At 37.5% G+C, this 122,989-nt stretch overlaps 2 protein-coding genes across 2 annotated transcripts; one reads left to right on the top strand and one right to left on the bottom strand.

Moving 5' to 3' along the window:
• Window positions 1-7,857: 7,857 nt before the first annotated feature.
• LOC108394919 (uncharacterized) lies at window positions 7,858-101,189 on the bottom strand. The gene is made up of 11 exons (XM_017656816.3): window positions 100,683-101,189; window positions 59,528-59,603; window positions 54,336-54,467; window positions 52,298-52,421; window positions 48,076-48,136; window positions 47,948-47,994; window positions 47,425-47,500; window positions 23,074-23,175; window positions 10,751-11,743; window positions 9,859-9,897; window positions 7,858-8,468 (listed from the first exon to the last, which is right to left on the bottom strand). Exons 1-11 carry the CDS (start codon window positions 100,709-100,711, stop codon window positions 8,276-8,278), a joined length of 1,872 nt encoding a protein of 623 aa, XP_017512305.3. The 5' UTR covers window positions 100,712-101,189; the 3' UTR covers window positions 7,858-8,275.
• LOC140850298 (protein CC2D2B homolog) lies at window positions 101,002-115,374 on the top strand. Its single transcript, XM_073240036.1, has 6 exons — window positions 101,002-101,124; window positions 105,486-105,546; window positions 106,823-106,893; window positions 107,249-107,319; window positions 109,090-109,180; window positions 115,156-115,374. Exons 1-6 carry the CDS (start codon window positions 101,002-101,004, stop codon window positions 115,372-115,374), a joined length of 636 nt encoding a protein of 211 aa, XP_073096137.1.
• The last annotated feature ends 7,615 nt before the right edge of the window (window positions 115,375-122,989 follow it).

The raw sequence follows: 122,989 nt of genomic DNA, 5'->3' as shown, positions 1-122,989 counted from the left end.
TGCTCACAGTTACCTGTGCTCCCTAACCATTTGTTGCTATTTTAGTTTTATTTTTTAAATTTATTACAACAATCTCAAAGTTTCAATGGCTTACCACAGTAAACACTGATTTTCATGTTCATGGGTCTGCAAGTCAGCAGGGTAGCTTCTACTTCAGGCAGTTGGTCTGGTTCAGGCCTGTTCCATGTATCTCGAATTCTCCTTGTCTGGTGACTTCCTGAGCCATGTTCTCATGCTGAATGGTGGGGGCACAAGAGAGTGAGAGGAAACATAGGATGCCTCTTAAGGCCGTGGCCAGGATGGGGCCCCCTTGCACTTCCATTCACATTCTATTGACCAAAATAAGTCAACAGAATGACCAAGCCCAATATTAACAATTTGGAGAAACACTGGGAGGAATGGCAATATCACGTGGCAAAGGATATGGATGATTACTTCAAACACAGAAAAGGAATGAAACATTGGGCACAATGATTCAATATGCCACAGTATCTCATTAACTAAAGCGTAAAGTGTACTTTCTGTAAATTACGATCTACTTAATCTCACCAAGGACTCTTCTTAGTAATTACTTCCAAGATGTTATTTGCTTGCAATCTCTTTCCATGGCCTTAATCGAGATACTCTGGCAGCTCTTAAATTAACCTTCTAAAATGGTAGACTGCCTAAGGGACGATGCATCTATTTACTGTCCTTATTTTACATGTTTAAGACAATGTATATTTAACTACCCACGTTTTTATTTGCATATGAAGCTAATACAAGTGAATACAACTAGTTTCATCATAGGTATAATGGATTTGTTAATGGGGAAAGGAGTGTTTCCATGAGCCTTCTTTGTAGAGGAGTGACATTTAAGAGTGTACACATGGAAAGATGGCGGTGTGGAGGTGAGACAGAAATCTCCTCCTAAAACCATATATAATACGAAAATATAAATACATATAATCCTGAAAGAGCAACAGGAAAGAAGGCTGCACCAGATGGCATAACCTGGAGGAAAGAACACACCTCACAGAACAGAATAACGTATCAAAGCTGTGACCTGGCAGGACCCAAACCCTTCCTCGACCCCAGCTCACCGGTGGGAGGAAGAGAAACAGAGTAGGGAGGGAGTGGAGGCGTGGGGCTGCTGACACTAAGCCCTGGAGATCTGCTCTGGGAGCATGAACCTACATTGCATGGTGCTCTGGGGAGTAGTAGGGTTGGAAAGCTAAGACAGGCAGAATACCTGGAGAGACTGAGATTCTACCTGCTTGTAGAAAATAGGGATTAATATCCAGCTGATCTGGGTGAACAGTCTGAGAGACTTCCTAAAGGTGAGAGGGCTGCTAAAGGGGCAAGGATTGTACAGAGCTTACTGCTCAGGAGAAAGGACAGGTAGACAAAATTGTCCGGGTACACTCTGCTCAGCAGGTTGGAAACTTTCACAATCTTCAGGCACTCTATCCCCATGATGGCTGGCTACGCAGCTCCAGGGCCCCCCACCATGATACACGGCCTGCTGCACCTTCTTCCTGGCCAGCCTGCACCTGGCTTGCAAACCAGCAAACCCTGCCCTGGCTTCAGGCCAGCCAGAGGGAAGCCCCACCTACAGCAGCTACAAACGCAAAGCATAGAGGCTTACACCTGTATGTTTGGTCCACTGGTTCTGGCAGTGGAGACAGGCATAGAAGACGGGAAGCAGGAAACAGCTCTTTCCTCCCCCCAGGCACCAGCACTACTCCCCTGCAACTCCCAACATCACACCAGGGGCTAAGCAGCACCAGAGAGTAGAGCTTATGGGCACTGGAGGGCACCTAATACAAATATGAAACATCAAAGGAACCTGGTTCAAAGCAAAATCTCAACACCAGATAAAGGATTGAGTGAGACTAAACTAATAAATCTTCCAGAAATAGATTTCAAAATAAAAATCATAAACATACTCCTGGAGATACAGAAAAATATTCAAGAACTCAGGAACAAATTTAGGATGGAGATCCAATCATTGAGGAACACAATGGAGGGTATTAAAAGCAGATTAGATACGGTGGAGGGGACAATAAATGAAATAGTAATTAGAGAAGAGGAATACAAAGACACTGAGGCACAGAGAGAGAAAAGGATCTCTAGGAATGAAAGAATACTGAGAGAACTGTGCAACCAATCCAAACAGAACAATATTTGTATTATAGGGGTACCAGAAGAAAAAGAAAGAAAAAGGGATAGAAAGTGCAGAGGAGGTAATTGCTGAAAACTTCCCCAATTTGGGGAAGGAGATAGTCTCTCAGGTCATGGAAGTGCACAGATCTCCCAACACAAGGGACCCAAGGAGGACAACACTAAGACATATAATAGCTAAAATGGCAAAGATCAAGGATAAGGAAAGACTATTAAAAACAGAGAGAAATAAGATCACATACAAAGGAAAACCCATCAGGCTACCATCAGACTTCTCAGCAGAAACCTTACAGGCCAGAAGGGAGTGACATGATATATTTAACGCAATGAAGGAGAAGGGCCTGGAACCAACAATACTCTATCTGGTAAGATTATCATTTAAATTTGAAGGAGGGATTAAACAATTTCTGGATAAACAAAAGCTGAGAGAATTTACCTCTGACAAACCATCTCTACAGTGTATTTTGGAGGGACTGCTATAGATGGGAGTGTTCCTAAGGTTAAACAGCTGTCACCAGAGGTAATAAAAAGGGATGGACAAAGAGTACAGAATATGATGCCTAATATATAAAGAATGGAGGAGGAAAAGGAGGGGAAAAAAAAGAACCTTTAGATTGTGTTTGTAATAGCATAGTCAGTGAGTTAAGTTAGACTCTTAAATAGTAAGGAAGTTACCCTTGAACCTTTGGTAACCACAAATCTAAAGCCTGCAATGGCAATAAGTACATACCTACCAATAATCAACCTAAAAGTAAATGGTCTGAATGAACCAATCAAAAGACAAAGAGTCACTGAATGGATAAAAAAACAAGACCCAACTATATGCTGCCTACAGGAGACTCAATTCAAACCCAAAGACATACACAGACTAAAAGTGAAGGGATGGAAAAAGATAGTTCATGCAACTAATAGGCAGAAAAAAGCAGGTGTTGCAATGCTTGTACCAGACAAAATAGACTTCAAAACAAAGAAAGTCACAAGAGACAAAGAAGGACATTACATAATGATTACGGGTCAGTCCAACAAGTGTATATAACCATTATAAATATCTATGCACCCAACACAGGAGCACCTATATATGTGAAACAAATAGTAACAGAATTAAAGGAGGAAATAGAGTGCAATGCATTCATTCTAGGACACTTCAATACTCCACTCACTTCAAAGGACAGATCAACCAGACAGAAAATAAGTAAGGAGACAAAGGCATTGAACAACCTAACAGACATCTACAGAACTCTCCAACCAAAAGCAGCAGGATACACATTCTTCTCAAGGGCACACGGAACATTTTCAAGAATAGATCATATATATACTAGGCCACAAAAAGAGCCTCAGTAAATTAAAAAAGATTGAAATTGTACCAACCAACTTCTCAGGCCACAAAGGTATGAAACTAGAAATAAATTACACAAAGAAAATGAAAAAGCCCACAAACACATGGAGGCTTAACAACATGCTCCTAAATAACCAATGAATCAATCACCAAATAAAAACAGAGATCAAGCAATATATGGAGACAAATAACAACAATAATTCAACTCCACAAAATCTGTTTGATGCAGCAAAGGCCATGCTACAAGGAAAGTATATTGCAATACAGGCCTACCTCAGGAAAGAAGAACAATACCATATGAACAGTCTGAACTCACAATTAATGAAACTAGAAAAAGAACAAATGAGGCCAAAAGTCAGTAGAAGGAGGGACAAAATAAAGATTAGAGCAGAAATAAATAAAATTGAGAAGAATAAAACAAGAGAAAGAATCAATGAAAGCAGGAGCTGGTTCTTCAAGAAAATAAACAAAATAGAGAAACCCCTAGCCAGACTTACCAAGAAAAAAAGAGAGTCTACACACATAAACAGAGTCAAAAATGAGAAAGAAAAAATCACTATGGACACCACAGAGATACAAAGAACTATTAGAGAATACTATGAAAAATTATATGCTAACAAACTGGATAACCTAGAAAAGATGGACAACGTTCTAGAAAAATACAACCTTCCAAGGCTGACCCAGAAAGAAACAGAAAATCTGAACAGACCAATTACTAGCAATGAGATTGAACAGGTAATCAAAAAACTAAGAACAAAGTCCCTGGACCAGATGGCTTCACCACTGAATTTTATGAAACATTTAATGAAGAACTAATATCCATTCTCCTTAAAGTTTTAGACTAGAGAGCCCAGATATAAACCCAAACATATATGGTTAATTAATTTATGATAAAGGAGCCATGGATATACAATGGCAAAATGACAGCTTCTTCAACAACTGGTGCTGGCAAAACTGGAGGGCTACATGTAAGAGAATGAAACTAGATTACTGTCTATCCCCTTACACAAAAGTAAACTCAAAATGGATAAAAAACCTGAATGTAAGTCATGAAACCATAATACTCTTAGAAGACAACATAGGTAAAAACGTTCTGAATATAAACATCAGCAACTTTTTTCTGACTGCATCTCCTTGAGCAAGGGAAAAAAAATAAAAAATGAACACATGGGACTACATCAAACTAGAAAGTTTCTATACAGCAAAGGACAACATCAACAGAACAAAAAGGTGTCCTACAGTATGGGAGAATATATTTGTAAATGACATATCCAACAAGGGGTTAATATCCAAAATATATAAAGAACTCACAAGCCTCAACACCCAAAAAGCAAATAACCCTATTAAAAAATGGGTGGAGGATATGAACAGACACTTCTCCAAAGAAGAAATTCAGATGGCCAATAGGCACATGAAATGATGGTCCACATTGCTAATTATAAGGGAAATACAAATTAAAACCACAATGAGATATCACCTCATACCAGTTGGGATGGCCAACATAGAAAAGACTAGGAACAACAAATGCTAGTGAGGATGTGGAGAAAGGGGAACCCTCCTACACTGCTGGTGGGAATGTAAGTTAGTTCAACCATTGTAGAAAGCAACATGGAGGTTCCTTAAAAAACCAGAAATAGAAATACTATTTGACCAAGGAATTCCACTCCTAGGAATTTACTCTAAGAATGTAGGACCCCAGTTTCAAAAAGACATATGCACTTCTATTTATATTGCAACATTATTTATAATAACCAAGAAATGGAAGCAACCTAAGTGTCCATCAGTAGATTAGTGGATAAAGAAGATGTGGTACATATACACAATGGAATACTATTCAGCCATAAGAAAGAAACAAATCTTACCATTTGCAAAAACATGGATGGAGCTGGAGGATATTATGCTCAGTGAAATAAGCCAGGTGGAGAAAGACAAGTACCAAATGATTTCCCTCATTGTGGAATATAACAATGAAGCAAAACTGAAGGAACAAAACAGCAGCAGCTTCACAAACTCCAAAGAGGGAGGGTAGGGAAGGGCGGGTGGGAAGGGAAGGAGAAGGGGATTGAGGGGTATTATGATTGGCACACATAGTGTGGGGGGCATCATGGGGGAAGACAGTGTAGCACAGAGAAGGCAAATAGTGACTCTGTGGCATCTTACTATATTGTTGGGCTGTGACTGCAATGGGGTATTGGGGGGACACAATAACATGAGTGAATGTAGTAACCACATTGTTTTTTCATGTGAAACCTTCATAAGAGTATATATCAATAATACCTTAGTTAAAAAAAAAGTGTACACGTGATAAAAACAATGATATGCCTTTTGCACTTCTCTATTTTTTAAATTGATAAATTTACTAAATTTATTGCATTGCATTAAATTTGATATTTAAATTGATGATACAATGATGATATCACCCACATCAGCACCTGAGTTGACTTTTTGTTTTTATGTGCTTTTTGCATGTATGCTGAATAGCAAAGCTCATCAGAGATCATAGATTAGTCAATGAAAAGTGAAATATAGTCACATAAGAAACAACACCACTCCTTATAATGAAATTCTAACACAAGGAGGAAAATCTTGGGAACTAGGCAGGGCATAGTGTGTACTTAGGATGACCTAAACTGAACATTACTTTTCCTCCCAAATCTCTCTGTGCATTTTACCATGATTAATGCCACTAATGCTTCAAGTAACCAAGATCAGGATCAGCTTCATTAAAAGAACCTGCCCATTCTGCCTTTGTATCATTTTTCATTTTGGTTCTCCTTTCTGATCTTGTCACCCCAATAAAGACTTGATAACAGAAATACTGGTCTTGTCTGAAATCCCTCACTGCTATATTAATCTATATAAAAAGCAGGTTTAATCACACTGCTCCCCACTTAAAATTCTTGGTGGCTTTCCATTGCCTATATAATAAGCTCAAACCCTCCAACAGACATTCAAGCCTTTTGATCCATGACTACGAGCTCTCTACAAGTTCACATCCCATTCCACCCCTCTGATGTTCCTTACACTCCAGTAAGGGTAGACTGATTCTTCACCCAACACCATTCAGGGTATTTGCTCAACTTGGAATACCTTTGTCTCCCCTCCATCTACCTTCAAAGCTTACTTCAAATGCCTCTTCTTCATCGAAGCCTTCTCCAAATTTCCAAGTCCGAATAAACCTCTTCCCTGTGTTACCACAACCCCTTTGCCTGGGCATCCATTAGAGCACTTAGACCATTCTATTCAGTGTCTGGGTTAAGCTCCTTCAGGCAACATACATGACCTATTTCTTTTTGAAAAGTTGGGCTCAGGGGTATTTCAGCAGGAACTAAGGTAGCAGTCCTAGTTAATCTCCCCATCCGCTGCCAAGCAGGTTGGTCCATACCACTACTTCTGCTTGTTATCTTTTGATATGACAATTCTTCTTCCTCCAGCTTTTAAAGACCAGCTTGACTCTTGATTCTCTAGTGACATCTTGATTCCCCAAACTGAACTTTTCCTTCTTGGATCATGTATTTAGTTTCTTTATAGTTCACCAAACAGCACTTGATTAAACATATTATTGAAGTAAAATTTAAGGATTAGAATGCATCTTAAAAGGTCATGCTTATCAAAGTTTAATATGTAAATAACTCACCCAGGGATTCTGTTGAAATAAAAAGTATTTAATTTTAATTAATAAAAACAAGCCAGTAGGTCTGGGGTGAAGCTGAGGTTCTGCATTTCTAACAAACTGCCAAGTAATGCCAGTACTGCTATCCAGAGACCACACTTTGGGTGTTTAAGATCTAGACTACTTTACCATTCATGGAGTTCCTTCTACTGGCTCTCAGGTAGGTGGTCATCTAGTACCTGACTGCTGTACTTCACCTGGCAGCCCGTTCCACAATAGGCCAGCTCAAGCTTAATCTTCCTTTTTTACAACAATCCTTAAGTGTTTCTTTTGTCAGTTTTGTGCCTCAGAAGATTTCAGTCTCCCCCGCCCTCTGCCTTTGGGGAGCCACTGTCTTACACTCAGTGAAGATCTAGGGTGCTTCAAAGAGATTTTTTCCCAGCTCTTCTGCCCCGCCCCTAGCCTTCTTGATAGAAGCCAGTGGGAGAGAGCTGGTAGGTGATCTGTAATTCAAGCCACTTGCAACCCTTAAAAATTCTTTAAGGTTCAGCTGGTTTCTTATTTCTGTATGATGGATTTTTTTTCCTCGTCCTGTCACTCTACCAGGGACAGAAAACCTAGTGACTTTCAGGAATTTAGTTCTGATAGGTTTTAAAATATTATGATTTTGTAGTTTAACCAGCTGGTTGGAAACAATAATCTCTTGCTATATGCACACAATAATTATTTATAAGATGAATAAATGAATCATAATGAAATTATTTATTTTTTACAATGTTTGTAACCAGAAGTGCAATCATTAGCATATGTAACTAAAAATAGAGCCTCAAAAAGTCAAATAGATTTACAGTTTTGAAAGAGCAACAATTATATGTATTCTACATTGTTGGTTATAAATATTTACATTTGTAAATACTCTTACAAAAATTGAAAGCAGTAGATGGCTAATTTTGTAATAATACAAGTTGTCTTTCAACATATTTTACTTTCTAATATGAAATGATTTTTGGCCCAGTAACAATAAAAAAGGGACAAATATAAGTAAATGGTGGGCAGTTTTTAGAGTGAACTATTCAGCCTTTTTTTTTTCCCGAGAGTACATCATAATGCTCTTTTCCTTCAGCCCTGCAATCTATAGGCATTTCATAATTATTATCCGTAGCTTAAAAATATGACCTTTTGTGCTGTTCCATATCTCGTGTATTTCTACTTTTGCAATGATCAACTGAATAATCTTCTTGGAATACCCATGAAGATGGAAGTCCTCGTGAAGGATATGTTGTGAATCTGCTGTGTCTCCTGCAATTGAATCCATTTGAAGGATATATTCTTCGACTATCTTCTGGATGACTAAATCTAATAATACAATAAAAACAAATTGTTTTTAATTCTTTATTATTAGAATTTTAAAACATAAAAGTAGAATAATATAATACACATCCATGAACCCATTATATAACTTCATCAATTATCATCATTTTGCCAATCTTACAAAACCAAGTGTTAAGTATAATCACCAATGGAATTGGATTCAAACTTTATGCAGGACATTGTGCTAAAAGAAGTAAATGTACTCTTTTACCAACAGTCAAACAGTGAAGATGGGCAGAGTCATTGCATGATGCAATGTGGTAAAAGTAAACAGAAAGTTAAAGTCCTTAATTGTATAGAAGGATGCACCTTGAATGAAAGGAGATAGGACACATTTTATAGGCCTCTCTTCATTCTGTAGGGACAGTTAGGACCACAGCAGCTATATTTGCCTATTCCTTTTAGATTATGAGGTTAAAGAGAGCAGCAGAATCATTCTGGTGTAGCAGCAAATCAATGGGTTATTGACAAAATCTTTCAGAATATTTCTTTGACACTGAGAAGCTAAAAAAGGCTAATGAATCACTGATTTTAAATTGATTTTTGCTTTTCATATGTTTAAACCTAAACCCTCTCTTTTAATAAACCTCTACTGAAGCATACGTTTGTGCGATAATTCTAGCAGGTTTTTGATGTAAATACTCAATAGCATCTACAGTAAAGAACTCTGTATTTTTTTCCTGCCATATTTCAAATTGCTAACATTGCTATGTTACTTAGGACTGTCAGTAGTGGGTAAGTTACAAGGAAGAATACAAGATTTTATATAAATCAGTATGGAATAATATCCTTTTATACTGAAACACACTCTTTCACATAAGATAAACTTGCAATCCTGATCCCACATTTGGGGCTTAGTGACAAGATGGGAAAAAAGGATGCCAAAAAGAGGCCTGTAATTTTACATGCCTTTTTGAATACTGAACTAACCCAGACCATCATCAGTAATAGAGAGATTGTCCTAAGGAAAGTGAGAGATTTTTAATGACCAACCTTGTCTTTTATCTTGTTCAATGGAAGATAGTGGGGTTGGGGTTAGGATGTAGGATGGGGTTAGGATGTAAAATCATGAAACACAGCTAAGTTATCATAAAGGAAGTAAAACTTAAATTTCTGGCTTAACTGGTACCTACTGTTAGCCACTGAAAATCCAGGTGCTGATGAACTGATTAATTGGTTTTACAATCCCAAACCATAAGGGAGAAGTGATAATCATTCCAGGAAGTTGTGGCTAGGACCTGCAGAGGTTGTATATAAACCCTGAATAGATATGAATTCATGAAACACTTTGTTTTCTAACATGTTTACAATGTCAATGGTAGCAATTAAGGGATAGGCTTGAAAAAGACTCTTTCACAGCTAAATCACTATTTACCTCTGACTTCTGGTCCCACAATCATTACGGCCAAGGTTCCTGTGAAGTGAAGGAAGTGCGGAAGGAGAGATGAGATGCTGGTTAAAAAGTTATAAGAGAAAAAATAATAATTCCTAAAGAAAACTCATACTAGGTTCAAGCAAGAGTTCATATCTACCCAAGTATATGCAGAATTATGTTGCACACTAAAGAAAACATTCTAAATTGGAAGGAAAAGCACATAACTTGCTCTGTATATAACTCTTCACCTCCCTTCTCAAGCCTTCTCTCTCTTCTACGGTCCTATTTTCTATTCTAGCATATCACTTTCTTTTTCTGACTTCCCTTTTTATTTCTACCCATTTTATATCTTTTATTTCTTATCTTGTTTCTCCTTAGGACATCATCCTTCACCCTTCTCCTTCCTGCCTTGCACTTCAGTTTCACTGGGGTCAGTGTTCTCTCCTAATGCTCCCATCTAATGGCACAGGTAAAAATTACTAAACAGCAGAAAAAGAACTGCTGGGTTGTGTATATTAAAAAATAATTTGTAGCACATTTAAGAGGAATATTTCTTAAAATCCTGGTCTAAAAATCATGGTATTTCTGTGAAAAATCTGTTTCTGGTATTTTTTACTTTCAGCTTATGGTCAAAAACTAAACCACTTAATTCTATTTTTTTTATGTTTATTTCAATCCTGGGAAATAACTTTAAGGGAAATTTCTAACTCATAGCATGAGAAAAAAAACTTTAATTGTAAATTAAACTACACAAGAACACATCTGAACTTTAGTTTGGGGGGATAATTTATATCACTTTTGAGTGTTTACACAAATACCCTAATTTGAAAGAAGCTAGAGTGTTTTGTTGGAATCAAATACCTTCCTCACTGTACAAAGCAAAATGACTCACTTATCTAAATACCAATCAGGATTTATGTTATTAGGAAGTTGGTGGTCCTGAAAAGATCTTAGTCTTTGTAAGGATGTTTCCTGTTCAAAGTCCAAGTCTTCCAATAGAATCTGCTCTTGTGGATTACTAGGTAGGTGGTCAAGGTAAGACACATGCTTTTGTCCAGTTCCATTGTTGAGATAAAAATTTCTTAATTGCATTTGTTTTTGAAACTTTGGAAAGTGTGGTAGTCTTTCTCCATAATCTTTGTTAACACATTTTTTCAATGGCATTTTCTCTGAAAAATCACTGTTGGAATACTCATGGAAAGGTCCCAGGGTGTGCTCTGAAACTTCATCAGTATACTCTAAATCTTCCAAATTCATTTCATCATGAGAATAGTGCTGGCGGAAAGGTTTTTGCCTTTCAAAGCCACGTCTATTGAGGTAATTAAGACTTTGTACAGGTAACTGGTTCTGAAAATCACCATGAGGTGGGTACTCATGGTAGTTATGGTGCAGTCGTCGCTTTAGTCCCTGACTTACGTTAATAAAACCTAAGTCTTTGGTTGGAAATTGTTCCCACAAATTACTGAAGCCTTGCTGGTTCTGAACAGAATGTCTCCTTTGTCCACAAACTTTGCTAACAAAATCAAAATCATCTCCAGCATCTGGTTCACAGAAGTCACTGTGAGGCTTGTGATCATGAAATGGTTCTCGTCTTCTCCCAGGTTGATGAGAGAAGGTTCTCTCAATCCTGTTATTGAAATCTATTTCCTCTTGGGAGACATCATAACACCAGTGATCAGCAATAAATGAACATTTTGGTCCTGGACCTTTGTTACCAAAATGCCAATTTCTCAGATGTCTTTCTTCTGGCATGCTATCATTACACTGGTGTTTAAAAAAATCCCCACGCCTCTGGGAAGGTCTACCGTTGACATAAACATAATCCATTATCTGTATATCATCTCGAGGGTGTAGATCATTAAGAAGCCTTGACCTTTTCCCAGACCTGTGGGGGGGGAAAATATACTGTAAATCCTTAGTAATTTAACAGTAAATAAAGGATAAATGATCTGCTATTACTAAAATCTCCCTTTATTCAATTCCAGAGGACATAAATTTGTTGTGATATCAAAAACATGGCAGCATCAGAGCTGAGACAGAAACCTCCTCCAAAAACCACATATAATATGAAAATGTAGCAAATACAACTAATCCTGAAAGAGTAACAGGAAAGAAGGCAGCAGCAGACAGCCTACACTTGGGAACACAGCAGACCTAACAGAAAAGGGTAAAGTACCAAAGACATGATCCAGCAGGACCTAAGACCTTCCCTCACCCAAGATCACTGGAGGGAAGAAGAGAAACAGAGCAGGGAGTGGGTGGAGGCCTAGGGCTGCTGAACACCCAGCCCTGGAGATCTGCTCTGGAAACAGGAACCTACATTCCATGGTGCTCTGGACATATATAAAGCTAAGACAGGGAGAATACTAGGAGAGACCGAGATTCCAGCTGCTTGTACATAACATGTACCCACAACCGGCTGCTCTGGGATAAAAGAAAAGCAGGCACTCTGAGAGACTTCCTAACAGCGAGAGGGCTGCTAAAGGAGCAAGGATTGCACATAACTTGATGCTCAGGAGAAAAGACAGGTGGACAAAATTGTTCTGGTGCACTCAGCCCAGCAGGGTGGGAACTTAGAAGAGCTTCAGGACTTCCATCCTGGTGGCTAGCAATGCAGCTATGAGGCACCCCACTGTGATACACAGGCTGCTGCTTCCTCTGGTGGGAACCATCTCACAAACCGGCTGCCTCCACCATTGCACCAAGCCAGCCAGAGGGCCATCCCACCTATGGCAGCTACAAGTACATAGCACAGAGGCTCCTCCCTGTGTGCTTGGCCCACTGGCCCTGGCAGTGGAGGCAGGCACAGTAGCTGGGGAGCAGGAAAGAGCTCTTTTCTCCCAAAAGGCACCAGTGCCGCTCGCCTGCAACCCCCACTACTGCTCCAGGGACTGAGCTGCTCCAGAGACTAGAGCTTCTGGGCACTAGAGGGTGCCACCTACAAATAGGAAATGTCAAAGGAACTTAGTTCAAACAAAAATCTCTCAAACACCAGAAAGAGGGCCAAGTGAAACTGACTTCACCAATATTCCTGAAAGAGATTTCAAAATAAAAATCATAAACATACTCATGGAGATATGGAAAAATATTCAAGAACTCAGGGAGGAATTCAAGAATGAGATACAAACTTAGAAAAATACAGTATCCAAAATGAAACACACAATGGAAGGATTTAAAAGCAGATTAGATGAAGTAGAGGAGAAAGTAAATGAAATAGAAATTAAAGAACAGGAATACAAAGAAGCTGAGGCACAGAGAGAAAAAAGGATCAGTAGGAATGAAAGAATATTAAGAGAGCTGTGTGACTAATCCAAACGGAACAATATTTGCATTATAGGGGTACCAGAAGAAGAAGAGAGAGAGAGAAAAAGGGATAGAAAGTGTCTTTGAGGAGGTAACTGCTGAAAACTTCCCCAATGTGGGGAAGGAGATAGCATCTTAGGCCATGGAGGTGAACAGATCTCCAACACAAGAGACTCAAAGACGACAACAGCAAGACATATAATAATTAAAATGGCAAAGATCAAGGATAAGGTCAGAGTACTGAAAGCAGCCAGAGAGGGAAAAAAGATCACATACAAAGGAAAACCCATCAGGTTATCATCAGACTTTTCAACAGAAACTTTACAGGCCAGAAGGGAGTGACATGATATATTTAATGCAATGAAACAGAAGGGCCTAGACCCAAGAACATTTTACCTGGCAACATTATCATTTAAATTTGAAGGAGGAATTAAAGAATTTCCAGAGAAGCAAAAGTTGAGAGAATTTACCTCTGACAAACCATCTCAACAGTGTATTTTGGAGGGACTGCTACAGATGGAAGTGCTCCTAAAGCTAAATAGCTGGCACCAGAGAAAATAAAACCACAGTAAAGAAAGTAGACCAATTAATTACTAAGCAAATGCAAAATTAAATCAACTACCCCCAAAGTCAGTCAAGGGACAAAGAGTACAGAATATGATACATAATATGTAAAGAATGGACGAGGAAGAAAAAAGAGAAAAAAAAAGATTTAGATTGTGTTTGTAATAGTGTATTAAGTGAGTGAGTTAGACTGTTGGATAGTCAAGAAGTTACCCTTGAACCTTTAGTTACCATGAATCTAAAGCCTGCAATGGCAATAAGTACACATCTATCAATAATTACCCTAAGTGTAAATGGTCTGAATGAACCAATCAAAAGACACAGAGTCACTGAATGGATAAAAATACAAGACCCATCTATATGCTGTCTACAGGAGACTCACTTTAAACCCAAAGACATACACAGACTGAAACTGAAGGGATGGAAAAAGATATTTCAGGCAACTAATAGGCAGAAAAAAGCAGGTGTTGCAGTATTTGTATCAGACAAAATAGACTTCAAAACAAAGAAAGTCACAAGACACAAAGGACATTACATAATGATAAGGGGTCAGTCCAACAAGAGGATATAACCATTATAAATATCTATGCACCCAACACAGGAGCACCTACATACGTGAAACAAATACTAACAGAATTAAAGGGGGAAATAGAATAAAATGCATTCATTTTAGGAGACTTCAAAATACTACTGATGTGAAGGACACATCAAACAGATAGAAAATAAGTAAGGAGACAGAAGCACTCAAGAACACATTAGAACAGATGGACCTAATGGACATCTATAGAACACTCCACCTCAAAGCAACAGGATACACATTCTTCTCAAGTGTACATGGAACATTTTCAAGAATAGATCATATACTAGGCCAGAAAGAGAGCCTCAGTAAATTCAGAAGGACTGAAATTATACCAACCAGCTTCTCAGACCACAAAAGTATGAAACTAAAGATAAATTATGCAAAGAAAACATAAAAGCCCACAAAAATGTGGAGGCTTAACAACATGCTCCTAAATAATCAATGGATCAATGACCAAATTAAAACAGAGATCAAGCAATATATGGAGACAAATGACAACAATAACTCAATTTCATAAAATCTGTGTGACACAGTGAAGGCCGGCCTAAGAGGAAACTATATTGTAATACAGACCTACCTCAGGAAAGAACAATCCCATATGAATAGTATAAACTTACAACTAATGAAACTAGAAAAAGAACAAATGAGGCCCAAAGTCATTAGAAGGAGGGACATAATAAAGATTAGAGCAGAAATAAATAGAATCGAGAAAAATAAAACACGAGAAAGAATCAATGAAAGCAGGAGCTGGTTCTTCGAGAAAATTAACAAAATAGAGAAACCCCTAGCCAGACTTATCAAGAAAAAAAGAGAGTCTACACACATAAACAGAATCAAAACTGAGAGAGGAAAAATCACCACAGACACTACAGAAATAAAAAAGAATTATTAGAGAATACTATGAAAAATTATATGCTAACAAATTGGGTAACCTAGAAGAAATGGACAACTTTCTAGAAAAATACCACCTTCCAAGACTAATTCAGGAAGAAACAGAAAATCTGAACAGTCCAATTACCAGCAATGAAACTGAATGGGTAATCAAAAACTACCTAAGAATAAAACCTCTGGACCAGATGGTCTCACTGCTGAATTTAATCAAACATTTAGTGAAGACCTAAAACCCATTCTTAAAATTTTTCCAAAAAGTAGAAGACAAGGTCACTCTACGAGGCCAGCATCACTCTGATACCAAAACCAGGCAGACACCACAAAAAAAGAAAATTACAGACCAATATCCCTGATGAACATACATGCAAAAATACTTAACAAAATATTAGCAAACCGAATTTAAAAATACATAAAAAAGATCATCCATCATGATTAAGTAGGATTTATTCCAGGGATGCAAGGATGGTAAAACATTAGAAAATTCATCAACATCATCCACCACATCAACAAAAAGGAGAAAAACCACATGATCATTTACATAGACGCTGAAAAAGCACTCAACAAAATTGAACTTCCATTCATGTTAAAAATTCTCAATAAAATGTGTATAAAGGGCAAGTATCTCAACATAATTAAGGTCATATATCACAAACCAACAGCCAACATTATAGTTAACAGCAAGAAGCTGAAAGGTTTTCCTTTAGGATCAGGAACAAGACAAGGATGCCCACTCTGCCCACTTCTATTCAACATAGTTCTGGAGGTCCTAGCCATGGCAATCAAACAACACAAAGAAATAAAAGGCAGCCAGATTGGCAAGGAAGAAGTTAAACTCTCACTGTTTGCAGATGACATGATATTGTACATAAAAAACCCTAAAGAATCCACTCCAAAACTGATAGATCTAATATCTGAATTCAGCAAAGCTGCACGATACAAAATTAATACACAGAAATCTGTTGCTTTCCTATACACTAATGATGAACTAGCAGCAAAGAGAAATCAGGAAAACAATTCCATTCACAATTACAACAAAAAGAATACCTAGGAATAAGCCTAACCAAGGAACTGAAAGAACCATACTGTGAAAACCACAAAACACTCATGAGAGAAATTAAGGAAGATACCAATAAATGGAAACACATTCCATGCTCATGGATAGGAACAATTTATATTGTCAAAACAGCCATCCTGCCTAAAGCAATCTACAGGTTCAATGCAATCCCCATCAAAATAGCAGCAGCATTCTTCAGCGAACTAAGCAAATAGTTCTAAAATTCATTTGGAACAACAAAAGACCCCAACTAGCCAAAGTAATCATGAGATGGAAGAATAAAGTTGGGGGGAATACGCTCCCCAACTTCAAGCTCTACTACAAAGCCACAGTAATCAAGACAATTTGGTACTGGCACAAGAACAGACCCACAGACCAATGGAACAAACAGTCTAGAGAGCCCAGATATATACCCACACATATATGGTCAATTAATATATGATAAAGGAACCATGGATATACAATGGGGAAATGACAGTTTCTTCAACAACTGGTGTTGGCAAAACTGGACAGCTACATGCAAGAGAATGAAACTGGATTATTGTCTAAGCCCATAAACAAAAGTAAACTCAAAATGGATGAAAGACCTAAATGTAAGTCATGAAACAATAAAACTCTTATAAGAAAACATATGCAAAAATCTCCTGAATATAAACATGTGCAACTTTTTCCTGAACACCTCTCCTTGGGCAAGGGAAACAAAATAAAAAATGAACAAATGGGACTACATCATGCTAAAAAGCTTCTGTAGAGCAAAGGACACCATCAGTAGAACAAAAAGGCATCCTACAGTATGGGAGAATATATTTGTAAATGACATATCCAACAAGGGGTTAATATCCAAAATATATACAGAACTCAAATGCCTTAACACCCAAAAAGCAAATAACCCTATTAGAAAATGGGTGGAGGATATGAACAGACACTTCTCCAAAGAAGAAATTCAGATGGCCAACAGGCACATGAAATGATGGTCCATATTGCTAATTATTAGGGAAATACAAATTAAAACCACAATGAGATATCACCTCACACCAGTTGGGATGGCCAACATAGAAAAGACTAGGAACAACAAATGCTAGTGAGGATGTGGAGAAAGGGGAACCCTCCTACACTGCTGGTGGGAATGCAAGTTAGTTCAACCATTGTGGAAAGCAATATGGAGGTTCCTCAAAAAACCAGAAATAAAAATACTATTTGACCAAGGAATTCTACTCCTAGGAATTTACCCTAAGAATGTAGGGCTCCAGTTTCAAAAAGACATATGCACCTCTATTTATATTGCAACATTTTTTATAATAGCCAAGAAATGGAAGCAACCTAAGTGTCCATCAGTAGATTAGTGGATAAAGAAGACGTGATACATATACACAATGGAATATTATTCAGCCATAAGAAGAAAACAAATCCTACCATTTGCAACAGCATCAATGGAGCTAGAGAGTATTATACTAAATGAAATAAGCCAGGTGGAGAAAGACAAGTACCAAATGACTTCACTCATCTGTGGAGCATAAGAACAAAGCAAACACTGAAGGAACAAAACAGCAGCAGACTCACAGAATCCAAGAATGGACTAACAGTTACCAAAGGGAAAGGGACTGGGGAGTGTGGGTGGGAAGGGATGGAGAAGGAGAATAAGGGGCATTATGATTAGCACACATAACGTAGGGGGAGTAGCACAGTGTAGGCAGTATAGAACAGAGAAGACAAGTAGTAACTCTATAGCATCTTACTACGCTGATGGACAGTGACAGTAATGGGGTATGTGGTGGGGACTTGATAATGGGGGGAATCTAGTAACCAAAATGTTGCTCATGTGAATTTATATTAATGATACCAAAATATAAAAAAAGTTAAAAAAAATCCATAAAAAAGGTCATCCATCATGATCAAGTGGGATTTATTCCAGGGATGCAAGGGTGGTACAATATTTGAAATTTCACCGACATCAACGAAAAGAAGGACAAATACTGTATGATCGTCTCCATAGATGCTGAAAAAGCATTTAACAAACTTCAACATCCATTCATGATAAAAACTCTCAACATAAAGAAGATGATAAAAATGCGTAAAGAGGGCAAGTATCTCAACATAATTAAGGCCATATATGACAAACTCACAGCAACATCATGCTTAACAATGAGAAGATGAAAGCTGTTCCTTTAAGAAAGGGAAGAAAACAAGGATGCCCACCTCCCTACTTTTATCCAACATAGTTCTGGAGGTCCTAGCTACAGCAATCAGACAACATAAAGAAATGAAAGGCATCCAGATTGGTAACGAAGAAGTTAAACTGCCACTGTTTACAGATGACATGATATTGTACATAAAACACCCTAAAGAATCCACCCCAAATCTACTAGAAATAGCTGAATTCAGCAAAGTTGCAGATACATAATCAATACACAGAAATCTGTTGCATTCCTATATACTAATGATGAACTAGCAGAAAGAGAAATCAGGAAAACTATTCAATTCACAATTGCATCAAAAAGAATAAAATAACTAGGAATAAACCCAACTGAGGATGTGAAAGACCTATATCCTGAAAACTACAAGACACATATGAGAGAAATTAAAGAGGACAGTAATAAATGGAAATTAATCCCATGCTCTTGGGTTAGAAGAATTAATATTGTCAAAATGGATATCCTGTCTAAAGCTATCTACAGATTCAATGCAATCCCTATCAAAACACCAACGGCATTTTTCAACAAACTAGAGAAAATAGTTCTAAAATTCATATGGAACCACAAATGGCCCTGAACAGCCAAAGCAATCCTGAGAAAGAAGAAAAAAGCTGGGGGGATTATGCTCCCCAACTTCAAGCTCTATTAAAAAAGCTACAGTAATCAAGACAATTTAGTACTGGCACAAGAACAGACCCATAGACCAATGGAACAGAATAGAGCCCAGATATAAACCCATGCATATATGGTCAATTAATATACAATAGGAGCCATGGATATACAATGGGGAAATGATAGTCTCTTCAACAACTGGTGTTGGCAAAACTGGACAGCTACATGCAAGAGAATGAAACTGGATTATTGCCAAACCCCACACATAAAAGTAAACTCAAAATGGATGAAAGATCTGAATGTAAGTCATGAAACCATAAAACTCTTAGAAGAAAACATAGGCAAAAATATCCTGAATATAAACATGAGCAACTTTTGCCTGAACATATCTCCTTGGGCAAGGGAAACAAAAGCAAAAATGAATGACATCAAACTAAAAAGCTTCTGTACAGCAAAGGACACCATCAGTAGAACAAATAGGCATCTTACAGTATGGGAGTATATATTCACAAATGACATATCCAAGAAGGGGTTAGCATCTAAAATATACAAAGAACTCATGGCCTCAACACTCAAAAAGCAAATAATATGACTAAAAAGTGGGTGGAGGATATGAACAAACACTTCTCCAAAAAATAAATTCATTTGGCCAACAGGCACATGAAAAGATGCTCTACATTGCTGATTATCAGGGAAATGCTAATTAAAACCACAATGAGAAGTCACACATCGAAAAGACAAGGAACAACAAATGCTGGCAAGGATGCAGAGAAAGGGGAACCCTTGTACACTGCTGGTGGGAATGTAAATTAGTTCAACCATTGTGGAAAGCTATGGAGGTCCCTCAAAATACAAAAAATAGAAATAGTTGTAAGTTGACACAGGAATTCCACTCCTAGGAATTTACCCAAAGGAAACAAGATCTCAGATTCAAAAAGAGATAGCATCCCTATGTTTATCACAGCACCATTTACAATAGCCAAGATATGGAAACAACCTAAGTGTCCATCAGTAGATGAATGGATAAAGAACATGCGGTACATATCCTAAAGACAAGTACCAAATGATTTCCCTCATTTGTGGAGTATAACAACAAAGCAAAACTGAAGGAACAAAACAACAGCAGACTCACAGACTCCAAGAAGGGACTAGCGGTACTAAAGGGGAGGTGTGGGGGTATGTGGTAAGGGAGGGAGGAGGGGATTGATGGGTATTATGATTGGGTACACATGGAATGTGTGTAGGGTCACAGAGAAGACAGTGTAGCACAGAGAAGACAAGTAGTGACTCTGTGGTATCTTACTATGCTGATGGACAGTGACTTCAATGGGGTATGGTGGGGACTTGATAATGTGGGTGAATGTAGTAACCACAGGTTTTATGTGAAATCTTCATAAGACTGTATGTCAGTGATACCTTAATAAAAAAAAATTTGTTGTGGTATCCCCTAAATTGGGTTGTGCTTCATTTCCATTTTTCTCCTTTTTATCTGCTTATGAGCCTAAAACTCTCTCCTGGAAATATCAACTTAACAATTTCTAAACAAAAGTGTGTTGGTATTAAATAGAATTATTTTTTTCACTAAAATATGGTAACAAACCCATTTCACAGCATCTTTTCATTTAAAGGAATGTGTCAAAACCAGATTACTTTTGCCACAATTTATCTAATAGGTTAAAGAAGTAATCCTACAAATATGATAATCACATTCTGGATTATTGTACTGACTTCATGTCAGAAAAAAAGATAAAAAAACGTGTTGATTTTCATATAATTACTCTTCATAGAGAGTATTAATAGAGCTTATGATATAAAATAACATTACACATTTGGACTGTTTCCAGTTTTTGAGTATTTTTATAAAAGAAGCTGCTATGAGCATTCATGTCAGGAATTTGTGTGAACACAAGTTTTCATTTCTCTGGGATAAAATCAAGAACGCAATTGCTGGGTCATATGCTAAATCATTTTTAGTTTTATAAGGAACTGCCAACCTATTTTTTTTTTCTATTTGTCTGGGAAAGTCTTTATTTCTCCTTTACTTTTTTTTTTTGAGAGGGCATCTCTCATATTTATTGATCAAATGGTTGTTAACAACAATAAAATTCTGTATAGGGGACTCAATGCACAATCATTAATCAACCCCAAGCCTAATTCTCAACAGTCTCCAATCTTCTGAAGCATAACAAACAAGTTCTTACATGGTGAACAAGTTCTTCTATGGTGAATAAGTTCTTACATGGTGAACAGTGCAAGGGCAGTCATATCACAGAAACTTTCAGTTTTGATCACGCATCATGAACTATAAACAATCAAGTCAGATATGATTATTCATTTGATTTTTATACTTGATTTATATGTGAATCCCACATTTCTCCCTTACTTATTTATTTTTTTAAAAAAATAAAATGCTGAAGTGGTAGGTAGATGCAAGATAAAGGTAGAAAACATAATTTGGTGCTGTAAGAGGGCAAATGTAGATGATCAGGTCTGTGCCTATAGACTAAGTATTAATCCAAGCTAGACAAGGACTGCCAACCTATTTCATAACACAAAAAACACAACAACTTGAAGCAGAATTAAAAAGAGGAATAGATAACATTTGAATAAAAAAAGGTAACTATTAAAAACCCAGGATACTATAATTAACCATAAAGTTAGAACTTTACTTCCCAGCAACAAGAACAAAAAGAAAAATTTCACAGAAGCAACAAATAAAACCCAACCCAAACAAAAATAAACAACAAAAGCCCCCCAAATATTGTCTAGAAAAAAAAAACAACCCAAAAACAGTTTCTGGCACCAACTCCTAAGAGATTTTCACAAAGATTTCATTCATCAAAGATAAACAAATGCTTCCTTAGAAGTGGAATGCAGAGATTATATTAGGGAAAGAGACTGTGTCAAGGCAGATATGAAATGCCATGGTAAGCTGGAGTTCTGTACACCCCTCAAATATTTCATGCATACCCTGTTATGCTAGCTAATGCTTAACATAGTGCCTGGCACTGTTTAAATATTTCTTTTCCTAGGGAAGAGAAATATCAGAACAGTTCAGGGGGCAAAATGCTTCATGTTTTGAGGTGATAATTGAGACTAGAAGAAACAGTGATAGAACAGTCCATTAAATCAGTTCACAGTTGCTAATTTCACTTTACTGGAAGTAACAGTTATATTTCAGTTACAAGTATCAAATATTTCTCATAATTTAAAATAGTACTGTGTATTCTCAAATTAGTTTATGTTGAAAATGCAAAAACTTTTTTTTAGTTAAGAGAGAAAAAAGGTTTCAAGGTAATTTTTAAATTGTCTCTATCAGTTTATAAAGATACATATATATACATACATGTATGGAAGTCACAGAAGAAATTAGTACCACTTGATAGCCTCAATTCAGTTTCTGATATATTAGTAGATGTTCATGTTGATGTGCTCATAGAGATTACTTAGTTCAATACTTACCAAATAACATAGGGAACATTAATATCCCATATTATATTAATGCTTATTCTATAAGGGGGGAAAAGAGTTCTGTGCTCAAGTTGGGGGAAATGCTGGGTCAAACAAAATTTAATGAATTTCTTTCTTTTTAAAATTAATTAATTAATTAATTTTTTGAATTTCTTTACTTCAGAAATTCCAAGGTCTTTACTAAGTTAATGTTCATGGTGATAGACACTTCGCATCTCCAAAAGATAATTGTCTTTAAAAAACACTGGTTTTGTTCCTGTAAAACTAATAATACCTCATGAAATATTAATTTCATATGTCCTCAGACTAGAGCTTAAGAAAAGCTAACTGGTCTAACTGCTTCATGTCACAAATTTTAAATGATAGTGGTCTGGTCTGAAAAGATTATGGCACTTGGCTTAGATTACATAAAATTTATTAGTGGCAGAGCTAAGATTTAAATGCAAATTTCCTGATTCCCAGTCCCACGGATTTTTTTCCCCCAACCCATTATCCAAGTATATGCTTCTCAACTTCCACAAAATATTCATCTAAAATTGTTACTTTACCCATAAAAGTCTTCATTTGGGGGGCAATCCCTAGATTCTTCCATAGAATTAGATGGGGGGGTTGTATCTTCATTAGAATCCCAGACATCCATTCCAAGGTTACTAGAGGAAAAAAATCGATAAGAAAAAATTTTAAATTCAATCAGAAACAGAGTCATGGGCTTTTAGACACATAAGTTAAGCACTCATTAAGGAAAAGAAAAAGCAAACCTGTATACCATTTGCATCTTGGAAAAATCTACAGATATTTTGGCATTTTGTATTAGCGAAAAGAATAAAGCTTAAGAAGAATAAGATAAAGTTTATCAGTAAAGCAAAATTTTAGAAGGGATTTATAACCCTTAGGATATAAACACTATCTTGTGGCCAAGAGGTCATAAAAATCAAGGTCTTAAGGCATAAGCACTATGAAGAAAGGTAATAGAGATGAAGGGGGGAATGGGAATAAGGTTGGAGTAAAAGTAGTGACAGACTTCAGTACATCAGACTTGCCTAACTCCACTCTTCATATACCTTCTCTGAGTACCCACACTTTCACTATCTGAAACTACCTTACTTGAACGCCTTTTTCTGGTACTATCCATCCATTCACTAATTCATCCATTTAGCAAATATTTGTTAGGTGCCCCAAATGTGCCAGGCACTGTTTAAACACTTAGAGATACAGTAATGACCAAACGAGGCAAAGTCTCAAAGAAGTGACAGACCATAAAGAAGTAAATAACAAATACCATTTCTAATAGTAATAAGTACTTTGTAGGAACTCCAAGATAATAGACAGTGACTTGGGGGAAAGGGACAATATTAATAAGATGGACAGGGAAGGCTGATTTTCTGAGATGGTGAAAAATCAGCCATGCAAAGATAGAGCATTCTAGGTAAGCAGGAACAGCAGTGCAAAATCCCTTCACCTAAGGCATTGCAAGTCCAAATGAAGACAGGTTCATGAGGGAAGGGACCTGGTCTCTTATTTATTGCTGAATTCTTAAGGCCAAGCAGACTGCCAGGACGTACTAGGTACTCCACAAATACTTGTGGAATGGAAAGGAATGGATAGTGTGTCCTGCATTAAAGCACTTCACAATTGTATTTGCTGTTTTACTTGGCCTGTCTCCTTGAGGGTAAGGGCTCTTCCAGACCTCTGTGGCCTGTGTTTAGCACTGTGCCCGGCATATAGGATGCTTAAGAGAATCGCTGAGCAGCATACAAGAGCTGTTGAATGAGTACTGTATCTTTATTAGAGAAGGTAAGATTAAAGGTATTCTTTAGGAATGCCCCATTGAATTTATGCTAAAAGACACTGAAGATTTTTGTATTGTTTCAATGTTATTTCTTTCCAAAAAGTAAAAAACTGACATCTGAACATGTTATAAAGGCAGTCTTCTCAGGAATAAAGGACAGAGAAGGCTAGAAGAATTATATCTTAGTGTCTATAAATGGCAATCACTACCTTAGTAGGATATTGAGTTCAAGAATGATTTTTCTAAATTCTAGTACAAGGTTACTAGTGTTGATACCTTTCTGGTACATATGCCATCTATTGGGAAGAATATTTCCTCAGGTAAGGGCTATAAACAAGCAAAAGCAAAAGGTTGCAAAGGGAAGAAAAACACAAGTGAGAGCAGATTTAATTGAGCAGCTCTTACAAGAAATAGGAAATGTGTAACCAATAAGTTTCCCTCCTAGAGTATTTGAATAAATAATGAAAAGGAAATTCCTAGTTCTCAGGCCAAAATCAGTTTTGGGGTTAATTTTATTTAGCCTATTAAACACTGGAAGACCATAAAGCTTTAGTGCATTATAGAACAAAACAGATGTAGTCTCTAAAGACAACGATAAAACAGTCATTCTTTTTATAAGCTATTTTATGAATGTCCCCAAATACCTATACAGTTCAGGTATGAGAAAGATTTGGGTGTCATCTGGTAGAAGTGACAAGAAAATTGAATATAAGAATAAAAGCTCCACAGGGCATAAATCTGCAAAGAAGTAAAAAGCTAACCTTTTCAAACAATATGGCTTCTCTCTCACTTACCAACTTTACATCTCCCTGTATGGCCCCGGAAGATGACTGGTTAGCCAGAGACGGGTAAGATTCCTCAAGGGAGGAACAACCTAAGACAGGCACAGTCGCAGGGGGGCCATCAGGTGAGAAACTGGGGATCAACAGTGGTGAGGCTTAGAACCTCACCCCCCCTGTTTTGAGAGAAATCTTCTGCATCCGTGGATGTTTTAATGCCCTTGTCTAGCTTGGATTAACACATAGTCTACAGGCACACACCTGATCATCTACAATTGCTCTCTTACAACACTAAACTATGTTTTCTACCTTTATCTTGCATCTACCTACCACTTCAGCATTTTATTAAAAATAAAAATAATAATAATAAAGGGAGAAATGTGGGATCCACATATTAATCAAGTATAAAAATCAAACGAATATTCATATTTGACCTGATTGTTTATAATTCATAATGCATGATCAAAACCGAAAGTTTCTGTGATGAATGCCCTTGTACTGTTGACCATGTAAGAACTTATTCACTATGTAAGAATTCGTTCACCATGTAAGAACTTGTTCGTTATGCTTCAGAAGATTGGAGACTGACGAGAATTAGGCTTGAGATGGATTAATGATTGTACATTGAGCATTGACCCACCTATACCGAATTTTATTGTTAACAACCATTTGATCAATAAATATGAGAGATGCCCTCTCAAAAAAACAAAAAACAAAACCAAGATGCTCTGTGGACTTAAAGGTAATGGTAAATGTTAGGTTAAATTGCAGATTGCATTTTTCCATGTTCATCTTCTGAGTAGGAATAAAATTTAAGTGGGTCACCAAAAAAAAAAAAAAAAAAGGAATAAAAGCAGAAAGCCAAAGACAATCTAATAAAACACCTACAGTGAGAAGGAAGAAGAGGAGACTACTAAGGAGACTGAGAGCTATCAGAAAATTAAGAGGCAAACTTGAATCATACGTGTTCCAAATAACAAATTTTAAGTATATGTCAAGAGTGGTCAGTGATACCAGATGCTCTAAATAAAAGCTACAGGATTTGCTGAGGTTGTTGTTGATCTCTAAGAAGGCAATTTTAATTAAATGGCAAAAACAAACTGGATATATTAACTAGAGAATGGAAAGGTAAAGAAATGGAGGCAGGGATCACAGAAAAAAAATTTTGTAATGCATCAAGAGAATGGGATGGTAGTTTGTACATGATAGTAGAAACTTCCAGGCATTAAAAAAAAACTTTGTATATTCAAGGTATAAAATTTGATGATTGGTAAATGTATACATTGTGAAATAACCACTACAATTAAATGAACTAACTTATCTATCACCTCACTTAGTTTTCACGTGTGTGCATGGTGAGAACGTTTAGGATCTACCCTCTTAGCAAATTTTAAGTATACAGTACAGTATCGCTACCTATAGGCACCATGCTATATCTTAGGTCTTCAGAATTTATTCATTTTACATAACTGAAATTTGTATCCTTTGACCAATAACTCTCTATTTCTCTACCCCTTCCCACCCAGTACTTGGTAACCACTATTATATTCTCTGCCTCTTTTGAGTTTGACTATTTTAGATTACAAATATTAGGTGAGATCATACAGCATTTATCTTTCCGTGTCTGGCTTATTTCATTTACTATAATATCCTCTACATCCATCCATCTATGTTGTTGCAAATGGCAGATTTTTTTAGAAGACTGAGTACTATTCTATTATATGGTTATACCACATCTTTTTAAATTGAAGGATCATTGATCTACAATCTTATGGTCTCAAATGTACAACAGAGTGGTTCAACAGTTGCCCATATTATTAAATCCTCACCCCCTCTACTGCAATTACTATCTATCAATGTAGAAAAATGTTACAGAATCACTGACTATATTCTCCATGATGCACTGTTCCCATGACCAATTTATATTATGACTGAGAATTTTTACACCCCTTTATTCTCCTCACCATTCTCCCCCATCCACTAGTCACTTTTCAGTGTCTATGAAATCTACTGCTGTTTTGTTCCTTCTGTTTCACTTTGTTTTTATATTCCACAAATAAGTGAAATCATATGGTATTTGTCTTTCTCTGTTTGGCTTATTTCACTGAGCATAATACCCTCTAGATCCATCCATGTTGCAAATGGGAGGGTTTCTTTTTTTACGGCTTAATAGTATTCCATTATATTATATTTTCTTTATTAACCTGTTGATGAACATTTAAGTTGTTTCTACATCTGAGCTATTGGGAAGAAGGCTGCAGCGAACAAAGCAGTGCAGGTACCTCTTTGAGATTCTGATTTCAATTCCTCTGGATAAATACCCAGAAGTGGGATTACTGGGTCATGTGGTAATTCTGTTTTTAGTGTTTGAGGAACTTCCATACTATTTTCCAAAATAGCTGTACCAATTTATATTCCTACCAACAGTGTACCAGGTTTCCCTTTTCTCCACATCCTCAGTTATCCTTTTTAAAAAAATAATAGCTATCCCAAAAGGTGTGAGGTGATACCTCCTTGTGGGTTTGAAGTTGTAATGCCTCCAGATTTATTCTTTTTTCAAGATTGGTTTGACTATTTGGGGTCTTCTGTAGTTCCATAAAAATTTGAGCATTTTTTCTCTATTTCTGTGAAAATATTATTGGAATTTTGATAGGGACTGTATATAGAACCTAGGTATGTTTGTAAGCAAGAGAAAAGTGGCAAGGGAGATTTAACATATAAGAGGGAAAAGTGATAGTAAAAATGAGAACCTAGAGTTAAAAAGGAATCAAAGTCTGTAGAGATGGAAGTTAAAAAAAAAAGAAACCTTTCTAAAAATGAGGTAGAGACCCTAAAAAAAAGGGGAAAAGGGGTAGTAATATACAAGAGTGACAATTAGGCTCTGTTGCCGATAATCATAAACTCTAATGTAGAAGCACTATGAATGAGTTAATGAGAAGAAGGCCGCTCTCAACTTAGAACAAAAAATGTATTATGTGTATTAGTTATTATGGAAATGTAAATTAAATCCATAATGAGATAACATTTCACAACCACTGAAACAAATACAAAAGATAGACAATAACAAGCATAGGTGAGAATGTGGAGTAATGGAAATCCTTGATTTAGAAAAGAGCTAGGCAGTTTCTTAAAAAATTAACCATGATCCTGCCATTTGTGTCAAAATGGATGGGTCTTGAGGACATTATGCTAAGTGCAGTAAGTCAGACAGAGAAAGACAATAGAGTATCATCATACTTATATGTGGAATCTAAGAAAGCCAAACTCACAGAAACAGAGAGTAGAAGGGTGGTTACCAACAGCTGGGGAATGGGAGGAATGGGGAGATATTGGTCAAAGGACACAAGATATGCCAGTTATGAGATGATTAAATTCTGGGGATCTAGTATACAACAATGTGACTATAGTTAACAATATTGTATTATATACTCAAGACAAATGCTGGGCATAAAACCCACAGGGCATAAATCTGCAAAGAAGTAAAAAGCTAACCTTTTCAAACAATATTGCTTCCCTCTCACTTACCAACCTTACATTTCCCTGTATGGCCCCGGAAGATGACTGGTTAGCCAGAGACGGGTAAGATTCCTCAAGGGAGGAACAACCTAAGACAGGCACAGTCGCAGGGGGGCCATCAGGTGAGAAATTGGGGATCAACAGAGGTGAGGCTTAGAACCTCACCCCCCCTGTTTTGAGAGAAATCTTCTGCATCCGTGGATGTATTATTGCCCTTGTCTAGCTTGGATTAACACATGGTCTACAGGCACACACCTGATCATCTACATTTGCTCTCTTACAACACTAAACTATGTTTTCTACCTTTGTCTTGCATCTACCTACCACTTCAGCATTTTATTTAAAAAAATAATAATATTATTAATAAAGGGAGAAATGTGGGATTCACATATAAATCAAGTATAAAAATCAAACAAATATTCATATTTGACCTGATTGTTTATAGTTCATAATGAGTGATCAAAACTGAAAGTTTTTGTGATGACTGCCCTTGTACTGTTCACCATGTAAGAACTTATTCACTATGCAAGAATTTGGTCACCATGTAAGAACTTGTTCGTTATGCTTCAGAAGATTGGAGACTGACGAGAATTAGGCTTGGGGTGGATTCATGATTGTGCATTGAGCATTGACCCACCTATACAGAATTTTATTGTTGTTAACAACCATTTGATCAATAAATATGAGAGATGCCCTCTCAAAAAAAAAAAAAAAGTTGCTAGATATGGTAAATGTTTTTACCACACACAAAAAATTGGTGAGGTGATGGAGGTATTAATTACCCTTATTGAGGTAATAATTTCACAATACACATGTGTATTAAGTCAGCACATTGTACACCTTAAACTTACATGTTACAAGTCAATTACATCTCAGTAAAGCTGGAAAAAAAAGTTAAGCAATACCCAGCAGTCCCATTCCTAGATATCTAATCCATGAGAAATGAAAACATATCCACACAAAGACTTCCTCCTCATGAATGTTCTTAGCAGCATTACTGATAAAAGCAAAAAAATGGAAACAACCTAAATGTCTATTAAATAATGAATGGATAGACAAACTGTGGTGTATCCATGTAATGAAATGTTATCCAGCAATAAAAAAGGGCCAACTACTGATATAAGCTATGGCATGGACGAACCTCAAAAACATTATGTTAAATGAAAGACAAACATAAGAGACTACATACTGTATTATTCTATTTATATGAAATGCCCAGAAAAAGCAAATATACATAGACAGAAAGGAGATTAGTGGTTGTCTGGGGTGGGGAGATGGGAATTAACAGTTCATGAATATGAGGGATCTTATTAGGGTGACAGAAATGTTTTAAAGCTGATTTATAGTGATGGATCACTTACCAAATTTATAACTTGGTAAATTTATTAAAAATCATTGAATTGTACCTTTGAAATGGGTGAATTATGTGGTATTGTAAAATGTGCCTAAAGTTGTTAACATGCATTATATGTAATTTGGTTTGCCCATTAAATAACCAATTCACATCTGAATTAAAAATTAAAAATTTATAAATTGACTTTAAATGATTTAAATTTTTATAACAAAATGAGAAAATCCCTCATGTCTGATAAAACAGACAATAGTAAAACTAAGTAGAATCAGGCAATGTTTTCTACATTTTAGTGTTATTGATTCCTTTGAACAGATACAGAAGTGCTGGAGAAAAAGCATTTTAGAGTTTAAGGGAGCTTCAGTGTTTGTTCAATCCAAATCCTTCAGTTTACTCCTGAGGTAACTGTGCTAGAAAAACAGACCTCACCAAGGTCACATGGCAAGTGAGTAGTAGGACTATATAAGAATTCAGATCTCCTGACTTTCAATCCAGTTTCTTTAAATTATATTGTAAAACTTCCTACATTTTCTCAGAACAGAAACTGAGAAAAATTTAGAGAAAAACAACTCATTTTATGGTACTACATATTTTGGTACTGCTATAAATATTCTTGAGCTTTGTTCTAGGAGGCAGTTAAGTTATTTGGAAATCAGTTGATTCTTTAACATCTTGCTTTTAAGATTTATTAGGTTATCTTGTAGTAGTGCTCAGTCCAGGTCTAATTATTCCCCACTAGTGAGACATGACCCTTCTGAGAACTACCCAGTATCCTGTAAATTGTGAGGTTTTTCAGTATAGCTAGTGGGAAGAGGCACTATTCCTAGTTTTGTGTATGATTCCCTCTAATCATCCAGTAGTTGTTTGCCTAGCTTCAGGTAGTTTCCTCTCATGCAGAGAGCCTCTCTGCAGATATACAGTTCTCTCTTTGTGCAGCCCTCTCCTCTCCAGCCCTAGCTGCACGGGTCTCTCTGGACTCTCTCTCTCTCTCTTCAGTTCTGTTTCCTTAACTTAGGGTGTCCATATGGCTCTTGACATGATTCCTCCTTTCCTGTGCCATGACCTGGAAACTCAAGGCAGTAAACTGAAGCAACTGGAGCTCATTTACGATTTCTGTAGTTTCTCATTTCTCAGAGTTCACTGTCTTTCATTGCCTGATATCTAACTTCTTGAAAATTGTTTTTTCATATGTTTTCTCTGCTTTTTGAGTTGTTCAGATATTTAACTGTTAGGCAGGAGCTAACTCTGGTTCATTATTCTAGCATGGCTGAAAGCAGAAATCCTAGTGTTATCATTTTTTCTACTCTGAAATCCTGGGTCTAAGAACTCTCTACTTCATGAATTGGCTAATAAAAACTTCTCTCCTTTCAACAGCCCTTTTTTCTTTTACCTGTTCTCAAAATCAGAAGCATAACTCTTATTAATTCTCATAAATTTTTTGGTAAGAACTACCTGGCAAAAATAAATGCTTGATTTAAGTATGGTGATTACCATGCACAATTTTACATAAAAATCCTTTTATAACATACAGCACACATAGAAGTACTACTATAAACATTAAAGCTGAAAACAGTCTTTCATCTCTTAAAATTATTATTACCTTAGGGGTATGACATCAGCAAGATGGAGACCTAGGAGGTTCCAGTGCTCACCTACCTCACAAAAAACAGTAAGTAACTATAAACTGAAAAAAAAAACAGCTCTTAGAAAGCTCTGGACTGTGACAAAGAAGCAGCAAAACCTTGTGGAGCTCATAAACCAAGGATGACTACATAGAAAAGTGTAGGAAGCATTTTACCTGTGTCAACCCATCCCCCAGTCCAGGGGAGCTTGGTGTCAAGAGGGATCCTGTTGGAGGGATTTCACCCCACAGGAAAAAGGAGAGCAGGAGAACCCCAGCAAACCTCACCGCCGTTGACATTTGTGCACTGTTGGTGGGAATGTAATTCGGTACAGCCATTATGGAAAGCAGTATGGCAGTTCTTCAAAAACTTAAAAATAGACCTACCATATGATCCAGAAATCCCACTCCTGGGTATATATCTGAAGGAAATGAAATCATCATCTTGAGGCAGTATTGGCACTCTTATGTTCATCACATCATTATTCACAAGAGCCAAGATATGAAAACAAACTAGAAGTCTTTTAGTGCATGAACATAAAGAAAAGGCACACACACACATACACATGAATATTATTAAAAAAAGGAAATCCTGCCATTTGTGACAACAAGGATGAATTTGTAGGGCATTATGCTAACTGAAATAAGCCAAACAGAGAAAAAATGAAAGACAAATTTAAAAGAAAAAAAAAGCCAACTGCAGAGAATAGCATGGTGGCTGCCAAGAGCTGGGCAGGAAGGGGGAAATGAAATGTAGTTCAAAGGGTATAAACTTTCAGTTATGAGAAGAATATGTTCTGATGATTTAATATATAGCATGGTGACTACAGTTAATAATACGGTACTGTACACTTGAAAGCTGCTGAGAGTAGACCTTAAACATTCCTACCACACAGAAAAAAGAGTTAACGATATGAGGTAACGGATGTGTTAATTATTATGATCCTGGTAATCATTCTACAATCATTTGGATATTATATCATCACATTGCATACTTTAAATATATAAAATTATACCTGTCCCTTATTCCTCAATAAAGTTGGGAAAATATTGTATAAATATTAAATTTAAAAAAAATATAAGAGGAGAACTCTCCTACACTGCTGGTGGGAATGTAAACTAGTTTGACCATTGTGGAAAGCAATATGGAGGTTCCTCAAAAAACTAAAAATAGAAATACCATTTGATCTGGGAATTCCACTCCTAGGAATTTACCCAAAGAAAACAACTTTTCAGATTCAAAAGGATATATGCACCTCTATATTTACTGCAGCACAATTTACAATAGTCAAGATATGGAAGCAACCTAAGTGTCCATCAGTAGATGAATAAAGAAGATGTGGTACATACACACATTGGAATACTATTAAGCCATAGAAAGAAACAAATCCTACCATTTGTAACAACATGGATAGAGCTAGAGGGCATTATGCTCAGGGAAATAAGTCAGGCCGAGAAAGACAAATATCAAATGACTTCCCTCATTTGTGGAGTATAACAATGAAGCAAAACTGAAGGAACAAAACAGCAGCAGACTCACAGACTCCAAGAAGGGACTAATGGTTACCAAAGGGGAGGGGTCGGGGAGGGGGAAGGGGATTGTGTGGTATCATGACTGGTGCACATGGTGTGTGTGTGTGGTCATGGGGAAGACAGTGTAGCTCAGAGAAGACAAATAGGAACTCTGTGGCATCTTACTACACTGATGGACAGTGACTGCAATGGGGTATGGGGGGGGATTTGATAATAAGGGTGAATGTAATAAACACATTGTTTTTCTTGTAAAACCATCATAAGAGTGTATATCAATGATACCTTAATAAAAAAAAAGGTAAGGTCTTGTTGTCATTGGCTCTAATTAGGCTCTGGAGCTACATCTATACTTGTACACTTCAAATACAAAATCTGAAGTGTACCTGTACCATTTAACTTTTTGCATTACCTTCTGCACACAGGGAATTCATTTCTATAAAAATAATAACCAGAGTCAATGAAAATTTTCTTCATTGCATTCTGGAGCCAAAGGGCAACTGAACAATCTTTTTTTAAAAATTTTTTTATTAAGGTATAATTGATATACACTCTTATGAAGGTTTCACATGAAAAAACAATGTGGTTACTACATTTACCCATATTATCAAGTCTCCATCCATACCTCAATGCAGTCATTGTCCATTAATGCAGCCAGATGCCACAGATTCACTATGTGCCTTCTCTGTGCTAAACTGCTAAACAATCTATTTTTAATTGCCCTCTTTGCAGAGGTCAAAAACCAAAGTGCTAATAAAATTTAACTGCTCCACTACTATACTACAGGAGAGATGAGACTGGGTTATTACCCAACTTGGTTCTTCAGTGATTCAAAATGTGACATAAAGAACTGAACTCAATACCTGAAGTGTGCAGAATCACCCATATGTATAGTAAAACTACTATTTCCTTTGACCTCAATCTGAAACTTTAAATGTTTCAAATAGAGAGTACATTAGCCTTTAATCAGCTGTATCACACTGCATCAAGTATAACTGCCTGCTTTTTTAATACTAAGGTAGGCCCTCACATCTTGTCAGTGCAATTTCTAAAACATAAACAATTGTAGGACTATGCTTCTATCTCTGTAAATTTCATTCCTATTGGTTTTAGTTCTGTATTTTGGCCTATTAATTTCAACTTTGAACCTAAGCTTGTTATTCCAGGGATTCCCAGGTGTGGCTTACTGGCAACAGAAATCACTTGGAGTTCATAAAAAAAAAAAACCATAAAAATCCCTAGACCCCTTTTCAGAGGTCCTGATTCATAAGGTGTAGTATGAACTAAACAAGTCTACCTATAACAAACCCTCAAGTAATATCCAAACAGCCACATTTGGGAATCACTGTTCTCTCATATCTGTTAATCCAAAAATTGAAACCAGGTATTCAAACAAATACATATACATGCATATTCACAGCAGCACTATTCACAATAGCAAAAAGGGGGAAATAGCCCAAATATCCAAAAATAGATGAATACATAAACAGACTGTGGGATATACATAAAATGAAACATTATTCAGCCATAAAAAGAAGTGCTGATATATGTTATACATGAATGAACCTTGAAAATATTATATTAAGTGAAAGAAGCCACACATAAAAGGTCAATTATTGTATGATTCCATTTATATGAACAGATAAACCCACAGAGACAGATACAGATTGGCAATTGCCAGGGGTTGGGGAAAGAGGGTAAGGGTCAGCAGATGCCTAATGGATATGGGGATTCTTTTGGGGTGATGAAGATGTTTTTCACTGGATAAAGGTGGTGCTTGCACAACATTATTTAGTGTACTAAACGGCACTCAACTGTTCAGTTTAAAATAGCTTATTTTATGTTATGTGAATCTCACCTCAAAAAAAAGAAAGATAATGTAAACCAGGTATTTAAGACATCTAGAAGGTTTAAGTAGGTACTAGGATAGTGATGGAAAAAGTAACAGTTCAGCATGCTCTTTAAGTTATGACTAGACATAGTGCAGATATATTTTGTCCTAGCAGTAACGAAGGAAATAAAATTAATCCACAGCAGATGGGGGCAGTATAGAACAAGAATTAGGAGGTTAAGCAATCTTTTTCTAAATCAAGTTTTATTGGAATACAGCTTTGAACATTTCTTTATGTTGTCCGTGGTCGCTTACAGGCTGCCATGCCAGATTTGAGTAGTTATGACAGGGACTATATGGCTTGCAAGCCTAAAATATTTAATATCTGGTCCTTTAAGGAATGGTTTTTGACCCTGTACAAAATATGCTACACTTACATAGCATATTAAGGCCAAACTAAGTTCACACTGAAGCAAAGATGCAAAAGGAAAAGGCAAGAAAAAATAAGTCCATAATCATGGTGTCCTATGTAAAGTGCTTGTGGAGAATTCAAAGGCTAAACTGTTTGAAGTACTGAGTGAAAAATGATTACATGTTTGGGAACTTAATAAGAAGAACATCAAGTTAACATCAAAATCCATAACAGGGAGGTATTTACCTGTAATCTAGCTGGCTATAAAAACCTTCACTAAAGCTTTAAAAGAAAGCTTTTACTTTCTCCAAGTCTAAAATTGTCAATAAATACAATCCTTTAGGAGGGTAGTTAGGTAAGACTTTCTGTGGGCCAGCTGCACTTTAGAATAGTTAAAATGTGGAAGTTGAACTAGAAATACCTTCTATTTATGAGTGATGATGATAATTTTTTAAAAAAAGAATTAGCAATTAGTCCAAAGGAAAGCATAAAACTTTCAGACTTTGCTTTCATTTTCATTCATAAATTGTGCCCAAAGAGTATCTTTAAATAGTCAGAAATATACACTCTCCCCCTAAAACTTTTTTGTTGTAAGAAATTATATCTTCAGACTCTGAATATAGTTAAAGTCTTTGAAAGCAAGATTATATGTAAACAATGTCTGTCTTCCCTATTTACTATGTGAATTTCAAGAGTTTTTCAAAGCATGATCATATCAAAGAATGTTCAGGAAAGGATAAAGGTGGCAGCAAATTCTCTCCAGTAATGCAAGTACAGTATAGAGAACATAGTCAATAATTCTTTAACATCTTTCTGTGTTGACAAATAGTAACTACTCTAGTTGGGGTGAGCATTTAATAATGTATATAACTGTCAAAATACTATGATGTATACTTGAAACCAACATAATATTGTGGATCAACTATACTTCAAAAAAAATCTTTACTGTCCTTATACAGATGTGAATAGTTAACAGTGCAGGGGTAAGTAGAACAATGGTACTACAAATAGGAAGAGACTTGGGTCCTTATTTTAATTTTATAGCTTATAAAGTCTTTCCAAAAGTAACTCTGTTTTGAGTCGGTTCAGTCTGGCCATTGCTTTAAGCCTATAAAGTGAAGGATTTCACAAGGACAAGAAAACCTCCTGTTTTTTTGTGTGAACCAATCATCTCTGGTTAAATTTACATTATCCAAAGATGTTAAGAGCCAAAATTCTAGGTAAGTAGGTCATTGTTAGTTGGTTATTTGTACAACATGGCAATGTTGCTTAGTTTCAGTTCTTGCAGGCATTCTGCAAAGGCCTTTAAAGCATGGAGTAGCAGATATTCTATGACTGCTTAAATTATGGAAGGATTAGAGTCAGAGTATCACTCACATTTGTCATACAGTCATTAGTAATGAATAAACAGATTCTAAAATTTCTTGTAGATATTATTTTTATTCTTTCCATTTACTGCCAAATTTCTCTAACAAGTGGTCTCTAACTACTCATTTTCTTACCTCTGCATTTTCTCTTATTCTTTTTTTTTTTAAATCTATCTAGTTTCACAAACAGCACTGAGGAGTATTAAAACAATTTCAGTTTACAGCCAAACTAAACTTATAAACTTACAATCTGGTTATGATACTCATTAGCCCAGGATGGGCAGCTTCTGAAAATTGTCCAATATTGGGAATTACAATAATAGCAGAATGGGAAGTCAAGGGAATGAAAAATACAGGGTCCTGGTGAAGATACTAAAGATGGCTGACAAGACGGTCCAAGTTGAGAAGGGTCACATGTGAAATCTAATGTCCACATGGCTTGCTTCCTTTTTTACTTCAGGTCTTGAGCCACTTATCGCTTTCTCAGTGAAGCTTTTTTTTGATTCTTCTAAATCTGAATGTATCCCCAGTAACTTTGACATTTTCTATTCCCTTTTACAGATTTACTTTCTTCCATAGTACATATCACCATTTCATAAGCTATGTATTTTACTTAAATTGTGTATTATTTGTCTCCCACTAGAATGTAATCTCTGAAAAGGAAAGGGTGTTTAGTCGGTTCTATTCACCACATTATTAGCAACACCCAGGAAGGTGCCTAGAATACATCACATGTTTAATAAATATATTTGAAATATTGAGTATCTCTCTCAAAGTGAATAAGCAAGCAAGTTGTATCTTAGTCCATCTTTTAAAATTTATGTCCAAGTAACTTGCTTGATGCAGTCTTAAAATAAAGTAGGCACAGGCTTTCCTGCCAAAAATATATGCTTTTCTATGATGATACATAGTCATAGTCCTAGCATGCTCAAACAGTACCGACCTCAAGATGCAACTGCATCTTTTTATCTATTTACTATTAAAACAAATGACTTATATCCACTGTGCTGCTATTTCTAAAGGGCACTCTCAAAATATTACAACAGATTATGATCAGTAGCTCCATCAAGAAAGGGAAACCATTTACTTATTTATGGGTACATTTTTCAGTTTACTCATCTTGGCAGTACAGCAATTAATTTACATGGTCTAGTGCATGAGTTCCCAGTTTTTAAAAGCTTTTAAAAATCAAATGCCTGACACCTCTCCACACAATACTAAACCTATTAAATTAAAAGCTCATATAATGAGGCCCAGGAATCTGCCTTTTAAAAATATTCTCAATTTCCAAAAAATTGAAGAGGAGGGAATACTCCCAAACTCATTCTATGAAGTCAACATCACCCTAATACCAAAACCAGACAAAGACCCCACCAAAAAAGAATATTACAGACCAATATCCCTTGTGAACATTGAGGCAAAAATACTCAACAAAATAGTAGCAAACCGAATTCAAAAATACATCAAGAGGACTATACACCATGACCAACTGGGATTCATCCCAGAGATGCAATGATGGTACAACATTTGAAAACCCATCAACATCATCCACCACATAAACAAAAAGAAAGACAAAAACCACATGATCATCTCCATAGATGCAGAAAAAGCATTCGAAAAAATTCAACATCCATTCATGATAAAAACTCTCAACAAAATGGGCACAGAGGGCAAGTACCTCAACATAATAAAGGCCATATATGATAAACCCACAGCCAACATCATACTGACAGTGAGAAGCTGAAAGCTTTTCCTCTGAGATTGGGGACAAGACAGGGATGCCCACTCTCCCCACTGTTATTCAACATAGTACTAGAGGTCCTAGCCATGGCAATTAGACAAAACAAGGAAATACAACCAATCCAAATTGGTAAAGAAGAAGTTAAACTGTCACTATTTGCAGATGACATGATATTGTACATAAAAAATCCTAAAGACTCCACTCCAAAACTACTAGAACTGATATCGGAATACAGCAAAGATGCAGGACACAAAATTAACACACAGAAATCTGTGGCTTTCCTATACACTAACAATGAACTAATAGAAAGTGAAATCAGGAAAACAATTCCATTCACAATTGCATCAAAAAGAATAAAATACCTAGGAATAAACCTAACCAAGGAAGTGAAAGACCTATACCCTGAAAACTATAAGATACTCTTAAGAGAAATTAAAGAGGACACTAACAAATGGAAACTCATCCCATGCTCTTGGCTAGGAAGAATTAATATCGTCAAAATGGCCATCCTGCCCAAAGCAATATACTGATTTGATGCAATCCCTATCAAATTACCAACAACAGTCTTCAACGAACTGAAACAAATAGTTCAAAAATTCATATGGAAACACTGAAGACCCCAAACAGCAATAGCAATCCTGAGAAAGAAGAATAAAGTGTGGGGGAAGAATCTTGCTCCCCAACCTCAAGCTCTACTACAAAGCCACAGTAATCAAGACAATTTGGTACTGGCACAAGAACAGAGCCACAGACCAGTAGAACAGAACAGAGACTCCAACATTAACTCAAACATATATGGTCAATTAACATATGATAAAGGAGCCATGGACATACAATGGGGAAATGACAGTCTCTTCAACAGATGGTGCTGGCAAAACTGGACAGCTACATGTAAGAGAATGAAACTGGATCACTGTCTAATCCCATACACAAAAGTAGATTTGAAATGGATCAAAGACCTGAATGTAAGTCATGAAACCATAAAATTCTTAGAAAAAAGCATAGGCAAAAATCTCTTGGACATAAACATGAGTGACTTCTTCATGAACATATCTCCCCGGGCAAGGGAAACAAAAGCAAAAATGAACAAGTGTGACTATATCAAGCTGAAAAGCTTCTGTACAGCAAAGGGCACCATCAATAGAACAAAAAGGTATCGTACAGTATGGGAGAACATATTCATAAATGACAGATCTGATAAAGGGTTGACATGCAAAATATATAAAGAGCTCATGCACCTCAACAAATGAAAAGCAAATAATCCAATTAAAAAATGGGCAGAGGAACTGGACAGTTCTCCAAAGAAGAAATTCAGATGGCCAACAGACACATGAAAAGATGCTCCACATTGCTTGTCATCAGAGAAATGCAAATTAAAACCACAATGAGATATCACCTCACCCCAGTAAGAATCACACCATCCAAAAGACAAACAACAACAAATGTTGGCGAGGTTGTGGAGAATGGAGAACCCTCCTACACTGCTGGTGGGAATGTAAATTAGTTCAACCATTGTGGAAAGCAGTATGGAGGTTCCTCAGAAAGCTCAAAATAGACATACCATTTGATCCAGGAATTCCACTCCTAGGAATTTACCCTAAGAATGCAGCACTCCAGTTTGAAGACAGATGCACCCCTATGTTTATCGCAGCACTATTTACAATAGCCAAGAAAAGGAAGCAACCTAAGTGTCCATCAGTAGATGAATGGATAAAGAAGATGTGGTACATATACAATGGAATATTCTTCAGCCATAAGAAGAAAACAAATTCTACCATTTGCTAGAGGGTATTATGCACACTGAAATAAGACAGGCAGAGAAAGACAAGTACCAAATGATTTCACTCATATGTGGAGTATAGGAACAAAGGAAAACTGAAGGCACAAAACAGCAGCAGACTCACAGAACCCAAGAATGGACTAACAGTTACCAAAGGGAAAGGGACAGGGCAGGATGGGTGGGAAGGGAGGGATAAGGGTGGGGAAAAGGAAAGGGGGCATTATGATTAGCATGTATAATGAGGGGGGTTCATGGAGAGGCCTGTGCAACACAGAGAAGACAAGTAGTGATTCTACAGCATCTTACTACAGTGAAGGAGAGTAACTGTAATGGGGTATGTGGGGGGGTCTTCATGAAGAGGGGAGCCTAGTAAACATAATGTTGTTCATGTAATTGTACATTAATGATAACAAAAAAAAATTCTCCCACTATTCTGCTATATTGCCAAGTTCAGAAACTACCATTCCAGAAGAGGCATCCCAAGGTTCCTCTTACAGTAAAGGTGACTAACTAGTATCTTTATACTTAAGAGCTTTTTCAGTTCAAAATAATTTAAATTTTTGCCCAATGATACCCAATTTAGGAGATGACTAAGTGTTAATTTTTTGACAGGTAACAATAGTGGATTTGTAACTATCATTAACATTTTTTAGCATAATGTTCTAAAACTTTTGAATATATGGAGCACAAAAATTAGTTATGGCCATCAGAGTGCCCTAATGACATACCAATTAGTTCTCTTTTGGTATCTGTATTTAACTAGGAGAACTGTTAACAAAGGCTTTAAGAAACCTAGAAAAGGTAAGTGAGAAACTTAACTAAAGTAGTAAGATCCTTAGATAAGATACAACTCAAAACAGGATTTAAATTTACCTTCCCAAACTGAAGAACAGGAAGTAATGGAAAAGATGGTTGAATAGGAAGGCAAGATGAAAAACTCCCCCCATATACACATCAAAGAGGCAACTACAGGAAATACAACTAATCCTGAAGATGATCTGAAGACTGCAGAACAAACCATCTACACCTGGTGAAGAAGAGAGGACACAGTGGGAAGGGTAAGGGGGCAAGGCCCTGATTGATTGGGACCCAAGCCATTCCCCTATTCCAGCCCACAAGCAGAGGGAGAGGAACATAGTGGGGAGGAGATAGAAGCTCAGGAATTCAGCACACCTCACCCTGGATTTGCTATGGGAATAGGAGTCCACATTACACTGGGTTTTCATGATTAATGAGGCTGGATACCAAGGAGACTTGGAGCACTCTGGAAAGCTGAGATTCCCATCACTTGTGGAGAACAGGCATGCTCTGTCAATCCCATGGAGATTCAACACAGAGATAGCAGTCTGAAAGATTTACCAGTAGTAGGAAGTGTGTCAGATAGGTAAGGGTAGGAGGGAGCTCTCTTTGGAGGAGAAAGGGCAGGGAAACCACACTTTCCCAGCCCTACCTCGGCCCAGCTGGTAGGGCACTTGGAGGAGCCAGCTCTAAACTCTCCAGTGTTCTTGCTGTTGTCTCAGCCACACAGCACACCCATGCACGCCAACCTTGCCTAGCTGCTCGGCTCACCAGTGGCTGCCATTGCTGACAGCAGGCAGAAGAGAGCCCTGTCCAGCATAAGTGCCTCATGTCACACAAAGGGCACACAGAGGCAAGCTAGCTGTCAGTCTCTGTTAACAGAGATCAGCCATAGATGGCAGACGACAGAGAGGCAGGTTCTGCCCATGGCCCATCAACAGCAACAGTGGCTCCACTACAAAAGAGAACCAGGCACTGGTGAGAAAGAGTCCTGAGCTTCTGGGTACCCCAGGATGCCACATCACAAAGCCATTACTTTATAAAACAGGAGGCATAGATGATCTATTTAACATAAAGGAAGAAACACAGAAACCCAGACAAAATGAGGAGGAAGAGGAATATATTCCAAACAAAAGGACAAGATAAAACACCAGAAAAAGGACTAAATGAAAAGGAGATTAGCAATCTTCTTGATAAAGAATACAAATATCACAGAGATACTTACTGAACTGGGGAAAAGAAGTGATAATCTCAGTGAAAACTTCAACAAAGAGAATGTATGAAAAAGAGCTACTCAGAACTGAAAAATACAATTACTGAAATGAAAAATACAATATACGTAATGAACAGTCAACTACTGGAAGTAGAGGAAAGAATCAGTGTGATGGAATATGGAGAACAGCAGAATAAGCAAGCAGAGGAACAGAGAGAACAAATAATTTCTAAAAATGAGAAGATGCTAAGAGAGCTGTGTGACAACTTAAAATGGAACAGTATTCACCTAATCTCCCTAGAAGGAGAAGAGAGAAAAAAAGTAGTAGAAACTCTTCTATTATGAAGAAATAATAGCTAAAAATTTCTCCAATCTAGGGAAAGAAGGAAGATACTCAGGTCCTGGAAACACAGAGAGCTCCTAACAAGAGGAACCCCAGGAAGACAACACCAAGACACACGGTAATTAAAATGGCAAAGATTAAAGAGAAAGAGAAAAATTTTAAAGCAGCAAGAAAGGATCTAAAAGACAAACTCCATAAGGCTATTAGCAGATTTCTCAGCATGAACTTTACAGGCCAGGAGTGGCATGAAATATTTAATGTATTAAAAGGGAAGAATCTACAACCAAGAATCCTCTGCCCAGTGAGATTATCATTCAGAATTGAAGGAAATATTGAAAGTTAAAAAGAATTTTCCACCACTAACCAGCCTTACAGGATATGTTAAAGGGACTTCTATAGATGGGAATAATCTTAAGTCTAAATATTGTTCATCAGTGAAAATAAACCTACAATAGAGGTAGTAGACCAATTACTTACTAAGCAAGTATGAAGTTAAAATAGACAAAAGTAGTAAAATCAACAACACACAAAAATCAGTCAAGGGATGTACAAAAGATGTAGATTATGACATTTATACATAAAGTGTGGAGAATAAGAAAAAGAGCAACCATTAATTTAATATAGACTGTGTTTATATTTAGGAAACTATCTATGAACCTTATGGTGACTACAAAGCTAAAGCCTATAACAGATACAAAAAAGTAGTAATAAAAAAAAGAAACCTAAGCGTAACACTAAAGAAAACAATCAAATAATAAGAGAAGAGCATAAGAAAGGAAGAAAGGAACAGAGAGAAACAACAAAACAACCAGAAAACAATGAATAAAATGGCAATAAGTTATACCTGTCAATAATTATCTTAAATGTAAATGGACTAAATATGCCAGTCAAAAGATATAGGGTAGCAGAATGGATAAAGAAACAAGATCCATCTATATATTCTGCCTACAAGAGATTCATTTCTGATATACATAGACTGAAAGTGAGGGGATAGAAAAACATACTTCACACAAATAATAGGGAGAAAAAAGTGAGGAGCAGTACTTATACAAAATAGATTTGATTTCAAAACAAAGAAAGTAACAAGAGACAAAGAAGGACATGACATACTGATAAAGGGATCAGTCCAACAAGAGGATATATAAGAATAATAAATATCTATGCACAGAACACAGGAGCACCTAAATTTATAAAACAAATACCAACAGACCTGAAGGGAAAAATAGACAGCAACATAATCATACTAGGGGATTTTAACACCCTACTTACATCAATGGACAGATTATACAGACAGAAAATGAATAAGGAAACAAAGGTACTGAACAATACATTAGATCAAATGGACTTAACATATATCTACAGAACATTCCACCCAAAAGTAGCAGGATACACATTTTTCTCAAGTGTACATGGAATGTTCTCCAGAACAGATGATATACTAGGCCACAAAAGAGCCTCAATAAACTCAGTAAGACTGAAATTGTATCAAGCAGCTTCTCAGACCACAGTGGTATATAACTAGAAATAAATTACACAAAGAAAAGAAAAAAGCCTACAAACACATGGAAGCTAAACAACACACTTCTAAATAAGCAATGGACCAATGAACAAATCAAAAAGGAAATCAAACAATACAAGGAGACAAATGGAAACAGAAATACCATCATTCAAAATAAGCAGTATGCAGCAAAAGCAATTCTAAGAAGGAAGTACACAGCAATACAGGCCTATCTCAAGAAACATGAACAATTTCAAATAAACAATCTAAACTCATATTTAAAGTAACTAGAAAAAGAACAAATGAAACCCAAAGTCAGTAGAAGGAGGGACATAATAAAGATAAGAACAGAAATAAATAAGAGGATAAGGAAACAGAAAAAAATTATGAAACCAAGAGCTGGTTCCTTGAGAAGATAAACAGACAGACAAACCTCTAGCCAGAATTATCAAGAAAGAGAGATAAAGGACACAAATAAACAAGATCAGAAATGAAAAAGGAGAAGTAACAACTGACACCAGAGATACTCAAAGAATCATAAAAGAATTCTACAAAACATTATGTGCCAAAAAATTGGGATAACCCAGAAAAAATGGACAAATTCCTAGAAATGTACAATCTTCCAACACTGGCCCATGAAGAAAGAGAAAATATGAACAGATTGATTACCAGTAACAAAATTGAACTGGTAATCAAAAAACTCCCAACAAACAATAATCCAGTACCACACAGCTTCATAGGTGAATTCTATCAAGCATCTAAAGAAGAGCTAATACCCACCCTTCTTAAAGTATTCCTAAAAACAGAAAAGGAGGGAATACCTTAAAACTCATGCTATGAGGTCAGCATCACTCTAATACCAAAACCAAAGACACTACAAAAAAAAAGAAAATTACAGACTAATATCCCAGGTGAACATACATGCAAAAAACTTCAGCAAAGTATTTGCAAACTGAATTTAAAAATACATAAAAAGGATCATCCATAATGACCAAGTGGGATTTATTCCAGGGATGCAAGGATGGTACAATATTTGCAAATCAATCAATACCATTCCCACATTAACAAAAGGAAGGATAAAAACCACATGATTATCTCAACAGAAAAGCACTTGACAAAATTCAACATCCCTTCATGATAAAAACAACAAAATGGGTACAGAGGGTACATACCTAAACATAATAAAAGCCTTATATGGCAAACCCACAGCTAACATCATACTCAATGGCAAAAAGCTAAAAGATTTTCATCTAAGATCAGGAACCAGACAAGGATGCCCATTCTCTCCACTTTTACTCAACATGGTACTGGAGGTCCTAGCCAGAGCAATCAGACAACACAAAGAGATAAAACATATTGAAAATGGTAAGGAAGAAGTTAAACTGTCACTACTTACAGATGACATGATATTATACATAAAAAACCTTAAAGACTCTACCAAAAAACTATTAGAACTAATAACTGGATTAAGTAAAGTTGCAGGGTACAAATTAATACACAGAAATCTGTTGCATTCCTATATACTAACAACAAACTAGCAGAAAGAGAAATTAAGAAAACAATCCCATTTACAACTGCATCAAAAAATATAAAATACCTAGGAATAAACCTAACCAAGAAGGTGAAAGACCTGTACTCTGAAAATTATAAGATACTCATGAGAGAAATTAAAGAAGACACCAATAAATGAAAATCCATCCTGTGCTCCTGAATAGGAAGAATTAATATTGTCAAAATGGCCATCCTGCCCAAAGCAATTTACAGATTCCTTATCAAAATACCAACAGCATTTTTCAATGAACAAGATCAAATAATCTTAAAATTCATATTGAACCACAAAAGATCCTGCCAAAGCAATCCTGAGAAAGAAGAAAAAAGCAAGGGGTGGGGGTGAGAGGGGATTATACTCCAACTTTAAGCTATACTATAAAGCTACACTGAGGTACTGGCACAAGAACAGACACATAGATCAATGGAACAGAACAGGGAGCCCAGATATAAACCCATGCATATATGGTCAAGTAATATATGATAAATGAGCCATGAATATACAATGGGGAAAAGACAGGTCTTCAGTAAGTGTTGGGAAAACTGAGCAGCAATATGCAAGAGAATGAAACTGGATTATTAATTCCATACACAACAGTAAACTCAAAATGGACCAAAAACCTGAATGTAAGACATGAAACCATGATACTCTTAACTAAAAAGCTTCTTTAGAGCAAAGGACACCATCAGCAGAACAAAAAGGCAATCTACAGTACAGGAGAATGTATTTGTAAATTACATATCTGATAATGGATTAATATCCAAAATATACAAAGAACTCACATGCCTCAACACCAATAAAACAAATAACCTGATTAAAAACTGGGCAGAGGACCTGAATAAACATTTTTCCAAAGAAGGCATACAGATGGCCAACAAGTACATGAAAAGATGCTCCACTTCACTAATCATCAGAGAAAGCCAAATCAAAACCACAGTGAGATACACCTTACACCAGTTATAATGGCCACAATCCAAAAGACAAGAAATACTAAATGTTGATGAGGATGTGGAGAAAAGGGAACCTTCCTACACTGTTGGTGGATGTGAACTGGTGCAGCCACTATGGAAAGCAGTACGGAGGTGCCTCAAAAAACTAAAATAGAAATACCATACAACCCAGTAATTCCACTTCTAGGAATCTATCTGAAGAAAACAAAATCTCTGACTCAAAAAGATATACACCCCTATGTTAGTGCCACATTATTTACAATAGCCAATATATGGAAGCAACCAAAGTGCATATTAATAGATGAGTGGATAAAGAAGATGTGGTACATATACACAATGGAATAATATTCAGCCATAAAAAGAAAAGAAATCATCCCATTTGCAACAACATGGATGGACCTAAAGGGTATTCTGTTAAGTGAAATAAACCATGCAGAGAAAGACAAATACCATATGATTTCACTTATATGTGGAATCTAAAACCAAAACAAAACAAAACAGCAACAGACTCCTAGACATTGAGAATTGACTAGTGGTTACCATGGGGGAGGGATTGGGGTGGGTGAGTGAAATAGGTGAAGAAATAAAGAGGCACAAAAAACTCAATGATAATACAAGTTAGTCAAGGAGATAAAAGTAAAGCATAGAAAATAGTTATGTAACATCTTTCTATGTTGACACATAGTAACTATACTAATTGGGGTGAGGATGTAATAATGTATATAACTGCCAAATCACTATGCTGTATACTTGTAACCAATATAGTATTGTATATCAACTACACTTCAATTAAAAAAATACATCAACAACAACAAAATAAGTAAAATTTACCTTCTTGTGGGTTGAGTTTTGAGATCCTTTAAATATACAAATCCATCTATTCGATGACCACGGGCCTCACCAAAAGCTAAAAATAATCAATTAACAATTAATGATGATCAAACAAAACTGAGATAAATTTTGTGACAATATCCTTGGATTTCTCTAATCAATTAACAGATTACATAATATAATTATTTATTATGGCACTGATGAAATTCTAAAAATTTAGAGAAGTATTTAATTAAAAAATTACTACCTTAATTTTAAGGTTCCTATTATTTTTAGGAATATTATTATTTTAGTAGAGTAAATGGCTATACTAAATAGGAATCCTATTATTTGAGTATAGTAAATGGCTATACTAAAAACCTAGTTAAAATGTATTTAGTTGAAAAGGTGCTAATGGAAAAGCAAAATAACTTAGAATAAAAATAAAAGCATTCTTATCCATATTTTGATCTACAGTCATTTACATGGTACTAGACATTTCTTAACATTGAAGCTTGCTTTTAGCTGAACTGAATAAAAGTACCTTGAATTGCTGTATCTGGATCCCAGCCTTCAACATCAATAAGATACCTGAATAAAAATATGGCTGAATTTTAAAATTTTTTTCTCAAGAAAACAGACTTGAAAATACAGCAACTACATCATTCTTACCTACATATAAGGTATCCTGTTCTGTTGATTCCATTAGTACAATGAACTCCAATGAGTTTATCTATAACATGTAAAGAAACATTAAAAAGTATGAAAAAATAATTAAGATGAGAATAGTACAATAAGAATATGTTTTATATACAATTTATCACATAATTTTCAGTAAACTACCACTGGAAGAATTCTTAGTCATTAAATTTAAATCTAGTATGGTAAAGGGACACTATCAAAGATTCAGGAAAGACACAGCCTTTTTGTTTTGACCCTATAGTATTATAGGTACATTTTTAAAGTTAACCAAATGAAGGACCAAGTTTATATGATATTCATGAGTAACATGCTTCACACATTATTTAGAAAGAAATAATTTTAAACTTACTTCTTTGTTCTTAGTTGCCTTTACACTCAATGAAATGTGCTAATACTTTCTGGTTACTAGAAATATCTATGACATCATTTCTCCCTTAGGCACATTATCTGTTACCACAACTGAAGACAAAAGTAAGATGAATCTACTGACCTTTATGGATGGGCCAGGAATCTCTTTATTCATGACAGGGGTGACCTATCTTAAAGAATTTCCCTACCTGTGAGGTTAAAATTTGAATTCTTTCTTAGGGAAGACAGGTTTTGAGAAGCGTATCTATCTTCTGGTTATTATTTCTGTGGAAATTTTTCAGTAACACTGATGCTCTAGATGTTTCTTTTTTCACTTGTATTTACCTTACATTCACTTTTCCTATCCTCTCAATCCAGCACTCCTCAAAAGAGTTGAGTTGCTTCCTCTCTGCAAGATCACATGTGAAGACTTAGAAAGCATTTGTTAGTGTCTGCTAAGACATTGTTTTCAAATGATAGAAAGTTAAAAATCCACATTTCTATGTCTTTAAATTATTTTCAAATACCATAAATTTCTGTGTGGACATATTTAGGTTTTATGTGGGAGTTTAGAGACCTGCTTTCACTGTTTTATAGTTTGAGTGGAATGAATTTATTTTTGTTGAAATAAAATTAATAATTTCAATTGAATCTAGCTGGCACCCTGTAGCAGGGTAAGAACTACAAGTAAAAAAAAGCAGGTATCATAATACAAAATAAATGTACATGGGTGTTATGAGAATACTTAAAAGAGAGCCTTTTATTTCACACTGGGGAGAAGAGGTTTCAGAGAAATTTGAAAAAAGTATTTCAATAATCTTGAGAAATGAGATAGAGTTCACCAAATGAACAAGAAGGGAAAACATTTCAATGAGAACAGTGTATGTAAAGACAAAGAGGATAGCACATGTGCAAGACACAGACTTGTGAGACATTTGTGAAACAGATACATACAGCTTTTATAAAGGGAGTTAAGAATCAGGCCATGAAGCACCTCCTGTCACCTTAAGGAATTTAATGATTAGCTGGGATGCCACAGAAAAATTTTAAGCAATGGACTGACCTGACAAGATGTGCATTTTAGAAAGGTAAATTGGTGGAAGTCTGGAGGAATGATTGGTGGGAGGAGAAGCAAGAAATCTACTTAGGATGCCATCATAACAACCCACATGAGAGAGGTTGAGAGTAGATTTGGAGAGGAAGGGGCAGGGAGTTCAGTTTTTGACATGTTCAGATTTTTGGTGTTACATGAACCCCTTGTTAGAGATACCAAATGTCTGTGAACACAGACATGGAGCTCAAGAGAAAGGTTTGTGCTAGAGATTTAGATTTGGGAGGCTAAAGTTGAAGAAAAGAAGAGACCAAATGAATGGAGTGAAAAGAAGGCTTAGGACAGATTTTTTTTAAAAATTAAATCAAGCCATCTTATTAAGGAGATCGGGGTTGAAGGGCTGGGAGGACAATGAGATCTGAAGTTCTCAGCCCAGCTGGCATCTCCTCAGCTTTGCAGTTGCCAAAAGCAGGACAGAATCTTAAAAAACAGTAGCTGTCAAGGATTTGAACAGAAAAAACAAACAAGATAGCTGGAAAAGCTAAGTGAAAAATACTTAAGGAGAAAAAAATGAGGAAAATAATATAGAAGCGAAGAGAAAAATTTAAGGAAGGAATGAACAAGAGAGGTTAAGCTTACAGAGATTGAAGCAAAAGAACAAAAGACAACTTCTTTGAATTTCTACAACCCTCTAACTGAACTACAATTAGAGGGTTATAGAAATCAGATTACAGGCAATGAATAGGAATCTATTTAGTGAATGGGAATGGAAGAAATGAAAACAATGAGTGGAGACAACTCTTCTACAAGCGTAATCAGGAAAGGAAAAACAGAATGAAAGAAGAAATTACGGTTGCAAAGTGGAGAAACGGGTACTATTTTAAGAGATAGGATGGCCTGCGCATGTTTGCATGTTGATATTACAGTGGTATAAACTGTTATTACAGAGAATAAATGTGAAAACATCCTGGAGAAGGCAGGATTGGAGAGACTATCTAGCAGAGGTAGACAATTAGTCTGCTTTTCTAAGGAAAGCAGACAGAAGGAAGGCTATGCAAATTGGGATACAGATAAGACAACTGAGAAAGGTACGTCATACCTGATGTCCTCTATTTTCACTGAAAAGTGGGAAGCTGTGTAACTGATGAGAGTGAAGAAGATGAATGTGATGTAGTAGCAACATATGGAATCAGGTGAGTGAGCTGAGCAGCAACTGCTAAACAGCATTGAGAATCTAGCTGAAACACATTAATCCATGGTGGCACCCATCTATCTGTGTAGGTATTTTTTCTAATCTGCAAGAGACGAGGAGGACTGTTGGATTAAGTCAAGGTTGAATATTCCACTAGGGTTTTAGAGAATATTTGTTAAAGATCTGTGGGTGACTTTTGGGATAGGGAAGAAAAATGGATGTGTACTGTTAAAAAGGAGATAGCAGATCCAAAATGAAGTCACTTACACTAAACCCCATCAAGACTTAATACCTAATCAAACTGCAGTTTCAGAGTCTCCCAGAAATGTGACCTTTAGCTAACCAACCTGGAATTTCATGGTCAGCAACAGGAGGTAGGTAATCCGATGATAGACTCCTTTCATTCCCCTTAGAAGGGCGACCTTGCCTAAAACAATGCATTCTTTGCTAATAATTGACTTTTCTTCTCATCCTTCCCTGCCTTTAAACACCTTCCTTTTTCTGCAGCTTAATGGAATTAAGCTTTATTAATGCTTATTACAGAATGAACTACATGGACTAGGTAATTAAAACAGATGCCAATTCTCTCTTTCCTACCTATATGAATCTCCTTTCTATTTGTTAAATGGGATGTTGCCTGATTCATGAATAAGTAATACTCTAAAGTAAATTCATCTATTGTGAAGCTTCTATCAGAGATAAAGGTAAAATGGCTGACAATTAAGCTTTAAAAATGTGTAAATAATACCTTGTTTTTTTAAAGCAAGTATTTAAAATTATGAAATACATGTTCATTATAAAATAGAAAAACCCTAAAATATAGAACTACAAATAAGAAAACAAAAATCCTAGATACTATTAACATTGTGATGCTTATCCCTTCAGATATGTTTGCACATGTTATTTATAAATACTTATGCAATGACATTGTCATTTAAAAACATCTCACATTTTCACAAATGCTTAGTTTATAACATCTGTCAAGTAATCCATGAGTATGTACATGCCATAATTTATTTAATAAATTTCATATTAATGATCTTTTAGGTGCTTTTCAATTTTTTCAATATTGTAAACACATCAATGGACATTCTTATAAATACATAAATAAATACCTCTATTTACTTAAGAAAGATTCCCCAAAATACATTCATGGAGAGGTTTACACAGTTTTTAAATGTTACTTTCTTTTCTATAGGAAGTCAACTATACCCCAAAAGGATTAAGATGTACCTTACTTTATGCTACCTATTCTTTCCAAAAAATGTTATTTCTTAGTTAATTTTAAAACACTGAGTTATATTTTTATGTGCTCTGAGGGTGTTCGCACTTAAGAAATGCTATAGGGAATCTACTTGTAAAGCAAATAATTATCCTTTAATGTACCTTTTCTGTGAGGTTTACTTTACCCAAAGCAATTTTTCTTAAAGTGAGGGGTGTGCATTATAATCTCAGAGGAAATCTTTGATAATGTCCTTTTAGCTAAAAGTATTTAAGCAAAATATGCATAACATGTTCAAGTGGCCTACAACAATTTCTACTAAAATAATCTTAATCAGTTAAATAAAAATGCTTTGATTATATTAAATGTTGTTAATTACCATTTTTTGCATTTTCCCACAGGAACTTTCTGACCCACTTTTTGAACTGCAGAATAGTAGCATTATTAGGAACTTCAAGGCCAACAGTGTAAAGTTTTTTATAATGAATACTTTTAGGTAAATCCTAGAAACAAAAGAAAATATATAAGTGCAACAATTGTAAGTTATTAAAAACAAATTCTTTAACCCAGTTAAACTCACAATTCAGTGCTTTAAAAATTGGGCACAATGATTATACTGAAGGCACATTTTAGATTAATTTGTGTAGAATTCTTGTAGTTTACATAAAAAGGCTATAAAATAAGCCCAATTTCCAGGGGTTAATGACAGTCATGAGTTAAGGATTCAAGTGATTAAGTAGCCACAGTCAACCTAACATAAAAGATGAAAGTTGTAATTCCACAGTTGGTGTTAGAATTCTAGATGTCAGTTTAAGCTATGTTTGTAAGCCTGTTTTAAAGTGGTTAATATTTCCCTAATTCCAAAATTCGTAAGAGAATTTAAAGTGGAGGCTACAAGACGAAAAGGACTAATTTCATCATTTAAGTAAAATCAGTTTATCAACTAGTAACATTCAATTAAAGAATGAGAAGGTTGGTGATGAGTCTAAATGTGTAAGATAATATATTTGGAAAAATAAGGACAATGAACCTTGAACAGTTATATGCCAAATAAAACTAGCAGTTACACGCACAACAAGTCACTAGTGGCTGTAAATGCTAGGCCTTGAAGAGCAGGTAGATTTTTGGACAGGGATAGAGAAAAAAAAATTCCAAGTTCATGGAACAATTTGAGTCACAGAATCAAGAATGAGCACAGAATGTTCATGAGATAATAAAAAGACATATCTAATTAAAGGAGATTGTATGTTGTAAGGGACAGAAGAACAAGATGAGAAGGGGCCAGATAAAACTGGGTAGGGAGAGGAGTTCAGCTGGGTAACATTAAAAACAAGTGGGAGGGCAGAGAGAACTAAGGATTTTTTTACGAAGGAGCTGAACAGATATTTTTAGGAAGTTAGTAGAATTGACATGAATATTATGTCAAAGGACAGCTAGTCAAAGATGAAAAAGACTAGCTGCTGAATAATCAGGTGAAAGACCTGGAGAATCTGTGACACATTTCAGGAGAAAAAAAATCTACAGGTTTTAGTCCTTGACCTGATGGAGGGTACCAGGAAGACAGAGATGCAATGGATTTGAACCTGACTGGTAGACTTAACAGTGGTGCTTTCCAGAGAAAAAGGAAAGTTGAAGAGAATGCTAATTTGTACTTTGGGGAAGGAGTGGTGTGGAAGTAAAGAAATAATGTTATGTTTAGTTTTATATGTGTTGAAATATGGCCTGGCAGCAACGTACCAAGACAAAATGTCACCTAATCAGGGTAGGAATGACAGATGACATCTTTGATGGTACCAATCTAACTGAACAAGGTTTAAGAGTTATTTTCTCTAGAGCAAGGGCTAAAACTCTTGCTCTCCAAAGTCCTAAGATTGGGGATGGGGAAGGTAGGGCTGGAGAATGATGATGAGGCCCAGTGGGTCCTAATCTCTTTATTCAATCAGCACAACTCCCCATTTGTCTGCTTTCTATAATGGGCTTCAGAGCAAGATTTAATTGAAAGGATTTTGCTGCTAAAAAAAGTTAAACACTGTTGTAGAGTGATTCCCATCATGCATTTTTTTCTTTGTCTTTTTTATTTTTCTTTCTTTTCCATCATAGTGCTTTCTTTCTTCCTTTTGTTCTTGCTCCATTTTTGCTTTTCCTTTCTATTTCCATCTACATGTCTTTCTTCTAAATATTTTGTTCTTTTAAAAATAACAAAATCCCACTTTTTTCTTGCACAATACATGATTTTAGAAAAAGGATACTGTATGATTATGTGAAGAACTAAGATGATATTTAAAAGATAACATGTAGGAAATTCTGAAATTTAATTAAAATAACCAGAGAATATCTCAATGCATTTTCCAAATACAGTATTAAATTTTTTTTCTATTTCAAGGCCTATCCATGATGATATACATTTGTAACTTTACCTTAACTTCATAATATCTTGTGGTATATGTTAAATCGATAATTAATCCAAGCTCCACATTTAGTGCTTTTACTGCACTAATCAAGTCTTTTGGTGTGAACTTCTGGGTTGGAGTAAGTCTCTGATTAACTGCCTATAATGAAAAATAAATAATAAGGTTACAAAATACAGATCTAATGTAAATACTCAACATAAAATGACCAAGGATGAGAAAAAAATATAAGGAGGCAAAAAGAAATTGGAGAAAACTTTCATAGCTTTAAGAACATTGACAAAGCTTTTCATGAATTATGACTGTGAGAAGGGCCTAGACATATTTACATCATTTGCTTCAATGATTCCATATCTAGAAAATTGTCCTAAGGCAATTATCATTGATGTGTGTTATGGAGAATGATTGGGGTACAAGAATATTCACTGTGCCATTATTTATAATAGCAAAACACTTTGTATGAAGGGTCCAAAACAAAGGATTACGTGTAAACATTGCAATTTATGAAGTTTTGAAAAGCTTAAGAAAAATAATCTGCCAATATCCCTCCCTAGAAGGATTTGAAGAAACTGTGAATTAATTATTATTTTCTCAGAGCACATTCAGTTTCCCAAAACATCCTAGGGTTTCTTGGGTCCTTTAAGCTGAGGGAGGAAGAACCTGCCCTATAATAAGATCCACAAGACTCTGCATCAAATCTCCACAGAAATATATTCTGGTATTTCTACAAAATAGCTTATAATTCTTACACCAATGCAATCCAATAGAAATATAAGCCACATACATACTTTAAAATTTTCTAGTAGCCACATTCAAAAAGTAAAGATAAAATTAATTTTAACATTATTTTATTTAACTCAATATATGTAAAATATTATTTCAACATGAAATCAATAAAAAATTGTTGAGAATTTTACCTTTTTTTTTTTTTAACTAAGCCTTCAATATCTAGTATTTTACAGCACATCTCAGTTTGGACTAGCCATATTTTAAGTGCTCAATAGACACATGTGGCTAGTGGCTACCGTGCCTCTTCCACAGTCACAAAGCCCAAAGGCACTGGTTCTCCAAGTACAACACAAAAGAACTGATTAAAACTTTCTATATTAGCTAAAGTTTAGTTTAGAATCTATGGGAGGACATTCCTAAAGAACTTCTTCAGGCTGTGTTCACCTTCAGAAATTCAGAAAGTGCCTCATTCAACTAGTATTAGTGAGTTTGGTTCTAACAAGATTCTTCCCAATTAGCAAAAAACCAGATTTGTTTTGGTTGACATCCTTAACTTTCTATACAAGGATACTATCTCCTAGGTAGTTAAAAAAAAAAAAACAAACTTAAGTATGTTTGATGTCTTGTGACAGCCTTCCTTACTCCTTGTCCCTCTTAATTTCTAGTTGGAGGGGCTGCTGTGATACCATGGGAGAACTCTAGAGAATCATAAGAAGTTGGTATGTCTTAGTTCCACTATTACCTTGTTATGTGTCCTTAAAGAAGTCACCAAAGCCCTATGGGCCATGGTTTTATACATCTTTAAGATAAAGTGAATTGCCTCTATCAGGGATTCCCAAACCTAGCTGTCCAACACATTTACCTAAGAACTTAAAAAAAAAAGTTTGTAGACCCCATTCTGAACTAATTAAATAGTTCTTGCAGGTAGGGGAGTAGAGTCTGGAAACCATTTTTAAGCTCACTTGGTAATTCAGAGGCAGCCAGAAAAGACAGTCTCAGACCAGCATTTAGAAACAACTGTACTGATTTATCCTTATATGCACTTAACTCTAAAATTAGCTATGTATCCATCCAGATAATCTCCTCTTTCAAATATCCTAATCTGAAGTCCCAAGGCTGGATTAGCTAAGGATTATCATACCCACTTTCTCATAGTTTGAGGCATTTAGAACAGATTTTTTAAATGACATGAAGCTTATTTTTATTCTCTAAGTGTTAGCCTCATTCTGCTTCTAAAGAGTGATCTTCAACACAAAGATCACACGTAAGATCAGAGATTAAACTAATTACAAATAAATGTAGCTAGAAATAAATGTGTGAAGAGAGACTTCACTCATTAATTACCAAAAGCTAAATATACATTTCTTGAGAGTATTCTCCAAGTCCTTTCTACACTTTCTTTATGTCTTCCTCCCCATCTCTACCCTATGCAACAAGTTAGCTGGGAATATACTTTTCTCATAAGAGTTAGCCAGATTAGTTTTTTGCAATTTGAACTTCTATGCTACAAAGGAAGAGAAAAAAAGCCTCTATACCTGCTCAAAACTAATCAACCAAATCATCTGTCCCATTTCCTCCAAATGGCCAAAGCTTACATAGATCTGTAGAACTCAAGATAATATGGTTTTGATGATTATTAACCTGATCTTAGGTGAAGGCAGCTACCATTTATAGAAATATTAATATGCTAATATCAAAATAATCCCACCTAGGGATATAACCAAGGTCATTAGCTATGCTAACTAGGAAGGGGGTGAAACCCTCAGAAACAGGTCAAAGTCTTGGATTCTGTTGCTGTAGCTGACCCTGCCCATGCCCTGACCATCACAACTTAGCATGTTCAAGGGCATGTTGTAGCATCCTATTTATTTGATCTGTAGGCTTTCTCTGGTCTGCATAATCAGGGTAGGACAAGAAGTTTTAATGCTCTTTAGAAAAGCCTCTAGTCAAAGATAGAGGACAGTCTAAGGATAAATACCCTAACTTCCTCCCCCTTGAGTTAGATAACTCTGAGGCTTACTCTACAGAGCCCCTTACCAGTATAGAGCTTGCTCAGAGTGATAACCTGAGAAAACACATTTTCTGCTCGCTCCATTCACTGTCCTGTTTCACAGCTACCTTTTTCTCACTGGTGCTCCCTGGGATCACCTCCTTAATAAACCACCTGAACTCATATACTTGTCTCTGGGTCTGCTTCTGACCCATAAGCATTTGGGTCTTCCAAATTAAGACCATTTATCAAATTAGAATCTAAAATACAGGTGGGTCTGTAGTGAGAGTTACAGTTAAAACACACACACATTCACACAAGAGAAGTTACAGAATGCATACTATTGGGACAACAGCAAAGGTCTTTGTGATTAAGTTCAGAGGCTTAGAAATCATCGGCCCAACCTGGGCTTCAGTCCCAGTTCTGTCAATATTAGCTCTGTAACTTAGACAAGTTACTTTCCTCTCTAAGCTTCAGTTTCACCAAATGTAAAACAGTATTTCCATTATAGGATTGTTATGAGGATTAAATGGTAAAATGCAAAAATGTATAATCCAGGGCCCAGTGCATATTAACTGCAAAGTAGTTAAGGTTATTCTTACACTGAAGTGGAGAAGTGGGAGTCTGCTTTATTACATGAGATTACACTGAACTCCAGTCACCTAGAAAGGACTGCCTAGAGGGCACACAGAATATATAGACTAAAAGATGGAGGGATGTAACAGCTTGTCACCGAGTACTCAGAACATTTCATGAAAGGATTATCCCGCTTTAGTCCACTGGAATTTTCTTGCATCAAATTCAGTTTCAAATAAGGTATTAACCATGAATGAAAAATAATTTTGTGGAAGAGATCTCATTGGAGCTGAGGCTCTGAAAAGTTAAATTACTTGACCAACATCACAGGCTAAATGGCAGTCAGACTATAACCCAGAAATTTTCATCTTTATCCAGCTCATGATACCAGGCTGCCTCATTCGATATTCTTTTTCTTCCAGATATGAAGGTTCTAAGTTTCTGCATTTATGTTAAACAGAAGAATACAGAATTTTAAAAATGTTATCAAGTGTTATATATTGATTATCTAGAGATAAATATGTCATTTTGTTGTCCATAAACTTAACAGTATGTTTCTACATTCTATATCTGTTATTGCTCTCAAGGGTGTGTGCTGACGGAACAACAGGTTTTGTACTATATGACTAATAAGAAAAAAACTGCAGTTATCATGTACTATGAAGCTAAATATAAATGCATAAAATTAATTGTTTGGCAAAAAAAAGAAATTACTAATACATACAAACATGGATAAACCTTGAAAACATGCTAATTGAAAGTAGCTAGTCACAAAAGACCACATATAATATGATTCCACTTAAAAGAAATGTCCAGAATAGACAAATCTATAGAGACATAAAGTAGATTAGTAGTTGTCAGGGGTCAATGGGAGGGGAAAGGGGGAGTGACTACTACTGGGTACAGGGTTTCTTTTTGAGGTGCTGGAAATGATCTGGAATTAGTAGTGATGACTATACAGTTATGGATACATTGAAAACCACCCAACTGTATACTTCAACAGGGTGAATTTTATTATATAAATATATAAGAAAGTAACTGAAAGATCACTGAAAAATACAAATCTGACTTAAATTGGGAGACAAATATAAAAGATTCTGAACTGTGCGCTCATACATTCCCAATGTCAGAGAAAGTAAGAGAAACTAAAGTTGCCATGGATCTGAAGCCACATAAAACATGGCATGGGTTTCAAGTATCTTGACTTTTTAGGAAATGCTATACAAAAGAGTTGATAAATTAGTAAAAGAATGCTGAGTTTGGGGAGGGCAGCTTCTAAAAAGTTATCCATCTTTATTTTTGGATTATAGCTTTAAATAGCTATCAAAATACAAAAAAAACCCCACAAAAATAACATTAGGATTAAAGATATTTTCCCTCAAAAAAGTATTTAATCTTGCTAAATCTGTTTTGAATAAAATATGTTTAACCATTAAAAAGTAACTTCAACTTGGTAATAAAAAGAAAATATGTCAAATCTATGAAGATAAGAGATTAGTAGTTGTCCTGAGGGTGGAGAGTGACCACTACTAGACATGGATTTTTTTTTCAGGGGGAAGGTAAGGGGTGATGAAATGTTCTACAATTATTGTGACAGCTGTACAACTTCATAAATATACTAAAAAGCATTGAATTGTATACTCTGAATAGGTGAATTCTGTGGTATGTTAACTACATATCAATAAAGCTATTAAACAATTAATTCAAAACTACTCCCTTGGTCTAGCCTGGACAATTAATAAGTGTGTGAAAAAGTTTATTGTTACCTCCATAATGTCAAACATTTGCTGGAAATGTGCATTCAAGTATTTTTACAAAGAAAAGCATAATACTAAGTAATATATATATATGGATCACATTAGTCCTAATTATCCTTATAAGAAAGAAAACAAAATAATATACATACTCCCTTTAAAGGAACTTTAAAAGCAATAAATCGGGTTCCAGGTAGAGGATGTCCAATTGGTGTCACAGTCCTCCAACTGCAATGAAAATAAACCACGATTATAACAAAAATATTTTAATGACTCAAGATGGTAAACAAAGAAACTATTTTTTAATAAACAGAGCCTAATTTGTTGGTTAGTTGCTTTCTTAGGGCTTTCACACATGAAATTTTAATTTACTGCTTCCTCCCTCAAGAACTTTAAGGTGTTACATATGTATGACACTTCTAGAGTAAATAAGGTAACACCCATTCCTGATATAAACTTTCAATAACCAGAGTAACATTTTGTTATTTTTCTTGTGCAAGAATAAGAGAAGGATAATAGTTTATGAACTTAGATCAGTGTCACTATTCATTAAATAAAGAATGGTAATAAGTATTAAATTGGGACTATTAAAAGTAAAATATGAAAACCTATAATGTTTTAATAAATGGTTAGGAAACAAAATCATTTTCATTGTGATTACTTTTGAGATACCTTGTCTTGGAGATATCTTTTCTGATTAATATTGAATTAAGAATACAGTTTATTAATTTAAAATACCTTTGTTTACCCATAATGATTTTTTTTATGAAGAACAAAATAGAGGTCTCTGGTTATTAAATCCTTTGTCATATAAATAATTACTCCCTATGTTTGATAAATTCCAGTTGTAACACAAAGATTTCTTAAAATAAGCATTTAAAATTCCCTGCCTACTACTCCAGCTCCATCTCAGGCTCTGGCTTCATTCTTTCTTTTGCTTAAGTCTTTCCAATGCTCTCTTCTATTCCTCTACCTACCACCCACCCCATTTTATCCCTTCAGTCACCCTGATTTCAGCTCAAATATCAGTCCTCAAGAAAGTCTTTTGACATCCATCCCCCTATTCCTAGTAGACATACCTTTTATCTTCCTTCATGGCACTTAGTAGAGCTTGTAATTACATACATAATTATGTGATTTACTGATAAATGGTGGTTTTTATCATAAACTGTGTGACTATGTCTGTCTCCACTCATAGCAGTACCTACCATCCAGTAGATGCTCCATAAATAAATGTTGAATAAATTTGGTTTTATAAAATCAGTGTTTAATGTACTGAAGTGCTTACTTCAATATGAAAAAAGTCACTTATGTATTATTTATAGAAATATATAAATACATGTATACAGATACATACAGATATATGCATATAGCTAGCTAGCTATATATATATATATATATATATATATATATATATATACACACACACATATATATACACACACACACACACATGTATTTTATTTACAGGTAAAAAAAATTATAATCCTAAAAAAAAAAACAAGATTTAAGCTTCTTGGAGTCTAAAGTCACCTAAGTACAGTGATCACCTAAGAAAGATCACTGATTCACTGTTTTGTGTAATCTAAATTTTTATGAAACTTAGTTCTGTATCATTCTTTTAGCAATTTATCATAATACTATCGATTTTTGGTTACATGTTGTCAGATAAGTCCTCTACTTAAAAGTCTTTCTAATGGTTTTCTTTTGCTTATGCAAGACACACAAGGCCTAATAATGATCTGGCTTCTCCAACTCACCTTGAGGTCATTTTATCATACTAAGCAACTTGTCCCATTCTAAATATGTCATGCTTTCTCTTGCTTCTGGCCCTCTGCACATCTTTTCCTCATAATAGAATTTGCCCAATTCCCCCCAACACACCTCTTCTCTACATTAACTTCACTGGTTTGTGATACCTTTCCTCATAAACTATATACCATTCTGCCTGAACCATCCTTACTTACAGAGTTTGATAATTACAAAGTAGAGTTGTGTCTTTTTGTTTTACATTTTGTTAAACAAGGACTTGGCCCTCAATATTATCCTGAGTCTGGATGTCTTACACTTCATATAGTTGTGTAAAAAGTTAGCATAATGAGAAAGATAAATTTTATTTAAACAAATACTGAACTCCACATTCAGTATTTGGTTGGAAAAATTTTTAGAAAGAACATAAACCTGACATTTTAAGTTTTGGACTGTGATAATATTCAAGTTTAAGAAATTCCTATTTTAAATAGAAATTATCCAGTCTAAAGAACAGATGGCAAAGAGAATGAAGTAAAATGAACAGAGCCTCAGAAACCTGTGGGATACCATCAAGTGTACTAACATATACATAAGGAGACTCCCAAAAAGACAAGTGAGGAATGAAGGGCCAGAAAAGTCTTTTTGAGAAATAATGGCAGAAAACTCATCAAATTTGATGAAAATCTTAAACACCTGAGAAGCTTAACAACTATAAATGGGTAAACTCAAAGATATATACTTAGACACATCATTATCACACTGTCAAAACACAAAGATGAATCTTGAAAGCAGTAACAGGAAATGGTGTATCACATACAAAGGAATCTCAAATTACTAGCAGCTGACTTTTCATCAGGGAACGGGGTTCAAAAGGTGGTAGGATGACATTAAAAAGCTGAAAGGGAAAATACTGCCAACTGAGTATTCTATATCCAGCAAAACTATCCTTCAAAAGTGTGATTACTATGTTCCAGAAGTAGTTTGCTTTCAAGAACAGAAACTTGGTTTTGATCATTTATTTAGAATTGAAGTAGTTTCTCAAATTTCAAAATACAACCCAAATGCCATCAAAATCCAATAAAGCGATGATATTAAACTAGGTTCCTTTCTCTTTAGAAATTAGAAAATAATGTCTATCAAAAGTCATTCTAACTAAAGAGCCTTTTTATCCATAAAATACTCATTAACTCTTACATTTTTGCTTGACATTTTTATAAGGTCATTTCTCTGATGGAACTTTTCATTTGTGGAATAAGATGCCCTTGAATACTTTTGACATTTATCCTTTTCTCAACAGCACGTCTAATTTCACTATTATAAATGACATTCAATTATGATTATGATAATTCTATAAAAATGTTCACCTTTGGTTTTGACATGGAGTAGGGAGCTGCTCCTTTAGCATTAACAATACAAGGGAACCATATGGAAACAATTTTACACCATCTGCTAACATGCCAATAGTACTATAACATACGATTTTTTTTCAATCCATTTATTTTCACAACTAATGTTTCCACAGCAGTATATATATATATTGATATATAATACAATATATAATGATTTCTAAATAAACTGGTGCTTCATTAACATTATCAATACAACTTTTAATTTTTTAAAGAATATCTATATGTATTATACTTTTTAAAAGTATATTCTCAACACTTTCTTCTGAAATGCACTGGGGTTCTGGTTTTCAGACAGGTAAAATTTTTATCTCCTAGAGAAGGCAGAACTCTAAATTTACAGTACATTACACAAAATCCAAAACAACTTGATTACAGAACTCTGGACACAGTGTAAGATAAAAGGCAATTACCATTGTAAAATTAAACAAATAAAAAGTGCAGACTATGTGAAGAAAACCTATAATGTATTGTTTACTACCAAAAGATCAGTAAGTTAAGCTATCAATCATTTCAGCCATATGAATGGATGAAAATTCTAATTTAGGATTAATAGAAGCAGGTAGAGAAGGATGTTATAGATAACGTCTAACAGAAAAATTTTTCACCTATTCAAATACTATTCTATCCTTGAGGATTAGTTTAAAATGTCATTTCTTTCATGAAGCCTTCCTTTATTACAAATCCCCCGGTCCCCATGACTTAACATCACAGGAAATGGGACAGATTGACCTTATGTGTCTTCTGATGTGGTATCCCGAGAAGAATATAACATCATCAGTGTAGTACCACTGCCAAAAGAACATTTAACCTAAATATAAGGAAACTATGAAATTCCAACTGAGAGTCATGCCTAACAAACTGCCTGGACTAGGGATCAGCAAACTTTTTAAAAGGTCAGATAGTAAACATTTCAGTCTTGTGGGAATTACAGTCTCTGCTGCAACTACTTAGCACTGCAACTGTACTGCAACAGCATCCATAGACAATATGTACATGAATGAGCATGGCTGTATTCCAATAAAATTTTACTTATACAAACAGTGGCCAGCCCATAAGCTACAGCTTACCAACCACTGGCCTACACTCTGAATAAATGATAATGTCATGAAGACTAAAAACATCTCTTCAAGATGGAGACTAAAGACACAATGAAATAAATATACAGCCTTTTGGGGATCAAAAACAAAATCCATTATAATTATATCTGGATATGAAATGTAAGAATATTGCATCATTGTTGAGTTTCCAAAATATGATTATTATGTGTGGTTATATAGGGAAATAACTTGTTTAAAGGAGATACATGCTAAAGTATTTAGGTGTACACTGTCAAAATGTGGCAAACCAGATTCTAGGTAGGTTATACAGATTTTACTATATTACTCGAACTTCTCTGAAAGTCTAAAATTTTTTTCCTTGTTTATCTTTCTTATATCACATGAGACAGATCCCCCCACTCCTGTTTCCCATCCACTTTTTTATATTAAAGTATCACTGATACACAATCTCATGATGGTTTCACATAAATGACACAGTGGTTTCAACATCCACCCATATTATCAAGTCCTCACCTCGCCCCACTGCATTACTGTCTATCAGCATAGTAAGAGGCTATAGGGTCACTACTTGTCTTCTCCATGCTGTACTGCCATCCCCATGACCTACCTATATAGTGACTGCAAATTACAGTGCCCCATAATTGCCTTCTCCCTCCCCACCCTCCCTCCCCAACCCCTCCCTTTTGGTAACCACTAGTCCCTTCTTAGTGTCTGTGAGTCTGCTGCTATTTTGTTCTGAAGGTTCAAAGTTTTAAAAAATAAAATTAATAATAGGAGGATCACGGGAAGATGGCAGCATGAGTAGTTCAGAGGAAATCTCCTCCCCAAAACATATATATTTATGAAAATACAATAAATACAACTATTCCTAAAAGAGACACCAGTGGATGCAGTACAACAGCCAGGATACATCTACATCTGTGAGAACTCAACATCACACAAAGGGGGTAAGATACAAGCTGCAGACAGGTGGGAACCGAATGCTCCTCCACCCCAAAACCCGGCGGGAAGAAAGGAGTCGGAACGGGGAGGGAATGAAAGCCCAGGACTGCTAAACAACCAGCTCTAGAAATCAGCACCCAGAACACAGACACAAGGTGCACAGTGTGCTGAATATTTGGGAAACTGAAAAGCAAAACCTGTGGGCAGGTCCCCGCAATTGGCGCCCCTGAGACAAAAGAAAAGTGACTGCTTTCTGCAAGTCTTAAAGAGACAGGGACCCCATAGCTGGACAAAGATACCCCAGCACACTCAGCCAGCAGCTGGGAATTCCAGGGAAACTTAGGTGCTATAAACCCCAGGGAGGCAGTGCAGCTCTGAAGCCCCTCACGGCACTAAGCAGCCTGCCAGTCGTTCCTCCAACTGGTGCGGACCCCGACACACCAGCCCAGTAGCGGGAGAGTGGCAGCACACGCTGGGGACGGAGGCGCTGGAAGGGACCGGGAGCAGATCTGTGCACCAATAGCGCCAGAGGGGACCAGGACAGGCAGCAGCGTGACCGAACAGCCCGGGTGTGGCTTGCACACACTGGCGGCAGCGGAGCCAGAGGAGCCCAGTAGAGGCCTGCGCGCACCTGCAGCAGAGCCAGAGGGAGCAGGCACGCTCCCAGCAGCCGACCAGAATCCCAGGCCAAAGCACAGCCGCCCGGGACAAACCCAAAGGCCACTGCTACCACACAGCTGCCTGGCAGGGGTGCTGCTAGCATAGAGGAGCGTACCTGGTGTGCCTGTCACTCCCCGTAGGGCTCCGTGCTGCTCTGACATAAACCACGCCCACAGCAGCTTAGGGGACTAACCCGGTAGCTGCTTCAGGAGTGCGGGTAACCATCACAGGCAGCAGAGAAGGGCAAGGCATCCAGCAAGCAGGAAACGACTTTCTTCTCCCAGCTGACACACCCGCAACCTGCCTATAGCCAATGCTATCACCATGAAAAGGCAAAAAAATTTAGTCAAGTCCAAGATAAGTTACAACACCTGAGAAAGGATCTGCAGAGGCAGACCTAACCAGACTCGCTGAAAAAAAATTAAAAATAAAAATCATAAACATGCTGACAGAGCTGCAGAGAAATATGCAAGAGCTAAGGGATGAAGTCCAGAGGGAGATTACAGATGTCCGGAGGGAGATTACAGACATCTGGAGGGAGATTACAGAAGTGAAACAAACTCTGGAAGGATTTATAAGCAGAATGGATAAAAATGCAAGAGGCCATTGATGGAATAGAAACCAGAGAACAGGAACGCATAGAAGCTGACGCAGAGAGAGATAAAAGGATCTCCAGGAATGAAACAATATAAAGAGAACTGTGTGACCAATCCAAAAGGAACAGTATCTGCATTATAGGGGTACCAGTGGAAGAAGAGAGAGAAAAAGGGATAGAAAGTGTCTTTGAAGAAATAATTGCTGAGAACTTCCCCAAACTGGGGGAGGAAATAGTTGCTCAGACTACAGAGGCACACAGAACTCCCGAGAGATGGGACCCAAAGAGGACAACACCAAGACACATAATAATTAAAATGGCAAAGATCAAGGACAAGGACAGAGTATTAAAGGCATCCAGAGAGAGAAAAAAGGTCACCTACAAAGGAAAACCCATCAGGCTAACATCAGACCTCTCAACAGAAACCTTACAGGCCAGAAGAGAATGGCACGATATATTTAATGCAATGAAACAGAAGGGACTTGAACCAAGGATACTGTATCCAGCATGATTATCATTTAAATATAAAAGAGGGATTAAACAATTCCCAGACAAGCAAAAGTTGAGGGAATTTGCCTCCCACAAACCACCTCTACAGGGCATCTTACAGGGACTGCTCTAGACGGCAGCACTCCTAAAAAGAGCACTGAACAAAACACCCAACATATGAAGAATGGAGGAAGAGGAAAAGAAGGGAAAGAAATAATCATCAGACTGTGTTTATAACAGCTCCATAAGCGAGTTAAAGTCAAACAGTAAGGTAGTAAACAAGCTAACCTTGAACCTTTGGTAACCACGAATCTAAAGCCTGCAATGGCAATAAGTACATGCCTTTCAATAATCACCCTAAATGTAAATGGACTGAATGCACCAATCAAAAAACAGAGTAATAGAATGGATAAAAAAGCAAGACCAATCTATATGCTGCTTACAAGAGACTCACCTCAAACCCAAAGACAGACACAAATTAAAAGTCAAGGGATGGAGAAAGATATTTCATGCAAACAACAGAGAGAAAAAAGCAGGTGTTGCAATACTAGTATCAGACAAAATAGACTTCAAAATAAAGAAAGTAACAAGAGATAAAGAAGGACATTACATAATGATAAAGGGGTCAGTCCAACAAGAGGATATAACCATTATAAACATATATGCACCCAATACAGGAGCACCAATATATGTGAAACAAATACTAACAGAATTAAAGGAGGAAATAGAATGCAATGCATTCATTTTGGGAGACTTTAAAACACCACTCACTCCAAAGGACAGATCCACCAGACAGAAAATAAGTAAGGACACAGAGGTACTGAACAACACACTAGAACAGATGGACATAATAGACATCTACAGAACTCTACATCCAAAAGCAACAGGATACACATTCTTCTCAAGTCCACATGGAACATTCTCCAGAATAGACCACATACTAGGCCACAAAAAGAGCCTCAGTAGAGCCTAGTAAACATAATGTTCTTCATAAAAATAAAATTAAAAAAAAAAAAAGACTGAGTTCCTAAGTTCAGGGTTCCTCCCCTACAACACAAACCATTGCGTTTGCAGACGTTCATCTGGGCCCATCTATGTTCCCCACCCATGGGATTTGGGAGCAAGGGAAATTGACACTGGTATGATGGCATCTGTGTTGTTTGCTGTGCCATGAGTAATAAAGTCCCTTGCCTCTGAAAAAAAAAAAAGAGCCTCAGTAAATTCCAAAAGACTGAAATCCTACCAACCAACTTTTCAGACCACAAAGGTATAAAACTGGAAATAAACTGTACAAAGAAAGCAAAAAGGCTCACAAACACATGGAGGCTTAACAACATGCTCCTACATAATCAATGTATCAACAACCAAATTAAAATGGAGATCCAGCAATATATGGAAACAAATGACAACAACAACACAAAGCCCCAACTTCTGTGGGACGCAGCACAAGGAGTCTTAAGAGGAAAGTATATAGCAATCCAGGCATATTTAAAGAAGGAAGAATTATCCCAAATGAATAGTCTAATGTCACAATTATCGAAATTGGAAAAAGAAGAACAAATGAGGCCTAAGGTCAGCAGATGGAGGGACATAATAAAGATCAGAGAAGAAATAAATAAAATTGAGAAGAATAAAACAATAGCAAAAATCAATGAAACCAAGAGCTGGTTCTTCGAGAAAATAAACAAAATAGATGAGCCTCTAGCCAGACTTATTAAGAGAAAAAGAGAGTCAACACACATCAACAGAATCAGAAATGAGAAAGGAAAAATCATGTCGGACCCCACAGAAATACAAAGAATTATTAGAGAATACTATGAAAACCTATATGCTAACAAGCTGGAAAACCTAGGAGAAATGGACAACTTCCTAGAAAAATACTACCTTCCAAGACTGACCCAGAAAGAAACAGAAAATCTAAAAAGACCAATCACCAGCAAGGGAATTGAATTGGTAATCAAAAAACTACCCAAGAACGAAACCCCGGGCCAGATGGATTAACCTCGGAATTTTATCAGACATACAGAGAAGACGTAACACCCATTCTCCTTACAGTTTTCCAAAAAATAGAAGAGGAGGGAATTCTCCCAAACTCATTCTATGAAGCCAACATCACCCTAATACCAAAACCAGACAAAGACCCCACCAAAAAAGAAAACTACAGACCAATATCCCTGATGAATATAGATGCAAAAATACTCAACAAAATATTAGCAAACCGAATTCAAAACTATATCAAGAGGATCACACACCATGACCAAGTGGGATTCATCCCAGGGATGCAAGGATGGTACAACATTTGAAAATCCATCATCATCCACCACATCAACAAAAAGGACAAAAACCACATGATCATCTCCATAGATGCTGAAAAAGCATTCGACAAAATTCAACATCCATTCATGATAAAAACTCTCAACAAAATGGGCATAGAGGGCAAGTACCTCAACATAATAAAGGCCATACATGATAAACCCACAGCCAACATCATACTGAACAGCGAGAGGCTGAAAGCTTGTCCTCTGAGATCGGGAACAAGACAGGGATGCCCACTCTCCCCACTGTTATTCAACGTAGTACTGGAGGTCCTAGCTACGGCAATCAGACAAAACAAAGAAATACAAGGAATCCAGATTGGTAAAGAAGAAGTTAAACTGTCACTATTTGCAGATGACATGATATTGTACATAAAAAACCCTAAAGACTCCACTGCAAAACTACTAGAACTAATATTGGAATTCAGCAAAGTTGCAGGATATAAAATTAACACACAGAAATCTGTAGCTTTCCTATACACTATCAATGAACTAATAGAATGATAAATCAGGAAAACAATTCCATTCACAATAGCATCAAAAAGAATAAAATACCTAGGAATAAACCTAACCAAGGAAGTGAAAGACCTATACCCTGAAAACTACAAGACACTCTTAAGAGAAATTAAAGAGGTCACTAACAAATGGAAACTCATCCCATGCTCCTGGCTGGGAAGAATTAATATTGTCAAAATGGCCATCCTGCCCAAAGCAATATACAGATTCGATGCAATCCCTATCAAATTACCAACAGCATTCTTCAATGAACTGGAACAAATAGTTCAAAAATTCATACGAAACTGCCAAAGACACCGAATAGCCAAAGCAATCCTGAGAAGGAAGAATAAAGTGGGGGGGATCTCACTCCACAACTTCAAGCTCTACTACAAAGCCACAGTAATCAAGACAATTTGGTACTGGCACAAGAACAGAACCACAGACCAGTGGAACAGAATAGAGACTCCAGACATTAACCCAAACATATATGGCCAATTAATATATGATAAAGGAGCCATGGACATACAATGGGGAAAGGACAGTCTCTTCAACAGATGGTGCTGGCAGAACTGGACAGCTACATTTAAGAGAATGAAACTGGATCACTGTCTAACCCCATACACAAAAGTAAATTTGAAATGGATCAAAGACCTGAATGTAAGTCATGAGACCATAAAACTCTTAGAAAAAAACAGGCAAAAATCTCATGGACATAAACATGAGTGACTTCTTCATGAACATATCTCCCCGGGCAAGGGAAACAAAGGCAAAAATGAACAAGTGGGACTATATCAAGCTAAAATGCTTCTGTAAAACAAACAGCACCATCAATAGAACAAAAAGGTATCATACAGTATGGGAGAACATATTCATAAATGACAGATCCGATAAAGGATTGACATCCAAAATATATAAAGAGCTCACACCTCAACAAACAAAAAGCAAATAATCCAATTTAAAAAATGGGCAGAGGAGCTGAATAGACAGTTCTCTAAAGAAGAAATCTAGATGGCCAACAGGCACATGAGAAGATGCTCCACATCGCTAATCATTAGAGAAATGCAAATTAAAACCACAATGAGATATCACCTCACACCAGTAAGGATCGCCATCATCAAAAAGACAAAGAACAACAAATGTTGGCGAGGTTGTGGAGAAAGGGGAACCCTCCTACACTGCTGGTGGGAATGTAAATTATTTCAACCATTGTGGAAAGCAGTATGGAGGTTCCTCAGAATGCTCAAAATGGAAATACCATTTGACCCAGGAATTCCACTTCTAGGAATTTACCCTTAGAATGCAGCACTCCAGTTTGAAAAAGACAGATGCACCCCCATGTTTATCATTGCACTATTTACAATAGCCAAGATATGGAAGCAACCTAAGTGTCCATCAGTAGATGAATGGATAAAGAAGATGTGGTACATATACACAATGGAATATTACTCAGCCATAAGAAAAAAACAGATCTTACCATTCGCAACAACATGGATGGAGCTAGAGGCTATTATGCTCAGTGAAATAAGCCAGGCGGAGAAAGACAAGTACCAAATGATTTCACTCATATGTGGAGTATAAGAACAAAGGAAAACTGAAGGATCAAAACAGCAGCAGAAGTACAGAACCCAAGCATGGACTAATAGTTACCAAAGGGAAAGGGACTGGGGAGGATGGGTGGGAAGGGAGAGATAAGGACGGGGAACAAGAAAGAGGACATTACGATTAGCATGTATAGTGCATGGGGGGCACGGGGAGGGCTGTGCAACACAGAGAAGATAAGTAGTGATTTTACAGCTCTTACTACGCAGATGGACAGTGACTGTGAAGGGTATGTGGGGGGGACTTGTTGAAAGGGGGAGCCTAGTAAACATAATGTTCTTCATGTAATTGTAGATTAATGATACCAAAAAAAGTTAATAACAAACCAATGATAATATAATAAAAATGTAACAGTAATGTTCTGTCCTAGAAAAATCCCCTTTCAGTTCTTCCTTCTCTGAACTACCATTCCTTTAACTCAGTGAACCATATAGCTCAGCAAGGTTTTATATGTCTTAATCTCTAAATTATTTTCTGAGAAATTTTATTCCCACAACAAATACTCTAAGCTCTGTTAAGTCAGAAAGTGAACCTCATGCTTCCTTTATATCCCCAAAGAGCACTTGGCATGGCTGTTTACATATACTGTACATTCAATAAACTCAATTAATAAGAGATGTATTAGGAGGTGGCCATAAAAATATATGAACAAATACTTCCTGAATCATAAACCCTACTAAGAATTGACAACTATCAATATGTTACTGAATTAAAATAGTATGTATACTACATATCAAGTGAATAATCAAACAAATAAATGCAATAATTCTAGGAGAAATTAAACAATAAGTTACAGAAATATCAACAAAATATAGGTAACTGAAGTAATTTCCACTAATATTGATTATCCATCTCTAGAACCAGAGCTCAACCACATTCTGGCAAGAATTACTAAGTAGTAGTAATAACAGTTTACATTCCCAGACTCTCAGTTTTTTCACAGGATTTCATGGATATTATCTCATTTATTTTTCATGTCCCTCTACATAAGATAAAAGGATAGATGTTTTTTAGGAGAGGTATTATTCATCTGTATTTGGCAGATGCAAACAATAAGGCCAAGAGCTAACGAGTTGCCTGGTATCACAGTGAGTTAATGGTAAAATCAAGACTAGATTCTAGGTTTTGTCACTTCTCTTAAGGCAACATTCTACAGTTGAGGCAAAAAAAGCAACAATGTAGAAGAAACTTTTTGTTTAGGAACAAAAAGGCAGGGTTCACCCTTGAGCTTTTAGCTTTTTAAGGGAACAATGCACTCTACAGGAAAAAAGAAAGAACTAAAAAAGATGACTCCACACCATGATGGAAATTTAAGCTTTTTAGAGTTTCCTGATTCCTGTGTTATTTTTTTAGGACACTGTGCTTGATTCTTTTTTTTTTTTATGCCCCACATCACAACCTTATTACAGACTCCTAAGAAAATAAAATTTAGTTATAATTTGCATTCATAGAGGACATAGGTTTTTAAATTAAATTTTATCTATCTCGATAGATTCATAGGACAGTACTATGATTAAAGAAGCACATTTTTGTTTCTGCTTTACTGTAAAGGAAACTAAAACTAATTATTATAAAATTATTTACCCAAAATTGTATACTTCCAAAATAGTTGGAGAGTTAGACTAGACTAGAATCCAAACTACTCCCATTTCAAAGATTTCTAACATTCTAAATCCTCAAGATAAAAAAATTCTTAACTTTTCTATACTATAGGAGCACTTATAATTTTAAGAGGATAAGAACCACTATGATTTTTTTCCTCAGATATTTTATTCAAATCACTCATAATAGAGCATATAAATAGATCAATTTTCCATTTAAACAAATATTGGGTCCCTGGTCGCAAGGGATGTTTTCTAAGAAAGCAGAAGATGATTAGGAAAATTAAAACCAGCCTTAGAGCCAAGACTTTACCTGCTGAGTTTGGAATCTCTCTTGAAACCCTGTACATTTTTAGTTATACCACCTTCTTGGCTAATATGTTCCATATGTTTACTACTGTGGAGAAAGAGAAGGCTAATTCATAGAACAGGGAGAGCAGCTGCAATGACAGAGTTGACACATCAGGGAGGGATGGAAAGTGAAATTCGGTGATTAGAGCACAGAGAAGTGGTGTGAAAGCAAAGGCACTTAAGAAAAAGTCATCTCCGTTTTCTTATATCCTCAAATATATATATCATTGTTAAAACAACTTTATATCCATCTATTCCTTTTTGTTCTTACCACTTTGTTTTGAAATTATTACTTCACCCCTGGATCCTGCAATGGTCTTTTTTGTGTCTCCTTTGCTTCTCAGATTTTGCCCATTCATTCCATCCTATACCTCCTGCTGTAGAAACTTTCTGCAAATACTATTATGACTGGAATAACTTCAAAAGACATATACACCACTATGTTTATAGCAGCACTATTTACAACAGCCAAGATATGGAAGCAACCTCAGTGTCCATCAATAGAGGAATGGATAAAGATGTCGTACATATTCACAAAGGAATATTATTTAGCCATACAAGGAAAATAAATCCTATCATCTGCAACAACATGGATGGAGCTAGAGGGTATTATGCTCAGTGAAACAAGCCAGGCAGAGAGAGAGACACAAGTACCAAATAAATTCACTCATTTGTGGAGTATAAAAACAAAACTGTAAGGCTGGAGGTACCGGAGGGAGAAAAAGCAAGGGCAGTGCAGGCATAGCAGAGACAGCACCAAGTAGTTCTGTGCCGTATGGGGAAGGAACGAACAGCTCTTCCTGGATTCCAGTCCCATGACGTGCCGACAAACCCCGGATGCAGACCCCCTCCATCTGGAAGGAGGAGACCTCTGGCTGTCCATCACCCAACCCTGAGCCAATAAAAATTCCCCCACATACCCCTGGCACGGCCCACTTCCCCCTCTCTTACCCGTTCTCTTAAAAACTCCCCGCCTGCCCTGCTGTGCGCAACTTCCCCAGGCTGTATTAGCGCAGACTGGTGAACCTCGCCCAGGATTGCACTCAAACTGCCTGGCCTTTTGTTGCTTCTTGTCGCCTGCTTATTTCGGTCAGAATTTATTTTACATTTGGTGCCAAAAAAACCATCGGCGGCCCTGCCCCCTCCTTCCCCGACCCGGGACCTCAGCCTGTTCTCCACTGTGTGGACTATTTACCGGTGAGTCCCTCAGTTTCCCCCAGTCTGTTTCCCTTCCTCACCCGTTTTCACCTGGTCTGTCCGAAATTGTAGCTACGTCCAGGTTGGGGCATTCAGCCCCTGGGCATCTGGCCTAGCCTCTGCAGGCATCTGGCCTGCCCCTGGCCCTGTGGTGTGGGAGACATCCCTCACCCAGGCTCCCAGGATGTCTCCCCTGACTTGGTGTGCTTAGGATGCTGGGCGCTCCTCTTAGCGGGATTAGTTGGAGGGGTGACACAGACATGGGGAACCAGCCCTCAAAAGCGGAGGCTCAGATCCCGTTGCGGTGTCACACTTCTAATTTGGCTACTCTATATTTGTCCCGGGAAGTTCACAAATGGAAGCTGGTCTTCCTTTGCTCTCAGGCCTGGCCTCAGTATCCCTTGGACAATCAATCTCACTGGCCCCCTGAGTTCTGGCCTCCTCACCAACTTGACTATTGCCACTGGAGCGGAGAGTGCGGTGAAATCCCATATGTGCAGGCTTTTTAGACTTTGCGTGCCTGCCCAGATCTGTGTATTAAGTGTACTCTTTCCCAAGTTTTGTTAGCCCAGGCCTCTGCCAAGGACCGCCGATCTCTGCCACTCCTATTACTGGGAGGCTCTTCTCTGACGGACTCGGCGGAGGATCTCGGCTACCCCCCTTCCCGCTCCTCCAGGCCCACCACGGGGGCCAGTTCCCTTCCTCAATGTTCATGTCCTCACCCCTCCTTCTCTCTCTATCTCTCCACCATCTTGTTTCCCTTATCTTCTGGTCTCTCCACCGTCTTGTTTCCCTTCTCTTCCAGTCTCTCTGTCATCTTGTTCCCCTTCTCTTCTGGTCTCTTTACCATCTTGTTCCCCTTCTCTTCCAGTCTCTCCACCATCTTGTTCCCCTTCTCTTCCAGTCTCTCCACCATCTTGTTCCCCTTCTCTTCCGGTCTCTCTGTCATCTTGCTCCCCTTCTCTTCCGGTCTCTTCGCCAGCTTGTTCCCCTTCTCTTCCGGTCATGCCTCTGTCTTGCTCCACAGGTGCCGACTCCACTTCGAAAAAAATGGATAAAACTCCCCCATATCCTAGTCCCCTGCCTTCCAGTTCCACATCGGTTCCCAGGTTGTATCCCCCATTGCCAGTGTCACCTCCTCCATCCTCTCCTTCAAACCCACTGCCGTCCTACTCACCGCAGCTGGCGCCCAAATGGTCTACCCCTCCCGTAACCTGCTTTAAGTCACAGCGGTCTCAAGCTCATGTGATAGCTGCTCTGAGGGAGGTGACGGGGGCTGAAGGGGTAGTGCAGGTTCATGTTCCCTTTTCCCTGGTAGACTTGTCCCAAGTGGAACAGTGATTGGGGTCCTTTTCCTCCAACTCTGTAATGTTTGCTAAACAGTTTAAATATCTCACACAAGCTTATAAGCTCACCTGGCACGATGTACATGTAGTCCTCCAATCCACTCTAACCCCACAGGAATGTGACCGTGTCACAGCGGCGGCACAGCACTGCGCCAATGAGGCCCACACCATAGATGAACGGGAACCTATGGGCAGGGAGGCTGTTCCTCTACAGGAACCCCTGTGGGATTATAATTCTCCCGAGGATGAGGCGTGCCGGGATCGCATGGTTCGCTGCTTGTTGGCGGGTATAAACTCAACTGCCCAAAAGGCCATCAATTATGATAAGCTTAGAGAGATTACCCAGAGGCCTGATGAAAACCTGTCAGAATTCCTCAAGCACCTCAAGGAAACCCTAGGGCCTTTTACTAAGATTGACCCGGCCTCAGCATTGGGTTCCTCTCTCCTGGCCATGCATTTTATAACTCAGTCAGCTCCCAACATCAGGTGCAAGCTTAAAAAGGCTGAGGATGGTCCCCAGACCCTTCTAGGAGACCTGGTAGATATGGCATTTAAGGTTTTCATGCCCGAGAGGACGAGAGTGAGAGGAGGTCAGCTGCCCGAATGGCGGAACAGACTCGCACCATACCAGCTGCTCTGCAACCAGCTTGTGGGGATCGTCAGGGTGTCCCTGAAAATCGACTCGAACCTCCAGGCCCTTGCTTCCAGTGCGGCAAAGAAGGGCACTGGGCACAGAAGTGCCCCAACCAACCACGCAGACCGACCAAACCGTGCCCCAGCTGCGGTAAGCGAGGTCATTGGAAAGTAGACTGTCTACTAGGGGGTGGTCCTCCTCCGGTGGCAGAGTCCTGCAGTGGGGGGTGGTGGACGCCTTCAAAAGACTACCCTTCAGACCTGCTGGGCATCCTCAAAGATTGAGGATGCCTGGCCTCGGACACCCAGATCACCCTCGCTGAGCCCAGGGCCAAGCTGTGAGTAGCGGGTAAGCCCATCTCCTTCTTGGTGGACACGGGGGCTACCTACTCTGTTCTCACCTCCTTTAAAGGGCTTTTATACCCTGCCAGGGTCTCCATAGTTGGGGTCATGGGAACTCTCTCCAGGCCTTTAGAGATGGGCCTGGTGGCCTTCACTTTTCAAGGCATCCCTTTTACCCATTCCTTTCTGGTCATGCCTTCCTGTCCTACCCCTCTGTTAGGACAGGCTTTGCTCTATAAGTTAGGAGCCTCTATTTCCCTCCCACCTTTTGAACGCTTAAGTTCCCTCATTGCTTTGGTCGGCGAAGGACGGTTGGACGACAGGGACCTGAGTCTCCCAACTCCCTGGACTGCTGTCAATCCGGTCATGTGGGACATCTCCACCCCTGTGGTGGCAACCCACCACACCCCAGTTTTAATATGCCTTAAAGACCCATCCCGGCCCCAATTTCCTATTTTGCAGGCTCACCGAAGGGGACTACAGCCTATTGTTAATCATCTGCTCTCACAGGGGCTTTTAGTACCAACTAACCATGCAATACTCCTATCTTGTCAGTAAAAAAGCCTTCTGGAGCATATCGCCTCGTTCAAGACCTCCAAATAATTAACGAGGCTGTTATTCCCTTACACCCAGTAGTGCCTAACCCATATACTCTTCTGTCTCAGGTCCCTTCCAGTACCTCTCATTTTACTGTACTGGACCTTAAAGATGCCTTTTTCACTATACCTCTCCACTCAGACTCGCACCCGCTATTTGCCTTCACGTGTGAAGACCCTGACACCTGTCAATCTAGACAACTGACCTGGACAGTTCTACCTCAGGGTTTTAGAGATAACCCCCATCTTTTTGGACAGGCCCTGGCGGAGGACCTCTTGCGACATTCAATGGGCGAGAGTACTCTCCTCCAGTATGTGGATGATCTTTTACTTTGCAGCCCCTCAAAGGAGGCCTTGGTTCTGGACACCACATCCCTTCTTAATTTCCTGGCAGACATGGGATACAGGGTATTCCCTGCCAAAGCACAGCTGTCTCTACCCCAGGTTACATACCTCGGGCTAACTCTAACTCACACCACTAAAGCCCTGATGGCGGACCGAGTGGCTGCGATTAAAACTGTCTTGCCACCTACTTTAGGAGCCGAGATACTATCCTTTCTAGGATTGGTAAGGTTTTTCAGACACTGGGTGCCTAACTTTGCCCTTCTGGCCAGACCGCTCTATGCAGCTGCCACAGAGACTCCTATTGGGCCGCTAACTTCACCCACCGAGGTGGCTTCTGCTTTCAATCAGTTGCGGGATGCGTTGCTCTCATCCCCCCCATTGATGCTCCCCAACTTAACTAAGCCCTTTACCCTATATACAGCAGAGCAGGCAGGGGTGGCCACCGGAGTACTGGGACAGCCAGTGGGGCCGGGGTGCCGTCCTGTTGCCTTTCTCTCCAAACAGTTGGATACCACCGCCAGGGGGTGGCAGCCTTGCCTCCGAGCCCTGGCAGCTGTGGGAAGTCTGGCCCGAGAAGCCCTGAAATTAACTCTCCAACAGCCCATTACTGTGTATTCCCCACACCGGTTACAAGGTCTTTAGAGTCATAAATCCCTGGCCTCCTTGAGTCCTTCAAGAGTACAAGAATTCCATCTTCTGTTCATTGAACATCCACAGGTAACCCTACAAGTTTCTCCACCCCTTAACCTAGCCTCCTTGCTTCCCATCAGCGATCAGGTGGATCAGCCCACTCATTCCTGTGTAGAGATTGTAGAGGCTCTTAGAAAACCTAGAGAGGGCCTACAAGACATGCCCCTCAAAGACCCTGACTTGACTTTTTTCGTGGATGGAAGCTCGGTGAAGGGGAGTGACAGGGTGCAAAGGGCAGCCTATGCAGTGGTGACTCTGTCACAGGTGACAGAAGCAAACCTACCCCCATCTGGGACCACCTCCCAGAAAGCTGAATTAGTGGCTCTTACCCGGGAGTTACAGCTGGCAGCCAGGAAGAGGGACACAATTTATACTGACTCTAAATATGCCTTCCTAATTACACACACTCATGCTGCGATTTGGAAGGAAAGGGGCTTCTTTACCACTAAGGGAACCCTGATCATCAATGGCAGGGCTATCAGCCGCCTGCTACAGGCCCTACAGGACCCCAAGGAGGTGGCCATTGTGCACTGTAAGAGACATCAGACTGGAAATGATCCAGCAACTAGGGTAATGTGTTGGCAGATGCCACAGTCCAACAGTTAACATCCGGGTCTAGCCAACCCTCTGTGCTGTTCCTTTCCCCCTCTCTATTGCCCCAATACCCCGATGATGAACAGTGATTGCTTCTACATCAAGGGGTGATGTTGGGAGATCAGGGATGGATATACCTCGGGGGATGAATTGCCCTTCCCCAAGCCCAAGGCAGAGATATCATATCCAAAAATTTACCAGTTTCTACACATTGGGCCGGAGGCCATGCACCAGTTTCTCTCCCCCATATTTGCCCCTTATGGTCTCTGCAAGGCAATAGATCTGGTGCACCAGACCTGCACTACTTGTCATCGTGTCTCATCTCAAGGTGCTCTGAAGACCTGGATGGCCCTCCATCAGATGAGGGGAACAATCCCCGGACAGGACTGGCAGGTCGATTTCACCCATATGCCCAGGCATAAAAAGCTCCAGTATTTACTAGTTCTGGTTGATACCTTTTCAGGGTGGATCAAGGTCTACTGAGAGACTGCATCAGTGGTGGTGCAGTTACTGGTGGAACACACTGTTCCTCGTTTCGGGCTCCCCACTTCACTCCAATTCGATAACGGACCTGTCTTCATCTCCCGGGTCACTCAGCTAACAGCCGAGGCTCTCGATATTACCTGGAACCTTCATATACCCTATCACCCTCCAATCATCGGGTAAGGTTGAAAGGGCTAACAGTCTCCTAAAGGACCAACTAACTAAGCTGTCTCTGGAGGTAAAGCTCTCGTGGCCTGATCTTCTCCCTATCGCTCTTGCTCGGCTGCTTGCTGCCCCCCAGGGACCAGCTGGACTAAGCACATTTGAGCTAATGTATGGCAGGCCCTTCTTACTGAACACAGGCCTGCCCGCTACCTCTCCTCCTTTGGCCTCCTGCCTTCCTTTTCACTGTTGAGAGATCTTCTCAGGGAACACGCAGACCAGCTCCTACCCCTACCTACGTCATCCAACAACCCAGGGGACGCAGCGATCCTTCAGCCAGGGGACTTCTAAGAGAACTCCAGCCTCGATTGCTCCAGCCTCGCCGGACAGGACCATACACTGGAATCCTCACAACCCCCACTGCTGTCAAACTATTGGGAAGCCCTGCGTAGTACCATATTTCCTGACTAAAAAGAGCCCCTTCCCCCGATGATGTCTGGCAAGTGGAACAAGTTGGACCTCTACAGATCCAACTCCGACGGGCTCCTCGTCCTACTCCTCCTCCTACACAGTGGGGTGGCCTCACCTTCTCCTGCCAGGTATCAATTTGAGGCCACCCAAAGATACACCATAAAAAATGGACAGGTGGAGGAGATGATTGGGACAGCCTTCTGTGAGGCTAACAATTATCAGTCCATAATTTCCATCCCTTTTAACCGAGTTTGGTGCCCTGATGGGGAGGCACCTACCCACATGGCCCTCTGCTTCACCTTTCAACAAACAGGAAAGTGCAAAACAGGGGGCCAAGGAAAATTTTGGGTGCCCCTGGGCCTCCTGTGTCATGAACTGGATGGTAGAGGGCTGCCTGGGTGATAGCCGCCATATGCTTACTTTCAACGCTGGGCACCCCAGGCAAAGAGGTATTTAAACATCAAAGACCCCTTACATAACCGCTGGAATGAGGGCGCTACAGGGGGTGTCTACTTAAATAATTTTCAAGCATACCCCTACCAGACCATCACAATTCGCCGATACCTGGAGGTAAGTACCCCCAAACATCTTGAAGAAGTACAACAGGCCATTAAAACCCAGGAAACCCACCTACAGTCTCACATACAACAAAAAGCTAAGACCCTTCCCTTTTCTTGGTTAAGTCTCCTACAGAAGGGGCTGGATTTATTCCGGCACACCCTCCCCAATATTTCCTTGACTCAATGCTTCCTCTGCACTTCCCTTATGGAGGCCCCTGTGGTGGCAGTTCAGGCACCGCCAGGAGGGAACCTCTCTTGCCCTCCAGGACCTCCCTCAAGGCCCAGGCTTATTGGGGAGGTACCATTATTTGAGACACCTGAGGCAAATGTGACCTTGAGACATCACTATGAGCAGCCTTCCCTTCTCTGCTCCCCGCCAGGCACCTTCCTGTGGTGCAATGGAACCTTATACAAAACCAACTTTGCAAACGCTTCTTGCCTACTCATCACCCTGGTCCCTAGGCTGACTGTACAGGGGAGCTGAGTTCGCCAACTCCTGGGCTTTGGATTCCCGTCACAAGAGAGAGCAGTCCTCCTGCCTTTAGTGGTGGGGATCTCCCTCACTTCCTCCATTCTGGCCGTGGGAGTGGGCACCAGTACCCCGGGTTACAGTATTACATCCCTAGAAAAACTGGAATGACGGCTTTAGGCAGCCGTCCAGGCCTCTGCGGTCTCTCTGGCATCCCTCCAGAGGCAAGTCACCTCCTTGGCCCAGGTAACTCTCCAAAACCGCCGGGCTTTAAACCTCCTTAATGCAGAGAAGGGAGGGACCTGTCTATTACTCCAGGAACAATGTTGTTACTATATCAATGAGTCAGGACTCGTGGAACAAAATGTTCAAAAACTCCAAGAACTAAAAAAGGAACTCCAGGGAACCAGCATATCAGATAGCAATCCATACAGCTGGTTTCAATCCCCTATCATGGCCTGGTTGGTGCCTCTCCTGGGCCCTGTTGCAGCGATCTGTTTTATACTCATTATTGGCCCAAGTGTTTTCAGGTTCCTTCAACAGCACATGGCGGAAATATCACATATAAAGGTCAATCAACTGTTGCTGCACAAGTACTCGCCCCTCCTGACTGAGCCTCCTCTGGCTGTCAACCAGCCTTGAAACCCCCCCCACATGATGTCCCTTGTCAGTCGGAAGTAGCCAGATCGAGTCATCGCCCATTATGACCAAAAGGCTGGAATGTAAGGCTGGAGGTACCAGAGGGAGGAAAGCGAGCACAGTGCAGGCGGAGCAGAGACAGCACCAAGTAGTCTGCGCCGTATGGGGAAGGAACGAACAGCTCTTCCTGGATTCCAGTCCCATGACCTTGCCAACAAACCCCGGATGCAGACCCCCTCCATCCAGAAGGAGGAGACCTCTGGCTGTCCATCACCTGACCCTGAGCCAATAAAAATTCCCCCACATACCCCTGGCACAGCCCACTTTCCCCTTCCTTACCTGTTCTCTTAAAACTTCCCACCTGCCCTGCTGGGCGTGACTTCCCCAGACTGTAATAGAGCAGACTGGTGAACCTCGCCCAGAATTGCACTCAAATAAACTGCCTGGCCTTTTGTTGTCTCTCGTTGCCTGCTTATTTTGGTTAGAATTTATCTTACAAAAAAAAACTGAAGGAACATAATAGCAGCAGACTCACAGACTCTGATAAGAGACTATTGGTTACCACAGGTGAGGGGTTGAGGAGAGTGGGTGGGGAGGGAGAAGGCGTTTAAGGGCACTATAATTGATAATCACAATATAGGTAGGTCATGGGGTAAGCAGTACAGCATGAAGAAGACAAGTAATGATTCTAGCATCTTACTATGCTGACAGACAGTGACTGCAATGGGGGGTGGGTGAGGACTTGATAACTTTGTGGTGAATGTTGAAACCACAATGTTCTTCATGTCACACCTTCATAAGATTGTATATCAATAATACCTTAATAAAAAAATTAAAATCACACACACACAAAAGAGTTCTAGCTCCTTAAGTTGCTTACAAGATACTAATTTTACTATTTTTTTTGATAAACATAGGGGGGAATATGTCTTTTTGAATTGGGAATTTTGTTTTCTCAGGGTAAATTCCTAGGAGTGGAATTATAGGGTCAAATGGTATTTCTAATTTTAGTTTTTGAGGAACCTCAATATTGCTCTCCACAGTGGTTCAACTAATTTACATTCCCACCAACAGTATAGGAGAGTTCCCCTTTCTCTACATCCTTGCCAGCATTTGCTGTTTCTTTTCTTTTGGATGTTGGCCATCCTAACTGGTGTGAGGTGATATCTCATTGTGGTTTTAATTTGCATTTCCTTGATGATTGATGATGTGGAGTATCTTTTCATGTATCTGTTGGCCATCCAAATGTTTTCTTCAGAGATGTTTCTGTCCATATCCTCTACCCATTTTTTAATCAGGTATTTGTTTTTTGAGTGCTGAGGCATGTGAGTTCTTTATGTATTTTGGATGTTAACCCCTTGTCGGATAAGTCGCTTATGAATACATTCTCCCATATTGTAGAATGCCTTTCTGTTCTGATGTTGTCCTTTGCTGTACAGAAGTTTTTAGTTTTATGTAGTCCTATTTGTTCATTTTTTATTTTGTTTCCCTTGCCTGAGGAGATGAGTTCAGGAAGAAGTTGCTTATGTTTATATTCAAGAGATTTTTGCCTATGTTTTCTTCTAAGAGTTTTATGGTTTCATGACTTACATTCACATCTTTGATCAATTTTGAGTTTACTTTTGTATACTGAGTTAAACAATAATCCAGTTCCATTCTTTACATGTAGCTGCCCAGTTTTGCCAATACCATTTATTGTAGAGGCTGTCTTTTTCCCATTATATATTCATGGCTGCTTTATCATATATTAATTGGCCATATTTGTGTGGATTTATATCTGGACTCTCTATTATGTTCCATTGATCTATGGGACTGTTCTTGTGCCAGTTCCAAACTGCCTTGATCACGGTGGCTTTGTACTAGAACTTAAAGTCAGGGAGTGTAATCCCCCCAGCTTTATTCTTCCTTCTCAGGATTGCTTTGACTACTTGGGGTCTTCTGTGGTTCCATATGAATTTTAGAATAATTCTAGCTCGTTGAAGAATGCTGTTGATATTTTGATAGGGATTGCATTGAATCTGTAGATTGCTTTTAGGCAAGATGGCCATTTTGACAATATTAATTCTTCCTATCCAGGAGCACAGGATATATTTTCATTTATTGGTGTCCTCTTTAATTTCTCTCATGAGTGTCTTATAGTTTTCAGAGTACAGGTTTTTGCCTTCTTGGTTAGGTTTATTCCTAGGTATTTTTTTTTTGATGCAGTTGTAAATGGGATTGTTTTCTTAATTTCTCTTTCTGCTAGTTTGTTGTTAGTATATAGGAATGCAACAAATTTCTGTGTATTAATTTGTATCCTGCAACTTTACTTAATCCAGTTATTAGATCTAACAGATTTTTGGTGGAGCCTTTAGGGTTTTTATGTGATTATCATTTCATCTGCAAAGAGTGGCAGTTTAACTTCTTCCTTACCAATTTGGATGCCTTTTATTTCTTTGTGTTGTTTGATAGTTGTGGCTAGGATTTCCAGTACTATGTTGAATAAAGTGGGGAGAATGGGGAACCTTGTATTGTTCCCAATCATAGAGGAAAAGCTTTCAGCTTCTCACTGTTAAGTATGATGTTAGGTGTGAGTTTTTAATATATGGCCTTTATTATGTTGAGGTACTTGTCCTCTCTATCCATTTTGTTGAGAGTTTTTATCATGAATGGATGTTGAATTTTGTCAGATGCTCTTTCAGCATCTATTGAGATGATTGTGTGAATTTTGTCCTTCCTTTTGTTGACGTGGTGTATAATGTTGATAGATTTTCAAATATTGTACCATCCTTGCATCCCTACAATAAATCCCACTTGGTCATAATGGATGATCTTTTTGATGTATTTTTGAATTCAGTTTGCTAACATTTTGTTTTAGTATTTTTGCATCTATGTTCATCAGGAATATTGGTCTATAATTTTCTTTTTTTGTGTTTTTGTCTGGTTTTTATATTAGAGTGATGCAGGCCTCATAGAATGAGTTTGGAAGTACTCTCTCTTCCACTTTTTGGAAAACTTTACAGGGTTGGGTATTAGGTCTTTTCTAAATGTTTGATAAAATTCAGTGGTGAAGCCATCTAGTCTAGGAGTTTTGTTCTTAGGTAGCTTTTAAATTACCAATTCAATTTCATTGCTTGTTACTGGTCTGTTCAGATATTCTGTTCCTTCCTGGGTCAGGCTTGGAAGGTTGTATTTTTCTAGGAAGTTCTCCATTTCTTCTAGGTTATCCAATTTTTTAGCATATCATTTTGCATAGTATTTACTAATAATTCTTTGTATTTCTATGGTGTCCACAGTGATTTTTCCTTTCTCATTTCTGATTCTGTTTATGTGTGTACACTCTTTTTTTCTTGGTAAGTCTGGTTAATGGCTTACTTATTTTGCTTATTTTCTCAAAGAACCAGCTTCTGATTTCATTTATTCTTTCTACTGTTTTATTCTTCTCAATTTTATTTATTTCTTCTCTGATATTTCTTATGTCCCTCCTACTGACTTGAGGACTTAGTTGTTCTTCTTCTAGTTTCATTTATTGTGAGTGTAGACTGTTCATTTGGGATTGTTCTTCATTCTTAGGTAAGTCAGTATTGCTATATACTTTCCTCTTAGAACACAGCTACCAAGCCTAATTAATTACCTCTTGAGGCTACTCCTATTTTGCAAAAGTAACAGGGTGGTATGTTAGTATACTGAAGATAATTATGCAAGGGAAAATGTATAGAGTTCATTTAAAAGTTTAAATTGTTAGATTCATATTAAAATGAATCAGAATACATTCTTATTTTACAGTTTTCCTATTATATATTCATTTGCCAAGATATCTGATATCTGTCTTATTAAAATGGAAATTTTGTAGGAGTGCAATAATACGACATATATGTTAAGTTTATGTGGCTTATAACGAGGTACTGCCTACTGAAAAAAAGGTCAATGTACGCTGTGCACAATAAAACATTAAATATAATAGAGCTCCCCACAAAAGTATATAGGTTATAGGAATGATCATCAATATACCTATACTTGAATCTCACTTGCTTGTCATAATTTCTTAAGAAAATTAATTGAGGAAGAAGTTAGCAGAGTTTTACTGGGAAACAGTAATAAAACTTAGGGTCTAAAACTGAATATAAAAACTTCTCATATTAATATAGCACCTACTTCTTAATATAAAAATTCAGATTTATGCAAAGATAATCAAGTTCTACTTATAGAGCAAGTAAAATTCATATAAAAGCTCCACAGGCCACAGACTTTTTAAAAAGTGTGAAAAACAGGTATCCCCAATGATATACTGTTGTTGAAACTGGGAGGGGAGAATACTTTGTTCAACCCCAAAACATTAATTGCTGACAGTGTAAATTTTTAAGTCACACTTATAATTTTTATAAATTCTTAAAAATCAGGCATATTTAAGAAAAACTTGAGTTTCCTTACAATTGGCTTGACCTGGGAGAGTTAACCAACCTAACATTTACTTCTCTATAGTAATCAACAGCCAATGTTTACACCTTCATCTGCACAGTGCCATAACTGCTTAAAGTTAGGGGAGGTCAATGACCCCTTTAGGCCACTCTTAATCCTATGGAGAAATGTCAGCAATAGGCTGGGTCTAGTTCTCTTTTGGGCCCTCAAAACTGTTTCCTCCTCAACCACTAAATGTAAAAGATTCCCTTTGAAAATCATCACCCTCTCCTTTTGTCTCTTTCTTACAAACACATGCAATAGTGTCTCTGAAAAACGCTGAAATAATAATTTTCAAGAGAGAAGTCATGCTAAAGAATAAGCAACAGTAAATCTAAATTTCATTTTTTGTCCCAGATTATTTTATAATTTTGGGTGAGTTTGCTTTTATTTTTTAAATTACAAGGATAAAAGTCACAAAAGATTTACTGAAAGCTATAATTTGGGCAGTATACTAACACATAGTTCTTTTCTTATTTTGGAATGAGTATTTGCCTCTTCTCTCTTTCTGTGCTTGCTTGACAGGTGAAGAGAGTAGGAAAGTGGAGATTAGTTCTTTAGGTTAATAGTGAAATTTAATTAAAATGGATTTCCTTGATTCTGTTACAGAGATGGATTAAGAAATCCTGTGAAGGGAGGTCAGGAATCTAATTTTTAAATGACCACCCCTGATAATTCTGATGCTGGTGGTCCAAGGACAACACAAGTAGTACACTGCTAAATAGAACAGTATTCTGGGCAGAGGGGAGAACAAAAACAAGGTATGAAGACATCAATGGATGGGTGCTTGATGAACAACTGTGTAAGCCCATTAACCTTGCTGTTACTCAGTTTCTGCCCCTGATAAATCAAGAGTTGGCCTACATCATCTCTGAGGTCCTTCTCAAAGTTAGTATCTGGTCATCACCCAAAGTATCCAGAAGTCATGGTTCCCAGTTACCTGAAGAGACTGTGTTAATTTCTACTCATTTATTCACTCAACAAACATATTAAGTACTAATGAAGGATTAGATTCAGTGACAGCCCTGAAACAGTGTTTAGTCTGGTGGAGAGAGAGAGACAAGTAAGTATCACACAGTGTCATAAGAGAAGTAGGGATGGGACCACAAAGAAAGCAATGCCTGAAACATTATGAGTGGGGAAAAGGGCAGCATTCCAGCAAGAAATGGCACATGCAAGGGCATGAAGGCATGACACCATACACTATGTCCAGGATTCAGCAAGCTGTTTAGAATGGCTTTAGTATAATGTGCATGCTGAAGAGTAGCAGAAAAATAAAACTTAAGAAGAATGAAAATATTTCATACATTCCAGCAAAAAGCTGGAATAAGGCCTGGGATAAGGCCTGCATTTTAGGAAGCCAGTTTTGGTGATGGTATAAAGAATGAACCAGAAGGGGAAACCTGGAGACAAAGAAATCAGTTAGGAGGCTAATGTCAAGAGATGATGGTTGCTGAAGCAAAGCAATGAGGACAAAGGTAGGCTCTAAAGAGTAGTTGTTAAGAAGACAGAATCAAATAACCTGCTGACTGTATGTGGGATGTTAAGAAAAAAATGGAATTTCAGAATTATTCTTAGTTTTAACTTGGGTGACTAAATATAAACTAGATTCATTAAAAAAAAATAGGAAATACAGAGAATAAGTTTTGTGAAGCAAAGTTGGTTCTGAACTCTACACACTGAGTGCTTTGGACACTGGGGTAAGGATGTCATAGACAGTCTAGAGCTCAAATAAAGAGTGTGGCCTAAGGATAGATTTGGGAATCATTATCTACAGATGGTAGTGGAAGCTATGCAACTATTCAAAAGAACAACACAAAATGAAAAGAGAAAAAGATCAAGGACAAACCCCTCTTGAGCAAAAGTTAAGGGGTAGTCAGAGGTAGGGTTTTGGTTTTGTTTTCAGCTTTTCTTAAGATTAACTCAAACATGTTTATATGACAAAGAGAAGAAAATGACTAAAAAAAATGATAGAAAAAGGGATTAAAGCAAGATCCCAGAGGAACTGTATAGAAAATTAAAAGTACTCTTAGAAGGGGAAGAAGAAAAGTAGAAGCTGGTATTAGAGAAATGAAGAAAGTTCAAGACTAGGAAGTGATCTATAGAGCCAACTGCATTTAAGAGGTCTGGGTTGGGGTGCAGGCAGAGAAAAAGCTGGCCGAGTAGGAAGGCAAGATGGAAATCTCCTCCCACAAACCAATAAAGGAAGAAGCTACAGCAAATACAACTAAACCTGAAAATGCAGAACAGACCACCTCCATCTGGGGAAGAAGAGAAGACCACACAGAAAACGGTAAAGTGGCAGAGCTGCAATCGAGCAAGACCCAAGCCCTTCCCCCATTCCAGCCCACAGGGAGGAGGAAGAGGAAGAGTGGGAGGGGATAGGTGCCCAGGAACTCTGCACACCTGGCCCTGGAGATCTGCTCTGGGAGCATAAGTCCACATTACATTGGGTCCTGGTAATTAGCAGGACTGGGCACCAGGGACAGGTGGAACACTCTGGGAGGCTGAGACTTCAACTACTTGTGGAGGATGGGCATGGTCCACTGGTCCTGTTAAAACCCAAAGCAGAGGTGACAGTTTGAAAGAACTGCCAGCAGTGGGAAGGGTGCCAGAGGGGCAAGGGTGGGACAGAGCTCTCTCCTCAGGAGAAAGGGCAGGTGGAAGATACCTCCCCATCCCTCCTTCGGCCCAACAGTTTAGGAACTCTTGGGAGCTGCAGATGCTCTGTCCACCTCTGGCAACTCAGCCCTGAGGTGCATCCCTGAACACACTACTGGTGAGCCAACACACTTGGCTCAGCAGCAGTGTCAGAGTTTGCTGCCTGGCAGGCAGAGGGAAACTCTCCCAGATTTCTCGGCCCTGTTTCAGGTCAACTGCTGAAGTCCTGGAGGAGCCAGCTCCAAGAGCTCCTTCCTCCCCACGGGTGTCCAAGCCCAGTACTGCATGTCCAGCCCTGCTCCAGAGCTGCACAATGGCCCCGCCCCATCCACCCCATTAACCCTGAAGCCCCACCATCACTGCAGGGCAGGCAGAGGGCAGCCTTGCCCACAGCGATCCCAACAGAGGCCTATGCTCTAATCATAAAGGCAGTAGAGGTAATCTGCCAGCACTGTAGATGAAGACTACTACTGGTAGACAGAAAGACAGCCTGCCCATTGCACACCAACAACAACTGGGGCTCTCACAAAGTAGAACCAGGCACTAGAGAATAAAGACTCTTGAGCTTCTGGGTACCACAGGATGCCTCTTTCAAAAAGCTATTATTCTCTAGGCCAGGAACCATAACAGATCCATCTCATACAAAGGAAGAAACACAGGAACCCTGACAAAATGAGGAGAGAGAGGAGTATGTTCCTAACAAAATTATAGGACAAGACACCAGAGAGAGGGCTAAATGAAAGAGAGATTACCAATCTTCTTGATAATGATTTCAACGTAAAGTCATAAATGATGTTCACTGATTTGCAGTGAAGTATTGAAGATCTCAGGGAGGACTTCAACAAAGAGATAGAAAATAGGAAAAAGAGCCATTCAGAGCTTAAGAACATAGTAACTGAAATGAAACATACAATGGAGGGAATAAATAGCAAATTGCTGCAGGTAGACGAGAGAGTCAATGAGATGGAAATTAGAGAATAGGAACACAATGAAGCTGAGGAATGGAGAGAAAAAAGGACCTCTAGGAATGAAAGAATGATAAGACAGCTGTGTGGCCAATCCAAATGGAACAATATTCATATTATAGGGGTACAAAAGGAGAAGAGAGAGACAAAGGGATAGAAAGTCTCTTTGAGGAAATAATTGTTGACAACTTTCTCAATCTGTGGAAGGAAATAGACACTTAGGTCATGGAAGCACAGAGAGCCCCTAAAAAAGGAACCCCAGGAAGACACCACCAAGACAAGGATAAGGAGAGAGTAGTGAAAGCAGCCAGATAGAGAAAAAATCTACTTACGAAGGAAACAACATCAGGCTATCAACAGACTTCTCAGCAGAAACAGTACAGGCTACAAGGGAGTGGCATGATATATTTACTGTATTGAAACAGAAGGACCTTCAACTAAAAATACTCCACCCAGCAAGATTATCATTTAAATTTGAAGCAGGGATTAAACAATTTCCAGATAAACAAAGGCTCAAAGAATTTATAACAACTACACCAGCATTACAGGATATGTTAAAGGGACTGCTGAATATGGAAATATTCCTAAGGTTAAATAGCTTTCTCCACTGAAAATTAAATCCACAGTAAAGATTGTAGACCAATTAATTACCAAGCAAGTATGAAATTAAAACAAAAGAAGCAAAAGCAACTATGCACAGAGTCAGTCAAGGGATACACAAAAAGTGTGGATTATAACATCTAATAAACAAAGTGTGGAGGAGAAGGAAGAAAAATGTATTTTAGATTGTATTTGAAACAGAGCAATCACCAACTTAATATAAGATGTTATATATTAAAGAAGCTACCGTTGAACGTTTGGTAACCACAAAATTAAAGCCTATAATAGATACACAAAAAATTAAGAAAGAGAAATCTAATCACAACATTAAGGAATATCAAATAACAAGAGAAGACTATAAGAGAGTTAGAAAGGAACAGAGAGAGCTATAAAAACAACCAGAAAACAGTTTATACAATGGCAATAAGTACATATCTATCAGTAATTACCTTAAATGTAAATGGACTGAATGCACCAATCAAATGACACAGAGTGGCAGAATGGATAAAGAAATGAGACCCATCTTTATGCTGCCTACAAGAGACTCATTTCAGACTTAAAGAAATATACAGACTAAAAGTGAAGGGATGAAAAAAGATATTCCATGAAAAATAGGGAGAAAAAAGCAGGAGTTGCAGTACTTGTATCAGGCAAAATAGATTTCAAAGCAAAGAAAGCAACAAGAAAAAAATAAGGACAATACATAATGATAAAGGGGTCAGGTCAACAAGAGGATATAACAATTATAAATATCTATGCACCCAACATAGGATCAACTAAATATGTAAAGCAAATACTAACAGACTTAAAGGGGAAAATAGTTTGTAACATGTACACTTTCAGAGACTTTACACACCAATAGATAGATCAACCAGACAGAAAACAAGTAAGGAAACAGAGGCACTGAACAATACATTAGATCAAATGGACTTAACAGATATCTACAGAACATTCCACTCAAAAGCAGCACGATGCACATTTTTCTCGAATGTACATGGAACATTCTCCAGAGCAGATCATATACTAGGCCACAAAAAGAGCCTCAATAAACTCAATAAGACTGAAATTGTATCTAGCAGCTTTTCAGACCACAATTGTATGTAACTATAAATAAACTGTATGCCAAAAAATTGGATAACCTAGAAGAAATGGACTACTTTCTAGAAAAATACAACCTTCCAAGATTGACCCAGGGAGAAACAGAATATTGGAACAGACCAATTACCAGCAATGAAATTGAAATGGTAATAAAAAAACTCCCAAAAAATAAAAGTCCAGGACCAGACAGATGGCTTCACTGCTGAATTATACCAAATATTTGAAGAAGAGCTAATACCTATCCTTCTTAACAGTATTTCAAAAAGTAGAAGAGAAGGGAATAGTTCCAAACTCATTCTATGAGGTCAGCATCACTCTAATACCAAAACCAGACAAAGACACCAGAGGAAAAGAAAATTATAGACCAGTATCCCTGATGAAGATAGAAGCAAAAATCCCCAACAAAATATGAGCAAACTGATTTTAAAAATGCATCAAAAAGATCATCCATCATAGCCAAGTAGAATTTATTCCAAGGATGCAAGTATGGTGCAATATTTGCAAATCAACATTATCATAAACCACATTAACGAAATGAAGGATAAAAACCAAATGATCATCTCAATAGATGTGGAAAAAGCATTTGACAAAATTCAGTATCTATTCATGATAAAAAATCTCAACAAAATCGGTATATAATGTACCGCAACATAATAAAAGCCATATACAACAAACCCACAGCTAACATCATACTTAACAGTGAAAGCTTTTCCTCTAAGATCATGAACAAGACAAGGATGCCCACTCTCACCACTTTTATTCAACATAGTAGTGGAAGTCCTCACCAGAGCAATCAGACCAAACAACAATATAAAAGGCATCCAAATTGGTAAGGAAGAAGTTTAACTGTCTATTTGCAGATGACATGATATTATACATAGAAAACCCTAAAGACTTCACCAAAAAACTATTAGACCTAATATTTGGATTTGGCAACTCAGGATACTAAATTAATACACAGAAATCTGTTGAATTCCTATATATGAACAATGAATTAGCAGAAAGAGAAATCAAGAATAACAACTCCATTTACAATTGCATCAAAAAGATTAAAATACCCAGGATTAAAGCTAACCAAGGAGGTGAAAGACCTGTATTCTGAAAACTATAAGACACTCATGAGAGAAATTAAAGAAGATACCAATTAATGGAAATCTATCCTGGAAGGATAGGAAGAATTAATACTGTCAAAATGGTCATCCTGCCCAAAGCAATTTACAGATTCAGTGCAATCCTTATCAAAATTCCAACAGTATTTTTCAATGCACTAGAACAGACAGTTCTAAAATGATTAAGGAACCAAAAAAGACCCCAAATAGCCAAAGCAATCCTGAAAAGGAAGAACAAAGCTGGGGGGATTATGTCCTTCAAGCTCTACTACAAAGCTACAGTAATCAAAACAGTATGGTACTGGCCTGAGACCCATAGATCAATGGAACAGAAGAGAGCCCAGATATAAACCCATGCATATACATGGTCAATTAATATATGATAAAGGAGCCATGAATATACAATGGGGAAAAGACAGACTCTTCAATACCTGGTGTTGGGAAAACTGGACAGCTACATGTAAGAGAATGAAACTGATTTATTGTCTAACTCCACACACTAAAGTAAGCTCAAAATGGATAAAAGACCCAAATGTAAGTCATGAAACCATAAAACTCTTAGAAGAAAACATAGGCCAAATCTCTTGAACCTAAGTATCAGCAATTTTTTCCTGAACACATCTCCTCGGGCAAGGGAAACAAAATAAAAAATGAACAAATGGGACTACATCAAACTAAAAAGCTCTGTACAGCAAAGAACACCATCAGCAGAACAAAAAGGCATCCTATAGTATATACAGAATATATTCAGAGAATATATTCATAATGATTCATCTGATAAGAATATATAAGGAATATATAAGAATATATAAAGAATATATAAAAAACTAACATCCAGAATATATAAAGAACTCATAAGTCTCAACACCCAAAAAACAAATACCCCAATTAAAAAATGGGCAGAGGACCTGAACAGACACTTCTCCAAAGAAGAAATATAAATGGCCAGAGGCACATGAAAAAATGCTCCACATTGCTAATCATCAGAGAAATGAAAATCAAATTCACAATGAGATGTTTATTACCTCACACCAATTAGAATGGCCACTGTCTAAAAGACAAGAGTGGAGAAATGGAATCCCCCTACACTGTTGGTGGCAATGTAAATTGGTATAACCACTGTGGAAAGCAGTATGGAGGTTCCCCCAAAAATGGAAAAGGACATACCATTTGATCCAGTATTCCACTTCTGGGGATTTCTAGGAAGAAAGCAAAATCCCTGATTCGAAAAGATATATATGCACCCCTAAGTTTATCACCACATTATTTACAACACCAAAGATATGGAAGCAACCTGAGTGTCCACCAATAGATGAATGGATAAAAAAGATGTGGTACATATACATAATGGCATATTATTCAACCATAAAAAGAAAAGAAATCCTGCCATTTGTAACAACATGGATGGATCTAGAGGTTATTATGCTCAGTGAAATAAGCTGGCAGAGAAAGACAAATCCCATATGGTTTCACTTATTTGTGGAATATAAAAACAAAGCAAAACAGAAGGAACAAAACAGCAGAAGACTCACAGATACTGAGAAGTGACTAATGGTTACCAAGGGGGGAGGGTTGAGATGGGTGGCTGGGAAGGGTGAGAGAAATAAAGGGGTATAAAAATTCTCAATCATAATATCAATTGGTCACAGGGACAGCAGTGTGGCCTGGAGAATATAATCAATGATTCTGTAACATCTGTCTATGTTGATAGTAACTGCACTAGAGGGGGTGAGGATTTAATAATATGGGTAACTGTTGAACCACTGTGTTGTACATTTGAAACCAATATAAGACTGTAGATCAACGATACTCAATAAAAAAAAACTGAGGTCTAGAAAGATTTGGTAATTAAAAAGTCCTTAGTGGCATGATAGGTGGTAGAAGGCAGAACACTGGGTAAGTTAAAAAGTGTGGGGTAGTGGAAGATTATATCCTTTCCATAAGTTTGGTGGTAAAGCAGAGGAAAGAGACAGCAGAAATCAGAAAATAATCCAAGTGGATGAGTGTTCTTGTTTTTTGGAAAGGGAAGATGAAGCTGGTGTAGGGAGGTGGGGAAAAGGTATACTGAAGATGAAAGAAAAGAAACTATGAAACAAGGCCCCAGAGGAAACAGAAAGGATGGGATCCAGGACACATGTAGGATCAGCTGTGGATAGAAAAAAGCATCTTCACCTGAGACAGTAGAGAAGGATATCTGCTGATCAAGCTAAGTTGGCCAGGCAGTCAGTGTTGTAATTCATGTCTGAGAGTCTGTTTCCTCTGAAAAAGCAAAGCCAGCTGCTGCAAGTACAAAGTCAAAAGTGGGATAGAAGGTTTAAGAAGTGATAAAAGTTAGAACAGTAGCTGTTGGTGGGAGTAGAATAGAATGGTTGAGCTACATTATGAATCATTCCATATCATCACGGCAACAATCTAGTTTGTGACTATCACTGCTAGAATTTAATTACCTTTCTTTATAAAAGGTGAAAAAGTAAATGGCCAAAGTCAATTATAGTAGAGAGTATACTGGGAAAAAGTGGGAGAGAGACAAAAGACGGGGAAATTTTAGATTTTGGTGTGAATAAATAATCAATCAGTGTGGCTAGACAAAGGAGAAAGTTAATCTAGGTAGACATTGATGATGATAAAATGGTAGTCAAGGCACAAGGTCTTCCTGACGTCAGGGATTAAGTATAAAGATAAGGGAGAGGGAGGGGCTCTCCTGTCCCCTCCTGGTGTGAGCCAGGAGCTCCATCTTCTCACTTTACCTTTAAATAAAGGCTTCTCCTTGGTTCTCCTACCCTAAATATTTACTAAGTTCATTCTTCAAATCCCCAAATAAAACCCCCAGCATCATTTTTGGGGGCTCTTCCGGGATAACTTCGGAGGTGAGTATCAGCATCCGAGCCTGCCTTTTTCTTTCACTCTCCTTATACAAGGAGCCCTCTGTGGCACACAACATCAGGCGCTCCTCAGCCATTTAAATGGGACTAGCTCAGCTGCTGATCTCAAAGTCTTGAGCGACACGTCCCTCTGCATTTCCCTCAGTGGATCCTCCTCTCCCTTGGGAGCCTGGAAAGTTAACTGAGTGGAGGCTTGGATTCCCTTTCAGAGGCCCCCTTTGGATGCAAGGGACTGAGGAAAGCTGTGGGCAACTGCGAGAGTCTAGGCTGAAGCTACACTTCAGCGGCTTCCCATATGTTAAGAATCAGACCCTGAGAGCCCGACTGGCTATCTGTGAGGAGTGTCTCTCTCTGTCCATCTGACTTGCAGCCTGTTTTTTTAGGCCACCCTGGCCTCTGAGGCAGGAGATGTTCTTTACTTTCTTTACATATGCTCTATGTGTGCCTCTAACTTCATCAATTTCATGGAACCCGATGCTCACCACCGCAAGGTAGGAGATCTATGCTTCGCTCTTATTCTTGACTAAATGCTGTATTCTTTATCTCATAAAAATGTGTCTGGGTACCTGTTAGCCACTTAAAAGATGACTAGCGTCGGCTACCAATCTTAAATCTCAAGTGAAAAATTTCCCAGGGTCTTGCCGCTCCTTGATCCCCTTCCTCTGGATGGAAATGTCTAAAAGTGGCTAAGCTGACTTCCTACTTTTCACAAATCAGATTTCCTACAGTAAGTGACTAGCAGGATAATTCCTAGGCAGTGGCAAAAACTAGTATTTAAAAATAAAGACACCCCCTCCATAAATGCCCATCGCAGCTTCTGTCTAAATTCTGTCTCTGGCCTTAGAAAAAGTTCCCCTGCTCCTCATTTAAAGCAGTCCTCTTGAAACTGCCATGTTCTCCTGTGTAGTGTGAATGAGGTTTGTGAAGTAGACCTCATATTCAGGCCTTTTATCTGGCTTTAGGACCTTACACAGGCTACACATTTAGTCCTCCTAGACTAGATAGGCATGGGACTCAAAAAACGACTCGCCTCTTCTCCACTCTAGAGGACTTTGCTGGTCCCACTGAGCTGGCCTGGGGCCAAGGTGAAACCTGAGCCCAACATGTAAATGGCCCATTTAAACTCTAGCCATGCTTCTATCCTATTGACCTCTCTTCCTTGGAGGCAGTCATCCTGGGGCTATGTCATTTCCTTACCTACAGCCCCAGGGAAGCAGAACAGGCTTGTAACACTTACTGACCATGCTCTGGCAGGGAGAGGTCACACAGTCCCTGCACCTATCAGACTGGCAGGGGCCTCTCAAACAATGACCCCGAATGTACTATGCGAAGGTCCACGCAGAAGAAACGAGGGTCTGAAGCAGGACTCCCAGAAGGGATAAAGTAAGAGCATGCTGGTGAGGTCCCCACTAGATCCAGAGCTCTGAGACAACTCTTGCTTACTGGGAAGGCAAGGGGGAAATCAAGGCAAGGTACAGGCCATGCTGGTAAGGAGTGGTTAAGTCCAGTAGGCCCAGCAGAGGGGGTGACTGACCACTGTCACTCAGGCTCCAAGGCAAGGGGACGCTGTCACAGAGAAAAGGCCAACCAGGTGTCTGTCACACACCTGTCTTTCTCTCTCTTCCAAATGGGAGCTTCCTCTTAAAGCCAAACACCCCTCTGGCATGCATTCTAAAGAACTCAGAACAATTTGATCCCCAGACCCTGAAAAAGAAGCACCTTATCTTCTGCACAGAAGTTTGGCCTCAATACAAACTGCCAAGCAGAAAAAAATGGCCCCAAAATGAGACCCATAATTACATCATCATCTTGCAATTAAATACTAGTAACTAAAAAAAAAAGATAAGGGAGAGGGAGAGATTAAAGAATAGAAGGACAAGAGGAAAATGCTGGAATTTTGGATTTTTAATATGAAATAGTCTTAGATGTATGGTCCTGAAGACAGTCAGTCATGGCAGTAAATTAATCTGTGCTTGACCTATGATGCTCATGACTGCTTTAGTCCTACCACGATCATGTAGGAATTGAGTAAAAAATGACTGAGTAGGTGCCACAATCCTTAATGAATGTGAGGGAACGACTAGGAAGCTGATAAATGACAGCAAAGAGGAGAGGTGAAAGGTACTAAGGGTAGGATGGAATGGCTTAGCAACAGTAATATGAACATGGAGCATATCCATGTCACCTGTGGTATGTGGGGCATCGCTTTCACTGTGGTGAGCTGCTAGGAAAGCAGTGCCCTTAAGGGAGAGCCAGGTTCCAAATATCACAAGAAGGAATGTTTAGTGACAAGACGAGGGTACAGAAAAGCTTATTTACATCAATATGGGGAGTCCAGAGAAAGACTGAAGTCTCCAGAAGGCTGATTTAAATTAAAAAATCAACAACAGATAAAGAGAAGTGTGGGGATGAGGCTAGGAGAAATCATCTGAGTGTTACCAAGTATGATAGAAACTAGAAGTAGAGTGGGATTTACTGATTTCTGGATCTTAAACAAAACTCTCATTAAAAAACTACTGTTTCAGTGCCAAGTCACCGGAGATATTGGGACTTCATTGGGACTTTTCAGTGGCAAGCTGTCAGAGACACTATATTAGTTTTGATGACTAAACTATTAAAAAATAAAAACAACTCTAAGAAACTTAGGCAATTCATGAATCTTACTAATGATGTTTATACTCTTGTCATTAATATGTATACTCAGAAAATAATATTAAAGCTTAAAAATTCATGAACGAATAACACAGGGTAACTAAATTTCAAAGGAGAGCTAAAGGGTATCCATTGAAGCCTGAAAGATATAGTGTGGTACATAAGGCAGTATTTTAATCTCTAGATAGTATGAAAATAGACTAGAACAGTAGAGAGTGAGGCCCAGGTTTAAATTCACCAATGTTTGGCAAGAATCATGTATGATAATACTCTGTTCCCCATTTCAGGATTCAGGCACTTTGTCCCTCCTCCATCTACATAGCTACAGCTGCCCTTCTCATAGCAGACCCTCTGGCTTTGTGACAAAAAAACTCTGAAAAATGGGCAAATGGGTGGAGAAGGAGGAGAACATAGCAGTAGGGATTGAGGATCCCAACTATTTTAGATACGAATATAGTGGAATAAGGGGTAAAAATCCTCAGTGTTATTACTTCAGCACAACATATATAACACCCACTAGGACTCATATGTAGCAACAAACAATTTTACTCAAAAAAGAGACTGTATCTGAGGTGTAACTACCAGGAATTGCTCTTATAACAGAAGAATGTTTCTAAAAAAAAAAGCATGAGGCAGAGAGCTTAATAAAAGTCTTCCAATTGGAGCAAATAAACTGAGAACATCTCTGAAATACATTCCTAAAAACTTTAGAAATCCATGGGCAAATGAATTTTCACTTCAAAAAATAAAAGCAGAACATCTGACTCCAAGTTCAGATGACTATAATAATTCAAATCTGATGCACTCAATATGAGTTTGTTAAGCAGCAGGATTTAGCAAAGGTCATTTCTTACCCTCTCTTTTCTACTACATCCCTACTGCTACCTTCTCAAAAAAACTGATGTAAAAATAATCTGTAACTTAAAAGGGCAACTGTACATTTTTAAATTCTTTTCTAAATATATCCCAGAGTATCTTTTGTCTGTGGCCATATATATTTCTTTTCTTTCTTTAAAAAAAAAAGTTGGAAAGAGAAATCATTGGGAGGTAAAAGTACCTCTATACATCCAGATAAGAAAATTGCTGCTTTAGAGTTACTGCATCTAATTTGTTCAGTGGTTTTAGTTAACAGAATACTGCCACATTTCATCATAATCCCAGGTGGGAGGCAGGATAGGGAAAACACTATGATCATTCAGGCTGTTGAGATGAAATAACCGTAGCTCACTGAGTTAAGGGACTCTAAGGATATCTGAGATGGATTCATCTTCTGAGGCTCACATATGGAAGGCAACCATGCTTTTTGAAAAAACAGTCTTTTACAGCATTGCTGGCTGGACTCAATACAACATTTTATTCTGGAAACAAGTAATGTCACAAATTAAGGTCCTTGTCCCCATATACCCTTTACAGCCAGAGTTGCATTTTCAAATGCCAGGCAGGTTGACATACCTAATAAAACACGTCCCAAGTAAATAAATGATAAAATGATTAAAAGGCAAGCGATATTAAGCCTCTGCTGCAGAGGCTAGAGTGGAATGGTAAACTGGAAGACTAGAGAAACTTTCTTTTCATAGAGAAGACAGCTGCAAATCACAACTGACTATTTTGCCTTCTATGACTGCCATCTACAAATCTGGTTTTTCTAGATGCTATTTTTCAAGAAGTCTAGATTTTTATGATTTTTATGTATAACACTTTGGCAAGTGAGATTTGGGCTTTGGACCACTAGTTTGAGATATATGCTGGACTGATAACTATTTCCCTCTACCTCTACCCAAAACACAAAATGCTCTTTAAACTTGGAAATATTTAGGGTTGATTTTTTTTTTTTTTTTTTACTCCTCTCAACTATGAAAAGATCTCTAATCTTTACTACCTAAATTTAGTGTGGGCCTATATACTTCACTAAACATTTAAGTGTAGTTACAGTAATATATCTCAGTAAACATGCTATATATATATATATATATATATATATATATATATATATATATATATATATATATATATATATATATATTTTAGGACACATACAACTGTATAATTACAGAAGTTAGATGAACTTAAAGAATACCACACGTCACGTATTATTTGCACAAGTACAACACCGCTATTTGAGCAAAGTACTTCTTGACTTTTTCCTTCTTTTACCACTATTACTGTTCCTAAATTTCTATAGTGAAGAGCCCTAGAAAATCAAGATGGGAGACCCAGCAAGAATTTTACGCAAATGACGATTTGGCCAAATGATTTCAAGGCTTGCACACATTGAGCAGTATGTAGTTACTTCAGATTATAAAGTGAGTAGAACTTCTGAGTTTTATTTCTAGTTATCCCACAATGTACCAACATAACGTGGAACATTTTTGTAGCAGTTACTTCACTTCCACATCTCCTCTTTCTCAAATTCACAAGTTTTAAACACTTTCTAAGTTTGTCTAGTATCAAAGCGCCAAGCACAACGCCTGACATAGAAAGCACCTAAAAAAAAATCTGCCTAAATGTTTGAATGAATAAAACATCCACAACAACAGTGTGCTGCTTTCCATACCTACAGTTTCTAACTTCAGCCCTGCCAATTTCCCAGAACAAGTGTCAAGCCACAGAATATTTTATTTACCCGTTATTTTAATTCGCGATGGGTCGCTGAGAAAAGATGACATGACACGAGTGGGCCTGTCTTGAGTGCCCTGAGTTTATGATTTTAAAAAGCATTAAATTGGTCACACTAAGATAGGGCTGGGAACCACTCCATTTTACAAGCTCTGGAAAGAAAAGGAACCCCTTGAATATTTAGGGCGCTGCCTGAAATGCCACACACCAAGCACCTGAAATGAAAGAACCTCTTCTCTCCCGGCGAGGCAGAGGTGGTGGGTGACAGGAAGCAGGCCGCGGGGCCGCCCGAGCGCCGCGCCCCCCGCCCCGCGCCCTGGCCCAGCCCGCGGGTGCGCGCCGCCTCAGGCTCCGGGCGCGCCTCGACCGCGCGAGCCACCGCTCTGCCACTGCGGGCTCGGGAGCATCCTTCCCCGGGAACCCGCTCCTCTGGCGGCTCTGGCTGTCGCAGAGCGCCCGCGCCCGCCCGGGAGCTCGCGGCCTATACTCACCCGTTGGGGATACTGTTCTTCTTCACCATGACGCGAGAGGTGAGGGGCTCCCACGACCCAGGCAACCCCGCTCTCAGGCCTCTTCCAGAACAGACCCTGGGACAGCTGCGGCCAGTAGGGAACACACCCCGCCGTGGGTCGTCAAAGCCACTGGCTCTCGCCAGGCGCTACAGAGACCAGGGCAGGAGTGACAGGCTCGCGCTCCTCAGTTCGAGCCACCAACCCAGACAGCGGGGGAGAAAACGTAGCGCACCGAAGATTCCCGAAAGCGCGCGCTCTCTGCGCGCTCGGGACCCTGCGGGCTGAGAGCCGCGTGCGCATGCTCCTGGACCGCCTTGACGTCAATCTCGGAGGAGCCCGCGCGAGACGGGCGGGGGGCGTAGGGTGCGCACGTCAGGAGCGGTACGGGCGGTTGGTGACTTCTCAGAGTGTGCGGTGCGTGGTGCGTCCTGCCTTCGCTGCCCACACAGCCGAAGCGCGCTGTCGTCCATCTAGGTGAATGTCGTATTGCACATTAAAGCCCCCCTGACCCGTCCCTGTCAGACACTCCAGTATCTTTTCTGGTTGGTGGACAAACCGGCGCAGGACCCCGGTACACGGACCGCTGGGACTTGTAGTCCCCAGGGCCTAGCCCATGCATTAGTCATCCCTTTTTGGGGTGGATAGGGCTGGGAACCACTCCACTTTACAGCATTGGAAAGCAGTGTTTGATTTGCATCATATCCAAAAGCACATTATTAATTGAGTGTTCATTGTGTGCTGAACACTTTGCTGGGGTTGGTGGAGGGTAAATAGTTTATGACTCAGCTCTCTTCCTCACTTCAGGGTAAGAAGAACTATGAACTTGTGGGGTGGGATGTAATGAACAAAAATTACACATTGTAAGTGCTAGTGGAGATCAGAGAAAGGCCAGAGTCGGAACTTCCGGAATGATGTGGGGTTTGAATTGGGCTTCGGAAACAGGAATGCTCTAGATTAGTGGGATGTTGCAAAAATCAAAGGATTGATACATTTGGAAAGATTTCCAAAAAGAGCTGAGGGAAAACTAAAGGAAAAACAAATTTGTTAGTTCATGATTAACCAAACAAATATTACCAGTTCCCAGAATATGTTTTACAACCATTCCATACATTAGAGGTTTTTTTATTCTTTACACTCCTGAAACCAGATGACATGTGAAAGAAGTAATCAAGGTGATTGAATGTTGAATGTTAAATTTACATGCAAAGTAAAATGATGTCATTTCAGGAATCACCACAGTGATAAAGGCACTGCTGGATAAATTTGCAGAACCCAGAGATCTCTAAACACTAAGTAAGAGGCAAACATTTATGTTCATAAAGTTGCCTTCCTTTTGCTAGGGATCAGAAAATGATGAATTGAACTACTTGACTTAAGTTTCAGGCTTTGACTATGGAACTCCAGGGTATCTGATACAAAAATAGCTAATCCTGAATTTCCTTATCCTTTAGAAAAATCTTTAGCTGCAAGAATTGTAAATTAGCAATATCCTCGAAGAGAAGATTGGGTTTAACTCTTAGATCCAGTTTTCTAACACAGAAAGTTGAATTGCTTCAAGAAGGTAAAAGTCTGAGTCATAATTTTTCCTTAGTTTTGCATGAGATTTTTAATAGAGCAAATGTAGCTTTCAGCCAAATCTTCAGTTTTACCTAATATTTTGTCTATAATCATTTATTTATCTTATATCATTTATGGAATGATAAATGAACAAAGTTAGAAACTTCTGTGCATCTGCAAAAAACACCTGATTAAAAATTTCTTTTATGATAAGGTTTTTATTTGACAACTTACAATAATTCACTATGGGATGTGCCATTGCTAATGTTTTCCCTAGTTTAGCAGATAAAATTTGCAGATGTAGGCACCAGTAGGCCGAATTTTGATTTGAATCAAGGTATTGTTTTAGAAGTTCTTGCAGAATGGTAAGTAAATTCAAAATTCTCTTTTCCCAGAATACTATTCCTATTATGTCTCATCTTGGAGTAGGTAAATACTCATTAAATCAATCTCTTAAATGCCTTTTTTCTTTCTTTAATTGAGGTACATAAAATAAAATGCACAAGTCTTAGTGTACAGCTCCATGAAATTTAACAGGTGTATACACTCATGTAACCATGACCCAGATCAAGATATCAAACATTCTCATTTTTTTAATGATTAAATTTAAAGAATTTAACTTAGACCTCATTCTTCTGTTCTAGTCAGTATTTTTAATAACCTTCTGGACCTCTCACCTGAATGTGCTGAATTCATCCATAATTAACATCTGAAAACTGAACTCGTTGATTCCTACCCTACCTACCTTCCTACTCTAATACTTAGAATGATGCTACCTCTCCGTTACTCAAGCCCAAAATCTGGGAGTCCTTGATTCTTCCCTTACTTTATCCTGCACATCTAAGAGCTCACCACATTCTGTGACTTCCAACCTTTAAGAGAATCTTTCTTCACATTCCATTCCCACTTCAATTTTTTTATTTAAATCTCCAGCGTCTCTCATAGGGATGGATTATTATGGCCTTTTATCCAATCTCCCTGACTCAAGGGAGAATTTCTGTGTTTAATCAGACTTTTTTTTCAGTTTCCTTATAGTTTGGGGGAAGTACCCACGTAGTTTCATTGAAGTTACTCCTAAGTATTCTGAAAATGTTTTGAATTGCTATTATGAAAGTGGTCCTTTTCTATTAGCATAATATAGGGAAGCTATTAACTTTGACATATATACTCTTGTACTGTGCCACTTAAAAAGTCTAAACTTTTTGATTGTTTTGAGTTTTCTACATATAAAAACCTATCCTCCACAATGATAATTTTTTCTTTTCCTTTCTAAAAGTTATACCTCTAACTTCTTTTACATGTCTTATTACATTAACCAGAATATGTTAATGCAGATGATCAACTACTAAATACTAAAGGTGGTAATGTATTTATTTTAATTTTTAGTTAAGTTAAGGAATTTAAATAGCATACCTTTATTTCAAGCATCACAAGTTGTTTTCTTTCAGTAATATATCATTCTTAAGAATATTTCCTCTTCATTTAGAAAGTGAAAGTGAAAGAACCATCATGAGAAAGAGCCCAAAGAGAAAAGAGATTAAAAAAGTAAGGTATTAGTGAAGTTTATAAGGATTTTTGTTATACTAAATATCCCAATTATTAATGTAGGATAATCTTAAAAAGTGATGTGTTTGGTTCTATACAAACAAATTTAAACAAATTTAGCTCTATGTACAAATCATTAAAAAGATAATAAGATAGTTTAGGGATCAGAGGTACTCTTTGGTCTGTCAGTTATGTAATAAAGAACATTAGAGGTGAGTTATTTATGTATTTAGTTATTTGTTTACTGTTACTTAAATATTAATTAATTTATTCTCTTAGCCAGCCAGCAGTGCATTCCCTGCTTTGCTCAAAAAAGTTTTTCTTTTTTTAGTCAGTGAGTAAATCACATATAGGACCCATATCTACATGTCTCATAAAATAGCTTCAATTAAGATTCATAGTTTATCTCTGCCTTCTAGATGGGAATGGGAAGTCATAAAAAAGTATCCAGAATCCTGGGAATGCTGAGTAAGATTTTAGGGAATTAAAGGGAAGCTCTATCAATTGCCAGGGATGATGTTCCATCATACCTTCAAGGATTGCTGTCCCTTGGTTAAGGGTAGAACTAGGTATTTTTAAGTGTTGAGAAAGATACTGAAGGTATAATAAGAACAGAATATCTTACTTTATAGTGACCTTATTAAGTAGTTTTTAAGTGTGTACAGGAACCCCTGGTGAATTTTGAAGTTCTTTCAGAAAATCTGTGGCCTAGGCTTTCATTGTGTTAATGTCTTTACTATCATCATGTCAATACCCCGATTTGGCTCTTGACACAAATCCACGTTTTTACAGTGATTGGGAAACTGATGTATGTCTGCATGCTCCTTCCACTCCAACATTAGTTTGGACATTAATTAATGCACATTAGTTTGGTTAGCATGTGCATAGCTGTCATTTAAGAAGTCTTTTACCATTCTTAAATTTAAATGAAAAACAAACTCATAATCCATATTGTTCTAAAAAAGGATTTAACATTGGTAGCATGGTTTAATTTTAGGATATTGAGGTTTAAAAAAGTTGTAAAAGAAACAAATGTTCATTTTAACATACTGAATTTTTGATAATGGTAGGATATTCAATTAGAAATACCAATAAACAGCTAGAAACAATATTCAGAAAAGTAGTCAAGGTTGGAGACAGATTTGGGTCTGGGAATACATGCACTCTCCAAAGCCCTGGAATGTGTCTACATTTAAGCTATGAGAAGTGTAATCACTGAACAATATAGGGAATAAGGGGCCAAAGAGTTAGAAGGATAGAGTACATACAGAAAGTTTTCAGAAAATAGAGGTACCCAACATTATCAGATGCTACTGAGTAAATAACAGATAACAATAATATAGTGTTGAGTTTCAAAGTATTTTCATATGTCTGATCTCATTTGACCATCCTAAATTAAGACATATGAAGAAGGCAATATATGAACACTAAGAACTAACCATTGGACTTTATAATTAAAAGGTCCTTTTTGATATTACAGAGAGCAATTTCTTAATTTAAAAATTCAGCACATATAAAGAACTCATACCAATTGATAAAAAGATGAAATTTAAGAAAACAGGCAAAGGATATTAATTGACATCTTAAAGAAGGTGATATTCAAAGGGTGATGAACATATGAAAAGATGGTCAATGCCAAAACACAAAGACACAAGGTAACCCTCCCCTTCTTTTTTGCAGATGTCAGAAGAGACAGATAACATTGCAGTAGAAGAAAATGTAGACAAGCATCTCCAGAAAGGTTCTTAGTAATATAACACAACTCCAATACTGTTTGTTTTTATTTTTGAAAGATTTAAATGACTTAATCATATCCTAGGTTTCAGTTGGGGACACACATCTTTTAAGGAATGCATTCAAGCAGAAACTAAAGTTGCTAGATAATACATGATGGACATAAGGAAATACATAGTAAAATTAATGCATGTAATAAAACTAAGTTTTGTTTTCTCTCTCTCACTGTAAACTTGGAGAATCCACTAGTGCTTGAGACTGTGTTAGACTGTGAAGATACATAGATACAGAAGCTGCTTCAGGAAACTCTAGATCTTGTGGAGAAAAAAATACACAAATAATGGTTGAACCCTGGTTCATTCATCAAGCAAATATTTACTGAGCACCTGCTATGTACCATCTGCCATTCTAAGTTCTGGGAATAGAGTACAAATAAACCAACTAGTAATTTTAAAGTCATACCAAGGAATATTGCAGTTAAGAATGAAGATTCTTATGACCTGTAGTGATTTAGCTTTATACTTCCCCTTTGTTGCCACCATCCTCTGTGCAACCATTAAGTACTCAAAGGCAGGGAGAAGAAAAAATTTACACAGCAAAACGATCTCCATTTTCTGCTGTACCACAACCCCTGCCTTTCTCAATCCATCTGGTGGGTCATCTGGTGGATGAGCAGAAAATGACACATGGCTTGGAGTGCACATAACAGCTGTGGTCTTTATTATTTCTCGTGTGACTGTTTCATTTCCTCTAAGAGCTGGCAGAAGTCAGGGTTGGTAGTATATTGATTTTACAGAACTGACATAGATAGTTAAAATGGGTACCTAGAGATTCTCTTCCTTTCCAGTTTAATCAAGTCGAAGTAATCTAGCTTTGATATTTGTGTAGAGTAGTATACATAGAATATGACTGTGCTCATGGACTTTTTTTTTCCTAAAAGGAAAAAGATAAAGGTTTGCTTATCTGAGGTTTTTTTTTGGCAGGGGTTTCCTAAGAAGAATTCTAGCCAATAGGTGAGAATATAGAGAGTAGGGAAAGAAATCACAAAAAGAAAATGAAATTCAGTCCTGACCGTGCATGGAAGTGTTTATTCCTGAGAGCAAATGGGGAAGGAAACATCCATTGGTCTTAGGTTCTAAGCTCTCAGGGGTAATGACTCAGTCTTCGTAAATGTCATGATCCTTAGAAATGGATGCAGTTTAGCTATTTAATAAGGATTTTGTTGCTATTGCTATTTAATTAGAAGAAATATGACTCCATTTTATGTTGGCTTCTTGGTTTAGATGTAGAAGAAAATCAAAACATATTAGAAACACTGAGAGGCAAAGTAAGAGAAAAGCTAAAAAATCCTAAGGTAATACTTATTTTTTTATTTACTGTTTTTAAATTTACTGTTCAAATGCAATATGTAACATAATAAACCTTACTTTGTCAAAAAAGAGCCAATTTCAGCCTTAATAGCTACTTAAATCCAAAAAGTTTCAAGTTATTTTCCATGCTTTTTTTCAAACCTAAAGCCAAGAAAAATTAAGTGATTTGGTCATAGTAACTATATATGACATCTCAGAGGAAAACATGTATATATTTTAAAAAGAAAAACATTGAGAAGTCTTGATTTTTATGCAGTTTTGAAAAGACTTATGAGCACAATTATGTCTATATGTGTAAAGATTAAGTCTTTTATACCATTTGTTTATTTTGTATTTCAGATTAATCAAGGTGAAAAATCTTCAACTCACCTACTCACTGATGATAAGATATATCAGTGGTCTAAGGTGAGTAACTTTTTAGAGCCGCTTTATTCAGGCATCTTTACACAGCAAATATTCACCCACCCTAAGTGTATGATTCCCTGATTTTTAGTAAACTTAAACATAACTATGCAATCAATACTATAATCCAATTTTAGACCATTTTTGACACCACAGAAAAATCCCTTATGCCAATTTTTAGTTACTCCCTATTCCCACTTGATTTTTTTATCCTAAAAATTATAATAAAATATTGTTGGTGATCCCCAACTTAAGAGATATTGTTTTGCAATTCAGTGTGTAATCACATACTTAAAACCTGAAATGACAAAACAACGCATATTTGGGAACTGTATTACTTAGAGTAAAGGCTAAACAGCTTTAACAGGAAGATTTAAAGTGAAATATCTTAAGATAGTTTTATTTTTATTTGGTGTAACAGATAAGTAGTAATCTAGGCTGCTAGGAGAGTTCTACTTTCTTCAACACATGGCTTCCTTCTCAGAGTCCAGTGGCAAAGCTCCAGTGTCTTTGTTTGCTAGCCAAAGGACGAGAGAAGGAAAGAGCCAGAGGATTGCAGATTAATCTCTTAAAGGGCAAGACCTGCAAGTTGCATACATTATTTCCTCTTAAAGGGATGTGGGGGAAATGTCTAGGTATCCAGCTGAAAGGAAAATCTATTATTAGAGATGGGAGTAAAGACAGTAATGAACAACTAGTCATTTCTGCCATAAAAAATGAAAGTATTTAACCCTAAAAATTTTAAATGCAAGGATTTTTTTTTTAACTTTGTCTTCTCCACAGTGCCTCTTAGGTGCTTAGTAAAAGTAACTTTAATTACATTTAAAAGTTAAAATCAGACTAAAAAAGGATGTGTACATGTTGTTCATTCAACAAATTAATAAAAGTTTGCCTAAATTGGGTTTAGCTATGAATAGTAAAAACTTGGAAGTTTGTCAAGGTCAGTCCATCTGGTGTCAACAAAAGAGGTAAAAAGTAAGAGAAATTGACTTCTAAGAACATATCAATTATTAGACAGGGATATCTGCTCAGGTAGTTGAAGATAGCAAGTGGTTTTGTGATGAGCTGAGACGAAGGAAAGTAAAATATAGTGACAATTTATATATGCAGCATCATTGCAAGGTGAATAACTTTTAAACTTAACGTGACAGCTAAAATGTAGATGCAAACGATATAAGAGAGCCTTTGTATTTTACATATTTTTTAATTCTTTGGTTTCTAAACTATGAGTTATATTTTTTTTGTAGAATTCATTCATTTCCCAAACCAGTTATTTTATTATGTATGAGAAAAAAGTGATGTCATTTATATTAAAAGATTCAGACTTCACAGTGTTGAAAAAATAGAGCTTATTAATAAGCAAGTTCATAACTAAGAATATGCCAATCAATACTTTTAACTACTTCTAACCACAAAAGATTGTAGGTGACTACCCGAAAACAGAGAAAAACAAGAATTTGTCCTGAGCCCACATTTTGATCAAGCTGTAAGGTAAAGAAAGCTCTAATACTGTGACTAGAGTGAAGAGATAGTTTGGGAAGATGGAGAAGACTTGGACTCTATTCTATTCTGTTTTTTATTGTAGTTACTAGACTCTTAAAAAAAACAAATTCATGAACTAAACAGAGTAAAAGTTAAATATAATGATATCTCTTCTGCTGCTTCTTGCTCATGAATAAGGTGACAGTTACTGTTTCCTATATTATGGAAAAGTATTGATTATACTTAGAAGCAGAAAAAGCATTTGTTTCAATTCTTGTTACCTTCCCATTGTTTAACCCACAGACTAAAGTCTCTTTGGATGAAGGTCTTTCATTTTTCATTCTTAATGGTGAAGAAGGCTCAGCTTTGGGGAAGTCTTCAGTGCAGGTTGGATTTGTCCTCTTCCTCATTCTCATTCTCAGGAAAAATAACTCTTTATTAGAGGCATAGAATGAAATTCTTGGATGGGAGATGAAATGTTAATTATTGAGCCACCTTATTCTCTTTGAATTGAGCAGTTTTCACAATAATAATTCCTAACATTAATTGATTGCTTACTGGAAGCCCAATGATATACTAAATTTTTTTTGTATTATTAATATATAATCACATGAGCAGCATTGCGGTTACTAGATTCCCCCTATTATCACATCCCTACCACATACCCCATTAGAATCATTGTCCATCAGCGTAGTAAGATACTATAGAGTCACTACTTGTCTTGTCTGTGCTATACTGCTTCCCCGTGCCCCCACCTACATTATGTGTGCTAATCGCAATGCCCTTTATTCCCCTTCTCCCTTCCTTCCCACCCACCCTCCCCAGTCCCTTTCCCTTTGGTAACTGTTAGTCCATTCTTGGGTTCTGTGAGTCTGCTGCTGTTTTGTTCCTTCAGTTTTTTCTTTGTTCTTATGCTCCACAGATGTGTGAAATCATTTGGTACTTGTCTATCTCTGCCTGGCTTATTTCACTGAGCATAATACCCTCTAGCTCCATCCATATTGTTGCAAATGGTAGGAATTGTTTTCTTCTTATGGCTGAATAATATTCCATTGTGTTTATATACCACATCTTCTTTATTCATTCATCTACTGATGGACACTTAGGTTGCTTCCATTTCTTGGCTATTGTAAGTAGTGCTCCGATAAGCATAGGGGTGCATATGTCTTTTTGAAACTGGGCTCCTGCATTCTTAGGGTAAATTCCTAGGAGTGGTATTCCTGGGTCAAATGATATTTCTATTTTTAGTTTTTTGAGGAACCTCCATACTGCTTTCCACAATTGTTGAACTAGTTTACATTCCCACCAGCAGTTGTAAGAGGATTCCCCTTTCTCCACATCCTCACCATATTTGTTGTTCCTAGTCTTTTCTATGTTGGCCATCCTAACTGGTGTGAGGTGGTATCTGATTGTGGTTTTAATTTGCATTTCTCTTATGACTAGCAATGTGGAGCATCTTTTCATGTGCCTGTTGGCCGTCTGAATTTCTTCTTTGGAGAAGTATCTGTTCATATCCTCTGCCCATTTTTTAATAGGGTTATTTGCTTTTTAGATGTTGAGGCATGTGCATTCTTTATATATTTTAGATGTTAACCCCTTGTCAGATATGTCATTCACAAATATATTCTCCCATACTGTAGGATGCCTTTTTGTTCTGCTGATGGTGTCCTTTGCTGTGCAGAAGCTTTTTAGCATGATGTAGTCCCATTTGTTCATTTTTTATGTTGTTTCACTTGCCCGAGGAGATGCATTCAGGAAAAAGTTGCTCATGTTTATATTCAAGAGGCTGTCATTTCCCCATTGTATATCCATGGCTCCTTTATCATATATTAATGGATCATATATGCTTGGGTTTACATCTGGGATCTCTAGTCTATTCCATTGATCTATGGGTCTGTGCTCATGTCAGTACCAAATTGTCTTAATTACTGTGGCTTTTTAGTAGAGCTTGAAGTTCAGGAGTATAATTCTCCTCACTTTATTCTTCCTTCTCAGGATTGCTTTGGCTATTCAGGGTCTTTTGTGGTTCCATATGAATTTTAGAACTATTTGTTCTAGTTCATTGAAGAATGCTTTTGGTAGGGATTGCACTAAATCTGTAGATTGCTTTAGGCAGGATGGCCATTTTGACAAAATTAATTCTTCCTATCCATGAACATGGGATGTGTTTCCATTTATTGGTATCTTATTTAATTTCTCTCATGAGTGTCTTGTAATTTTCAGAGTATAGGCCTTTCCCTTCCTTGGTTAGGTTTATTCCTAGGTATTTTATTCTTTTTGATGCAATTGTGAATGGAATTTTTTTTCTGATTTCTCTTTCTGCTAGTTCACATTAGTGTATAGGAATGCAACAGATTTCTGTGTATTAATTTTGTATCCTGCAACTTTGCTGAATTTAGATATTAGATCTAGTAGTTTTGGAGTGGATTCTTTAGGGTTTTTTATGTACAATATCATGTCATCTGCAAGCAGGGACAGTTTAATTTCTTCTTTACCAATCTGGATGCCTTTTATTTCTTTGTGTTGTTTAGTTGCTGTGACTAGGACCTCCACAACTATGTTGAATAAAAGTGGGGAGAGTGGATATCCTTTGTCTTGTTCCCAATCTTAAAGGAAAAGCTTTCAGCTTCTTGCTGTTAAGTATTGATATACTGAATTTTTCATGTGGATTGTATCATTAGTTCCTCATTATAACCCTGTGAGGCAGGGTTTATTATAGTGTCTAGTTTATAGGGGAGGAAACTGAGGCACAGAAGGTTAAGCCTTGACAGAGCTGGGGAATATAGCCTGTCAGCTCCTTTGTTGTGCCTGTCCTCTCCACACTGTTCTCCATAATATCTGTTACTCTTTATAGATTCCCCTTTCTTCATCCCTCTTAGTCCAATCCCAGACCCTTCTAATTTCTACCAGTTCTTTTTAGTTCCTTTCAAACTCTTCAGCCCCCTTTTATGCCCTGGATTTCCTTCTCATGAGTCTTTACCCAATTCCTGATTGGTCAGTCTCACTGATCTCCCATTTGATCCTGTTTCTCTATAATTTCTCCACATCCTCTCTACCTTCAAATCTTTGCAGTTTCCTTGAGCCCCTTTCCCCAGTACCTTCTATTCCTCATAGTTCTACCTAATATCTTTTGACACCTCTCAGTCATTTCCAAGTCCCTCAGGTCCTCCTTTCGAGTCCCCCCCTGGACCACCCCATTGGCCTCCCTACCTACTTCCCAGTCCCTTTCTTTCTTTCTTTTTTTTTTAAGTATCATTGATAAACAATCTTATGATGGTTTCCCAGTCCCTTTCATTCCCCTTTCTTTACATCCTGCTCCAGTGCTTTCATTACTGCTTTGTTACTGTTATTTTTTCCACAATAAAGATCTTTACCTTTAAAAATGTAAACATTTTACATTAAAATTTACATTACATTTAAAAATGTAAACAGTGTATACATTATAAAAACATAATGCAGGAAATCATGAGGAAGAAAATAAATGAAATCCCACTGCTGAACTAAACCACTATTACCATTTCTTCATACCTTTTCTCTATTTTTATGTCTATACATTCACACACACAGACTTTCACGTAAATAGAATCATACTAGTCTATCTTTCCAGTTGCTCAGCTAAACCCTGGTGTCATCTTCAGATCCTCTTTAACTTACATGCCTCATACCTACCTCATCACACGTCCTGCTGGTTCTATCTTCAAAGTATTCTAGAATCTGACCCACTGTTACTACCCCAACTAGTACAGCCTTTATCTAAGCCACCATAATCTCTCATCTGGATCATTGCCAGTCTCCCTCTGTTTCCCCTGTTACCCCAACAGTCCATTTTTTCTATACCATACAGTAGTCAGAATGATCCTGTTAAAATCTAAGACAGACCATATTTTTGCTTACACCTTCAGATGGTTTCCTTGTCTCACTCAAAATAAAAGCTAAAGTCCTTAAAGGGGCCTCCAAGGCCTACTTGACCTGGCCCCCTTGGTATCTCTCTGATTTAATTGCTTACTGTTTTCTTCTTTCCCCCAACTCCAGCACACTGGGCTCCTCCCTATTCTTCACAGCATGCTCCTGCCTCAGGGACTTGTACCTTTTATCTTTCTGGAAAGCTCTTCCCTAATCCTCATATTCTTTCCCTCCTACCTTTGGGTCTCTGTTCAAATGACACATAATTAAAGATATTGTCCCTGACAACACTAAAATATACCCTCCAACCTACCCAGCGCAGTATTCTCTATCCTCTTTTCTTGCTTTGTTTTTCTTCATAACACTTATCACAACCTAGAAAATATTTATTTATTTTCTTCCTGGATGTGCACTCAAGGAATACTTGAATGAATATTGAGTAAATGAGTATCACACACGTGCATGCTCTGCCAAGTCACTTGATTGCTCAGAGTCCCACTGTATGGGTTAAAGAACAGGCTTTTCTGGGAAAACAAAAGAAGACCCACCTAGCAGAGAATACCAAGGCCAAGAGCAGTGGTTATGGCTGCTTTTCCTTCTCAGGGCAGGCATGAGAGAAATTAGTTCAGTGGGGCAAATAGGCTACTTGGGTGTGAGGAAGTCTGGATTTAGATGCTGGTTATTTAGAAGAGTTGTCTGAAAAAACCACTGCCCTGCTCCTGGTGACTTTGGGGCCCATAGGAAACGACTGTCCCCATCACAGGAGGAGAAAGCTGCTGCTTTGTAGGAGGCTCAGTTTGACTGTGGCCATTTCCTCCTGGGAGAAGGGGGAGTCCTGGTTCCAAATATGTTGTCTCGACAACCCAAAGTGAGATCCAAGGTCACTTTCAGATAGTTCTGTTTATCACACACATATAACAAGGCATGTTTCTATGAGATGGGGGATACTGTCACTTTTTTACCACCATATATTCAGGTGTATCCATCTAGACTAATGCATGGAAAGTTAGGTGGATGCCTTCTGACCTCATACTCCCTGTCACACAACAGCTCACAACACAGACACTGCTCTGCTGTGAGCTGCATAATAAAGACCAGAAGGTGATCTTGGATAACAGCTGGCCTTACATGGAATGAAGAATAGATGGTTAGATGGGACTTGTATTGGTTGAGATCACAGCTTGTTTCACACTAAAAATATAGGCAAATTGAGTAGGAGCTTATGAAAGTTCATAATAAGAGGCTGGGATCCAAGATGAAAGCCTGACATGCTTAGCCATTAGGGCCAACCTTACCTCTGAAGGCAAGTTGAAAGCCCTGGACAGAGGTGCCCGGGAAAAGGTGCCCTGGCCAAAGGAAGCTTGATAATGGGAGCTGCAGTTGGAACAGAGTCCTTCTTTGTCTATGACTGGACTCTTCAAAGAAATCCCCTCTGTAGGGATTCCCCAAATCTTGCTTCTAGATGTCAGTATCATACTGTCTTTGAATTCTGAAAAAAACACCCCAAAGATTTCTTGATATAAAATATTTTCTTGATTTTATGACAGGGATAGGAGGGAGAGTGTGATGTGATGACTTGATATGAACCTAGGTAATGATTAGCAATGTTACTTTTGTCAGAGCTGATCAAGGCCATATAAGGTTCTCTATTCAAAGGAATTTTGTGATTAAATCTTTTATTTATATTTTTGCCTCTAAATGTATATGTTTTTGAAAATTGAGGGTTTTTTATTTGCATAACTCATTACATTCTGTCTCTTCTCTTTCAATATATGTAGATTTCAAATTACATAAACCATCCAAAATAAGCTGATTTTTTTGTACAAAGAGAGTCATGGAATGAACATGATATAAAAGTATGCATTTTTATAGTTAGTAATATATCTGTTTCAATACCTATATTCAGATATATTTATTACATATTTCAGAATTTCACTATAATCACTCTGCCATAGACTTCTAGCTGAATCTTTATGTTTCTTTCCTTTTCCTCTTAAATACCATCCAGAAAACAGTTTAACTGGTCTACATCACTTAGGTTGTACTGCTTTCTGAATGGTTGGAAAAAATGGAGTTTAAGACCACATGGCCTGTTGTCTCTAGACTTTAACCTACACTGTGAATTCTCAGTAGTTGAAATATCATAGTCCAGTATCTCAGAAAATTTTCCATAGGAGAGGAGGGGCTTGAACTGTAGTTATGTTTCAGTAGTCTTTCACTGAGAATTGCAAAGCAGGCTATAGAAAAATCATACTGTATATAATATTAAGCCTTAAATGAGTTCCTGTGTGTTCAATGAAATTTCATTATCATTATAATGCAGTTTCAGCTTGAATTTGAACTGGGTGGCATGGATCAGAAAGACAATTTACAGCAAGGTCTTAGTATGTTTCACTTATTGGTATATTTGTCATTGGGGACAAGCATGTATACTTATTTTTCTTTTTGGTATTCAACAGAGATCAGTAAATGATGGTTACCCCAAACATATTTCACCTGGTGATAATTTACAAAATTTTGCTGAAGGCCAAGATGAATATTGTATGGAAGAAGTCACTTTTCCCGATTTACTTGAAGTAAAAGCTGCTGAATACAAAGATGATCAAGAATATATCAAAAAACAGCAGGCAAATATTTTTGTGCCAAGTAGTTCTCCAGGTAAAGTTGTTTTACAATAAAATAGTAAAGTCATTAATAAATCATATTATAGGATAATAGCTTCTTTGTATGCTGGATAGATAAAAAGTACTGCTTCAAAATTACAGGAAATTTTCTACATTTGTTCCTCATGCCTTCTCTGAGTTTAAATAAATTGAAAGAACTCATTCATTGTATGTAATGTAGACTTTGCACTAGACTTCAGTGGTCAGATACATGATAGTTCCCTTTTGCTGCTTCTTTGGTCAATACCAATTTAATATTTTGGACTTTAAAGTAATATCTATATTTTGTTATTAAGTGATCAACCAGTGTAAACTACCAAAACATAAGATCCCACGCTTTTTAGAAGATGAAGGATTCTATGTTCAGAGAAAGCCAGAAATATACAAAAAGACCTGCAACAAAATGGAACATCGCCTGGTTAACCTAGAGGAGGTAAAGTTCACTAGCTAACAAGCATAACAGCTCACTGAATAGTATGTGACATTTGTTTTAGTGACATGCCTAATGGCTATATTTCTTAAATATTTTGATAGGGAAAGTGTTGGTTTGAAGAAAGTGGAGAAATAATGTCATTACCTTCGCCTATTAGACAGTCGTGGAATTTCAGACTAAACATAATCAAGGAATCTTTAAATCCAGCGCTAAAGACCATCTACAGGAAGGTAACCAACAACAGTGGTTAGAATTCCTGTAATATCAATTACAGGTTATGTTTCTGCGCTATTAATTCACCCTTTAAAGATACTAGTAAGTCTAGTAATAAAATGGCAAAACTTCCCCATTAAAATTATGTTTTCGAGTAATATTTAACAATATGGGGAAATGCTCAAAATAAAATGTGAAGTGGAAAAAAGCAGAATGTAAAACTGCATCATCTTAATTTTATAAAAATAGATGAATGAATTAATGAAATTACCAATGAATGGATAATTTTACATATATGTATATGTGTAGATAGACTGGAAAAATATATCAAAGTAATTATCTCTGGATAGTATGATATAGGATTATTTTTATTTCTTCCTTATACTCTATTTTCTAAATTTCAAAAATGAATATATATCATACTTACAAAGAAACAAATTTATATGTATTCCAAAAGGCATTATGGAAATTAGTAGTCCATTAACCTAATGAGAAGTCCATTAACCTAATGAGAAGTAGTATTTGGAGGGATTTATTAAAAAATTGACTTGGACAATTTTGATCAGAACTATGTACAAAACTTAATTCCCCATTCACTTACTGCCTTGGTTGCCTTAGCCATTCAATATATAGGAAATATGACTGTAAGTAGATACAAAATAGAAATAGTACCTACTCAAAATATTTCAGGAGTTTGTTCTTTATTCCCTCTATTGCTTTAAATCTATGAATAGCTTCTATGTTTCTAGCAATTATATGCCATCTGTAGTTAGTGTTTTTTCTTTAATTGCTGTATCCCCTATTTCAGTAGCTGCAACATTTTAACAGCAAGAGCACTTAGTTCCTTATGAGGTTGATACTTCTCAGCTTGAGAGAAAATGAGGTTTCTCCCTAAACTGATGAGATTTATACTTTTGGAGGTCTGGTCTGTGAGAATCTTCTCTATATATGATATATGCTCTCTTTTCTTCCCCACAGTTTGTATTTCTTTCTCAGAGAATCTAGAAAAATTTTTTGAAATCTTTCTTGTATTGTAATATGTTCTTCATTCCTTTAAATTGCTTAGAAATTTCTCTCAAGATCTCTAAAAGATTACCAAAGCCTTTTGTTCTTTCAGGATCCAATACTTTTTGCTGCTAAGAAAACCTTTTATTCCTTTACCATACAAAATGCCTCTAAGGTTGAATTATTTTTCCCACTTTTATAGATGGAAGACATATATAATTTTCTACCAGACCTTCAGATAATCTGATAAGCAGAATTCTATCCAACCTAAAGCAAAGAAACTTAACACTTTAATGACACTGTATAATTAGGTCCTTGGTCTTTTTGTCTTTTCCTTCAGTACTTTATCTTATAATCATCTTAATCCAATCATATTAAACTGGTATCAACTGGGTTGCAATTTTGTTAAGGCTCAATCTGTATCTACCATATCTTCTGTTGACCTAATCTCTTGGCTGCTTGAGTGTAAGCAGAGTAAGGTTTTCTTCTTTTTTTTTTGTTAAATCAATTGCTAACATATATCCAATGCTTAGCATACAGTACACACTCAGTGAATGCTTATATTATTTGTAATGGAACCTATCACCTCAGTAGACGTAAGCTTTTAGGATCCTAGTATAATTTAGAAGAGAAAGACACCAGTTGACTGGCATAATCTTAGAAAATCTTATATTCTGCATGGTACCTATCATACCATGAGAGACTGGCAGTATCTCTGCCCCATCCTAATTCATAGTATAACACATTTACCTATATTCTATAAATGATTCCCCCATACACACCCACACACCCAGTATTGCAAAATATTTCTGTTTTCCCCAGTGTGGTTACTATAAAAAACTATCTCAATTAAAAAATAGAAATAAAAAGATAAAAGAGGAAGGAGGGAAAATCCCTGGTAAATTTATCTTATCTTGTTATATGGCATAACTTTTATGCTTTATGGTGATGATGTGTTTTATCTAAACTTTTGCTCAAGATATAACAGATATTTTAACATAATTATCTCAGACTATTGCTCTTGGGGAGAGAGGTCCTTAAAACAATGGCATTTTGTTGAATGAATGGGATATCAGCAAAGGGATGATAACAAGTAAATGCAAAAGCTGAAACTGGGGGGAGAAATATTAACCACCATCCAGATTAACCCTTGTAACCATCTAGAATCCTAAATTCGAAACTATTGGGTTAAACAAGTAATTTTTTCCACCAGTACATCTGTTCTAATTTCTACCAAGCACAATTTCAGTATTTCATAGACCCTTAAGAATTGGGAATAAATGTGTCACTTCACCAACCATCTAAACTGAGTGTTAAAATTAATTCCGTAGCATCCTTAACAGATAATGTTTGGGAATTTGTGTAAGACAAAATGCTTCTGCCTGCCTTTCCCTATCTTCTCCACATTTTTTACTCTGCCCAGCCAACCTTGGAAACAAGGATCATTTGGGGTTTCTAACCAGAGTAAAAGAAAGGAAGTGCAACTGAAGTGGAGATAATAGCTGCCTGAGTGTCAGAATCTTCTCTTTGCCATTGTCTCTGCTAGGTACTCTGATACCCTATTGTACTTCTGCTGCCCCAGGTCTTATCTGCCTGTTATTTGCTGACTAGTTTTGCCTGATCATTTGACTATGCCCTAAATACTCCCTCTTCTAGCACTCCTCTTATATATTTACACAGATTTTTCTCATGTCATCAGGTTGGATGTTTTTGGACTTTTATCTGGCCTTTGATTCATTGTTGCCTAGATCTTTGTGCTTTTGGTCTAACACACTTGTCTTGTTCTAGAAGTTTACTTAACCTGCTCAGTCAACTGCTGCTTATAGCTTGTGTGTTAGGGAGCTTACTACCTCCTGAGAGAAGTCATTCCAGTATTAGCCAGTTCTAATTGCTTATGGTTTTTGATGTTGAATTAAAATCTGCCTCCTGGATCACTACTACTCATTTGACCTTGTTTGGCCATAAAGTACTAAGAAAGTACTTCACTTATGTGACATCTCAAATATTTGAAGCTTGTTACCTCTACCTTTAGCTTCTGCTCTCCAGGCTACACTCACTTGCTTTGACTATTGTCAGCTAAGGAGCACCATCTTAGTTACCTTCCTCCAGCTTCTGAGCATCACAGTCAGTAGATACTGAATAGGACAGGACCAAGAGCAGAAGTTTGTGTCACTCCAATAGAAACTCAAAGAAGTAAGCAACGCAGCTATTTGATCAGTGCTGAATCTGTTTACCAACATAGACATCTCTAGCTTAGAAGCTTTAATTTCTAAAAGTTCACTTATAATTTGTTTACAACTGAAACTGTTTATTTCCTTGATGTTTTTCCTGGTAATGACCAAATTACTACCAATTAAGTAAATCTTATGGGTGGAATCAAGAGCAGATTTTCCTCTGTGAGTTTGCCCTTACAGAGAGAATAGAGTCTTACCAGATAAGGATAAAACAAAAATGCACTTTATGGCTTTCTCTTGCCTCCCCTCAACTCAGTGAAGAAAAAGAGGAAGATTCATAGCTCAGGAAAGAGTAGGGAGGGAGACATACAGGTCTCATACTGGTGACCTCTAGTCCTTAAGAAGCCCTGGATCTGCTACACAAGGTCAGGGGTAGGACAGAAGTATTTTCAGTGTAACAGCAGGTATAATAACAATGGCACAGACTAGAGGGCCTGTTCTATTACACCAGACTGATCCAGAGAGGGAGTTCATGCTCTCCTTCTAAGGTGGATGCAGTCATGGCTCTTAATAGGAGTGGCTAGGCATTTGTGAATTAGGCTGTACATTCTAAGTAATCTGCTAACCTTCTCAAATTACATTACTAAAAACCGGTCACATGCATATTCGAGCAAATGTGCTTAAATTCAAAGTAATATACTAAAAATATAGTCAAAATCATTTTGCATATAATCTAAGACCTACAGACTTCATCGGATTTAGGGGCAATCTGGTATTCAAATAGAGATAGCTCCATGTGTAAGAAAAGATGGTCTCCTTATAAGGAGTAATAATAGTAATACTATATTTGCTTAGATGGTCTAGGCTGCTTCAGGGAATTTTCCAGGGGAGTACCAGCATATCCACTATGGGCAATGCTTTAAGAAGGGTTTTACCATTAACTCTTGCACACAGATGACAATTAAGTCATTATATAGTCAAACTATTGATCCAACAATTCTAAATACAATTTGTCATTAGTGTTCCTATAGGAAATTATTTTGGGGCTTATAACTTGAAAGTCCAACCTTTACCAGCACATAGTAAGGTAGGTGACAATTTATAGCAAGGTGTAAAATACTGTAATATGAATATATTTTATGAAATCAAGAGCCATAATCAATTTCAAGGAAGAAGGATCAAATTACTGTTCTTTGCTTTTCTGTATCTCTTAATTTTCTTACAATTAACATGTTACTTTTATAAGGAAAAGTGACTTGTTTTTCAAAAGAAATAGAATCAGATTAACACTGTGAACTTATTTTTCTTTCAAAGGCTGTGAAATCTGATCCAGAAAGCTCTATTAAAAAAAAAATTGAAGGCCAAAGGGAAATGTACCAATTAGATCTCAACATTGTGGGCTTGCAATTCAGCCATCATCCTCTCTTCAATCAAGAACAAGTATTATGTGCTAGGCTGCTCCAACTTTATGAGTGTTTTCAGGACAGACAGCAACAGAATTTGTCTCAGCTGCTCTATGAGAAGGTGAGAATAGCTCTCATTATATTTCTAGAGCTGAACATTTAATATTGAAAGAAAAACTTCTTAGCATAGAGCATGTTATCTTAGAACTTTCTCCCTCAGCACTTTTAATATTTAACCAGTTAGAACAATGGTTGATTTCAGTTTTTCTGAAAAAAAACTGTAAGAGTTGACTGGCAGGGAAGTAACCTCAAACATACCCTGCAGGATATTTAGCACTTATAAGTGGTTTACTAGTAAATAGTGTTCTTGGTCCTAAGAATCAAGAAGAGTAATTGTAATGATTATTACTCAAGAGGCATATGGCTGTTTTAAGTCTTGTAATAACGTATTTTTGATAAAAATATTAGAGATCTTGAATCTTATATCAAATGTGAAGAGTCTTGGTCTGAGAATGATTGATCCAAATAGTTATCTGATGACATCATAAAGTGTATATAAAGTTTGAGGATAAATCAGAGGAGTACCCACCAGTTATTTTTATGAATTTGTACCTGTCATTTAAACTTCCTGCTGGGTTTCTGATACATGAACATTTTGTTAACTAGTGTTTTCTCTGCAGATGTTTTGGTAAGTGTCATTCAGCTAATGAATACATTTGAAAAATAAATACTTAGTGAGGTATTTAATTAAACATTTAAGCCTGATAGAGTCACCAAGATATTCCAGTAAGTTGGAAATAAACTGTATTGTAATATGTTTGCTTTTTAAAGTACAAGTGCAAAACTCACAGGACTTAATTGACTTGAATCTTCATATAGCAGTTGTCTGGGGTTCTATCAGAGAAAGAACATGCATTAGTATTATCAGAATATGTCCTTAAACAAATATTGCATATTCTAACTTTTAGTGTAATATAGCCATTGTTTTTATGAATGAAGGGACCAACTCTTAAATTCAGATGTAGGTCACTGAAAAAGTGATTTGATATATAGATTTCCACTTTAATTTTTCAACAGTATTATATAATCTTTAAAGTCTGATCTAGCATTGTCTATTTTATTTCATTAGACTACTATCTATTAATGTATGTAAAACTCTAAATTTATTTTTCAGGTAGCATGGTACTGTATATATAAAGACACTACATTTATTTTTCAGGTAGCATGGCTGTCTATAAAGAGATCCCAAAATATTTTGGGATCATTATAACATGTTTAGTATTACTATTATTGTTATTATTATTATTATATATGCTTAGGAGCCATAAGCAACTTAATTGATTTTTACTCTTCAGCTTATTCTTTTACATGCTTATAAACATTTTCTCCAATCTTCTGGTAAATTGTAAAAAGAGAAATTTGGTAGTCATGTGCATGCTCTTCTTTCTGAAGAAGAGCAGTGGGGAGTAGGAGAAAAGGCCAGCTGCTCAGAGTGTATTCATTGGTCTCCTACCAAAATGCTGACTTAAAATTTATGTATCCTTTTAGTCCTTGGTGTGAAATGTGTGACTGCTTATTCCTGGTGTGTTCAGAGAAGTGGCAGACTCACTGGCATCCAAGGAATTCTTAAAATGGAATATGTCCTTTCATATGAGTCTGAATCCCATTTAAAGAGCAAGGAGAAATGTTGCAGACGGTGTGAGAGAGTAGAAGGGATCCTTGGCTCTGCAGACTTCTGCTAATTTTTCCTCTAGCTTTTTTTTTTAATTACACAAGTAATACAAGAATACTTTCCCACTGGAAAACATTCCAGGTAGAACTTTCTAAGTATGAAAGCCCCACTTCATTCTTCACCTGTTGGTTTAGAGTACAATCTTAAAATTCTCTTTTCCATTGGATCTCTGTATGTAAATAGCCATGATAATTTTTAACATAAACTGGATCTTCCCATATGTATTATTTGGGAACATGGGCTTTTAAAATTAATACTGTATCTTGGAGCTTTTTCCATATCACTGCATATAGACCCATTAATATACTTATATTTTAATGTTTAATTACTCTACATTCATGACATGTAGAGCTCTAATTTTTTAAATTACAAGTAATGAAGCAAGGAACATTCTTGTATATTATTTCTGTAGGCTAAGATTCCTAGAACTGAAATTGCTTGGTTAAGAGTAAGGATACATGAAGTTTAAATTTTGTTAGAGAGGGATGAATTGCCTTTCCAAAAAAGTTTTTCCAATTTGAATTTCCACTGACAGTACAGGACAGAACCCACTTCCTAGAGTCCTTACCAATATGCCCATTTTTCTGTTGCATTGTTTTTCTTTAATTGCTAGGTAAGAATTTTCACATACATATATGTAATGGGTATAAGTCCATGAAAGATATATGTC

The sequence above is a fragment of the Manis javanica genome, chromosome 7 (genome assembly GCF_040802235.1).
Source record: "Manis javanica isolate MJ-LG chromosome 7, MJ_LKY, whole genome shotgun sequence".
Lineage (NCBI taxonomy): Eukaryota > Metazoa > Chordata > Mammalia > Pholidota > Manidae > Manis > Manis javanica.
This window is presented reverse-complemented; position numbering and strand designations above follow the sequence as displayed.

What these genes read in the sequence shown, in the direction of transcription:
- LOC108394919 (XM_017656816.3), bottom strand. Translation starts at nt 100,711, where the DNA reads ATGGTGAAGAAGAACAGTATCCCCAACGG. An exon ending in AAGAACAGTATCCCCAACGG is followed by an intron (nt 59,604 to 100,682) that starts GTGAGTATAGGC and finishes TTTTCATTGCAG; the next exon opens with TTGGAGGACTGTGACACCAA. An exon ending in CAAGATATTATGAAGTTAAG is followed by an intron (nt 52,422 to 54,335) that starts GTAAAGTTACAA and finishes TTTTGTTTCTAG; the next exon opens with GATTTACCTAAAAGTATTCA.
- LOC140850298 (XM_073240036.1), top strand. Translation starts at nt 101,002, where the DNA reads ATGCTCCTGGACCGCCTTGACGTCAATCTCGGAGGAGCCCGCGCGAGA. An exon ending in AAAAGCTAAAAAATCCTAAG is followed by an intron (nt 106,894 to 107,248) that starts GTAATACTTATT and finishes TTTGTATTTCAG; the next exon opens with ATTAATCAAGGTGAAAAATC. An exon ending in TATCAGTGGTCTAAGGTGAG is followed by an intron (nt 107,320 to 109,089) that starts TAACTTTTTAGA and finishes CCCATTGTTTAA; the next exon opens with CCCACAGACTAAAGTCTCTT.